This window comes from Argopecten irradians, chromosome 6 (assembly GCF_041381155.1).
Source record: "Argopecten irradians isolate NY chromosome 6, Ai_NY, whole genome shotgun sequence".
Taxonomy (NCBI): domain Eukaryota; kingdom Metazoa; phylum Mollusca; class Bivalvia; order Pectinida; family Pectinidae; genus Argopecten; species Argopecten irradians.
The window spans coordinates 19,119,584-19,263,762 of NC_091139.1; the positions used below are offsets into that span (position 1 = coordinate 19,119,584).

Genomic DNA, 144,179 nt, shown 5'->3' on the forward strand with positions numbered 1-144,179 from the left:
GATGATAAAGATCAGAAGGAGGAGCAAAGTGAGGCCTACAACACCCGCCATTCCTCCCCCAGCATATGCCCAGGTATGGTCGTGTGTGGGAGTAATCACAGCCGACTCTGGAAATAGTCAATGAAAAAGTTTACTAAAATGTGGTTCCATATAAATAGTTGAAACCTACTACAGATTCAAAATTGTTTGAATTCAGAAAAATAAAAAATTTAAGTGTAGATTACGATTTTGTTTCTACATTAATGTCCATAACTTCTGTGGAAAGCGCATGGATTACATGATCGTTCTTGGCGGTTATTGTTTTTATTGATATCAGTATAATTTTATGTATTCTAAATTATGTAAGGAAGTATTTTTTTTATTTATTGTTGATTAATGGTGTGTAAACTGCATTTGTTGGACAGATATTTTAAATGTCGTGCATTAAACAAATGAAGTTTACACGCCAGTAAACAACCAAAAGTAAAACTTAATCCTTATATTTACATTTCAACCGACTATTTCATTTACATTTAATGTTCCGTTAAAAGAAAACTTTTTCTAAATTTAATGTTCCGTTAAAAGAAAACTTTTTCTTCAACATTATACGATCAATGTAACAGCAGGTCAATTGATAGAATCCCGAAACAACTGGCTCCAACTTGGCGGGAAATGTTGTTAAGTTCAGAAAGAAGACAAAATACAGTTCCAAAATAACACTCTTTTTCATTTCATTTATGCAATATTTCTAAAACAAAATTATGAAAAATAATTTAAAATCTCCATTGCCTTCAAATTATTTAATTGAATAATTATAATTATAGAAACAACATAGGCCAAATATAATGCCCATTAACACTACTTACGGAAGTCAGTGTTCTGGTGTATGTATTCTTGCGCAACCAACGACTCCGTTTACACAAGTGTAAACGATTTCTCAGTTAGTAAGGTTATATAGCAAAGAAAAAACGAAAATGTAAATATCAAAGATAAATCCCCGAGGGCTTACATTTGAAAATGATTTCCATAAAACAATATACTGTATAGTTCTTGAATTTGGCGATGAGAACATTTCTTTTTAATACGAATTTGCAGAGGGGTGTTAACGAATTTGTCATTTTAACAGAAATAAGCTACCCAAGTTACCTTACTTATCCTAATTTCAATTTGATTCGTGAAAATTTAGTTTTTCGAATATTTACCTGACCGTGAGTATAATGAAATACATTCTTTCGCGGACTTTGCTCAAAACTGGTTAATCCCTATGACGTTTAGGGAGATAAACGACAGGATCTTTTTTTTCATTAATTACAAAAACTTTATTCACCACCGAAAGGAAACAGACAGAACAGTATCAATATGTAAAATGCCTTTGGAAGGTTTAGTATAGGGTTGCATTGACGTTTATCCGTGTTCAATGTAAATGATTTCACCTTTCACCTTTTATGTCAATATGGCGATGATTGATCATTTTGTTAAAACATAATCGACACAATGATTTTTAAAGTTAAGGTAATTATTACCTGTATTACAGGTTAGGCCTTCCCATCCATCAATACATTCACAAGAACCGTCTTTAAATTCACACGATTCAGTTTTGCATTGGCCACAGGTTTCAAGGCAGTCGTGTCCAAAATACCCAGGCGCGCAAGCTAAGCGTATAATAAAATATTAACCATGATATCTTAACGGTTAAAAACATTTAACAAAACAGTTATAATCCGAAAATGGCAAACTATTATGCATTCTGAAGTAATTTTTGTGTGCGTCTTTAGTATAAAAAAGCTCGCCATTTATAAGTTTATTACTGTTTTAGCATAAATAGGATAATTTAATACGATGTAAGATAATCATCACCATGACATTTGAATTACATCACGTGACTTAATTGCAAGGGTAGCCAGGCTCCTGAAATATAACAGAAAATGCATACCTAAACAATACCCAGTGTCCTGTTCGCAGCCTCCAACACATGATTTGGGACATAGGGAGTTACAATAAACTCCATAGATCCCTACTTCACACTCTGTAAAATACCATATAAATGAATGTATTGTCTAAACAGATACGGTTATTACAAGTATGGTATGGGAACCTTGACGGGGAATGGAACTTACTACGTTATAACCACAAATTAACTGTAAACATGTTCGTGATAAACGTGTTTTGTTGCATTCAATTTGCTAATCTTTTATAGACACGGTCAAAGGAATTTGATATTTTGTTGATCTAAATTCGTGATAATTTAAAAACAAAACAAAATTCCAACCATTACAGTAACCAAACTGTTGACTGCAAGTTCCTTGTTTACACTCGGTTGGGCAAATGTTCTCGCATGATGCTCCGTATGTACCAGAGACGCATCCTATAGAAAAATACGATGATGAACTTCATTTTGTATATTGATTTCTATTACCTTTTAATCTAATAATAACTTGATAACACAAATAGGTATTTTTTGACAAGTTATTAAAATCTTTTTTTTTACATTTAATCGTTTCGGAAAGGTAGTGGGCCTTTAACGAATAACTAAATACAGAAAGACATGTTTGGGGTCTAACGTGTGTATGAAAATTTAGCGTATCACAACAGATATCAAACATGACAATTATATTTACAAATACACATTAGCTCGTAAAATATGAGTACAATCAACACAAATGAGGAAATAATTATAATTCAGATGGTAACAAAACCTAACCTAAACAAATCCCGGAATATCTTTCGCACACAGAACCAAAACATTTGTCAGGGCAGGCTGCATCACAAATATTGCCATAGTAACCAGCATCACATTCTAAAATGCAAAATTGTCATCGTAAATATTTGTTGTTTATTTCACTACATTTTTTCCATTTACAAATATTAACAATGAACATATGTCATCTTCAATGATATTATTAAAGGGTGACTGTAGCAGATTGGTCATGAATGCTCTCACATCTTATCACAAGACCTCCACCTTTGGATTTCAAATTTGAATCCCATATGGAGTAATTGCTAGGTAATGACCTGGGGACATTTTTTCCTCCTGGAATTTCAGGTTTCCTTCATCTCCTAAACCTAGCAGTCCTTAAATGAAACTGGCTTTTACTGGGTTATTAAACGAAACAACCGCAATCTTTTCCAGTGTTGAAACAAATATAAACTGTGTACATGTGGCTTTTTTAATACACTTTCATGATATATGTAAATTTATTTTTTAAATCCAATACATATCAGAAATAATTTATAAGATTACCTGTGCACACACCATCAAGCTGATGGCATACGTTATTCAAGCAATTAGACGGGCATGACGACGTACACCTATTGCCATAAAATCCCGAAACGCACTCTGTCACAGGGAAAAAAAGTGTTTATGTTTATTTTCAGTTCAAACTACATAATTTTACATAAATAGAAGGCAACGTTTTGGTAACATTCAGTCTTCAGAAAATAATACATAATTCTTTAATGCCATTTTAGCACCTTTTTCAACGCGAGGGATAGCTGCAATATTGCTGCTAGCTCTAAGGACATTTTTTGATGTAGTCTTTCGACCTAAAAGCATAGTAGGCCGGATACATATATTCGTTCTAAGCGACAAAATGGTTCTTTGAAGAGAACCAAAAATTTAATACAATACGTATACACAATCCGCCATCCTGAGTGTATGTATGAAATATTTCACCCTACATGCGTAAATGTACTTACCTAAACACAATCCGTCATCCTGATTGCATGTTTTAGCCAGACAGTTGCTAGGACATGCTGTATCACATTGGATACCGTAATATCCGGCACTGCATGCTATAATATCAAAGCAATATATATATATATATATTGTTTTTCTCAATTGTCGCATATTCTCAAAAAAGATGATTGAGCTTTGGTTTTATTAGTTCAACATCCTATTAACAGGCATTATTTGGAATTATTTTGCCAGTCCATCGTCTCGTATATGGGCCGTTAAGAACTTCATAATAAATTCGGAATTTATACATTAAAATGTCTTTTTATCTAAAATAACGAAGATCGGTGTAAGTTTTATGGGATTTAGATTTTGTGAAAATTGAATTTCACACATGAAATCAACCACTGCAAAAATAAAAAACTAAAACTGAAAACATGAACCATATACGTATACAAATACAAAAAAACTTGCTATTATGAAAATACCTGAACATTTCCCACCGTTCTGTGAACACGCGAGAGTTGCACATTTAACTGAACACGACAAGCTACACGTGTCTCCATAGTAACCGTCGTAACAAGCTGAAATGACAAAAATATAGAATGTGATAAAATGAGAACATGTTTTCGCTAAAACAGTTTTTCAATATATGCCGTCGCTAGCTATCAATAGATAATTTTACATCAACAAATTGTTCCTTAATAGTATCTTACTTAAACATAAGAAAATGATAATATTTGTGCGAAGTCAAATTATGTCCTTTATGTTTGTGACGCGTTTTGTAATAATTACTGATTTCTTTTTATTTAAGTTGCATTGTGTGGCCTTGTGTTTTAATGTGCCTTATCTGGGCGATGAAATATAGGTATTATTTTGTTTATTCATTATTTATTGTAAACTTTTATATTTGATGAATTATACTGTGACAATTATTCAAATGGCCAGAAAAGCATGTATGATGCCATATTAACATTAGTTACAACACAGAGTTTATGCAATATAAAATTCTGGTATTTTATCCCTATATATATCAAGATGGAGACATATCTGCAGAAATCACAGTACAATTACCATGAATGGTGGTGAATATAATAATAAAAGATCTTCTTGAGTAGTCACTATGATAATTACGACACATATAGTAATATGTTATTTCTTTTTCAAAAAGAAAATATTGATGCTGAAACGTGAGCCTATTAAAATAAATATACCCGAACAAAATCCGTCATATTGGCCACATGTAGAATCTTGGCAGTTGGCAGGACATAATGAGCCACATGTACTGCCATAAAATCCGGAATAACATCCTGAAAACAATAGTAAAGATTGCATCGATATTGGTCATTGCTAACAAATGTGTATTTAACTGAATTGTTGGTAATAAATGAAGGAACATTCCATAAACTATCCTTTCTTTTCAAATCAATATGACAGAAATTTAAATAAAGTAATTATGTATGTGTTTTATTTAATTTCACAGTGAAATATAATTTTTATGGTGGAAACATGGTAGGTATTGTTCACCCAAGTAAAAAGATAAGTTTTGGTTTCAATCTGATAACAGCATGTAAGTGAATGTATAGTTTATGCGGGAAGGCTTTATCTTTGAAATATCAAACCAAAAATATGATGTTATGTGTATCATTCCTATTTTTCCTTTTTTACTTGTAGTATAAATGTGAATATTCTAGTTGATTTTCGTCGAAATTTGTCCCAAATATGTGGAAATAAAGAAGTAAATAAGAAACAACTTAAGGTGTGTAAACATGTATCGCGGAAGATTGAAGTACATGAGTAAATGTATTAAATACAAAATTCATTGTTTCTTGATGACTAACTGTTACATTTTCTATCATGAGGGGATTTTTTTAAATATTTTATTTGTGGTTTGGACTCATGAAAAGATATCAAAGTTTTACTCCGCTCTATAACTATAACTGGTATTCATTCATATACAAAAAATATCAACCAAAAACCAAACCTCCACAAGTTCCCGTGTATTGCTCACATTCGCCGTTTAGACAATTGTCTGAACAAGCCGAATCGCATCCAGCGCCATAGTAACCACTAGAGCAAGCTAAAAATGAAACAAAAGATCTACGAGTGTCATCTATACAATGCTATTAATTACAAATATACAAAACATTACAATAAATTACAATACTACAGTCTACTATTACAGAAAAGTTGTATGCAATCCTATGGTTCTTGTTATGATATCTTCGCTTGAATTTAATCACAACACACATCTATCCATACTTACGGCTGCAATAACCTGTGCTTTTGTCACATGATACACTACATCCAGAAGAACATGGCGTGCAATAGACACCATAGTAACCATCGAAACATACTGCAAATAAATAAACAATTCCAGTTACATTTGTTAGCTATATGTAGCTATTTTGTTAGACAATACACGCAATAGTAGCCATCGACTTGTAATGAAAATAAACAATCAATATCCGTTATATTTTTAGATATATGTTTGCATATATCAAAGTATTTTTTTCACAAAGTATTGTTCTTTTTGCGAGTAAGAAATGGTCATACTTCATTAAGAAAATATGAAATTGGGGATTTTCTTTCCAATGGGTTTATGGAACCTGCACAGAAAATATTTGACACACCTCCATCGCATTGCCCGGTTGCTTGGTTACATGTTCCCGTACTACAGCCGATTGAGCACAACTGATCGCACGTGCTTCCGTGGAAACCATCAATACAGGCTAAATCATTAAACCAAAAACAAATCAAGTTTAAAAAGAACTGATATAACACAGCATCAACGCCAACTGCATTTGTGTCACCAGATATGAATTCTAGAACAAGCATTTATATAAAAAGGATGGCTCATAAAATACGGTATTTCATCGCTCCGGGGCATGTATCACATAGACAGATTGATTATTTATATATTTCAGTGGGAAAATTACATTGAAATTCTGTATGCAGTTCATCGAATATGTATTCACATACATCACTTTTACATCTTCTCCGTACTTCTTTGGTATTATATACTGATGTCAATCACTGATTACAAGAAGTATAGAAGTACAGAAGTATCGTCATACAAATGCTACCTCAACATGTATCCCGACATAAGTTTCATTTGCTTACCTGAACATTCACCCGTATTTATATCACAGGTACTGCCGATACAGTTGGATGAACAAGAGTCACAGATTGTACCCGACTTAAATGTTCCATCGGCACAGTCTGAAAGAGGAGCATGATGACAATATACTATTTGTGCACAGGCATATAGCACGTCACAGCTTATTGTGCAAGACATTATTTCATGAAAATCACAACGGTTTGTGTGTGATTGAGAAAGTCCCAACGTTAATGTTTTCTGTCATGTCTTCGGTTTAGTATTCTATTGTATATTACACCTGGCTAAGGCGCTAATGGAAATCAAATACCTGAAATTTGACATGTTCGAATCAAATTATTGCTAACATTTTTGCTGCATTTTCGAAGTTACCACGAAGGTTTTAAACGTATTCATTCTGTTTTATAGGGAATATCATATTACGCAAATGAAACATTTACACGAAATACAAATAAAACGTCTGTATTTACGCGTGGTAACATTTCACCTTATCTATTGTTTCAACATCAGATACAAGCATACAAGATGTCGGGCCACAATGTGTTATGGCGGGCAGCGAGCGCACTGACCACCGTGGAATTTTCTAGCCATATTTCAGAGATAGCAACTTCTCAACATTTCATAAGAACTTATTTCATACTGACATATCTGCAATGTACTTTGTCCCTTTAAGTAATAAACAAACCAAAGTCACTTTAGAGACTGATTAACAGTCATACGAACCGTGATTACCAAATATCATTCTTAATTATGGAAGCAAAATCACGTGTTCTTGATTTGTTTAAATTTCAATTCGATTATAAAACTTAATTGATAAGACTTAATTATTTCCCTTCGTGGTAAAGATACGCACATGTACATTGTCCATTCGTTGGGTCGCAAAGGCTGTATACGCACGATGAGTCACAATACTGATCACAGGTACCAGTACCATATCTTCCAACCGGACATCCTGACATAAAACAAAAATAACAAATTATCAAAATTGTGTTATCAGATGATTTGTGTGACAATGGAAAAGAAAAGCAGAAAGAAATAGGTAGAGAAATGTTGACATGTCTGTTTTGCGAAATACGCTTAAGGGATACATCATTATTTTGTCCCTTGTTGAAATCTCGAGTTGAGGGTAATAAAACAGTTCGTTTTTATATCGTACTGAAAGCCACAATTACATTCACTTTTAAGTTATAACAGCAAACTTAACGAACAAAGAGTAAGCCGCTCTCAACTTTATGTATAGTTTAAAATAGTGTGTAGAAACATTCGTTGGTCACGAGGTTATTATAGAACCCATAATATGATAACAACGAAAAGTATTTAAAGCTTTTGTTCCATTGAGCCAAACCAGCAAAATGTCCCATTCGAAATATCATGAAAACATTACATTTCTATTCAAGAACTTAACGATGTTATTCCACTGGAGCTACGTTTTTTCAAAGTGTTTTTTTTAATTATGTGTGAACGTTGAAAAATATTCGTTAATTTCGCAGATATTTGTATAATGTTAGTAAAACTGACACAACCAGTGCTTTCTTTAAAACCAAATGATAATATACATTCAACCCATTCTGTTCGCTCAGAATAACAGCATATATCACCCAGTACCCGAAGTTTTGAAGATCAGAATATCTCATTTGTAACTATTTTTTCACAAATTAAAAGCTTTATACAAAAAAATATGAACAGTATTTTTTTTTTATTTTACCAGCATAAACGCACAAATGTTGCTCTTTAGGAACAATATTTTTTATAAAAAAAACCTCTCTAGATGAATGTTAAATCACTAGTGAATATCCTTATATAAGTTTTGAAACGTGTGCCCAATTCCATTGTATATATCAAATACAATATAAAATGTTAAGATGAAATGTTCTACCCTAATTGTTACCACTGAACTCACCATATACCTCTACCTCACATATTTCCAGTACAGCGCTAAAGGAGTACCAATTATAGGCCCTTGAGCTGCGTTCGACGTAAACGCCCAGATATCGAGCACTCCCCGTACAAGATGTTATTGAGGGCGCTAAGTCAACTGCGCTTATGGTAGATACGGTGTCTTCATAACATGGCGAAAGTATTGAGGTAGAATTTGAAATATATATCTCATAACCTCCGAACCGCGATTTCTGCTGGTTGGTGTTAGGCTCATCTGAAAAAAGACAACGAGAGAATGGCCGTTGTACATTGTACGTATAAGAGCCTAATATATATATATGTAGACATATGAAATTATATCTTAACTATGTAGCGACAGCATACAATGTAATGAAGACAGTTACTTCCAATCAAAAGGCATCTACATTATAGGAAAAAAATATTTTGCTGACTCCAACAATGGGCTTTGCAAATATACTTATCCGGACAAAAAGGCCACTTCTAATCATTATAGCATTTAAAACTTAACTTTTGCTAGGGGGGAACATTTCATTTGATACCTAGTTCTGAGTGGTACAATCGCATGATTTTATATTTTCAAAATTAACAAAGAAATTAACTTAAGTCGGCCATTCATATATAGGATACAGTCAACCTCACTGCTTCGACTCAGCAGTGTTTCTATGAATGGACAGTTATAATGTAATACATGTATACAAGCAATCAAATGAAGCGAACATAGATTTTTATATAGCGTACAATTCGGTTAGGAACAAACTCAATACAAACAAAGGCAAACTTATGGCCTTGAAGGTTTCGGATGTAAATTTTTCCCCATTATGAATTTTCCAAATTTTATCAAAAATTTGATTTGCAACAAACAAACAGGTGAAACAGCTTTTTTTCAAATGTGAATATAGAATAAGTACGATAATCTAATAGAGTCGCAAAAGTGATGAACTTATTTCATTTCATCTTACATGTATGCTTCACGTCATCGTCCTAATTACCACACAGTAGTTGACTGTATCATACGTCATACAGTATAACAGCCAAATGAACCACAATGTAAGCAGAGATTTACGTAGGAACTCCAGCAGTTATTTGGTCACTTCATTTTAGACCATCAATATAGATGTTCTGACGACATATGTAGTTGGAATAAAGTTTTTATTTTTGTTTTGGAATCCTATCAAAACTTCACTGAAAGTATACACAAACTTAACTATTAAACATTTAGGTAATGTAAAAACGACAGTAATAATTTTTTTACCTCTATAATAAATCTTGATACTTTCAATCACAATATTTTCATTAAAGTCCACTGCCCAATATGCCGAACTTCTGCCGTCAGTAGCTGTATGCATACAGCATCCAGAGCTGTAGCGCTGGGTAATACAACCATCTACAGCTTTGCTACTTTCTGTTCCTGTCGCATATGTGGAACTTTGCAATGTATCTTTCACAGTAGGTTCTCGACATGTGTTTACTGCAAAAAAAGATAATATCATCTTCACTGTAAAAAATGCTACAAATAAGATAAAATTAAAAAACTACACTAAAAAAACCCACTAACAATGTAACTTCGAGCTTGAGTTAGACATTTGTCGAACATATCATTCGGTCCAGATTAAAATGTGTTAATATTCCAACATAATATTCCCTGATTTTGTTTCTTGCCGTGACGTTTACATAGGAAGATAATTCTGGGTGGATATGGATTAATTCATGTTTATGTTTTTGTGGCACAGAACAATGGATAATTTTGTCATATTTCTTTTGTTTCTTCATCAAAAACACTCACAATATTTGTTTAAGGGTATGCTTGAAAGAAGAATAATCATTTAGTATAGAATATGTTCAACCAAATGAATTTGACTTTTGAAGAAAAAAACAACAGTAGCACATCTATATTTCTATTTGGGAACTAGTTATATCATTCATCCCTTCAGTGACTCAATGACTTCTTACATTTACCTATAGTTAGCTAATGTTATCTCATATAGTTTTATTTAGAAATCACAGAATTGAAAACATTTCAACGAAGTATAAAATTCAAATGGTACTTCGATTATCTAGTCCAAAGGACGGAGCGGTCATGTCGACAGTACGCATTATGATCATCGGGGCCCAGTTGTTCATAGCAGAATGATTAGCTTAATTAAAGTTTAACGACAATTTCCAAATCAAGATAAAATCATTCCTTCTGATACTAACTTAACTTGAAAGATATGATTACATATTCTGCAGCAAATGAGTAATGAAAAACTCACTAACAAAATGATTAAGCTTATCACCGTTTGAAAAGCTGGGTCCTGGTGCTGGTATGTTTTGAAAATCGTTTATGCTCGGATAAGCCAATTTTTATATAATTAATCAATTAATTGTTTTATTAAAGTGTCAAGCATCTTACGACGTAAAAACATTTCATAAAATAATACTGCATCAAATGTAAGACATGTCCAGCCAATGATGACCTTCTTAGACACAACATGTAATTACATAAAACGGAATAGTCTAAAAAGTTACATACTAAAAGATAACAAGGTAAGGCTGTCCCGAGCTATTTAAAATGATAAGTAGATAGCCACGTTATGTTATAGGATTTAAAATCTAGTAACAAAAAGTTACTTCTCCTCCTCCACACATATATTATACACCGTAGACCTTACAATCAATATGCCGTAGCGGATACGGATGCTGTTGGATGCCATCCAATTCTTCTCTAGTCGTATATATGTATTGATACACATGTTTAGAATACTAAAACATAATATATACCAAACCATTGTATATCAATGTGTATATAATGAATTTGTCACAAATGTCACTGAACGCTCGACCTCCAAGGACCTATACTAAACCTACACAAGCTAATGTGACCATAGACAAATCCGGTTTAAAGATATCTACATATTTTAGTAATAATACAATATGATTCATAATGTTTCGCTATGTTCATCATTAGGTATCTCATTCGGCCAACACCTATTACACCTAAATAATCATAGCGACGTATGTTCATGGGATTAATTACTCTTATTTAGATAAGATTTATTCTAATTCTGGACTATATCTATATCAGACACGTTAACATGCATAAAGTACATTAATATTTGTATTCATTATATCAAACTATGGTTTTTATGATATTACTGTTCCTTTATGATCGAAAAAAACACATTTTATGTTTGTTAAACTTTTTCTGAAATGTGTTAACAATAATTACTGATTCTACATGCTTAGTCCCAAATATTTAAAGTTTTGGCAGAGAAATGTTTTTTCTGCATGAACATATTAGGAACTTGCATAGGAAAATGTTTCCATGTGTCTTCCACTGTTCTGACGATCTGATGTGGTTTCCAAACTAACATGGCATTGAACCATTTTTTTAATGAAATTGACTCGTTATTTATATATTTTTTGTTTCTTCTAGCGGCAGGTATTGATAGATTCACGATTTAGATTTTGTTTCAAAGAAATGACTATTACGAGCATTATTTAAGTATTATTTTTAATACTTATGACCAAAGCGCACGAAAATCCTAACTTAAATCATGAAACTTAAATCATGAATTTAATTACTAAAAGACAGAATGCAACATTTTCGTTTGGTGGCAAAATCTACCATCAGACTATGAAATACTCATGACAGAAAACCTTCTCTATATAACCAAAATGAACTAACAATTGAATTATTGATTATATATAGATATTAAAACAATACAAATGTCACTTCTTTCACACAGTTTTGGTCTCTTGTCCATTCTCAGGTACATTGAAGTAAAAACAAATGCGGCATCATATCAAGATAGATTTTACTGGTTTTTTTTATTTCCATCTACCTTAGGTTGGCCAAAAGGTAGGAAATTTGTAAATGAAGAAACATTTGTACTTCTTAAATTGGCGGACGATTGTTTAAATATATACATATATAGATATTAACTATCACTTAACATTTTGAATAAGTATAAATGTACATTTTACTCTGTATGGCTTGTGACTTTAAATAACATAAATGTGTCTGGTACTTTTGCATTTGTTTTTAAAATAATATATGTTTAAAGTCAAAGCATTAAGGATTACATTGCAAATACACATTATTATGTATTGGAAAATGTCAACGGTCATTACAATTGATAGCTGTTAGTTATATATATATAACTGATATAGACTTGAAATGAGGGAGTAATTTACTTTTTATGAATATGCATTGTTATATTTACACTTGCTAGGCTTGTTCACTATACGCAAATACTAGCCGAGTAAGTTTACCATAACATGGTAACATTGAACTTTGAAATTGCGTATGAAAATGCTCTATGCAACGTATAGGGCTACTTTTTTTAAGGAAACACATGGCTTTGCTAACGCGCCCGATAGAATATATTCTTAGAGGAATTGCTCCATACAAGAATGGTTAACATAAAAGCGAAATCGAATCCCTATACGGTAGCAATGTTTGGTAGTTGGTAGCTATAGTGTCCTTTACCACATACTGTAAACCAACTTAATTCCTCGATTTCAAGCCTTACGACTAATTTCTATGTTATCCTGAACTCCCGACATTATATATAAATAAACAAACTTTATTTATTTTACAAAAAAAGTTATACAATTAATACAAATCACTCTCGATGCCCCGGATGTAAGCTCGCGAGCGTTGGAGGAAAGTGGAGTGCCTGGAGAAAACCCACGTGCCCCATAACTTTTTCACGTCCGTCGTGCCTAGGGTTGAACCCCGGCCGGATAGGAAATAGACGAGCGGCCTAACCGCTTAACCATCCGATACGATCATTCTATATTATATCATTATGGTCTGTTCTCTACTCCTTTAGTATGTAGCATACGTCTTAATCACATTTGTACTATTCACATTTTCTAATTGTTTTGCCAATTAGTTGTCTAGTGTATAAGTTATAATAACAGACCTATGTTTTTAATCCGAGAAATCTGGATTCATTCGCTATATTAAAAGGTCACATAATAATAAATGGATTTGAAACATAATCAAATAGTTACACCAAAGTGTATAAGATATTAAATAGTACATATTAGATAACGTATTGAACACAATACTCGCTTATAACATTACCTGAACCGTGGGAAACATCAAGAGTAGATATGACGTAAAATAATGCAAACCAGAAACCCTTTAGATCCATGCTGTATATGACATGGTTTTCAATTATAATACAATTCATGATCTATGGCTGATGATGCATCCACCCTCAGCAGGATATGAAAGCATTTCCTGTACATCTCTATAAACTGAGTGTATAAAACAAGAAAACTATACATCTAAATACGATTTACACAAGTGGTTTTCCCTTGTAGCGGAATTGGACTGTGTCTACCATCATTGTCAGGTTAGCATAATCGACAGAACATGCCGTTAATGTTCGGATATTCCAGGTTTGCATCCCGCTCTGAATATATTCCTTTTAAAAGGCTGTTACGAAATTGTCGCTTGCCAACCTCTGTTTTAAGCATCATGAGATGTTTATAACAGAGGGATATGTGATCTTACGTGTATTGGTAAAATTTGTATGTGACCCAGATTAGTATGACAAGGGTGACTGTGACCTAGATTTGTATGGCGTGTTCTTTGTGACCCAAATGTATATGCCAGATGTTATTCTTACCAGGATATGCATAGCGCATGTCAACGTGTACTATATTTGTGTGACTGAGGTCGCTGTGACCTAAATTTGTATGGCAGAAGTGACTATGACCTCGGATATTATGACCGGTGTCAATAGCATTGCAGAAGCCTTTTTGAGTACCCTGGTCGTTCTCTTCCGCCCTTTTTTCACAAATCTGCAAGAAAATGGGATGCATTTATATACTACTTCCATGTCTTAAGTTATCTCGAATTTGAATGACACAAAGGTTTTGTAAAATTTAGTTAATGAGGCGCTTGTCCTTTGAGTGCATATTTATACAAAAAGCAGCATTTTAAGTTCGATGTCAGCTAGAGTATATTAAGAACTAAGTTAAAACATTTTCATCAGAAAAGTGACATGAATCGATCAGTTTAACACCATTTTACCCTGGTATACTTATCAGTCTGTAAGAGTTGTCTCCCCTCTTATACAATATCATCCATTAACAATGCTATGATTGATTGATTATTGTAGAAGAAAATCTTGTTAGGAAAATAGCTAATATTTACAATCATTCATATTACTAGCTATAAACGAATGTCACTGCTTTCCGCAAGAGACTACAAAACCATTCATATATGCTTGTAATCATTGTACAAACATGCTTGTAATCATTGTACATTTTGTTTTCATGCAATGTTGTATGGACTCTTAATGGTGTTTATAACATCAAATATTAACGAACTTTCATGTTATAATGCAAAAAAAGTCACTACGAAAACTAATACTATAAATTACGTCAGAATATCGAAAAGACAAAATAACGTGTGAAATACGCAGTTATGCGAATGATATACCGTAATTTGGGATATTTTTGCGTCGGGAAAATTTGGCGTATGAAAATAGGATGGTTATATTTTGGTGCGTTTATACTATGTCATTTTTTGGCGCATAAATTGATTTGATGGAAATAAAATAAAATATAATTTGAAGATGAATTTCGTCTATATTGTGTACACAAAGATTCCGAAAAACGACGTGATTAGTTTTGAAGCCTTATGGATTCAAAGACAAACTTTTGAAAAATTGGTCAATAGAAGAGATAATTAGTCATACATCTAATTATATACATGTTTGTACACATGAAAGACAGGAACAAGTAACATTGGTTTTATTCCGGTTGGCAGTACATACCTTAAATTATTATATTACCCAAGAGAACGTTCACATGTTCACATACATGTACCTAATAAATAGCATGTACAGTAGAGGTATTGTTTGTTCTATACAAACAAATAAATATTTAGCCAAATTTTGATGTGTTAGATTTTGGCGATTTCATGCCAAAAGCCAAATAAGCCAAAATATGACCACATCCAAAATATCCATATTTACGGTAAAATAGACTATAAATAATCTATAAATGTCGTAAATAAAAAGATGTTTTGACACGAAGAAAACGAACGAAATGACCCAAATAAAAACTAGTAATAACGCGAAAAAACACTAAATAAACAAAAACAAGTGATAAAGTGAGTCAATACACGAAGTAAGGCATATAAAAATAAATGTTATCATTATGATGGAGACAAGACACAACAAACAAGATTGAAGAACCATTGATATGCATTATACAAACGGACAACTCTCCCCCACAATATATCTCTAACTCGGACCGACATCATTCCAATGACTTGTCAACGCTGATCGCGCTCAGCACGTGAATTATAGTAACTTAGACCACATGAAAATGGAACTAACCCTGTTACGATCCATTGGCGCAATCTTTTAATTATTATAAATATTGTTTGTAATTATTATAAAGCAAATCGTATATATATCTTATACACAGATCATAATATTCCTATACAAGTATGTATTATAACAAGTAAACTCCAAGCACATGGAGTTATGATTACACCCTTTACATATATGATTATCAATACAAATTACTGTACACAATTAGTGTATCGCTAATAACTGTCATCTACAGAAGTAAAAACAATTACAATAATATCATAATATTACTAAAACTTCGTTAAAATGTTTCTAATAAGTCAGCCGAATTTCTAAGCACGACTATAACCTGTATAGAGAGTTCCACTGTACCACAATCTGAGGAAGCATCCAAATTGAAATACGTCTAAAAATACCGCATGCATGTACGCGTACGCTTCACAGAAAGCACGTGCAGCGATACCGAATGATCCGCACTTGCACTTGCAAATCGTAAGCCAAATCCCGTCACATATAAGCGCGGCATAACATATGGAAATAAAATCAATGTATCAATCATGAAAACTTTATATTTGCTAGAAGATTATCTTAAATAAACAAATAGTGATATCTTCATAATACAAAAACGAATGTTAGGTTAATTCAGGTAAAATATATGAACATTACAAAATTAATCGTATGATATTATGTATTCAAATTTCTTAGTACAGCTTAGAGAAATGGAACTCAACTTCATCTAGGTGCGGTGTAAAACATTATCTGGGCAAAAGACATCCATCGTGAACTAATTATCAAGATGATTTTTAAAGTGGAAGCGTTTGATGTTGCAGTAAAGATGTTATGTTAAACTATGTATATTCAGGAATATTAAATAATATTTTTTATGCACGTGTATTTCAATTTTATTCTATTTAATTAATTATAAAATATAACTATCATTATAGGATGCATATTGAAATGATGTCACAAAAATAAATTTAGATTATTTTTTTCAAAATTTCATGAAAATTAAAACATTTGTCTCTGGTAAACATTAATTGTATTTAAACGTCTTTATATACCAACTACTAAATATACTTCAACAATTTTACTAGAATGAGCTTACAATGAGAGATACAAAATGTGGCAAAATTATTCCATACATAAAAACATCAACAAGTATACTTTCTTTTTCATACAAATTGCTAAGGAAAACAAAAATGGAAAATATCGAACAGACTGTCGTTAAAAAAAGGTCAACAAGAAAAGAAAAAATGGTTGATCTCAGTTTTGATAGGGGCCGTTAAGAAAAACATTAGAAAGATAATTTAAATATTTCAATGGTATTTATTTGATGTTGATTCTTTCTAAAAATAACACTTTAAAGGCCCACTACCTTTCCGAAACAAAACACACAAAAATAAATGAATAAAAAACATAACTATATTAACATATTTTTTTAAACAATATGAGGTTACAACACCAAACAAATGAAAGATTCCCTGCGTAATCTATGTAAACAGTAAAGATTCATTACGCTGTTTTGCCGTCTTTCGCAGTAATTGTCAACTAACGTGCGGTAATTAATTACGACGACAGACATAAGACGTCCCGCGTTATGAAAACGTTTAATTTATGTAATGAAATTGTTCATGAGTGATAATGTGTAGAATTTACGTTCTTATATATTTTGCGACTTTACAAAATTATCAATCTCGTTTTACACTACCATTTTAAAATCAAAAGTCGTTTTCGGAAAGGTATGGGCCTTTAAAGAAATAAATATAAATTGAGATAGAATCAAAAACTTTTTTCCAAATATTTCAGGAGAATTACATAATGAAAATACTGTAAGATATTAAAGTAAATATGTTTTATAGTATTGGCATGATTAATAATTCAATAGGGAAGAAATTGTATCGCAATCATGAACAATTGGGCTAATAAGATTATGTTTACTTAAAACGAGGTGGATATCATTATCCGCAATTATCATATAATATAAAGTTAAAGTTATATTCACTATAATTGCAAGAAAATTTTACATGATACATGATGGAAATCATTGATAATCATTCAGCTAATTATGTAAAATGTTTGTATTTTTGCTTTATGTAAGTTTAGATGGAAACATACCAAATCACTTTACAATTACTAATAGCAACGTAAAAATTTGAAATGAAATTGTATACATTTGTACCTCATCTTGGCTTCTTAGTCTGATCGTATGTACTCATTTCACTACACTGCAAATGTAATTATAATGGTTTTGGCAATACTGCCAAAATCATTCCCATATTGTATTTGTAGTTGTAAAATAAAAAAACCTACGCATTGTAAGTATTGCAATTCTCTAAATGTTAGTACTTTTTTGTGGTGAATAACATAAGTCGTATAGATTCGTGAGTATGACAATTACGGCACATTTATTTTTAACGTCATTTTTATAGCGAAAACGCCTTATTTAGAACAGACTATTTGTCAAATATTTTTTAATCGAGTTAGAGATATTATTCTAGCACTGAAGATATCCTGTACAATAAAACCTGAGCTAATACGCAGCAAATTAACAAAACTAATATATTTTATCTTTAAAAGACCTTTGATAATGTAAAAATTAAAAAAAAAAGATATGTATAAATTAGATCAAAACAGATTAATGCATGACAAGATTTAAAACATTTAAAGATTTGTTAGAACAAAAAAATAAAGAAAAAGACATTCTCTTGTACAGTAATGGTTAAAATTTCATCTTTTTGAATGATCAAGGTCTCTGAACAGTTATTAGCAAAATTAAACACCGAATAAGATCTTAACAAGAAAAGCAAGAACCTACCAGAAGATATCGATACCGTTGTGTTGGTGACATTTCTCATAAATTCATGTATTCCTTTGAAACGGAGAACCATGGCCAGTAGCAATTTCAAAGTAACGCTCTACAGCGAAGATAATGAATCGCATGTTTCGTATGCACTTCTTGCAGTATCAGTGTTCAACTACATAATACAATCCTTCGTAGTTAGACGGAATGAAACTTAAGTACCGAGCTGAAAACCTGTTATACAGTTCAGTAGTTAATCAGAAATAATGTCTTTAGTTGGAAGGTGCTGGTAGGGGGTGGGGAGACATGTAATTCTGAATTTGAGAACAATTACACCACTTTGTAATTTTACACTGGGGTAAAATTTACAGAAAGTAAGAAAAATATCAGTATAAGTATCAAAAAATCAAATTATGATATCGATGAAAATAGATGTTCACAAATATAAAAAAAAATCAGAAAAAGGTTAACAGTATAAAATGTCAAAATTTCAACTTTTTACTTCAAACTTTTAACAAAATATAAATTACAAAAAACTGTCTATGAAATTTGATATTATGGGCAAGTTATAAAAAACAAATACATATTACATGCATATTATACTAATTGAAAGATTTGTGTATATGAGAATATAATATGAACAAGAGAACTGGAAGAAACTATCTATTGAGTTTATATTTTCTGTGAAAATTAAGATTATTCGTTTAATCGACTAAAGGTAAAAAAACACAATGTTACAGGTAAATCCAGTATAGAGAAGTGCTAAAATTAGCATAATATCACACAATTAAAGTGGATAATCTTTTCTTTATAAAACACATACAAAACCCCCAAAACGAGGATAAAAATGTATTTTGATAAAAAATGCCAGACATCCATACAACACAAGAAATATCATACATTTTTTTTACCTATTAAGTAAAACTAAACTGAATTATATTTAATCATAAAGATGGTTATTTTCGATGGAATTACATTGTCCTGATTTCGCGACACATTGCCATGATCGCGAAATTTTGATCTGCGAAATATAGAGAAATTGTTAATTCATATAAATATATATAGATTCTGAAAGCTACATTGCGAAATTCTAAATCGCTGAAATTAAGTTTTCTCGTTTTATTTAAAAACGCGTAAAGGTTACCAGCGGAAATGACCAGTTCTGCAGTATTGAGTTTTATCCTTGAAATAATTATTTTCATTAATTAAAAAATGATTTAATCAAATCTAAAAAATAAATAGCTTTGCCATACCATTTTTTTGTGATAGTCTCATCAATATGGAAAGTATAAATATTTCTAAGTACACGGACAATATGAACGGAAAAAAAATAAAATAAAAATAAAATACGTTTCTTCATTCCTTAACGTCTTAGTGAGCATTTGTATTTCCCAAAGTGATGAAAATGCGGAATATTCTTCACTTTTGTAAATTCGTTATATTTTTAAACCAGTGTTTTGAGATTGGTTCAAATGGCATCTTTAAAATAAAGTGTGTGACATTTCTGGATTTCTATTACCATGGCGCCATCCAGCTGTATGTTCATAAACTACATTAAATCATTCCAATTACAAACGTGTAAGGCGTTAATGTTTCCAGTTTTCAAAGGTATAAAAATGAGAACTTTAACAGTTTGTTGAAATCTATTTCACAAATTTTGAATCCTTTTTTCTGTAGAACGAATCAACTCATTTTAAAAAAATAACGCCTCACGTTGAAGATGTCCAGACAATCGTCTGCTAAGAAGCTGTTTACTTAAAAGGTTTTTATTTTTTCGTTTGTTAGTCATTTTTAACTTTTGAAAAGTGGTGAGTACATCTTCAAAAACGTCGTTAAAGTAATGTCATACCTTTTTAGTAATTTATAAAGGTGTGGCATTTCTGGATTATCGGAGGACACAGAAACGATGACATCATCGAAGAAGGTGCAATTTCTCCTTGCATTTTTCTGTAAAGAAAAATTATCCCTAGACCATTCGACATTTTTTAAAGGTCCGTACCGTGGTATTTGACATATCCCCAGTTCATTTTGGCGGTAATGATATAATTATAATTGGACACAGACGCTACAGGACCGATATTCCGTAGGTTATACTCACGCAGTAAAAGGAAGTAAATTACATTGACGAACTTGTGAGCAATCTAGGAAACTGTGAAACTGGAGAAATCAACCTGTGTAAGTGAGATAGAGGGGGGAGTATTGGGGCTAGGACCAGACTCGGTGGCTCCTGCTGTCAACACATGCTCTGTACATTATGGATTTTTGTGCAAATTGCGTCAGGTCTCCGAAGACTGGCAGTCGTCTCCAGCACATCTGAATTACCGGAGTCACAACCTACCGTTGGAGTAGGCATGTTTTAGATGGATCTATCGGATAATGAATTTAAAGACTTCGATTTGGGGTTTTTTCCGGAAAGGACGGATAGAGAAATTCGAACACTGAAAAAGTCAAATATTTTTAGCATCGCGGACATATTCTTTGAATAATATATTAGAAATATTGTTATATGAGAATAATAGTTGGGTTCATGAAAAGTTATTTCAATAGTTTTTCTTTCGTTATTTCAATAATTATATGACTTTAGATTCATTTGATAATCAAAATTCACCGATTCTATTTGGATACTTTAACCAAGTACGAAAATGAGAAGACATGTCATTACTGCTTGTTAAAAATGCTAGCGGCGTTACACATTCTTAGATCAAATTTGACTGAAAATTGTTATTTTCATGAACATTTTCAGGTTAAAATGGGCATTTGGTATAGTGGTTAGAAAACCAGACAATATAACCTACCTTTGTTTTTATCGTCATCAATTCTAATTCAATGACCAAAAACCACATCCCTAATATGTTGTTGTGTCATGGCAACGTAATTTTCCAGGAAACTCCTCTTCATAGTCAATTACTAATCAATAGTCTTAATTAAGTCGAGTTATAGATCCTCTGCTGTGACGTAGAATGAAGCCTGAGTGATCAGCGTGATGAGACGATGGTAGTTTAATCCGCTGTTAGGTCACAGCTTCACCAACAGTTCTGCAAACTAAAAAAATGTTCGTGCAGTGATACATTGCATCAGGGGAGTTTTAGCTTAGGACAACACAATTTGAAAAGAACGTCCGCGATCAATCCTTGTAAACATATATCCCAACGTGTAGACGTGTCTGATATTATCACTATTTCAACTTTCATTAGTTATTAAGGTGGTAGTCTCACATTCCCCAAAATTTTCCTGTCGTTCAATATTTTTCATATTTGATTTATGAAGTAAATATGTTGTTATGCATCTTCTGTCAAAGTTTCGAAGAAATTGAACCATCTATTTTTTCTAAATAAATATTCAAATTTGCCATTTTTGAGTAGATTCTGCACATGATAAAACAGCATTAGTCTGTACTATATCTGCCCTGTAAATGAAAATAATTAACAAAATGTTCTACGATATATATATTGTTTAATTGATGTGATATATATCAATCCTTTTTTTTAAAGAAAATGCTTTACTTCTCGTCATAATTAATTTCTAGTGATCATTTTTGGAGAAAATTAGGTAAAAAAGACGCAAGTAAATTACCTAAAGTATTCTCACCAAAATGAAAATAAATCAAAATTGTGAAGTTCAATTTTTATAGAAAAATAACAGACTAAAAAGTGACAAAGTTGCTTTTAATCAGTCAATTTTCAAGAAAATTGAACCACAATTTGTCAAGATAGAGCATTTTTAGCACCAAAAAACCTTCATTTTTCTTTGAAAAAGACGGGATTCACAATAGAGTTATTTCCCCTATTATGTATACTTTTTATACATTCACTGCAGAATTTTCTGTTACAATATAGCCTAGATGTCAATACTTTTAGTTTTAAAATGATTAACAATGTTTAATTATATATATATTTATCATAAAATAGCAATTTAAGATTGATAGGATGATTTGTGTTATTATTTTTTTAAACTAATAAAATAATTTATTCATAAATTCAAACTTCAGAAAAGTGGGTATTAATCAAATCGCGGTCATTCAAATGCTTGAAGAGCTTGAGGCACTGTCATAACTCAAGCGTCTGTATGAAAAAATCATGATCTGTTCCTTACACGGATACTTAAAGTTCACTTGTGATTATGATACTTGGATGGTTATGGGTGATATCCTAGAAACTTAAATAAATGATTGTAGTAATCAGGATGTGTTTTGTGATGAACAATACAATGTAAGTGGCCATGTATATGAACACTATCCTGCTGCGAGTTGTTTGCGTTATTAAGAATATAGCTTTTCTTGCTTTCTCATTTCAATATTCAATTTTCAATGGTATTATTATTGTGTAATATAGCACAACTGCATATTGTATTTTTTTTACACATTTTAAAGTGAATTTTCATTGATTACCATCAGTGCATTGACTGTCGAATATAATATGCATTTGTGCGATATTCTACACTAATATAATGTCATAAAATATACCAAAATTACTAGCATTCCTATCAGTTATCGAATACCGTATTCCTACTCTATAACCATCCCTCTCTCCATTTTTGTGGTCTCAATATCACTTACCTCGAATTAAATGCAGACTGAAAGTATGAAAAAAAAATATATATACAGTATACAAATTGATTTTTTGGTTAATTTGTCCAATTTTTATTCTATTAAGCGATCATTTTGCAAAATAATTAGCGACCTTGGAGCATATTGGGTCGAATACGGTAGCATATATTTTACACAAACCCATGATAAAAGCGTATAATGTTATATGCTGATTAACTGTCTACGATATCATATGATATTATTATAACCACCTGTAACTTCTGTAGCGTTCCAGATATTGTCCAGTTGTTTTGTTATTGTTGTAGGGACAATCATGACAACAAATGACCTTTACGTGGAAGTGTCACGATGACTTTCTAAGAAAAGGCAATTCACTGCAAAGTGTCCTGCAATGTAGACAATGGATTGGTGGTAAATGTTCAGTCTATGTAATGCCTAACACCAACATAAAATAGTCAAAGCAACAATAAACAAATCTAATATGACGTCAACAATTAGTAGTGTTTCCTTGTAGGGAAGGTAGAATTACAGTGTATCTATACTATAGCTCTGATACTTTATACAACCAAGTCTTTGATTGTACATACAATATACTTCAGTACAAGTACCGTACGGAATGCTAGCTATCTAATGCTTAACATGTATTAACATTTCTTATTACATGACTGATATTTTTGCTGTATTTTGATTGGCCGTCACGTTTCTCAGAACTATTTATCAACCCCGAAATCGGTGGCGAAAAGCACGCGAGGTTACTGAACTCTGTCCAGATACCTCACGCGAGTCCTATAACCTGTGCCAAAAATAGGTCAAGGAAAAGATCCTTTAGTTGTGAAGTCATAAGTCATAATCATTTTTAACGTCGAGTCGTACCCAAATATAGCGCTACCGCAACTTCCTAATCAAATGATGTCCGGACAATCTATTGTGACGCCCTTATTAAAGTCGCAGCATATATGGCAGAAGGCAGCAAGTTTACTGCGATCAACGGTGATCAACTGCAAACTTCGTTTTATTGAAAACGTTCAAAAAAGCAGACGGGCAGTTGATGCAGCGATAAAATATTCCGGTTCTACCAGTCAAGAATATTAGCAAGAATCATTTGGGTATCTACCATATACTACATGTAATAGATAAACTACTTTTGCAAAAGAATATTTGTTAATATCATCCTGATTATTGTAGGAAGTCTTTTTGTAGAGCCGGGTTAATATCCTGTAAATGCCATATAATAAAACAGTTATCGATATTTTTTCATGTGGAGACGATGAGTTATGAACTCTTGAAAATGATATAACCCTCGGCCTCCAGCCTCGGGATAAAGCACTTACTCGGGCTGATAACTCGCTGTATTCACAAAAAATAGGTCGATAATTGTATAATATTGTTCCAATAATTATCTTCATTTCAAGAAGTTAACAGCAAGGCCACAATATAATTAAAATGATTGTTTATTATGGAGATATAACACGAGTATATTCAAGCGGTTGATGATGAGAGTATACGAAGCTTTTTGTTTTATATCTCTATAATAATTGACAGGAACTCTTACTTAATGTCTTTTAAGGTCTAATAAAAAAAATCGATGGAAATGCTTGTTACAAGTAAAATTAAATCATAAGTATTGGTTTTGAAACAAACTTCAATAAAGTCGATTCGGCCTCTTCACACTAAGGATGTTATGGATCTCAAAAGGGGATATTTTTTATCTCATTTTAGTGTGGTAAACAAGCGAGACAGATTTTGAAATCTCATTTTGAATCTTTTATATTTTTTCAAATGTAATAACTATGACAGCAATTTACATGCACTTGATATATAGATATATATGATTTATTTTAGTTTTGTTTGCATGTTTCTTGTCATTCGGACAAGAACATCCATTTTCATTCACTCCTTTTTATCTGAATGAAAACTGATTTAGTTCCAAAATTCAAACATTCAACCATTTCAAGATTTTAAAATAATTACAAAAAATATAAAAACCAATTTGGAAAGTTCAATTAAGTACATATATATTTGAAAGTCGATTCCGTTACGTTTTTTGTTTGATTATTCAAAGTAAAAAAATAAGACAACATATATTTTGGTGGTAATAAACATCAAATTATTTCCATGGAAACCTGGTCGTGTTTCCCCATTTGGAACCACAGACCACGCCTGTTTTACCCAGAGACGTTCATTTTCCCATGTCATTAAAGTCTTGAACTATGATTTAAAATTCAACATTAAAAATTCTATCTGGAAATTGCTGTGGGTAAAAATGGCATTAGTGGTCATTGTTAATTAAAGCCTAAATGGAAAGCGGCAATATGTGTCTGTAATATTAGCATTACCACCTTATTACCGTCTCAATCATTGATAACCCACATAGAGAATTTGGCTCATAGCAAAATAACCTTAATCTGTACCCAGTAAATGGTGCTGACAAAAGTCGTCAAAAATCTTCCACAAAAAGACATTTACAGTCTCTAAAATTGAAATAAAATGCCCTACCAACCCCAAACATGTCAATTTATCGAACGGAGTCAGCCCTACAAGAGGACCCTGTTTTGCCTGGCTTAGCCATCGACGCACGGATATCTAATCGTTCTTGCTCGAGACCGAAGCGGTCTGGCGCCGTTCTATTTACGGGCTTTATAACGAACTTCCTAATATTGTCTCCCAGAGAAATAAGGCTGGAAATTCGTTTGAATTTGTATCAACATTCCTTCTAATTTGAGTGAAAACGTATTTAAATCAAAATATATTCGTTTTCTATAATTAGTTAGGATGGGACTAGAAGGGAAGGATGGGATATTCTGCTAATTGGTGTTGTTGTATGTCTCCACTAAACTATGTGGCACGGCTCAACAATGGCCGAAAACATCCACGAAGATTTTAAAGCAGATAATTAAATACAGACTTTAGGCATTGTCTTGGCGTAAGTTTAGGGCTTTAATATATGTATAGTGCTATCGGATCAGATCGTATTTGATTGGAGATGGCTAAAATAGGCTTTCTCTAATTCTAAATATTTGTTTTTTTCTTTTCATTTCAATAACAATTATTGAAATTGAAATTGGTTTAAAATCCGACAAAAATAAAGGAATAATTTTTGAAATTTCAAAAGTTTTCAATTCTTATTTGGGTTCATGTAGTTGTGTGTTTGCGAGATTTTTTTCTCTTTATATGATATAAAAGTAAAACACATGTAAGTCAAACCTAGCTATAGCATTACCCAAATGAATAATCTTTTTGTGTTGATATTGACCAGTTTACCGTTTTATTTAGCAGGTGTGTTATAATCATTTAAAGACATTGGACACAAACAACGTCATATCTTTTTCTCAAAATAGACGTATTTTCAAAAAGCAAAGCAAACTACAGATTACTGACTGACCGACTGCCTGACTGGCTGACTGACTGAATGAATGAATACCTTTTATTTTGCACTTCTTTAGCTCAGCTATATTGCAACAGAAATTCTTCACTGGTTTTTTTTCCTGTCTGTGCATCCTTTCTATCCATTACACACGACCTCAGTACAATCGTTTGCTATCGGAGCTACACGAGGCAAAGTCTGGCTCTGTTTTCTTGCTCTATCTCCGGAGGGCAGAGTAATTTTCTCTGAATGTGATTTCCTCCTCGTTTTTTAGGTGATTACTTGTGAAAGGCACATCGCCGTAATTTAATACTCCTCAGTCAATGACCAATGCGCCCCAGCGCCCCAAGTAAAAGCCATAACGAAGTTGCTTTGTAAACAAAAATGGCATTGTGGACTCTAACACCTTGCGTTTAGAATCCTTATACAGTCCATATAATGCATTTCACAGTATCGTAACTCCCCTATTCCTGTCGAATACCATTTTAGAGGGCAATTCACGGGCATTATAGGAACATTACCGATAAAATGACCGCCAGATAAAATCTTCATACGGCTGCACATCAGAATTGATGCTTCTAAAATGCTTCCATTTAGTTTTGTATAACTCGATATAGCGAAAACATAAATATTTTAATGCGTCTATATCAATATTTGCCTAAAAGCGTCATGCTTGTTTCGCGGGATAATGCTCGATTAATCACGTATTACGTCAGGTTGGTAGACAGACCAATCAAGGAACTATTTAACCTTGCCAGGGGATTGCTAAAACAACGGTATCATGATGTGCTTCCCTTTGTCCTATTCAAAACAATTGTTAGTTGGGAAATGGAAGATTTTTTTCTGTTGACTTTTAAATCCACATTTAGATGTAGACAGGCCGATAGACAGTTTGACAATTTACATATCAAGAATATGATAACAAATACTTATATGCATTAAAGGTGCTCCATTGCCGATTGAGTGTAAACGATACTAATCATTTGAACAATGACTGGTGTTTAATCGTGTGTATATACATTAATATATATATCTATATATATCTCTCATTAACAACAACAAAAAATATGGAAAAAAAAAATATTTTGCCTTTGGTGCATACGCAATCGGTACTTCATTCCATACAGGAAAAGTGCAATGTTGGTTTTTTTGCGGTCGTAATTAATTATATTTTAATATTTTACCTTGAAGTTAAATAAGAAGTTCAAACTTTGCAATGGTGGTAATGGTGTGAAGTAACAAAAGTAACAAACGAAAAATACTATACTGACTCGTATTTTTGATAGAGAAAAATACCATTTGTCAGCGGTGAAGCATCTTAAAAGTTTACTTATTGAGACATGCTATTGGTTTACACCTTATTGCTCTAAGTAAACCTGACAGAGACCTAACATCACTGACAATGGAGTACTGTAAATGAAGTTTCACGTTAAATTACAGTTAAGAAATCGAGAAAATATTTCAAAATACATTTAAAGTTAATCACGAAATTAAATCGCCAAGGAAAAATCGTTATATTTTAGCACTTGACATTATGTTGAAGTGAAAATAATTTTATTTGTAATGTTGTAATTCCAACATTACAATTATGTCTAGGGAACTCAATGCTGTTAATGATAATTAACACGCATATCAGGCGAAGTATATTCATCTATTTATTGTCCAATAAAAATGTAAATAGTGTCAGATGTTCGTGAACAAAACACGAAAATACTACAGACAGGCAAAGTCACATATAAGCAGACACATAGCCAAATAACAAACAGACAGGCATACAGACGGACAAACAAAAACAAGACAGAAAAAAAAATTGTGGGCCGATTTCAATGAGGTTAAGACTTCACCAATGTATAAATATCGAATTTACAATCCTATAAGTCAATAACAGCTGATAAAAGAAAAATAATAATGTCTTTTGTTGAAATGTTGACATATTTGTTGTTTGCTTTTCAGATATTTAGCAATAACAGTTAAAGAAAGATTATAAAAAATTATTGTCTTTAGTTCAAATGCCGTCAAATTTGTTCGTTTTTCATGGAATGGTAATTCTGTTATGCTATATCGTCTTAATAATCTCATCTATTTTCAATTTCAGGGGCTGGACACTGCAGCAGTCTATGATATGCCGGTGTGTACCCAAGTGTCTGGTTATCTATTTATTTACAGCGACAATGCAAAATTGAATAGAATGTTTGCATAGCCTTCGATTGTTCAAACAATTGATTTTTACTTTGAGTCTTGAATTTTTCTAGCAGTTCTTGGCATATAAGGAATACACTTGTACGATTTGTGTTATTTCTCGCATGCTTAAGCGTAATTTGAATCATGCCAGGTAATTTTCGTCAAACTATTTCACTTCAACACGGTCGCCATATTGAGCTTTCTATTAGAAACAGACAAAACACGGGAAACAATACGTCCTTGGGGAGGTTTTATGAGAATTTTCCGAGGAAAATGAGGTCATATACTTCGAATGTAGGGCCTGTATTACATTTGGATTCCAAGTAGTCCCCTCAAGATCCTTGAGAAATATATAACACTTTCAAATTGAATTACATCTGATGTAAGTATAATGCAAGTATATTTAAATGTAGTATCTCTCAGGAATTTCTTTTGTTCTCGATGAAGTGAAATTTCCATACCTCCGCCTGTGAAAAAGTATAATATTTTATTTATTGTAATTTCTAGTCTCTAGACATCCAAGAAAAGACATTGAAAGTATTGTCATATTAGCAACCCCTTGTTGTCTTGTATTTGTCATATTGATGAAATGTTTCCTTTATCTTACGTTCTTGATGCTGAGAGACTAGACTAAATCGTTTGTTTCACCGTATTCCACTTTTGCATATTATAGTGTTATCCCCCTTGCGGAATAGTATTGATTGTGACGTCATTTCTATATCAATAACGTCATTTTCATTGAAAAATATGACGTTACTTATAAAATTATAATGCAACAATTAGGATATACGACCAAGGACAGATAACTCTGCAATATGGACACACAGAATAAACTATTGTGATTATTTTATTGAGTTCAGGGTGTTATACGTCAAAGAAAAGTCTAATGTCTCCGGAAAACACCAAATTATGGGCGTGTCTTGAGTTTGTCTGACATACATGTCTTTAATTCGATATAGAGTCATTCGTATCTTCTCTGTATGTTTCGTTTGTTAATGTATGAGGTTTGAGAGATTGCAGTATATATTACGCTTTTTAACATTGTAGTAGTAGGACTCTTGCTATTTCGATGATCAAATGGCGCATTTTTTTTATTATTGTTTTTTTGTATTTGGTTGCTAAGGAACAAGCTTTATTTTAATTCACCGTAACTTTTTCATGATATATGTAAGACTAAATGATATATTGGGAATGGAAACCTACTGATATTTCTGAAACAAGCATTATATACTGACAAAAATCGTTGACAAAAATCACACTTTTTGTCCCCGGGAGTGTCTGTGAAGTAATGTTATGTGTGTTTGAGGTTTCTTTGCTCACAAATGAAACTTTTCATCACTGTAAATCTGTACCTTGGGTCTCATTGCTCATGAAATCTACACCTGTTCGAATACTTAACTTTTATCTGCGAGTTCTGTAGCTTCCCTTTAATTTAAACGCAGTAGCAATTCATTATAGGTAGGCTGCGTTCTTATTTTAATTAAGTATAGGTAACATGAGAGGTAATTTGCTTCATTTGACCATAGCGTGATTCATGAGAGTTTGTGTAATATTGCGTAAAAGGAAATCACAAACAAATAAAATAAAGCCAAACCTGAACATGTATATTAAGACAACCCAAAAAACAAGGAAAAAGTGTTCCCTTTAGCAAAGTGGCTTTTACCGACATGTGTCACAAATGACCATTTGGGACACTAAAAAGAGGTTTCTTATACAGAGGTGATCGCTAAGGCCAGGTTCACTACACATTAAAACGATAATGCAAACACAGATCTGTTGTAAAAATCATTCGTTTTTTTATTTCCACATCAATTTCGGCAGACAACTTGAACAGTCATCTTTTTATAATACATATATCGAATCTTATTTACAAACCTAAGGTCTTATCCCCTGCTTCAGGAGACGCTCCATACAAACCCGATTGTGATCTGGTTTATTACTTAGCACACCATTCTGCCATTCTCACAGTTATATTTCATACATATTACACATTATAACAAAGTTTAAATTCTATATTAATCTCTTTTTTTCGATCAATCTTTATTCGTGTCACTCATTATTCTTATCACGGCTCATTTACTCCCTCTCTCGCTCTCGTATCTCTTGTTTATAATGTATGGTGATATTGACAATATTTATCATATTTTCATATAGGGCAATCATAATTATATGTAATATATATACGGTATAATCTCCAATGAAAATGATGGATACTAGGAGACGAGAATGGCTCTGTATTAATCTTTTCTTTATTGGAAAGTCACCAAACTTATCCTCTCGTCGAGGGTCTTATCAAAATACTAAACATTAGCAATAAAATTTTAGATAAGATTTTTGTCTTTATGCAAGCCATTCCAAGATTAAGATGTTTTCAATAATAAATGGGATGATTCTAAAACTGCAAAACAAACGTTTAAACTGCAATTAAACAGCATTCACCAGAAAAATGTAACTATTTATATATCTTAATTATAATGACGGATTAAAAATACTACAGATAAAATGAATATTTTAAAATGTAAATTTTAGTAATTTTGAATCGAATCAAATATGGAATAAAACAATTGTTGAACCCTTTTTATAAGACTATACATAACTACACTGTAAGTTTCAGCTTGAACAGTCGTAGTCACATTGCTTTCAAAAAAATCTACATTAGGATTTCAAACATCAAAAGGAATATATCAACATTATAACATCTGCATGCATCACCGGCTTTGTTTAAAGCTACTGCACAAATCATTATTGACAAAATATTTGATCAATGAGTGACACAAATTCTGTATTTCATTTAGACATTAAATTTTACAGACTATTGTGAGAACAATTTTCTCTACATACAACGGTAATAGGCAAAATAGATAAATATCAGTCATCAATGGTGATGCGTATTATAATACCATAGAGGCCTACAAAGATGTGAATCGTCTAAATTGATACAGGTTTATGCTTTCCTAATTAGAGATTCCAATATTCAAACATTTATGACTCAAATTAAGATTTGTATGTCCTTGTATGTAGATGCAAAGCATACATGCGTAGGACTTAGTAAAAGTATATAAATTCGTAGGACTGAGAAAAGTTTGTGTAATATCATGTACTGCTTTTAAGAATTAAATATGAGTGTTACATTGTATAAAATAAGTTCAAATAAATAAATACACAGATCAATCCTTATGTTGCCACGCAACCAATACAGTCTCAAAACACTTCGTTATGGAGTAAATGTATAGTAAATAAACACACATCATGTGACTGCTATCACGCATTGATGCTTAACGTATTCACATTAAAAACATTACACGAGACATTTTATGTCTCATGATAACATAATTTAAAACATGACTGTCCGTAGGTATTTTGTTATATTACATGAATATCATATGATACCTGACGAAATACATAATATCCGCTTCTTTCCTAAGATAAAATTATATTACCCATTGCAGTAAACCTCATGGAATTATAACTGTTACAGAAACAGCAAATGATTAAAACGAACTAACATCGGATTTTGTTCAGCTGAGTATTGAATTTTTTTATGTTGTCCATCGCTATACCGAAAATATTTCATACCAAAACAAATTTTATATATATAACAAAAATGAAAAAAAATATCATATTCTGCGTTGAACAAAGTTAAAGATAAACGCTAATTTGTCGCAAAATAATAAGTACGCACCAGTTCGATTAAATGAAAAAAAAAAATCCTAATCGAACGCGTACAACATAACAAAAAAGTATAACTCTACATTCTACATTGCAAATTTGGCACAAAACTGAAAACAAAATACAATACGGTATATGTTTAGTTCATATTTTTTCTAAGGCGCATTTGATGTCTGGCTTTTTTGCTTTGAATGATAATCATATAATTTAGTATTTTATATTGACATGGATGGCAATTACAATTTTAGCGATAATTGTAATAAATTAAATCAAAATTGTTGATATTGAAATTCACCTTAATTGCTTTCTAAATTATCGAAAATAGCACAAAAAATATCAACGTTATCAGAAAGCTTCTGCTGGAATTAATTTACTGAAATTTCCGTAAAAAAAATTTGAGGATATTATCGTATTTAAAATGCTTCATTCTCCATATACATTTGTATAATAATACAGTATAGAGTATTTCAAACGATTTACAAAACACTAAAACTAAAACTTTCGTGTGGAATATCATAAATAACAAAATACTTTAAAATGGCAAACATTAATTACTCGAAACAATGAATTAAATACCATTGGTGGATCACATTCCTCATCAACACCATTTCGCTTGAACTTATTACAATGTACTGATTATCTTAAGATGTACAATTTTGAATTTAGTCATTTCAGGGTACCTGAATAAGCAAATGAAATATTTAACATGACTAAACCAGTCTAGGGAATTAAAGCTTTAACGGGAATCTGAGACCACACAAACAAACACATGTAGCACCACACATAAAATACAATATATTTAACAAGCTAAGTCGAGTTTACGGGGACTAACATTGTAATAATCATATAGTAGTATTATATCACAATATTGCGGCTACAAATTGTAGGCAAGAATTCCTCCCTTTGAAAGGTGGCGTTCAAATGGTTCCCATGCTTGGAAACCAGGAATGTCTTTGAGTTCATCCCATTTAAGTCATTTAGTTGTAAGGTTTATGGATAATCACATAAATAGATGGTCTTTCCATCTATTGTTTCATTTTCACCAACACCGTAAGTTCCAATCGCGACATGGCGTGTTTTGATCCCTACACATATTAGCATGTGCAATACACGTTTGTCAGTTACTTTATATCTGATAATTCAGTCTTTCGTTCATTGATAATAAGGCTGGCTCATGAAAACATCCATATATGCGTGGACCTGAACAATACCAATATTTCCATAGAATAGCTTATTTTCCTTACATGGAGCACATGCATGTGAGAAATTTCCTTGAAAATCAAATTGCTGTCGGTGTCACTATGACAATGATAGAGCTCAGACCACGACGAATTGACATTTGAGGAAGTTCTGTGGTAGAACATTTCCGTGTGAATTCTATGACTGTATGTCTGTGTTGCCTCACATCCTTTAGTTGTTCCAGTAGATGACACGATATGTGATGCAGACGAAAATAGTACGACCTTGACAAGCACGTTATGTGACGAAATTAATCATCCAGTCACGTCACCATCAATATGTCCTTGGCAAGAGAACGGAGTAGTTCACTCTCTGGCCACACTTATAGTCTGTGTGTTACTGAACGTTACCCTGTAAGCCGTTCGTTCATTCATCCCTAAATTGCCAGTAAATATCTCCAGATATTTTTAGTGATCCGATTTGTTGAGCACTTCTCGGTAATGTTATTTTCCACTTTCCACATCATTTTTCTCTGTTACTCGCTCTCTCATTCACTTCATTTTTTTCACTCTCACACACACTGCTATCACCTTTGGAGTAAGCACGTAAATGTGATAGTGATCACTAAAAGAATGAGCGAAGCACTAGTTCGTGGGCTGATTCCCCCATTGTCAACATTGATGACACCATTAGACCGATCCACTGGTCTTTTGTCAGTGTCACCTGATATTATTTTACCACTATGTTCCTGGCCCTGGTCGCCCATTGTGTCCACTCTGTCTGGCAGAGCAGAATCTCCCCCACCAATATTTGGTCTATAAGACTCTGTCGGTGCAGGAGTGTAGGTAACAACACGCGGACATTCATCTGGAAAATAAATAAATCAGGTTAAACGATAGTCAAACCAAAGCAGTTATTTATCGATGTGTAGGAACGTCGTTTGTTTTCGTAGTAGCTGTTAAGCCATGGATATAAGCAACGGTACACACTGTACACTATATTGAAATATAAAATATGCAAAAAGAAGGTATCTGTTCAATGAGTCTACCACGAACTTTCTTCAAATGAAATAATTTGTAAGCTACAACCCAACAAAGAGCCTATCTAGATTAAATTCTTCGTATCAACATTAAATCTTCGTTTCTTTTCTTTAATTGTATATAGAGTCGACCAATTGTTGGTTCCAAAACTTGTGATTTTTTGTACCAGAGATATGGTTTTTATTCGGAATAAATGTCTTTACTAATTAAGGAATTTGTTGTCATACCTGTTGACAAGTAAACCATCTTACTTTTAGAAACTTAATAGATATATTGTCTCCCTAATGCCAAATGAACAAAAGACAATACAAGAAAAAAGACACAACCTAATTAGCAACAGAACATTTCTCTCTTTAGCAATGCCATGTCCCGTTATGGGTGTCAGCTATATTAGAATAAAAGAGGAACAGTAATAATCGATATTTCAAAGCAGTACTTTCTGTAACATCTGAGAATTGAAGTAATTGCAAAATATCGACATAGTACTAATTATAGGTAAATATATGCATAGGTCTATAAATTTTTTCACTTATAAAAAAAGATAAAATGTATGTCCATACACAAAGTAAGCTCACATTTCATTTATATGATCTAATATACAAATACATGATCGTTGTGTTAACTGAGAAATGTATTGTGTATTTCATGTGTTTTTCAATGAGGATATTTAATCATTATCACATATAAACATATTCAAATAATTATGAGACATAATATTTAACTGATCATTTGTATATGATGATGATATTTAGTTATTGGAAGGTTACGTCATAACTTGTAATTTGTTAATAAACATGATATTCAGAAATAGCATTGGACATGTTTATAGTGTGAAAGGTTAATTCAGATATACATGTATCGATCATGAAGCAGTATGCTAGGGAAAATCAAATATATCAATCAATATGAACAGACACGGAAATATGCTCTTACTGCAGAATATTATCGATTTTTCAAAAAGTTCATACTGCATGTACTAAGTGAAGGACGCCCAGCCACGTGACACGAAATATGGCATAGCATTCAACAGATCACATGACACATCACGTTACTAAACACGTGATCAAACACGTGACTTACTGGACGGTTTGAAGAGCACGTAGTGAATAGCACTGTTTCTGACCACACTCCTACGTTCACCGCACTCAGAGTCTTCTTTTACATCTATCCCACCTTCTGTGTCACGGAAAGCCTACAAAAGTAATAAAAACATAAATTTTAGTTAAAACGCGTTAGAATATCAAACACACACAACGCCAACAACTGTAGTCTGCAAATGGGAATTTTTTTTCCATTTTTCCATAAAAACTAGTGTCAGACCATACGTGCTTCCGAAAACGTTTTTTCTACGTAATTTCTCATACGATCTATAATTAAAAAATTGATGATTGTTTTATATATTTACCAGTTAATTAGTTAATTTTTTTCTCAATGTTTTCAGAGGTTTGGTTTCTGTACTAGCATTTCTTATGTTTTATAAATACATTTTTGAAATATTTCAGATGGGTTGAAAAAAGCATAAGTACATTCTTCTTCGATATGCCTTCGGCTTACAAGTTATCGTAAAGCAATATCAGCACACTCTGAAGAAAAACCACAACACAGGCAAGTGTCACGTTTACTTACTAAGCACGTTGCGCGTTTATGTATATCGTTTGGTCTTTGTACTATGACAAAATGTGTCCCATCTTTCTTGAAGTCGAGTAAACAGTCCATAAACTCAACTACAATACCAAGAAAAAAAAAATAGAGTTATTATATTAGATAAGTATATCCATCTATTATATATTGTTTCAATAAAATAAAACAAAATATTATTTAACAGATTAAATTATTTGCACTTTTATTGATAATAATGTTTTATTTTTACATTACTCAGCTTTTAAGAACATTTTTTTCTACAATTTAAAACATTTCAAAATAATAACCGTCTACATACAATATAAACATTGTATTAATTTATTAGCTACATTGCTTATAAGAATGTTCAAAGTTATAGATATACGTTATTTATTTTCTTGGTGTTACACCATTCTACAGCTACAAGCCTTATTTATAGGATAAGAACCATGAAACACTTTTTAAGGCAAAAGTCACTAGAAAATATATCATATATATGACGTACCTGATTGACGATTGAAAGGGCATTGTTTCTCGACGACGATTTCTTTTTTCGATGAACATCCTATTTTAAATCGACCCGTGCATTCTGTTGTTTTATCAAGGAAGCTAAAATCTCCATCGGTTGGACAAGTTGTAGGCTCCAGACCAGCAGCTGCAAAAAACATATTTTCCGATATTATTAAGTCTAAACACAACGTAACTCTGGGAAGTCAAACGTTTCAAAATGATCAGAGTTTGATGTTTCCTAGAATTCTTTCAAGAAAATTTAATAATTCAAAGCACCACTGATTACAGATACTACACTTCCTGGTGTATAAAAGTAAGAGAAATAAATCGTAACAAATGTTTTGTTAGTTGAATCGTGGAAAAAAACTACATTAATTGTTGAATAAAACAATGTATGGAAACGGTAATTTAGGTACTGAATATATTTCTATATTTTATTTTTTATCAATCGGTAGAATATCTGAAATGTTAAACCTTAGTGGATTATTCTTATACATCATGAATCATTAACTCGTATTGAAATACTTTAACACATCAAGCAACACAAGTTCCCTCCCCTTCACCTGATCAACAGAATGATGATTTATGTGTTATGTGGAGCCTAAGGCATTAAGGATTACGTGATCAAAATTTAAGTACTTCACAACAAAGCTTTGTCCATATAAGGAAGACTTACGTATCAAGACATGTTTCTCTCCGTTTTCAAAACTTGAATCACTGCAGGCTTCGTGTCTGCTGCCCAGTTGTGTACCTGTAAAGTATCATAAATAATTTAAAGTTCTTTGTATGGTCACTATTGCACACAGTAAATAGCTGAACTAACTAAACTACCTAAAACAAGTTACAATACTATAATCCTAACTAAATATCGAACTCAATCATTTTTAAATCTATGCAATCTAAAAACAAACATGAACACTACTCGAATGGTAATATTCTTCATATACATTTATATGTTATTTAAAGAAACTTTCTGTTGCTTGTAATAACTACATTATCGTAAACTGTGGTTTGCAGTTATGCCACATTAAGATTCGAGCTGGGTTTTTTTTCTTTCTATAACAATTAAAACCGACGACAGCAACGTATTATAAAGTGACAACGCAGCCTGAGATGGAATTGGAAATGGAAGTGTGAGAATAGAAAAGTGCATACTTATGTGTAATTCCAGAACTTTCCGTTCTCGTTTGACCAATCGTAAACATCGGTATCCGGAAACGCTGTGGATAAAGTAATTAAGTATTAAATGAGTATATTCAATTCTATATATTCTAACGACAAGTTACAAAATAATTATTAATAATAATTACAAAAATGTTTATCCTATACTAAACATATTCTATAATAAGTATTTCACATTACACATTTAATGACACCATGTGTCAAAATCACGTAAAATATTCCCTTCCCAAAACATTAAGGTCAATATTTACATCAATAATGAGTTCATGAATGTGATAAACATACGAACTAGATCAGAGCTTTCAGAGCTTTATTTTTGTGTCGGACATACCACAAAATGTCCGTATCGAGCAGACGACATTTTAAAAGGATTATAATGATAACAACATCATTGATCTAGCTGAAGTTTTTTTTATTTTAATTATTTTAAAGGGGAAATATGATAAACAGAAGAAAACAACCCAAATAGTGAGTGCATTTGTAATGGACAATAAAGAACATTTACAACCAAGCCATAATCTTCCTAACACAACATTTTAATTATTTAAAATAAAGTCTGAAAAACGATTTGATATCTTGACTGCATTTGTGATAAACAATACTGGTTTTAATATATATTAATCATAGCCATGTACACAATCTGCCTAATTTATTATATTTTATTCATAAGAATATCTACAGAAAGAGATATCCCCAAATCAAATTTCTTTCGCGGCTTCCATTTTCGCGATTTCCATTTTAAAAATGTTCGCGAAAATTAACTTTCATGGATTTAGAAAAAGCTGGTAATGCCTATTAGTACCAATGGTGTAGTGTAGATGTTTACTTGCGGGGATAAACTTTCGCGGATTTAAAATTAGCTGGCTATGCCTTTTAGTATCAATGGTGTAGATGTTTACTAGCGGAGATAAACATTCGCGAATTTACTTAGATCACGAATTTCGCGAAAGAAATTGTACACGAAAAAATTTAGTTCACAGTATTTTTTCCTAAGAATATCTACAGCTAAAAGACTTACCACGAATCATCGGTAACATGGGCCATAAATTCTTTCTCGTGACGGTGAGTGCTGTCGACATTATCAATGCAGCGGACAACCATTTTCATATCAGATCTGTAGCTGCCTTCACTGTACACGACCATATCCGGTGACGTCACAGTCTTGTCTTTCACTCGGAATATCTGTAGACCCTCGTCAACCTCTATGACAAAGCGGCCAGACATATCCCGCCAATGTTTCCGGCGATGGAAAAACTCGGGAAACCGACACTGCGGCGAAGGCCAAATGGTTCCATCGAAATCTAGATAGATATAATGGAAAGGTTGAAAAGCTGATATTTTAAAGATGCTTCACCGCCGACAGAGCATAAATGATATTCATTATTTGAACAATAATTGGTGTTTAATCATGTAGATATATGTCTAATTAACGCAAAAAATAATATAAAATAATCTATTTTACCTTTGGTGCATGCGCAATCAGTACATCATTCCATATAACATATAGTTCCAGGGATTTTTTTCGGGATGCAATTAATTATTTTTGATATTTTTAACTTGAAATAAAATAAGAAGCTCAAACTTTTCAACGATGTTAATGGTGTAAAGTAAGTAACTTTTGTAACTAAAGAAAAAAACTAAATCGTCTGCTGCCGTTTTTGATAGTGAATAAATATCATTTGTCAGCGGTGGAGCATCTTTAATTATGAAGAAGTAAATAATGTAAACACCGATGATAACTTTGTTATTGATCAGCTCCAAAAGACGCAATGGACTTCCTTTGTATGTATTTCTAAAATCAAAAGAATAACTACGTCTACAATCCGGTATTTCATAATATTTTTTAATCAAGATGTTGAATGATGAATAACTATATTATTCAAACTAAGCTTAGATAATGAATAGTGTTTATACAGATTAAATTTTAATTAAGATTCCTGAAAGATAAAAAAAACCGCTTCTGCCAAGAAAGACTTTCACATAATAGTTGAAAAAAAACCAAGTACATGTATAAGTGCGGTCGTCATTCCAACTGTATTCATGCGCAATCAGACAAATGTCATTTACGGTAAACTTAACCTGTTCACACTCATCTAAATCCGCGACTGTAATTATTTTGAGACTATATCGGAATCGTGTAAGTTGCAACCAAAGAGCAAAGAAACTCATTACACAGAGAAAGAAACACATTCTCGCTGTTAACTTTCCATGGAAGGAAATAATCTCAACTAAGGTAAACCATTTTTCAAATCACGCAATGGATTTTAACCTGATTCTAGTTTAATGGTTTTCTCCTTTGCATAAAGCCATTTGTTTATGTAACGGTATTTTATCAATTCAGCGGCTTTCACAAGTAAAGAAGAGCGTAACTATAACAAAGAAACTAAAATGAGATTTTAAGACATAAGAGCTATGATCTCCAGCTTATTTGTTGGTCGTTTATCGAGGCAGATTGATGGCTCCCTTTGACAAAATGCCAAATTTCTCATGCGTTGAAGACAGTTTGATGGAATGTGTATGGCTTACCTCTTTGGAGTTTCATTGTTGTGAAGCCAACGCTGGGGCTCTGTAGACCTTGGCATGTACCATCTACTGTCATGGACATGTCTCCAGTACCGCCGTAAAAACTGTGCATCTGTCAATGGCAAAAGATTGGCATTTAGTTTCGTATATACCGACATGAACAAATAACAATAAAAATATGAATGTATGGTTATGGTAACATTTACTTTCGCATTTTATTATTCCTGATAATTATTACAGGACCTGTAGGATTAGTAATATACAAATTGTCATTTTCTAATAATATTGTTCAAATCAATTTAATATTCCTTAATTCCAGTACAGCTAATGGAAAAAGTGCGAAAATAACAAAATCTGATGAAAAATATTTTTTTTTTAAAACCATGTTCCATTACACGTTGATAACTAGGGTCTTATATCCAGAGATAGAAATTATTGCGAACAAACCCCGGGGTATGCAAAAACAAGGCGTTTGTCACTTTCTGCAGTAGCCATTCTGTACCGCGAATTCGATCATTTAATGGATCTATATGGGAGCCTGTCGAGGTAAGTAGCATCATTATGGTCGGAATTAGCACAAGTTTGATTATAGAGACATGCTGGGTCATTATCTATAACGTTGTTAGAACTATTAAGTTCTTCCTCGGAATCCGTATTAATGCAAGAACTGAAGCACGACAATTGCCAAGTAGTTAGGAAACTCGTTATCCACGGAAAATTTGCATGCCATTCTGTACTCGAGCATCCAAACCAGATATTCCTCCGTGCAGTCGTACACCCTCTCCCGTATAATTACACGTATCACGTGATTAGAATTAATCGGATCAGTCACGTGACATGCCTACATATATCCACGAGAGGTTGTCGGTCAAGGACAAATTAATTCAATATATCTGATTGAGGACAACTGTACATTTTGTACATTTTAACGAATAAATAATCTCAAAATAAAATCATTTGACAGTTTTGTATAAAAAAGTTAAATATTAATTTATTTGCAGGCTTTTCTGATATCACTGAGCAAGTAATATGATAACATTTTCAATTTCAAGGAAATTCGTTTCTTGTTCGGTTGTTATTTTTCGTGAAAATGAATATATCAAAAGAGTTTGTTTTACAAAATTCAAGAATACTACACAATTTGTTAAAAGTAAAAACTAAATGCAAAATTGAAAAACAAACATCAAATATTGCATGGGGTTTGTTTACATGCAAATACACAAATGTAATTGAGCAAGGAATATGGCATAAAGATTGAATATTTTTATGCAGAAAAGAACTGAGAAATGAATACTGACTGGGGATGATTGGTATACTTACAAAACATCTGTACTGTGGTATATCGGGCTGGTACGGTTGTGTGAACTTGCCATATAAATACTTATCTCCGTTTACCCATGTGGCTAAACACTGAAAGTCCAGCACTGAAAGCAATCAGAAAAACAAGAATATTAGGAACATCAATTATATTCCAAAATGTGCAGATACCATGTTGTCATCCAAAATAGAATAAAAAGAATATCATACGTGACATAAGTAATCAAGCAAAATGTGTGTGTATGTCAAAGAGTCAATTACAAGTAGGTATCGTATTCTTTCTTCCACGATGAAGATCTTTGGAGTATTTTTATTGTGAATTTTCTTGGAATCATGTACCATGCCAAGTAACTCATATCAAGAGCTTGTTAAAGTTTTGATAGGACTTAGTGAAGATACCGATTTTGTCTGGGATGGACGGACATTTAGAAATCGAGAGTAATTATCAAGTCAATTTCTTATTTCGAGGGAAGCCCTTTTAATTTCACAATACACTGCAATTTAAATCATTTACGAACGAAATCGTACCTAGGTTTGTTTACTATGATGAATTGCTATGTTACATGTACTGTTATCAAAAGGTTGGTCGATATGTACCACAGGGACACCATGTTAAATTTCCCTTTTCAATCGAAATATAGATATACAGTATACATATAATCATTTTGAAATAACATTTTATAGGGGAAGCAAAGATTGCAGTAAAGTTTATACAACGGGACAAGTTCGATTCTAAATATTTATCATATTATTCCCAGTTGGTACTTCCTAATTTAACATATACTTATTGATATTTGAAACATATGCCTTGCTTCCCTGACATTTATTTGAAGGTGGTAGGTAGAAGAAATAGAATGTTTTGTTTTGTAATTATACTTGAATTGGAAGATACTTCTTCGTGAATTCTATGTTAATGCAATAGGAAAATATGGCTATTTAGCCTAGTGACCAAGACAAGCTATAGGTAAAATATAAAACTACCAGGACTAGCTTTGGTGCTGGTTTGAAATATTTTATTGAATAGCAATGAAATAACTTACCTCGGTCATACGTCTCTGACATGCCGTTGCAATGTTTGTAGATAAATTTGAATTTTGAATCGTCTGCGCATGCGTGTATTTGTGAAATCGGCCATTTGCAGTGGTTGTTTGTGGTCGTACTGTTTGAGTAGGAAAATTCATGATACCCTTGGAAAGGACATGGTACGGGGACACTGGGCACTGCAAAATGAAATCATATCACGTGTTTACTACGTCACTTCCGGAAGATAAGTTCACCGACATATCAGGTGGTTATCAATTTATATTATGAAACAAATTTTATAGTGTTTCGGCATATCCTACAATACATTAAGTGACATTTACATCACATCGTGCATATATCACATTAATTGTTTCATATGAAATTACAGCAATATATGAAAATTATATTTATTGAAAGATTGGTGTAAAAGGGGTATTAGTGTATATAAATACAAACCTCGACCGTACAACACAGACTGTTATCAAAATCAGTGACATATTAAACACAACTTATTAGACGAAAAGTATAATTATAATATAATCAATCACAATCAATTACGATGATATATTTACAATGTGGGGTAGTCAACCCCCACACTCTTTACTATAAGGAGATTCACAGTTTATGATTGGTCAAATCACTACGAGACTGTCCGGTACAGACCGATATGAACTCGAGGTGGCGCCATCTACTGAACACACTTACCGCGTACGATAGTATGTAGCGTGGCATCCCCATTGATTTTCTCACAGACAGATTCAATGGAATTACCCGCGAAGCATAAACCTGAAATCAAGACAAATGTAAAGACCTTCAGTTCCATTGAGTTCAAAACAAACAATAATAGCATTGTTAACTTCACTGCATATATAAAAAATACACTAATATCATATCTAAATATCGATTTTTGTTATAATTGATTTGTTTAGAATCATGCACTTTCAATTATCAAAGTGATGGAGATATGAAAAAATATTTAAAATTGACCACTCCTCCATGTTTTAAACCAGAAGTCGTTACATCATCCTTCAGTAGATATCTTTGTTACATTAAAAACCCAACATTGAAACTATGGACTGATAAGCACTGCTTCCACGAAATATGCTACTGGTAGTAAAAACATGTGATACTGACATCCGTTCTGTGTATTTTAAATATTGACCATACAAATCCCTTCACTATACCCCATCTAGCATCAATTTGTACAGAGCTTATGCAGGTGCTTATTATATGTTAATATCTATTAGTATTATAATCACTTAAATTATAAATCACTTATGATTCACAAAGCCGTAAACTATCATAGACATGAGTTCAAAGAGCACCTGTATTCCTTGTTTTTACTTTTTTTATTCTCTTGCCTCATTTTACTACAAATATTTTTGAAACCTGACTGCTTTTAGGAACCTGCAAAGTTTATAAGGCAAAATAAAATTATTAACTACATGTACATACAACAATATTTAATTGGGAATGGGGTTAAGAGATTAATTATCTGTTGATTTTTTAAAAAAAAAGTGACAGGACTACTTCTTATTTCAGGTGGCATGGAAGAAATTGTTCTCAATGTGTCATATATCTCCATCGATAAGCTAAAATCAGGCTACGTTCTTATCATCTTAATACACGTAACATATTTTAAAACGGGCCAGATTATGTCACAGCCAATTATAAGTTACGAGGTCTCATAAGTTCCAGAATCAATTACTTTGCCACATAGCGAAAAGTTACTCTTCAGTGCACCGAAAACATGGGATTACGTCTACATGAAAATGAGTTTGTGTTAATACGGCAGTTTTTTGTTATTTTGTCTTTTTTCATAAAGAAATACTTTATATAATTATTTGAAAGTATTAAAAATTCTATACGAATATTCACGCGGTAAATGGTTTTGAGAAATGCCTTCCAAAGATACCACTAAAAAGGCCAAAAGGAGACGGCGACTCCCTCTAGAGGATAGACTCGGTATACATGTATCTAGCCCCTGACAATGGGACCACAATGTACAAGAATGAGTCAGTTATATATTCACGCCCCACGTCTCTTAAGAATTTCTACATGGAAAGACCATTTCCGTGATCAAATAGAGGATTTTACAAATCATATTTCGGATATTTATACTTTGGTTGTTCTATTCAGTGAGACATCCTGCTTGTCATAATCCTTTTAAAATAACCTCATTCAGAAAGGGAGACATCCGTAAAATGATTCAGAGTCATAGCGAAACACATGCCGCGTGTACCGTACAAGGGATTTATCAAATTCGCCGACGACAGACTTTGATTTCATATACAAGAAAATGCACTAATCTGCCTTGTGGTTGCTGCCTCCCATGAGAATGCATCACGTGATGATATGCTAATGTGATTCTGTATACCTATCCTTTATATCTCAAGGTTAGAGATCAATGCAAATTTGTGGTACTTCGATATCGTACAAAAGCCAAAAAGATTGTACTAAAGACTTTATTAATATTATCATTGAAGAAATCATTCAAGCGTGTGCTGATAAATAAGCATGAATCTGCTTTATACACAGCTGTTAGTCTCATACAACTTAGCATCAATGCTAAATCATTAACAGATACGAACCTTATCGATAGGAAGTTCATCGTAAAATGGCTTTACTAAACAGGTGTTTTTCATTTATCAATATTTTTTTCCTTATCTATGAATTAATAAGATTAATAAATTGATTAATTAATTAATTGTGTTGTCAATTTTCACAAACAAAAAATCCTAACGTTTGTATGCGAAGCATAGAGATTGTATGTTTACCTGAATTTCTAAAAATACATATATAAAAAATGCCCCCCACTACCAAATAGCTTTCCAAACTTTCTATGATGTATCTTGATCTCCGTCACATGAGATACAAGTTCTCCTGATGTCGAGGGTATACACCGGTGTATCATAAATACGAAACAATGGCCAATTTGGCGGGAACGGCACCAGCCAGTGCATTTGAGAGCAAAGTAGCAAGTAAACTTCTCATCCTTCCAAGTGGTAACTATAGCAACCCTTCGCTATCTATGGATTTCCTGCCTTTTTTCTGGAAACTTTGTCATAAAAGCATAGCGTAATTACATCAGTGAAATTATAGCAAACAAAATCAAATACATACTCTCGTATCAATAGCCGAGGCATTAGCACTCGTGGTAGTGTAGACGGCTTTGGTATTGAGGGTCCTATCGCACAGCGCCATTTTGTATCAGAGAGTCTCGGTCATGATTACTGTACGATGTATTTGGCGCACAATATGATATCATTTGAAATGATTTGATCATCTCAGATCAAGAGGCCCCAAGTCTCTGCTGGGTATTTATTGCGATTTATCGATTTTGGCCAACAAATTAGGCTGCATGTCTTCAGAAGTAATAGTCGAAATTCTTTAATGTCAGTGCATCATTAAGAAGACATCTATCTATCTTGCCGCGCAGACACTTTTCCGATACACCTCACTCTACGCTTTTTATTATTTTGATTCTATAAAACCCCCGGGAAATCTAAAACCTTTTTCCTTTAAATTTGGAACGCTCTTTTATTGTATACGAAGCATATTGAGAATTTTTTCACAGTATGAAGCTAAGGTTACCCCATCAGTTGATATATGATGTTTGAGCAGTTATGTGGAATTAATACATGATCTCCAGATCTATACTGAAAGATGACATGGTTTAGCCTGATATTGCTATCCTACTACAAATATATTCGTTTGACGAGTCCATTGCCGTAACAGAGGAGCATGTTTTACAGAAATTCCTGGTCCTAATGTCTTTTTTTCCAGTGCATTTTCCTTTGTCATGAACGGATCAATAATTACTAAAAAAAAATCTTGATCCAGCTCAGAAAATTTAAATTGCAATCAATGTCTCAGTTTCATATTTTTCTGAATAAAAATATAAATACTTTGTAATGAAATCGCGGTTAAACGTGTTGTAGTTATACTATATATAACAATACTACTAAATTATATATTTTGGGTTAATAAACGTATAAATCTTTGGCATAATCACTTTAATTTATTTATAGCATGAAGATTTTATTGATTATACTTTAGATTATTGAACGGTAACAAACGGACGCCTGTTTCTTAGCAACTGACGTATTCATATTTATCATTTACTTAAATATGTCTTTTCAACAGTTAAGTTTTTACGTTCTTAGTTTTGCAGTTCATTCATCATCATAGATCGCCGTTTGGTGTACTTACTTTCCTTGTACTGTAAGATGTTCTCTGCCCATGCGCTGATCACCATACACCGGAAGCAGTCACTTGACCTTCAAAACAAGTTTTAAAGACAATTAAAATACACTAAAAACAAACAAGATATTAACGAAGCTTGGAAAATCATCTTAACCCTAGGACAAAGAAAAAAAATTCTTATTCACCTCCAAACACATTTCCCTATAAACCGTTTTATTGTTTAGAATTGATAATATATACTTCCGCTATAGATGAGGGAAAAGTCCCACGATACCAATGCTTTCTTTATAACAATGCATAATTTTTCTCAGTCCATTCAAAATGCTTTTTTAACATAATTATATCAATTTTATGGTTTCTAAATAGTTTACTAGACATTTAGGAGTATAATTTGGCTTAGGTAATCGATGACGCTGTAATATAGCAGTAGGCATCTTAGGCCACACAAATATGATGTTATGTTTCGCTGTTATGACAACGCATTCAGGATGCCCAAAAAGTATGGTAAAAGTTTCAGTAGCCTAGGTCCTATTTATTTTCAACTATGTATGCAATTTGATGAGGAATACTCGTAAATAAAGCTTATATTCACAAGGTCCTGTTAGATTTAAAATAAACGATGTCGTGATGATTTATTTCAAAAGCTCCTGCGGTCAGACGACTTTCAGCTTGAAAGTTTTTTATATAAGGTTGATGGTACCCGTGCTTTAGAATAGTAAATGTGTAAATAAAAGTTTTGTTGCCAAATACATGAAATCGCAATATCCAATTAAAATTGATGATGCGCATCAAAAGAGGAAACGAAAACCAGATACAAGAGTGCATGTTTTATTTGGTCAATGTGACATCCCTATATTGAATTTAATTAAATTCTGTTGTTTTTACTAAAGGTTCAATCCCTATAACTATATATAATCTACAGGCGTTATAATGAAAATAAAAAAATCACAACGGTGCCTTTTGAATTATTCCCCCAATAAAGACGAAAAAATGGACGGCACGATATCCGGCTATTCCGTCTGATATGTGTGTTTGGAAGTCCATCAGCCTCTTGGCGGCTTAATTCTTTATTACAAATTTGCATGCTGCGAGCTCGTATGTTTTTCCGATACAAACTCCAGTTGGTTTGTGGAACCATAAACAATGGCTGTGACTGTTATTGTATTGGTGTGGTTACCTGTGGTAGTAAATTACTTGGGCCAGTCTCGGCATCTGTAGATTAGTGTATCGAGTTGCCGATAAGACCCCTCAGAAGATATGGATGGATTTCTACGATAATGACTTGTAAGTCATACCTCAGTGTTATCCACTAATTAATAAATAATTAAGATGAATAAAGCAAAGGACAGCAGGTGTTTGGTTGTATTATCTTATATAATGTTGCCAACAACACTTTGATGAAAGCTTCAGCATTATCGGGTATAACGCTTAGTTTCTTATCCAATATCGGGTACAGCAGTATAAAGCTATTGTGTTCTCTCGGACAGATTTGATCAAAGTTTCAGCATTCTCGGATGTGACTTGCTTTTATTATGTGTAATAATACAAGGGCTTTGCTATTTGTCCTCTAATACAGAAGTTAGATCAAAGCTTCGGGATGATCGAAGAAACTTTGTATGGAGTAGGATGGCATACAAAGCTATGATCTTTTTGTTCTCAGAGAGATTAACTGAGTTTGTTCTTTAATGGAATTTAATTGAGATAGATCAATAGATATAATTTGGTCGTATACTAACATAAAAGAATCCCATTAAGAGAAAGCCGATATATATCTATGAGATAATGAGGATATAGTTAATGCCCCTTTTGAAAATTCATTATTTTTTCCCGTTTTTGTATCATTTATAACTCTATATAAATCTATTATCAAGAGTACCATATGTCCCATATATAAAACTAAGTGCATACACCGAGACATCAACCATTTCTGAAACATCGCCAGGACATCATTAATACCACAAAGACATATGCGTTATAGATCGATAAATCATTTTCATCATCCATGTATGATAAAGATTTCGTCATTAGTCAGCCCATTCTAGAAAAGCCATTTATTGCAAAGTATATAAAAAGAAAGATAGGGAAGGTTGAAAAGAGGGTCATATAAATATGAATGAATAGATTATAACTATGTTTCTCTAAGTAGTATATTACCGTTGATATAGAAAACCTAATCAGATTTCTAATAGTTCACAAACAAATTCTATTAACCAACGTCGTGGCAGTTTCATTTCGCGGTTTCGACACATTACCTAAAGGTTTGATTCAGCGAAGATGAACTATATGCAAAATACGCGAAATTAAAATTCAAGTGATATTAAGTTGCAACATAGTGAGAAAATAAATATGCTTAGAATTGATTTAGCAAACAGCAAACAAACAACTATATAAAGAATTAACTCAAGATAAATGGTAATAATCCCATTAAAGGGTACTGTATATATTGGTAAAACAGTGACGTTATTAAATAATAATTATAAATTAATGATATTGATTTAATATCACGTAGGCCAAAGGATATTGTTTTCAATTATAAGATATGGTAATGTCGACTGGTAACCTTTCCTAAAGTCTTCAGCACAGTACGTGTTTTGAATCCATGAGCTATTTCAAGCGGACAGGTTCAGTTCCTTCCTCATCCTAATGATTGCTCTAGCTGTCGCCATCCGATTGTCATTTGTGATGAACTCAGAACCTGGGATTGGCTAAATATTCATTCAGCGTATGCAATGGATGTGACAATAAAAAAAATGCTCCGTCTGAAAACTCAGTTTATTTTGCCACTACTTCATCGAGAATGTACTTTTGTAAAATGTTTGCATTTGGACACTACGTTATTGCCACGATAACTGTATTAGGTGTTCCTTTTATGAGTTTACTTATGCCACCTCTGTAACTTGCTGACCAAATTAAAAACCCTCTGAAGCTTTAGATACATGTCTATTGGAAGCATTATCACGACTCTGGTTGTTTATGTCTTTGTCACCGAGCCTCTTTAGTAGCGCTGACATCTTGCTATTTCTTCTCGATCTATACGCATCAAATGTCAACTTTCTGAAACAGGGGATTTTTTCTGTGGATTAGCTTGCCACAAATGTCAACGGTATACCTTAGATTGTCTGTTTAATCAGAAACACATATCTATTTGTTCCCATGTATCTGGTAACTATTGATTTGGTGGAGCTTCCAAACGAACCAATCTGCTGGAGTTTGCCAGTGCCAGCTAACGCTGTTGTTGATTCGTACTCAAATCCATCCCTGTATCACAGCAGATCGCGAACACACACGATGATTTTAGCCCCGGGAATTTCGGTGTTTTATGTAATAATCAATTGTAATTTCGTATACATACAATTGCATTATTCTATTTTACTTTTCATTGTAACATTATTGATATGAGGAGACTTCGTGGAATTTATTATCGTTTCATAAATCGGAAAATATTTTTACATCGCTCATAATCTTGCAATAGATAGAGCTGAAAAGGTAAGAGGCCTTCCGGGTGACCATTACTAGGACTCTTCGGAATTGCAATACCCTATCATAGCAGCATGCAGCAATCGATAAAAGAACATCTCCTGCGCAACAGACATCAGATATCTTTCTGCTCAATGTAGAAACATTAATATTCCCTCTGACTTTTAAAATTGATATTTCTTAAAGGTGGAGATTCTATACATTCTGACGTCATGCTAGTTTCGAGCCATATTTGGCCTTAACAATTAGAACATATTTATGATAAAAAAATTTAATGAAACATTTCCCTTTTAAAATTAAGTTAAAATTAATGTTATCATTGTACTTTAGGTTACTATGGTAAATTTTGTAAACGAAACCTTCTCATTTTAAGATATTGATTTATGATAAATGTAATTTTGAGACGAGCTGTCGTTAATATAGAACATATTCACCATTCATTGAATTATATTCAAATGGGAAGAAATCTAGAGTGGTGTGTATATAATAATTCCGAAACTAACATTATCTTTTCCACTAAACTATGTACATGTACAATCTTTCCGTGTCTAGCGAATATTATTGTAGGTTTAGCATATAAACAATGCTTGAAATACAGCCCCGTAGAAACATATTATCATGTTTTCGGACGGAATAAAAAGTTTGGGAAGGGAACATAAAATCAATATGGTGGAGTGCCAGTGATCTGTCTGTGTTGGTAAGGATGAACGCCTTGTAAATCACGACGAGATTCACATCAAACATGGCGACCATACTAGTGTCCTGATAATCGGACAACTAATGCGATGTTCACATGCAAAGCGTGCAGGGTTTAACTGGCAACGTGTTTGAGAACTGAACATAGTAGCAGAGTAAACAACAATGTTCACTTCAACTCCCATGATGTTAAATATGTCTTACAGTCTTCGTATATTTTGAAGTATACTTGTGTAAGCATTTGCAGGCTTTTTCATGAAGGAGGGTTTGAAAGGCGGATGGGTTTGTCTGAATTGCGGTAGAATAACATGTTGGGACGAGTAACTGTGAACGCAATGATTCCAGATGGTAAAGCAGTAAAATAAATATTCCACTGAAGTTTAGTGCGATCACAGACTATTGTCCTTTCAAACATATCTTCTCGTTAGAGATATCACCGTTTGGTTTTATTGATATTAGTTATATTTTTAATAAGAAAATCAACATTGTGTCGTGTTATTGAATGAGAGTGTAATTAAAATGTCAAATCCTTGATTAAGCAATGCAATTTTCAATCGAAGTAGAGGAACTTATACGTGCATCTGAAAAATCCTTAGGTATCAATTTGTTCTTAGTGTGTTGTTAGTTTCCTTAATTTGTCGACAGCGTTCCGCAGTATACATCCTCATGGCACCATTCAGTTTGGCAGTACCACCGACAGCGACTTGCCAATCGAAACTTCAATTACAATGGCAATAATAACGACATTGCAACTCAGATCCGCTTGTCACGTGCAATTGAATAGCACGTGAGTTTAAGTCAGATAACTTTTATACGCAATTAACTTAAATGCCTGTTATTTCAAGGGTAAAACACGACCACGTGACTTTCCTATATTCGCAAACGAGAGCGAGAATTAAAGCGGATTCAATTGCTGGGATATTCTAAGCACACCAACCTCGTGTCAATAACAATTCTCCTAAAGCGACAGACCGAAAATTCAGATCACTAAAGGCGGGGGCCTTAATCGAACGTGCCTTTATGAAATTATTTAAAATCCTGGTGATCATCACTAGATGATTATGTTAACAATTTAAATTAATGAAATGGAAATTAAACGCTCAATAACATAAAAAAGAAAGAAATTAAATTGAAAGAATTCTGTATAGTAGAGAGTAATAGTGAAGCTGATGCGGAAAAGATATTGAAGAGGTATTATTATTGGTGTGAAATACAATGGAAGGCCGAGAGAGGATACACAACAGGTACTTGCGTAAGGTAGTAAGAAAAATCATTCCGCGGTCAAAAACAATATTTATTTGGTCATATCCTCCAGGAGGAGACATGTTTTACTTCACGTGTAAAACATGTGACATATATCTTGTCGTTTTATAGTGCTATCAGACTGACTTACACTGCCACAGACACAGAACAAAACAGTCACATCAATATTTATACAGCAAGTAAACAAACCATTTGTTAAATTGAATGTTTCTATTTCCTCCCGACTGCTATTCAACTTTAACTGTCACGTGGGCGTGTCAAGATACCCAAGAAAACGTCGGTCTTCACCTGACTGTAACACATATGCACTGATAGTAGCTTGTAAAACACATTTTACCACACAAACTATCGAGCAAAAAAATTTTTAATATAAAAATCAAATGAAAATATTTTTTCATATTTACCTGTCTGCAATAAGGTATTTGTCTCCGTCCTTTTTCGAACACGATCCTTTCCGTGATATTTGTCGATCCGTAATTTCTAGTTCGCCATATGTATCCTGGTACCATCGTCCCCGCCATTCAACAGGAAATTCACAGGAGGATGCTGGGAAAAAAGAATGGAAATCGGTCAATATAACGATAACATATAATCCTAGTTTTAAAAGTTTCAGGTATAAAACGATGCAATTTATTTCATGTAAATCGAGAATATTTCTTTCCTATATTCTAGACAGAATAATTATTATCTCCGAACAATCTATGTTTCATCATTAAAGAATGTCTCGTAATTGCGTGAACACTCGTTGTTACTAGACTATTTGCCTAAGTGTTAAAAATAGACTTGTTTAAAGAATATGAATCAATTTGATTCCCGGAATAACGAGAGACTTTATAGGCCGTATGTACCATGTTAGAAAGTCGTTCGAGATTACATCCGCCATTTGCCCGTCGCGAGATGGGTATCGCGCCGTTTAGCGTCGGTTGCTGCTCGAAGGCGCACGGCGTTGGCCCGTTTATCATGGAATACTGCCTAAGCTCGAACAATTGCCAGGTATTTCGTGTTAAGAGTTTATTTGACAAAAAAGAGTTCTAGCGATGGGAGATAATATACAGCGCCCAAAGAACTCTTTTGTGTCGGAGATAAAGATGTCAAGACGTACGTTGGATTACGGGATTTTGAATCAACTGTGAAGGTGTTTCTGTTTGAGCCAGTAAATACACTCAGGCTAGACTTTCAATAGCAAATGTTCTGGCATAACGTCTTCAAACTGAGGCGAAATAGTACATTGCTGAAGCTTAATGTGAATTGCAGTCAAAGAATCATTTCTGCTATTTAAATGCTTTACTGTAAATGTGAGATGTACAGGATCTCGACGGGCCATAAAGGGGTCTTAAAACGCCACTAAAATTGACAGGGTGTGAAAATAAGCGATACGGGCCTGGCACTGACACGGCAACCTAAGCCGGGTGTTCCAGACTAATATAAACATCGCCAGCATACCGTAATTACCCTAAAATGTCAATGGACTTTTTATATTAGGTCCGTACCAAAATAGTTCTAGAGCATCACCTTCTGTACATACACCACCAAAACTTGTCACTGGTCTGTGATATATCATTCCAACCAATATCATGTTTACCGAAATTGTCCTGAATTGTCAATTATATTTTCGCCATTATTAATTTCGCCAATGCCAAAAAAGTCTCAAGCATCGCACTTGTTTTCTGATATTAACCTAAAATGTGAAAAGTCTATAATGTTATGGTTTTTAATAAAATAACACAAACCATTATAATCGTCATGACCAAAAGTACTCAAAAAATACAAACTGTCATTGCTTTAACGTCTGCACTAACCTTAATATTGATTTTTATTTAAATTTCCGATCGCCTAATTAGATTTGTATCCGATGACTTAGCACTTACAAGAATAGTTATTATATAATAGTAAAACATCACTGATTCTATCAAGTCTACAAAACAAAATTATCTTTTCAATAAGACTTAAGCAAAAACCATGAAAATGTTTACTATCGAAAAATCTTTACATTTTGTAAAAGTGCACGTTCTTGAATTATTGACGCCGGAGAGAAGACACCTGCGAACCATCACTCGGTCGTTATACTGTTCCTCTTCATTTAGGAACGAAAAGTAGAGAGGGAATACATTCGCGGAGGGTCTAAGATAACTAGACCAGATTTGACTTATAAACTGCGGGAAGTCTATAAACTATAAAACATTTTAACTACCCCCATATGACGCCACTGAAAAAAAAATTGCGCATTTCTTACTGGATCATACACATATAATAAATCTCTGCAAACGATAAACAATTTGGCATTTAACGTTTGCCATATGATAGAAACCCCCATGTGTGTGAAAATCGGAGAAATATTGCTGTAACTGTTTTTATACATATTGCGTCGGTTGCATAACCCGACGGTATGATTCTGTCTCGGGAAGACGAATGTAATTTTCTGTCAGAACTTCTAACGGTATGCGTTTGTAGCATTTTATTACGAATAGAAGAAAACATATCGTGTGCGTTCAACCCATTCTACGAAAATAATGTCTAGATGTCTGTAAACACCGGTAATACATTTCATAACTACTCATAAACATGCCGACTGGAATCGTATACAAGACGTGCTGGCAATTACACCAGTAGCTTGGAATTAGCACCGCCCGTAGTCCAGTGAAATATGGAGTCTACAACAACGTACAGACGGCTTGTTACCAAGGCGATGGGGGACGAGTTGAACTTTCGGTACAGTGGTGACGAATCCTTATATCAGATGACAAATGGGTTAATGGCACTGTTATTGTCAAGTATACCGATGTGTTGTCACATTTCTCTTGTCATGTATACTTATATAAATGACTAATCTCATGTAAGTTTTAATATGATGTAATGTCATGTATACTTATATAAATGACTAATCTCATGTAAGTTTTAATATGATGTAATGTCATGTATATTTATATAAATGACTAATCTCATGTAAGTTTTAATATGATGTAATGTCATGTATATTTATATAAATGACTAATCTCATGTAAGATTTAATATGATGTAATGTCATGTGCATTTATATAAATGACTAATCTCATGTAAGATTTAGTATGATGTAATGTCATGTATACTTATATAAATGACTAATCTCATGTAAGTTTTAATATGATGTAATGCCATGTCGTTTATATAAATGAATAATCTAATGTAAGTTTTAATATGATGTAATGTCGAGTGTATTTATATAAATGACTAATCTCATGTAAGTTTTAATATGATGTAATGTCATGTGCATTTATATAAATGAATAATCTAATGTAAGTTTTAATATGATGTAATGTCGAGTGTATTTATATAAATGACTAATCTAATGTAAGTTTTAATATGATGTAATGTCATGTGTATTTATATAAATGACTAATCTAATGTAAGATTTAATCAGATGTAATGTCATGTGCATTTATATAAATGACTAATCTCATGAAATGACTAATCGCATGAAAGTTTTAATCTGATGTAATGTCGAGTGTATTTATATAAATGACTAATCTCGTGTAAGATTTAATATGATGTTTTGTCATGTGCATTTATATAAATGACTAATCTCATGTAAGTTTTAATATGATGTAATGTCGAGTGTATTTATATAAATGACTAATCTAATGTAAGATTTAATATGATGTAATGTCGATTGTATTTATATAAATGACTAATCTGATGTAAATATTAATCAGATGTTATGTCATGTGCATTTATATAAATGACTAATCTCATGAAATGACTAATCGCATGAAAGTTTTAATCTGATGTAATGTCGAGTGAATTTATATAAATGACTAATCTGATGTAAGTATTAATCAGATGTAATGTCGAGTGAATTTATATAAATGGTTAATCTGATATAAGAATTCATTTGATGTAATGTAATGTGTTGTTATATAAATGACTGATTTGGTGTAAATTTTAATTTGATGTAATGTCGTGAATTTGTTTATTAATGTTTAATCTGATATTAATTTTAATTTGATGTAATGTCATGGAATGATAAATCTGATGTATGATTTAATTTGATGTAATGTCATATGTATATGTACATTTTGTATCACGTTAAATCAGATGTAATGTCATGTTAGATGTTTACATCAATTACAATTATAAGATATCGCAAGTATTTGCATCATTGTTTCGTTATCAAATGACAAAGTGTGTTGTAACTACACACAGAGGTTACCGACACATGAAGGTGGCCATGATAAGAAAGAGCGCCATCGTAACGTCAGAGAAAATTGATTTCTCATCAAAGATTATTGATTTATCATCAAAGTACAGGTCAAGGTCACGATACCTAAAGCTGGAATTACTGGTAATAGCAACTATTAACGGACGTTCAAATCTGTCAATACTCGACTATTACATGTGTGGTACTCGATATATCGACTCCGTTAGCGCAAATACAGATGAGGAAATAAAATGGCGTTTTATATACAGTCGTAAACAAAGAAGAACTCTCGCACTTGAAATACGACAGGTATGAATGAAACCGACACCTCGAGAGTAAGGTATTAATGTGACAATATCTGGATATGTCATATCGAATTACCAGAAATAATCCCTGTAATTAGATATACGTATGGCTTGGATGACAATGGTACATCGACCATTGGGTATTGTGTGGTTTAATGCTGACTGTGACGGATGTATCCAATAACAATAGTACGAGAGGTTAGGTCTATGTGTAGTTATGGCGTGACCTACTGAAGCACATTCTGCAGTACTCAACTAATACTTGGACTGGTGACGATGTTTTAGTACTTGATGACGAAACATATGACGTGAATAACTAAGATTATTTTTATACCATTTAAAGATGCTCCACCGCTGACAAATGGTATTTTTTCACTATCAAAAACAGGAGCAGACAATTTAGTATTTTTCTTCAGTTACAAAAGTTACTTACTTTACACTATTACCACCATTGAAAAGTTTGAGCTTCTAATTGTACTTCAAGTTAAAAATATGAAAAACAATTAACTGCATCCCGAAAAAATTCCGTGGCACTATATTCTATATGGAATGAAGTACTGATTGCACATGCACAACAGGCGAAATAAATTATTTTATATTATTTTTGTGTTAATTAGGCATATTTATACACGATTTAACACCAATTATTGTTCAAATGATGAGTATCATTTATACTCTGTCGGCGGTGGAGCATCTTTAAAGATATAGTACTTAAAGTATGTAAGGACAAGTCATTATGTATTAAAGTTTGACAGAACAAACAATAAATATAGATATATATAGGAAAAGTCATTGTAGATTAAGTATGACAGAACAAACAATAGATATAGATATATAGAAAAAGTCATCATATGTTAAAGTAGTGGAAAAGTAGTGGAAATCTCTTTTATAAGAAATACTTTATTACAGAAAAAGTCCTCATCAGAAGTTCAGGTATACCTACTAAAATATACTTTACCAGAAATCCTTTGAAGGAAAAATATTCTTAACCGAAAATGCAATATGCAAGAGACAAAAAAATGACAAGAAACACCCTATTGTCAGAAATTTCCGCAACCAGAAGCACCCATGTGAGAAATATTCGTTTCTTAAAATACACTGCACACCATCAGAAATGTCCATAATTACCATACATCAGATATACCTTATACCAATCTTAACTAGAAAGTACAATACCATACAGCAACATTGTCCCAGGAAGGGACAGACATTTATTCAATAAATAGTATTACGTCATAATTACATTTGCTGGTTTATCAAATACGCAGACACTGTATCGCTAATTAGATCTGATGTGGCACTAGACAATATGAATTATTTACACAATCGTGAACATAAAATCATCTATATTTAACCCGTCCTAGATTAAGTCATGATCCGCCGTATTTTGGTAGATTTCATAAATAAACATAATAGTACATATAGTGTCAAACGTAACAAAAACGGGCGAAAATGGATAAAACCCCCTATCATCAATAGTTAGGACTTACGCGTAAAATCTGACATGTCATAATATTTTCAATGTTTTTGAGGATTTACTAACATAATGTTGATATGAATACCATAAATTATGCTGTATATTTCCTTGATCTAAATATGGACTAGTGTATTTTACATAATATATTGTGTCTCTGAAAGGCGTTTGAACAATTATTAGCATTTCATCAACCGATCAAATGACTACATAATTAAACAACTAAATGTACGACTATTTTTTCATAGTAATCTGAATTGAATCACACTTTAATCTGTCATGACTAAAATAAAATAATAGAGTAGAAAGTACAGTTACACAAACATCAAGTTTAGAACAAATAACTTAACCATGGGATGATTACAGAAAAACGCATATGTTTGCATTAACTGTAGAGGCATAATCGTGCGGTGTTTACATCTGATCATATTTGATTAAAGTTAGCTCTGTGACAAACTAGACAAAGCAGAGTATCAGTGTCGAAATTGATTTTAAAAACATAATTTCACGTAGACGAGATTTGAGCCCGCGGCTCTCATGTTATTATGAACTAGACGGAGAATTATTATATAAACATACCCTAGTTTTAAACGCAGTCTGGTCCTTGTTTGTTATGGTGCTTCATCCCAGATAATATAACAAAAACATAACTTACTTTCATCTTCGCGTCCAAAGTCGACATTTATTATATCTAATTTCATATTTGTTTACATATAACGAATTCGTATATAGATTAGGCGTGTCAGATTTTCCTATGATTGCTTGTGTAGTAAGGGAAGTTCGTTGGTAGTGGATGGAGTTGTTTTCTGAAGAGGAACTGACTACGAGGGGCGTACTTACATGAATGCACTTGTATTGGTGTAACCTGTGCAATTGCTCGTGCGCTGTGGTGTAAATGTAATACATTTATCCCTCCTGATGTAAACGATGAATGTGAGACTGTTAACAAAAATGTTCTGTTTACAGCCAATATCCCTATAAATTACACTTGATCGTGCCAGAGGAGAGATAAAAGGGCAACATTATTTATTTACTAAATACAATTTTGAGTATCGCTGTTAAAGTCTAAACAAGATCCGTGCATTAAAGAAAGTGTTTTTGGTATTTTATAAACGGGCTTTATCTTCTCCTCTGAAGAAATTACCCCACTTAAAATTGTTTCAATTCATGGTTTATTATGCTAGTGTGTAGCTGATTTGATTTACACAGCGGTCGGACGATGTATATAAGCAAGTTTCTTACGCGCGATATGTTTTTCTACTAGTTGTTCTGAAGCCCCCTCCCCTCTCCCTGTCTTGAACGTGATTAGAACCATGTGGCTAGCACCAAACGCAAATAAGCCGTCACTCTACAGATGGTTGTAGTTGTGATTTTCTGGGGTGAAACATTCTCTAGATACATACACCATTCTAGTCACCCATTATCAGAGTCAATTATAGACTTGATATTGTTTCACGTACATCCACCCAGCCAGTATGGACTTAAGGGAATTATGTTTTACCGTTTTTAAGTATTTTTTTCTATAAAAGCCGACTTTAATTTAATCTTTGAACGAACAAAACCAGTCAGGGGTCCTATAATCAAACCAATGTGAACCTAGATTTCATGCTAAGTTAAGAACCTTTTGAAAATTCAGATTTAAAAAGTTGGCTTTATTTCATGGTTGCATGCTGAGGATTAAATATAGAAAAATAAAAAGAACAAGGTCATTTCACACAAAAACATGACTTGGACGACTTCGCAATTTAACGCGAACGAGTTTATCAATGAATCCTAGTGAATCGTAATATAAAGATCAGGCATCATCAGTACGGTATATATGGGCGTTAGGGGCGTCATTGACAAGACCATTAGTTCAAAGTGAAGGATTTAGTTTAGAAAAATACACCAAAGATACCATGCATTGCCAATAGTCATTAGACGGATCAAGCCTCTGTTTGTACAGTACCACAGCCATTTATAATCTCTAAGCGTCAAAATGTCCATAACTGTCTCCGGCCAAGTATTGCAATAAACATGATTATCTCGTCCCTAAACGACATAAAAGGAACAAAAAAAAAAAAAAAAAAAAAAAAAAAAAAAACGGTGTCCAAATAAATCGGAACATTCCTTAGAAGTATTTCTCGCTGATCTAAAAACTTTGCAGGTATTATTAACTAATTACTATCATTAACTAACAACATTTAGTACTGTGTTTACAACATAACCGAAATGTAACTTTTGAGAACACATCTTGATATTATTTGGAACTCAAATTATATTTTTCATTTTTCAGTCAAATTTAATGAAAATAGTTAAGGACCCATAAAGTAATATTGCAGTTTTACTGTCTAAACAATTCAAGGCCATGTACACTGGAATTATTTTGTTCCAACAAAAAGTACACTTCTTCCTTCTGTGTTTCATTTCCACATTTTTTCACATTATTTGTTTCTCTCGTTTACGACAAACAAATACCTTCACTGCACGACAGTAAGATAAGAATGGGTCTACAAAAAGTGAGTCTGCTTACACCAACAAAAACCTGCACATTTAGTAGATAACGCAATTTTAGTGATGTGCATGCCTATCTATCAAATTAGCAGCTAATTTACAATGATGTCAGCTAAGTAACTTCACAGTTCCCTGTTATGCACGAGATAACAGTTCCATTAGCTCTCTGAACGCACGAGACAGTACCACGTGCAGTACCACGTGTACTAAAAAAATGTGACCGTTATTTTCTTCCTTCAATTATTCGCTCCATGTGAAAAATTAATATTATCAAAGATGATCCACCGCTGACAAATGGTATTTTTTCGCTATCACAAGTAAGAGCAGACGATTTGATATTTTTCTTCAATTACAAAAGTTACTTACTTTACACTATTACCACCATTGAAAGGTTTGATGTACAAAAGGCAGAGTGAATTATTTTTTTTATTATTTTTTTGTGTTAATTAGACACACACATATATATATACATGATTAAACACCAATTATTGTTCAAATGTATCATTTAAGCTCTGTCGGCGGTGGAGCATCTTTAGGCGAAAAATGGAAAAATGATCTTGTAAAGTATTTGTTGTAATGGCAGATTTTTTCAAATATTATTTTTTAAACATTAAAAAACGTTTTCTTCAGCCGATATTGATTTTAAAAGTTATGACACCCACATCCAGTAATTCGTCCGTGAGCCCACCAAGAACGATATAATTATGACATAACGCTAATAATCAATGAAAAGCGCTATTCATAGTTTTTATTTGCATTCATCATGTAATTACTGTAATTAAACATGCACTTAAAATACGGATATGCTACATAAGGCTACATTGTCCAATAAAAATACGTTTTCACTAATCTATATCAATGACGCAATTCAGGATATAATGTTTATTAATTATATGATCATTGATCTTCCGCATTGCTCAGTACGCGGCCGGTTCCGGATACTAGGTTTTCACAAGGAAAACATTGAATTTTTCTCACTCCATGGCGACGGTTCTGTCTATATACACTTTAGTACGCCACGGGAAATACTTAATGTGAACAACTATCATTTCTTGGATCGGTGTATAAAACTGATTTTCCTGCTGGGAGGAATATCACAACTGCCTTTAAACAACCGATTCCGTTCAAGATTTTAACGGCAAACTTTCGGTAACGTAATCAAATAATTCTAAAAAGTAATTTTCGTTAAATATCTTCGGGCAGTCGCTTTGAAGAATGTAAATCCTGAAAATTGCATTAGCCGGCAGCTGAATGAATCCGTATATATTTATCAAACAATCTGTTAGCTTGTGCGGTAGTATCGGAATAAGGTGCCTCTGTGTCTTTAATGAGTTCACACATAGGCCAAGCAGAATGAATAATTTCCTTTCACTATCGTAAATTAACAAGAACATCAGTCACTACCGAAAACGTTTGGACCACAAATTTAAGTAAATATACCCAGCAATAAAAATCCTCATTCAGTTGCAGGAACGACAAAGCGTTTGTTTAACCAAGACCGACAGAGTTAAAGCGTTCGGTGGAATGTGATCTAGAGAGCAAATTATTAAGTTTATAAACAAAAAGACATTTCAAAAGAAACCTTTTAAATGCTTCAAATCTATTCAATTATCACATTACATCACACAAATACAGTACGCCATTAAATGATTCAGCTACCAAGATTTATCACTTGGAAAACGGTTTTCTGCCAATTAGTCGGCGAACATTCGACACATTACGGCACCGCATTGCATTGGTATTGACAGTGCGGAGAGCGAGATGAAAGACTGCTATCTTATACACACAAATCTTGCTTTTATCAAAGGTAGTCATTTCCGACATTTAGTCCAAGAGAAGCTGTCAAATGCAGTCGTAAAACAATTATTCGATTTGACGGCATGCGTTCATGCCTCGCTACGCTATTTTGCCATCTTGTTAGGAATGAAGCACAGTTTGCCGCCCTCATCCTATCAAAATGCAGCCGAAAAATGATGAATTGCAAAATGAATTTCTGTTGACTTGGAAATTGAGAGCACATTCCAGGCTTGTCTTAAATTGAAACATCGATACAGAACAGTACCGTAGATCACGCAGAACGAGATATATAATTTTGTGAAATTTAATTTAACCGGAATTGCGAGTCGGACAGAACGTGCAAGCGGTTCGTTGCTACATAGGGTCAAAATTGTGTTTTTGGATTATTATACGGCAAACAATATGGTGATTAGTTTTGTAGGTATTCATACAGACAATTTTATTATTACATAAGTCTCATATATTAATAGTGTTTCTTTCTGCTTTATTTGTATAATTGTAATGTAATAATGTTATTATCCGAAATATGTTTCCAAATCTCAAGTAAAGAACTAACGTTCTGCGATTTTCTGTTACAAGACGTGCATAATTATATAAGATGTTCAACGACATGATATTGTTTATGTATTATATATTGTACACGTTTGGTTTCGTTGATGAAACTATATTGTTATTTATTCTATGTTTTGTGAAAGGTCACCATCAAAAGAAAACGCAACTAATGTTAAAAAAATAATGTTGCTTTCTTGTAGTTTGAGAAAAAATGGAACACGTATTTCATTTGAACCAAATGCATTTCAAAGTAGAACAAAAGCTTAGATGCCGTGTATGGCTAATGGTAATGCTCATACTTGTATATTTCATCTTACATTACATGAAATGAACATCGATGGTAAAAGTACACGCAGTCCAGCTACCGATAAAGTGCAGCCATTTTTTCCCGTTGACGGATTACGAGAGCCCAGATAAGGAAAATAGCAATCAAGCTTGTTTACATAGTAAGCCAAGCCTTCCGTATAATATTTCCAGAAATGACATCCGACTACGGGAGGCTCCCGGAACATCGGCCAGGCTTGGATATTTGAGTCGGAGCTCGATCGCGTGCTTTTCCTGTTGAAGGTTCATACATTTTTCATGGACAGAAGATGTTTGATGGAGCGACAGAGCTTCTCGCGTACGCTGATACATATATCGATCGCTTGTCACCTCATACATATAGTATAGCAATACTCTAAAGATTTATATACGTGCGGATATCCATGTAATAATATACAGAACTAGTTTATATATTCAAAATTATAATTTTCTCCTTTATTAAACGCACGTATAACAACTACTATTAGCAAAGGATGAGATGTTGAAGGTCGCAAAATGGGCGTTTTGGAATGAGACACAGGGCGGAATAAAGGAAATGAGCGAGACTGGCGGGGGAAACACAGGGTGGAGCATTGAAACCTCGGGGTTCCTCGGTCTTCTTCCGTAGAAACCTATATGCTATTAACTATAATTTCCGCTCTCTACCGTTAATAAGTGTTTCAGTCACCTCTCTATCTCTTATTTCTGTATCGTCTGCTCACATGTAGCCAGCAAACCTACACTTGCTGACGCGAGAGACTGTTCACGATTGTGTGTTTTGCACTCGAATGAAGTATATGCAATCACAGCTACCCACTCGAGATGGGCGATAAATTGGTGGTCTTGTTTTTGAGTTCAAGTATACCGTTGCGAACGCGCCTTTCTGGTTGATACGGATGCTACTAGATAGCATCGATGTTCATTTGTCAATCAGTCAGAAATACTGAAGTGTACAACACGTATATGTATAGTGATGGAAAAGCGTTATAAATGGCGTACCCTATCTCACATAGTTTCTCACGGTTCCCAATTAATTGTATGTAGCAGTCCTTGTCCAATTAGTGTATAGCTACATCCGGGAGTTTGTGGTCATTTCGGCGAAGGTCAAACGGTGTCCAGGTGGTCAATGCTCGGGCATCGCCAGAATTCTTTCTAATGATGTATCATAGCAATATTTTCCTTGCAAGTCAACACATTTCAACGCATGCGGTATCAGTGATGACGTCCTGGAAAGTGACGGCATCGTCACGGTCAATGCTATCACATGAGGATTGTGTACAGTGATTTGCCCGGGAAACAACACATACGCGAAATTATTATAAAACGATTTTATTCCAATACGTCGTCAGATATGTGTTTGATGATTGAGATCTTCTTCTCAACATTAAAGTTAATTCCAGGTGATATGGAGTGATGTCCATTACAAAGTGAAATAAATCTTATTTTTATGTATTTAGTAACTGATTTGGACAACATTTCTATAGAACAATATTAAACATAGACCGATAATTATGTTATTTAAATATAACATTGCTGTCAGCATCCTCTTGAAACAATGAAACACAATTTGCAACAGCCTTGCTGTGATCATTCGGAACGAAATAACGAAACATATGGCCGCCATTATCTGCTTACGTCATCCGTGATGTTTTACACTGAAGACCTTCATCAAAGGCGTGTTATCAGATAATATTGGATACAAAAGGGATTTCAGGTGATTGATAAAAATCATTGTGTTATATTTCTGTCATAATAAACCTTGAATATTGTCAAATGTCAAAAACCGGCATCATATCTGAATAAGGCAATAGAAGGAATGTTAGGTATTCATGGCCGGTATGAAAACCACTACGTCATTACCAAATCTGTAAATTATCGGTCATTGCTAATAGGTTGATTCCTGTTCTGTTTGAGACCACTTGCGTGTCTATATATCCTAACAGCGCGTGCCGAGCGCGTGAGGATCGAACCCAAAGGTACAGAAACTACTTCCGCTACTTCATACAAGAATACATGAAATTACAGAGCCTGCCAGTGTAGAGGGCGCTGATCCGGACTAATTCTACCGGTTTACATCCCAGCATACCTACACCTATAATTACACCTGCATCCAGCGTCATTTCTCCAAATGAATAAATCATGTCAGAAGCATCAGTGCACGTCATTGTTAGCTCAATTCCTCTGTGAAAATGTTTCATTTACGGAAGCTTCCTACCCTTTCTGCTATACACATTTACAATAAATCTGCATCACTAATGTAAAACTGATGTCGACCGCACGAACAGACTTCGAGCGGAAATTCTTCTGATTGGTCAGCCAATAGAAATCCAGCAGAGCTAACAAGACTACAAAGTGCACATGCGTTAATTCCATATCCGGTGATTTTTTTTCAAACATGCATTATGGGAATTTATAATAGTTCTCAAAGAAAGGCAACAAGCAATCTAATGAATCGATGTGTTTATTTGAACGGGAATTATCGCTTGAAACACCTTGGAACAAATGTAAAAATCACGATTATTTCCCAAGTGGCTACTTAAGGAGCCTGGTTGGCGACCAAACTTGTGACATCACGAAGTGATGATGATAGAAATGCTGTAATCTCCATGTTGTCACGCTAATATGCAAATGAGCCCGGGCGATACTAAGTATTCAATTTTACTTTAGATCTTTTAGGCATCAGCATTTAGTTTTAAAAGAATCTAAAATACTGTCTCCGAACGGATCATGCAACTTGCAGTGTAATAACATTAAGTTTTAATTAATATCATCCATCATTTAAAAGAAGGATAAGGTTGTAATTCGTCATCCGATAACTGTTAACTACACCTAGATTTAATAATAACGACAATCACGAGACAGTCACGTGCCAATGATACCTTTATGACGATACCTTTAAACATATTTACATAAAACTGTTTATCTCGAATTTTATTATATGAAATTATATTTTTATGAGTCTGAAAATATTGCCGATTTTAAAGATTTTTAAAAGCTGAAAGTGAAACCAAGCAACAATTTCGTTTTTTTAAACTTGGATCCGGAATCTAGTTCCGTTTGTTATACTAAATAATAAAAACGTCAGATTAGCTGGAATTCTGAAAAATTTCGTAAAAACTACTCCACTAACACATATTATTTGTATCCCATCATGCAAAGTACTGAAGTAACGCTGCCGCGGTCAGTATATCATATATTGTCGTCTCTACATAAAACATTTTCCCAAACGCAACATAAAAGGTCACGTGTACTATAAAATGGCGGGAATATGATGTAAAACTCCTCGCGAACTTGCATTAGAAACACATATAGAAAGTGTAATGATGCTAATATCAGACCCTTATTTGGACCTGCAGAATGTAGTCGCACGAGGAAGACTTAGAGAGAGAGAGAGAGAATACCACCATCGATTTTGAGAAACCCTTAGGCACGAGTCTTCGCGGAAATAGTCCTCCATAAAGTTGGAGCAGGAAAAGAACTCGAGCATTTTGTTTTTACTTTATGGAGATCAATAAACACTTGCTTAATTAGAAAATAAGGGGAGCTAACGACACGCTTTGTACTTTAGTTCATTATTTCCATACTTGTTCAGAAACGTCAATAACTCTGTTGAAGGTATTACCTTTTAATTTGCGTACACATGCTTCCGCATAAGTTGGACAAACTTTTTATAGTACAAAGTCTTTAGGAACGAATATTTTCCTTAATATCAAAGTAATGAAATATATAAATACATTATCAAAAATGTAGGAAACAGATGGTTTATGATATAGGCATGAATTAACATGTAATTTGACGTTAGAAATACTGTATTTACTTGTTCAATATCTAAAACTTTAATATTCTTATCTGATGTTGTAATAGTAGAATAGTCAACATTATAGTATAGTAGAATAAAGATACATAAAAACGAGGAAATAATACAGAAGGGATATATTTCCTCATGTACAGGACTTTGTATCACATCTCATCGGCAAAAATGTTGCCTTCTTTATGTCAACAATTATCAAAAGGGAGGGACAGAATCCTTAAAGTTGAGAAAGAAAACATATCTCAAAAGCACTCGATACACGAATATTAGGTCCAGTATATGGAATTACAAAATGTTGAGGAAGTCGTGATCACAGAAATGGTACCGACCCGCCGTCTCCATGTTTGAAGTGACCTATCGCCGATACGAGTAAACAGCGGCTTCACCGATTATAGATGTACCATATCGGAATTCCAAGGCTTTACGATGGCAATGATATGTACTTGGATATCAAAGCTATGTAATCAAAGCTTATTTATATTTCAAGTTCGAACTTAAAACTAAAATTTCAGGAATGTTATAACTTTATGTACATATGTATGGAGAATGTCTTTGGTAAGGTTACAAGCACTACACAAACATGGTATTAGGTTTTACATATTGTGCCCTAAGAATTGCATAACTTTAAATGTGTTGGTGTTTCTAGTGTCTACTGTCTGAACAGTTACGGGTCTAGAAAGGGAAAAGGGAAACATTACATCATGCGTTGCGCTATCTTCTCCATTTTGCTCTCGTGTTTAAGTTGCGATTGACATATTTTTTTCATATAAAAATTCAAAAGGATCCCACACTGCCATCAGCTAATTGATTCCCTCCCTTGTTATGATTCTATTTAGGATCGAAATGACGCCTTTTAAACGGAGGCTCTATCAATTTTATCTACCGGAGCGCAGAAGTTTGATGCCAAAATATCCTTTGGTGTTATATTGAGCTAAGCCATATGTCCCGAAATTCATTTTAATAACCTGTCGTCAGTCGGGAATATATCTACTAAGTAGCTTTCGTAAAGAGTAGACAGAAAATAGCTGCATACTCTCGGGAATTGCTAAATCGGATGTGACGTTTGACTTCCGGCGTTTATGGGAATGATGGGAAGTTTAATACCCATTAGAGTTCTCGTGAAATGCAGCCTATGATTATTGACGGAGTTGCTGCTATCGGTTTTTTCTCTCAGCAGTAATTATAACGATCGTATTTTAGAGACCCAATGACTATTCTCCGTATTTTTTCCACCAAATTTAACTTGGTTTTGCTTTCGGCAATAAAATTGTTGCAAGTTTAATGAAAACCAATATGGACGTGCAAATAAAGACGGCGAAAATTAGAAACGAATTTCTGTGACACGTATTACTGGTGGTGTTTGCGAGGTTTTACGAACCAAACGTGGTCGTGCAAACCGAACGCGTCGTCCCAGGAGATGTATAATAAACAGAGAAATAAAACCGGTTTTGTATCGCCATAACTCGAACTGATGTGTCAACAGTTGATAGCAAACTAAAAACTACACATTTCTGATTTCCTGAGTGAGGTCGATGGCAAATTACATTTTATGATGAAGGTGGAGGCCGAGTTTCTTTAACGCAAAGGAGTAACTGTTTAGTTTATTTCCACCGACTCGACGCATCATGGCCATGGCCTCGGCATTGAAAACGAAGAGAGAAGGGGGCGGTTTCGCAAGAGTTATTGCTATCCTTAAAACATTATCGTGTCACGAATCCATCCCCAAAGACATTTGTCACTGGAACTTCAAACCGGGGTAACAGTTGAATCACCAAAGTAAGACGGTTTGTCAAGCTCAAAAAGTAGGTCACTGTGATCCACATTTGGACCTGTAACCTACGTTACCAATTCAGCGAAGTCCAGAACTGCACTTAATGTCAATGACAATGTTGGTCTCTGTGATCAACATTACGTTACAAATCCAGCGTTCAGGGTTACTCTCAACACCAATGGAAATGTCATTGGGATCAAGAGTTTATCAACTTAGACTATCACGATGGCTTGTTCGATGGAATGCTATAATTCGCCATTTAAAAAGTATCTTGTGTTTTATTGAAATATTTCAGGAGTTATTGCCTTGAAATTGTGCAAAACGTTATCAAATGTGTTATTAAACATTTACATGTTTTTTTAATGTCCTCTTTCGGATGAATGGTGTATTCATGTTTAATAATATACAGAAATTTAATAAGAACATGATAAGGTCTATAGCCTTTCTTGAAAGCTTTGAAGTTCAGAAAAAATAATTACTAACTTTTCTGACTGAATGCATGCTTGACTCCGTAAGGGAAGAGCGACTTACAGTTGAGAATGATTGACACCATGAATTCATTTCAACGGCTGAATTCAGTTTTCACGCGTCGTATGAATTTGAAAGAAATCAAAAGAAAACTGGCAAGCGTATGTATTCTTTTGTCTTGTTTTGACGAACATGATGTATAATTGTTATCAATTAGATTATTAACTCTCCCGTGGGGCTAATTCCAAGACCGAAGTTGTCAACTGTACATTTCATCGCCTTCCAAATTAAATCTGTAGTATTTTTTTGGTTATACAATGTATATAGTTTTCTATGGGACAGAGATTTTGAGTCTATAATACATATACAAAAAAAAAACAATCATAAATTAATTAATGTGACATCTGCATTAAAGTGTTTTTATTATTATGAATTTCGATTAAATCCGTATTTTAACACATCGCTCGCTGACACCACTTAATGCGGATCCTTGATATTTTCCCTATGTCAATATAAAATCAACAAGCTATGGTTTTGACTTTTTCACATCGATAGTCTTTTTTACTCCTACACATCCAATAAGGAAACATCAAAATGGCTCCCAAATGAATACTCGAGCTGGATAACGAATTTCTCGCGAATTACTGACTGATTCATGAAGGATTATGCCACCCACAAATTACATTATTTCATGCATATTAATCGATTTTATGTACCATTAATCAAATAATTAAACCATCATTAAAATAATCATTTTATGTGAACTAATCGTGTTATTATCTATACCTGGCAGTGAATTTTGACGGATCGAGTGCCAAAGTTTAATTACGAAATGAACGGACATTTCGGACATGTAATAGTGGTTCCAATTTAATATTCTAATTTTACCAATAAAAAATAAAAGATTGAAAATTACACTTGTAATGACCATATGCTATAAATAGACTCACGCTAGCAGGCAATAAACTACGATGTTAATTTCAAAGGGATTTTGAAACGTCGATGTTGACACCTAATAAACTGATGTTTCCTCCTCGCTCACTTCTCAATACAATCATTAACGCCAAAGGTGACAGGTTCATCAAATCCAATATTGACGGCCGTACACAAAGAAATACGAATTTACACGTACAACACCGTTATTAGCGGTCAAACCAATGATTTCAGGATTTCGATTTAAGCTTCTGTCAAAGGGAGGGTCAGTTGAAATGTCCAATGTCGGATCTATTTTCACATTTAGCCACGACTTAACACATAAACAGTCCTTTCATTGCCACCATTAATTATTCATCCAATTGCATATGGATCTTGGGAACAGATTTTGTACGGTTCCGGGATAAAGCGTTTATTACCATCTGCGGGAATTACTCATGTGGGGTATCGGGGCCATTCACGGGGACTGAAGCAAGTCACGCGGAACAGGGATGCTGTACAACGGCAAACATTGCACGAGATGTCTAAATATAGAAATAAATCCCTAAAGCTCCTTGATATCTCTACACCGCCAGATGGCACACAAATTGCACTTGAAAGGGACCAATTCGCCAGGGCTGAAATCTGTTTCGTATTCTTTATAAATCAAAGGTCGATTAAATAATACCGACTTTAAGTCGGAATAAAGTGCAACGGACAAGACCCTCCGGAAACAAAATTAACATTGATGTCAGGGAAAATCTGAACTGTTCAAAGGGCTGGTCAAAATTGTGTTAGATTTCCTGATTGAGAAACAAACGCCTCGTTGATGAATAGCTCCATTTCTACTCGAAAATGGTTCAGGGCACATAGTTGCGTTTTATTTCATTAATTAAGAGGTGCCCTCTATTAAGCAAAAAAAAATACATGTAGTGCCTTTTCACTTTAAATTTCTGTTTATTTTTTATAGGTCTATGTTGTCAACATCTTAATGCCCTTTTCCCACTTTTGTTCGCGCCTTTGTGAAATATTTATGTTTGCGAATGGGGTAAGTTAATCAACTCGTTAGCTTAGGAGTTAAATTTAATTAAAAAATGATCAGAAGAATTATCCTCCCCTGCAGGCAATATCATTATATTTTGTGGGTTTTTTTTTCTTGACCTATGGTAATTCTATTATCTGAACTTTTTGGACGAAATCATGTCTGGTGCATGACCGTAACTTACGCCAACTCCTGGCAGCAATAGATCTTATCATTTGGGAAGTCTATTATTTTTACACTGTCTTTCTACTTCTCTCCAAAAAACCTGTTCAGTTGCTCATGGTTTACTTTATGAGGACTGGAAACCAGACTGAAAATATGTTAGATCTATTAGTGTTTTCACGGGGTATTAAGACCTGCGCTCTGTTTCACTGGGGTGTTAAATACATAAAATATTCCTAATCTGAGAAAAAACATGATTGATTTTACTGACACGGAACGAGGACAAGTCATAGATTTTCTCAGATCACACACGAACAGCTTCTCCGGAATCGCGTGTGCGTTTTTTGTGTCTGTGAAACTCCGCGAGGAAGTAGCGAGGATTTCTACAGAATGCCTTTCATGACAATTTTTATCCGCAATCATATCATATCGTAAAGAAACCCGTCTCTCTCCTTTCGCTGTCAAAATATGCCATCACTATCAATTTCACAATGTTCACACAGCATTAAATTTGTCGGATATGCATGAACAGTATTTTCAAATATCCACAAAAAGTTGAATAAATGACAACCAAGGGGTTCATTAATACGGTAAATGCTATATCCATGTGTGTAAACACTAGAGTAAAATTACCTAAGTGTGCAATACTTAGTTTATGCATCAGGAAGACGTATTAACCATGAAATACAGTTAGCTGAATTTTATTGGTGTATTCTTATTCTAGGGATTAAATTTTATTTAATAAAGAAAGATTTATTGATTGGAACTATATTTAATGTTAATACAGAACCGAAATCGTTAGATAAAAGTAAAATGCATATCTTGATATTATAAATTTTATATTCGAAAATTTTAGAGCTCCGCTTTATCTGTAGAAATACACTATCAATGGAGATATTTCTTTCAACTATGAGCTGTCGCATTACAAAATTTTATATTCGTTTTCAGTTCTTTGTGACCCCACTGAAAGGGGGACCGGTAAATAGATCAACAGCCGACATTATAAAAAGAGGTCACCTTTTTATACATGCATTCATTACTGCTATTTGAACTGCGTGGTGTGTAAAATGTCAGGGTTCGCGTCGCTCGATCCCAACAAATAACTCTTTACGTATATGTGTGTGTATAACTGTGTAATGTGCTTTTGAGAAGGTCATTAATCATATTTGATGTTCGAATGCAAGCGACTGTAGATCACAGACGAACAGAGATAACCTTTTTCCACAAATTGAAACACAATTAAATAAGTTATTTTACATTGCTACTATCAGCCACTGCATCTAACCAGTGAGCTCGGCCGACAGCGCGGGAAACACGTGCGTCCAATGTGATGTAGATTAATAAACCTTCCGGGGATACAAGGTCCGGGTTTTTATCCCCGTTGTATTTGATCCCTCAAGGTTCCGCATGCATGTGCAACAGCACGACAACGAAGGCTCATCAGGAACTAACGATCCGGTCCAATGTTAAGAAACTTGATATTGCAGAAAACGAAGCAATCAAGTCTCCACAATGCATTTGTATGGGAAGATAACAATCACTTTGTCCATTTTAGATTTGTTTTAGAGATTCTTTTTCTCTTTTCTTTTTTTCTCACATGTTGAGTCATCCGAAACAAATATGAAAACAATTGATTATATCAAGATGGTTAGTAAATTTATTTTTCGGTATTTGTCATGCCATTTCCTGCCTTCTCCACATTTGTGTAGCACTATCCCGTGTTATCTATCATATGGAATTCACATTATAACAAAAACAAAGAAAGTTATTAATTCTATACGGAATAAGCAGGATTAGGGTTTCAGTTATTTTGCCTTTTTCACTTTTGAAAATCGACATTAGGATACAATTTGATATTTAGATATCCCTCTGTCGAAAACAACGTCCGTTCACATACGAACACGTGTTCGCATGAATGAATAGCCATGTTGACATTTTGTTTACTCGTTTGAAATAAGATAACGGTAAAGCGAACTTCGACTGGCAATATTCTGTTCTCAGTCTCGATGGGAGAATGATATTTGACAATGGCTATTACCCTGAATGTGTGATAGACGCATTGCTATGGATATACCACCACGGGTCCATCTGGTGCATATTTCGATGTTTCTGTAATTTATTTCATATTTTAAAAAAAAATTAGCTCGGATGATATCAATATGAAATCCAGTTAATAATGTTGGCAAACCGGTTATCAGTTTCATAACATATACATTCATATCTATATTCATATATGTCATAACTAAGTCTGTTTATACATGTAGTATTTTGCCATACATATGGATATTTTGTTTGGAACAATACAACAAACATGTGTATGTATATTATGTTGAAAAACAATACTGACATATATATAGCTACGATACTAAGTTCTGTGCATTGTGACATCATTCAAAATGGCGCATGATAGACATACCTGTATCAAATGCTATCTTAAAACGGCGCGTTCGCACGCACACAAACTTCGTAACTCACGCTCCCAAGAATTCCCGATAATATGGATATGATCAAAACTTCCTCCATGTAATAGTGCATATACTGGGGAAATTATAAATAATATACAGGATATTTTCTACTGCTCTTCCCCTTGCACGTTAACGCTTACGAATATTATAAAAGTAATGGCTGACAGCGTAGTGAACCCAATTTGTTTCGTTCGATAGAAGGAAGGTCAATGAGTACAGAAGGTTGGGCAGTCATTGATATGAAGGCTTCTGAAACCTGGTACATAGGGATGTTTTTACATATTTTGATAAAACCCCAAAACCTTTCGCATTTACTTTGATGTGATGTTTTGTTTTCTGTATAACGGATCAAAGAATGGTTGCTATTCCGAAACCACAGGTCTTACTTTCATTGTATTTTGGAGTCTCGAAATACAATTATATTTTGTTAACATTTCTTTTTGGCCACTTTTGTTGAGTCCATATTCGTTATTTACTAACATGTATTTATTTGTTTAATTATTTAGTTTTCCTTTGTATGATTAAGATTTGTTGATGGGGGTGTTTTGAAGCCTTCGTATTCTCCATTCGTTATAATGAACGACAGTCATTCGTTCATGATTTCTCCGATAGGACGTTATTTCCAGGAAACCTGTCATACAGCCTTGGCGCTATTTCGGTGTAGCATGGTGGTAATAAAGATACAGAACAAGTCTAAATATGCCGAGTTCAGAGTGAGGAAATTTGAAGAGCGGAGGCAATTAGGTACAAGTAGATACACACAATAATTGGCCTTTAGCTTATTGCCTTGAAATGGTATTCCTCATAATCCCAGGAAATCGATGTATTGATATACTAGCCTGTGTGTTATTGTTGGCGTTCGCTAGGCACGGCGGAGAAAGTTACTGTTTGGCTTCATACAAAGACGCGTCCTTCTTCCTAGATAACCTGGTATCATCCTACTGAATGTTCGTATGGTTTCCTTGAGTCCACATACGCAACTCGACAGGGTTGACAATATCTATTGTCTCTCTATATAAATGTCATCAATTCTTCTTCAACTCACTCGTAATTCTAAATATGGATACCAATCCCATATATGGTGTTTATGCCTCGTGCGTTTAATTGTGTCCAGGCGGACATAAGAACAAATCTATTCTCGTTGGCACCACAGGGTGTAAAACACTACGACTACACATAAACAATACTTGACCCTAATTATCGATAGTATCGACAAGCAGGCATATTTTCAGGCTAATATATCAACCGCCTGATCTGTTTCTATCAGATAGTAGAATCTGCCGAACTGTTGTCGATCTGCTGTCGTGTTCATCATTCACGGCTCGACGAAGACGCAGTATCCTGCAGAGCTTCCTATGCCGAACTGTAGTACATTATCAACTGACATAATTAGCTAATTGTTTGTTCTACGGTAAAGAAATACAAACTTCCTTCTCAACTGGGTGTCACAGCGTTCTGTGCCACGCGAACGTGCGAACGTAACAAGGGGTTGGAGATTCTTAATGGCTACCAAAGACATCATACAACGACAACGCAGAGGAAAATCCAGTTGTCATTAGGACATGTGTGACAGAACCCTCTAGAACAACACTGACCGCCAAGAAATTCATAAGAAAATATGCTCTTGTCAGTTTCGGAATTTATATTGGAAACAATCAATAAGTGCAAACTCTTATTAACTGTCATAGCTCTGTATGATGATTTGTTTTGTAAACTAAATATCTTCACATGTTAGCTGTAATTTAATTACGAATCGTTTACCACTAAATAGTCAGAGTTACCATGTAATTTGTCTAGTAAACAAGCTATGATTGTAAGCAAACGCCAGCTGTCAGAGGTAATTGTGGGTCGAAAATTAGCTAAGCTAGGTCACTCAGTTCCGAACGGAATTCGTCTTAGAAACTAAGAAAATATTTAGGTAAGTTACCCAGAGATAACATTTAGACGGGTAATTTCGACGAGATTCTCCTAATGCTAATGATCGAGTGGTATCCAGCTGCTGATATTGATGTTGCTAATTTTAAGTGGGTACAGCAAGATCGTGGCATTATGTTTCATTACCCTTCGAAACATCTGCACTTTCTTGGTGAAATATCATTTTCAAAATGGCGCTATGTTTACAAGTTTTTGTATATGTTACTTACTTCCAGGGAGGAACGTGTCCCTAATTAGTCCAAGTGACAGACTAGAACCACACTGGGCCCCATCTGGTGCAAATACGAGGCCTAGCTAAATGTGCAGTGTAAGCACCATTTTGAATCTTAGATGGTTCCACAGCACTATGTTAAGACAAGATTATCGCAAATGTCATGGGATCTTCTCTGATTAGAGGAAGAAAACATGGCATCATTTTTAATGTCAATATGAAAACAAAGAGATTCTACGTCCAAATCCCCCTATGCAGACATGATGTAAAGTCTAAATACAATGGTACGTTTTAAGAAGGCCTATCAAGTGACATGCTAACATGTTAGCGGTGTCATAAAGACCAGAGAACAAATCAACTAAAGAAAATATATCAACTTCATTATTACAACATTGTGTGTAAGCTTTACAGACAGCCGTGGCGTTTATCTTTTTATCGTCTGCTAAAACAAAATGGCGGCAAAGCCCCGTAACGACTCCGCACTCGCCACTGACAGAGAGATGAAAAGCGTTATTCCAGCATTATGACACTAATGCCCACGATGCACGTCCTTTACGTGAAAGTGCATAAAGCCAGTGTTTAAAGTCATGCTTAATTGCAAACTCATTAGATCCACCATCCAAACACTTAAAAACCCCTTTTGATGTCATTGGATCGACGAGTACAGAATTTGAATAATTAATTAGCGTTAGTGCCAACAGAAGCACTTGTGCCATCGCAAAGTGTGACAAGATATTTCAGATAAACTGGTATCTATTCGGAGAATTCTCTTGTGACTCCACCGCTATAAAATATCTATGTATTTGTTTTCATGACACTGATGTGTGCCCAAGCATCAAAGCCGCAGACCTGCTAAACTTTCTACATCCGGGAGAGCTGCGCCACTAGCTTTGTTAACCAACAGACAAAAATCAAACTCATTTCTACTCGCCTTTCATGCGAACTGTATTCCGTTTGATCAGTGAAACGTTTGTTCTTTACCCCCAAAAGTGATTAATTAACCTTTTACTTGTATCATAGAATAATCTTTAGAGCGCATAAAATGCTCTGTGTACGTAATTATTTCTGTTAATCCGAGCTTACTGTTATTGTATTAACACCGACTCTCCCGACCTTTCTGTTCTTCATGCCGTTATCACATTTACCAATTCTATCTCGTTCCATAATTTTTCCTTCTTTTACCGACAGACATTTTTTCTAGCATTGTTTCACTCCTGATATATTTCTGTCTCTTTTCGCTTCCTACTTTTTTGTCACTGAAGATTTTTTAACCCCTTAAATTCTCATTTTTCTGTCCCTATAAACAACCCCTAATTTCACCTCCACATTCTCATCCCTGTAAACATTCTCATCCATATCCTGTTTCGTCATTTCGTAGGCGTTTTGACTCTTTTTACTGTTTTCCTCTTTTTCTTTCATTTAAAACCTTCTGTTTTATTCTTCTCCGTTTCATTTTCTATCCCTCTGTCTTCCATCTTTCCTTTCTATATTTTGTTTTCGGTCCTACTTAAGCTCCTTCTTTTTTAATCATTTTGTTTTTCTGTCTTTATTCTTCTCTTTTAATAATTTTGTTTCAGTCATTTAATTACATGTGAACATTCCCTTCCTTTTTAAGTTTAAACTCCTTAACCGTTATGCAACCCCAAGCCAAACAAACAATCACCGACTGCAATACTTCAAAGAAGTTATGCAATCATACCGCGGTCGTTTAGATAACAAAGAAGTTCGTAATATGAAGGATAAATACTTTGAACTGCTGTGATCTGTTTGATAAAACTAAAAAATATATCTTATTAATTAGAAAAAACTCAAGATATGATACTTTGGGAAAAATCCAGTTCAATCGAGGACAAGGACGAATGAGATGCAAAATGCAGTGAAGTTAGTGGATTAATTGCATTCAATGGACGCGAAAGAACTCCCTTAGCGGTTTCATATGATGAATTATCTGTGAAAAAACTGCACCATATTTTTTTCAAAGATTGACCAAGAAACCATTCGGCACGTCACTTCCAAATCGTTTCCTTGTTCGAAGTGAAGTGTGTCTCTGCCTTTGATTACCTAGTTCCCGTCGTCTCGCGGACGTCGAGTCCGTCAGCATTCGACAAACGGTTCCCGATGGAACCAAATTCTATTAGAAATCTCATTTTTCATCAAGGTCTCTTTGTATGGTTGGTTAATAAGTTAATAATGATGGTTGTAATTCCGGGATTAATCAACGAAACGACTGGCCAGGCATCATAGGGTTTTCAACAACTTAATCAAGGGCCAGATTATTGACAATCGTTCGCTTTTCAACCGCTTCTACTCTTTTGAAAATGACCAGTCATTCTTACATGTGAAGGATTAACTTCCAAACCCGATTTGTAAACAATACAGAAAAGAATCGTCTTCTAGCGATAAAACGTCCGACTGACAAAGACAGTCAGGTGACAAGCCCTGATAACATTGATTTTGTTAGCTCGCGACTATTATATTTTATTGCTTCTTTCTTCTATATTTCTGCGACTGCGCAGACGGCTGTTTGTTAGAGGCATCTTTAAAGGGTCAGTCTTCTTCGAATGAGTAAATGATATCAATACCGTTGATAGTATGAACAGTACCGTACATCATAATGTAAGGCTCTCTTGAAAACTGTAAACCATCTTGTTTCGCGGCTACTGAATTTCATGATAATCAGTTTCAAATAAGTTCGTGTATAAATTCAATGGATATAAGTTGTTTGGATCGATAAATAGTTTGCTATAAATGAGGTAGATATTGATTTGCGGAGGTGGCAGACTCTCGCGAATTTGCATTAATCGCGAAATTCGCGAAAGTAAATTGCGCGCGAAAGAAATTTGGTTTACAGTATAGTTTCCCAACTGTGTCAATGAATTGTGTAATTTTTTTGTTTGTTAAACAAGTGATCTATATAAATCAAGGTATCAAATGATATAAAGGTATATGTGTTAGCAAAGCATAAATTAATTTAGATATAGGTTATGTATTATTCAGACAATTTTAGGTAACTCCATATTTAATTGTAATGGGGGAAAAACCTGGCGATGTGAACAAAATGTGTCATGCATTCAACACTCGCACTCTTGTATTAGACATAGAGTATGGTACAATACGATAAGACAGATTATTGAATTCCTGGCGAAGAAAACGTTTGTTTTGGTCATTAAACTATATAAGATCTATCTCAGTCTGCAAACATTGTCGGTGAGATGCTTGTCTCGAGAGAGCTAGTTCATACAACGTAATGTATTATTACATTGTTTCGTAATTGAGAGGAGCAAAGGAAGTTCATTTCTAGAGTCAATAGCATTAGATGCGTATGACCACCTCATCGCCTCGCATTCAGAATGAATCATTGGCAAAGTATCGAGTAATCGATAAAACGACATCTACAATGGGCTACATAGACGGTGGTTTATTGGAGCCTGCCGGTAGGGTGCCCGCGCGCAGTGGCGATGGCGCAGTAATGCTACCCTCCTACAGGTAATAGTTCCGAAACATTTTAATTCTAGTCTAATTATAGCAAACCTGTAAACTAGAAGCCTCCAATGTACCTAGTAATTATCGGTCCGTGTTTCAATTTCTGAGAGCACCAGGGGTTCCGAGTTTTGCCGTGGCAATTCAAACAAAACCATTTTTGTCGCAGTGTTTGGCACACACCAGCCCAGGACTTGAAGGAATGAAATAATTTTAATTGCAAAAGAGGTTGGATTTGCGACAAAAATGATAAATACAGGATTACAAATAACAAAGAGGTTGGGTTAAACAAAACGGAACATTAACTCCGAAATTGAAGTTTTTGATAATCTCTTTCGCATATCAGTATTTCTAGAAACACTTCATTCTAAAGCCATTGCAGCCTCTCGCGTGGGAAATCCACGTTATTGTGCGTACATGGCACTAGGAATAAAAAAAATGCAACTCCACAGCTAAACACAGTATTGTGTAACGTCTGAGGAGATTAAAATCCGGATTTTCCCCTCGCTATTCAAAGGCAATTTAAGTATCTGATATACATATCTATTGATTTTGTCGTGGAAACAACTTCGTTGTCAATACCAGCTGTCTACGCGTATAGCATTATCTTCATTAATCGAATGCCACCTGCAGTTTTGTGCATCCGCGATGTCAAAAAGTCCCTGATGCCCTTAGCGGTAAAGGGGTGGGTCTTGGTTCCATTAAAGACATACAAGGTCGCCGACAACCCTTAATTTAGCGCGTGAACTCGGCCAACATGAAGAGCTCTAATCAAGTGCGATAATTTGTCCGCGCGCGGTGAAGGACGGTGAGCCATAACTTCTAAATCCTTATTAAGGGGCTTAATTAAAATAATGAGTTGCTGTACTTGAATGAGTGTTTGATGTACCTTGGTACGTTTTAGTCCCAATTGACTTTCATTTTACTGACATGAACTCTTTAACGAAAAATAGTATTCTACGCTGTTTTCACGCTTAGTCATGACCAACTAATCTTTATGGATGTCATTTTGATACCGTTCTTAATTAGCTTCGTGAAAGGGAAAAAAGAATAAATAAAGATATTCTCATTTAGTTTGCTATTCTATTACTTTAAAATGACATACAGTGGTATCGGATGACTTTCGTTTGAGCAAGGCAAGATCTAAACAAACATCAAAGCGCTTAGTACTCAAAATGATTAGCATTAAATTCAAATAATATTTTCAGCCAACAAACATTTAATGAATATATGGGTCATTAACAGAAATAGAAACGGCACGGTGTGTAAATAGCTTTTTGTATGTGAAATTTGAAATACATCAATCAAATCAAATGTTTTTTTTATGATATTATTTTAAATGAAAGTAAATTATGATAAATTATCTTGCGGGTTAAGACTGTCTGTGTTTGAAGAGGTAAAAAGTTAATTCTAGTAGCTACACTTTTGCTTACCACTTCAGAAACTAGACACCTGAATAAAGGTAAATAGATATACATGATCGAAGAGTATACCCAACATAACCGGTATATCAGTCTGGAGTGTATTAGCTCCAAAGTCAATCGTTGGATGAGATGTTTAATACAACTTATTTCTGTATGACTTACTATTTTGTAAGCATAAATGTTACCTTAACCGATAAACGCAATGGTTTTTTCTCATAAAAATAACACAATGGTAACAAAAGCAGGTGCAATTAAATTCATCAACGCTATCATAAGTTGACAAAAGGCTTTCAGTGCAAAATAAGATAACAGCGAAAAGTGTACATGTACAGTTGGAGTATTTTAAGAGCTCTACAACTCCTTTTTAATGTTTCCAAACGTAGTGTTAACGGGGTGCTAATACATGTAGTGGTTCAATATTAGAAACGGAGACGTGCGCGAGATTCCGAAGAATGGATCCAAAATTACTCTAGGAGAGCAATTAGATACAATAAAATTGAGAACTACAATTAATATGACAAAGATGAACTAATCCTGTGTGAGGATACTTTTTATTTGAACACAGTCTGCAGATGTTCGCTACGTCTTCCATTCTCATTCCCCAACCATTTCTCTTTGTACACCGCTTATGTTATTAGATTGTGCTAGAAGACTTTCTGAATTATTAAAACCGAAATGGTAAAATGCATATTTGTTACGATCTTTTGATTAATACAGTAAAGTCTTTAATATCTTTTGCGAAAAAATGTCGACACATCTGCTCAAATCTTCGATTGCTATAAGGTGCCATTGTTTGTCTTCATTAGGATTCTGGTATTTTGATACTTTCATTATTTTCGCAAAGTAATCAAACTGTTTCACTTTATTTAAATTTCCGAAGGACGGCGCCATATAAAATGATGTGAAACTGCAACTGTTTCTTGGTTTCATTTTCAAACCAAAGCACATGTCGTTGAAAGGGTAATTATGATTTCGTTGATAAAATTAGGTTTTTGCATTGTAGTGTTGCAATTTTTCATTTCCCTTGGTCACAAATAACCGAAATATTTACGTTTTTAGACAAATCTTCATATTTTCAGAGCTAAAATTATTCTCTTGAAACGTGCAACGTGAAAATAATTATACAGTCAGATCATTGAAGAAAAGATAATTTCAATATGTTGACTCAATAATACTTCAAACAAACTAAAGCTTTGAAACTGCTGTTTTATTTACAAACAAGTAATTCAGGCCTACTAAAATCTATCTGGATAGGCCGTCAGGGAGATTCGACTTCTAATGTCGATTTCAAAAATAACACTTTTATGGTATTTTGCTAATCATGGTAATTTCCTAAGAGAGATCTGATGGTTGATTACTTTTGTCGACAGTAATATGTCAGCTTCAGTCGTAAGTCATCCAGAAAGGAATCGATATGACAAAGGCGACAAAGAAACAAACAATTAGCATCGTTTTCTTCATAACACAGTCAAGTTCGAGTGCAATCGGGGGTAACTAATATGTTTCATAGATTTCATATTTTGTGACTATAGTTTAGTGTGACTCATAGTAAAAGCATCACACACGAAACAATGATATCTAGATACAAATGAATACATTGATACGCTTATAGCCCGGAAAATGAATAGAACAATACATGATTGGGTTACAATGGATGGCCTACACATGTCATTGTTGCTAGAAGAAAAGGCACTAAACCTGGGAGAATCTGATTCTTTTATGGGTGAATCTGAAGTGTTGCATTTGATCATCACTCCAATTATTCCGACCGATTGATTAATGTACATTCAGTATTTTAGAATAAAAATACACCTACAATACCCGGTATCATTTCGTTTACCAGTCTACCCCAAAGTCTAAGTTGATCCGTCTTTCGAGTAGTAGGTGATGCTAGTGACCAAAAATATCGATAATTTCAAGTAACAAAATCCTAAGTGTTGATATTACAATAAAGAGAGTTTAATACAATAACAAAGAGAAAGAAACAAAAGACCACTTATCAAAAGTTAGTGATGTCAGATAACTTAAAATATCAGGTTAATAAATACTTTGAATCTCTGATCTTCTGTCATCAGATAAGTTGCAACCTGGCTAGAAGGTTATGTTTTAACAGCAGTCATGTACATCTGTAAGTCTGACTTTGCTATATCGTAAGGGATCCTATATGAAATTGTTCGTTTAAGTCAATTGATACCATTCTAGGAACACAAACATGATTATTATCTTCAATACAATAATCTTTCTTTTAATAGTAGTTTTGAAAAAAAAATTCAAATTGAAGTTTACATTTATAAAGCATATCTAGAACATTTTAGTCAGATGCTTTTTGCATGGGCGTATAAATAAATCGACATCATTTCCGGTGTTAAATTGAGCATTTTCATATGAAGGTAATTAGCGTGTCAACGGTAATTGTACAAAGTCAATCAGTCTTCATTATCTTAATTAGCATCATAAACATTTGTTTCAGGTCCAGTGGTAATTAAATCAGGCGTACTATATCAACCAACGCGTACTGGACCTGTTAATTGGAACAGAGATGTATTTCAGTATACTTACTTAAATGATAGCACGATGGCTTGTCTTATAGAAACCGTTAAATCAACAACTGATATTCAATTAGTGCTAATTCTTGTTAGATTATGAGAAATCGAAATAGATCTGTATGATTTAGAATAAATTATGTTTAAAATCTGCGGCATTTTTTAGACTTGAAGACTTGCATATGTTCCGATTACTTCATATTATAGAGCACACACTGTATATTAGTATACTTCTTAACTAATCTCTTGATATGTACCTTTCAATGAGAAATACATATTGTAAATTTCATAAGTAATGAAACGAGCATTAAAAGAGTACAGTATAGTTAGATGTGTTGTATATTGTACAAAACGCCAATTGTATCATCATTTTTAAAACAAAAACATCAATGCAGTTTTGCACTAAGTAATACGAACCTTTATTCTCGAGAAATAGAACACTGTGTTATGCTAATGAGTAACCCTTGGTACCATTCACTAAATCATGATAAAACAGATTCAATGCAAATTAGAATAAAGGAATGGTTTTGATTTTCATCTAAATTGTTAAGATCTGACCAATAATGAAATTCCTCCGACAATCTAAAAACAAATCGGATAGCAAGTATAACCTCCAAACCACAACGTTTTTAATCAATCGCTGTCAATTACTATCGTTCAAAATGCTATTTCGAGATTATTTTGCATGTGGAAATTTCCATATATATGTTAAAAAGATAAAAATCCGCGGTTCAATTCGAATCAGTCGGTCAAGCACTTGTATTTTGTGTCCCATAACATCCTATACATCCTACAAAACAATGTTGTTGGGTTTTTTTTATTATAGCAATACAAGTCATTTAAACAGATGCTATGTTCTAAAATAATATCTCTGGTCTTTTCCAACGGCACTATGCTCCTTTTTTTCAAACGAGTGTCTAATAATGGAATTTTAACATTGGCACCCTCGCCCGGCGCTTTTCGTCTGTGGCTGTCTTTGTTTGCTGTCAAGACTTGCCAAGCAATTCCACTCCATTAGGGCAATAATTTTTCAAAATGTACAGCGTCGAGGAGAAGCTATTGGTAGGGTCTTTCTAGTACCATACATAGTGACAGTTTGATCCATGCCTATGGTCACCTCTTGTGATTCCAAGCGTTTCCACATCTGACAGACGACTGGTAAATGGCGACTCCGCCCTATAGTAATCTATTTCATATCCGAATGGTCGCCTTATTTGAACAACGGTCCATGAAATGGTTGCAGACCATCTTAATCATGAGTATCTTTAGAGTACACTTCATCTTTGGCGTCATCTTTCAGACTCGTCTTCATTATATGTAAAAAGCTGTGGCCAGGACCAATTCAACCATATACATGTGGTATCTCTGAGATGAGAAGTTGGTGAGATGATTAGACTCTAAAAATGAGGGATCCGACATTTTATCACACAAAGCCGAACAAAACGTCTCATGACACCCGTGAAAAAATACTACCCATCATTGTAGGAAATCCATGACAATTGATAATAGATGGTATTATACGAGGCCAAACCAACCACAATTAGGACATTCCTGGCCTCCTGGTCATGAATGTTTAGATAGCAACATCAAGACAAAAACAAATAGCTGTCCTTTCACAATGTGCCTAGTTATTTCATATTTTAATGCTATATTTTTCATTTTCATCATGGTCTGAATTATATTTCAGGAATATTTATCCTCTCTCGAAAACTTATATATTCCTAAGAATTTGGATTAAAGATACGTAAATTACAATCAACTGCTGAAAGAGTTTAAGTATACTTTACGTTTCAAATTCGGTGATCAGATTAAAATTCTACATGATCATAGAATGGCGATCTTTTCCACAGTGTAATGACAGTAGCCCGTGTCGTCTGTCAGACCCATTATCTAACAGAGGCGGCTCTCATGTGATGCCTTGATTAAGCCCTAATATAGGGTGAAAGACTAGTCGTTTTGGTCTAAAATGGCGCTAAATGCAAGCGAAACTCGAGTCAGCAACAATTATACTGAAACAGCCTATCATTCAATCATGTGACAAAAATTACATTAATATTCATGATTACACATGTTGTGGCATTACATGATGATCAGCTTTCTTCAGTTTATTCTATCCCGCTGTCGCCATGTAAACCCGTTACGAAAACGAGGCTAATCGTATCACCATGACAACTATTTAAGTTTATATACAATTTACATAAACAAACATGTCGTTCAATCTACGACGGGACAATGTGAATAAATTGAATTAAGTTCATGAATATTCATAAGTGGATAAGGCTTTAGAATGCTTAAAGAAAAATAGTGCATTTCCTCATGACGTGATAAAATGCCATTTACAACCATCTGACAACGGTGTTTCAACATTTAGTACTTAGACATGGTTCGAATCATTGATCGCTTAGTACATGTATATCACGTGGTAATTGGGAATTTGCTGATTGGATAACGGATGTTCAATGGCGACCGATTTTTGCGAAAAAATCATTAACACACCTGTTAAAATGCTTAATATTCCAAGTAAAGTATTACTAAAACTGGTATCAGAATCGTTGGAAAGACGAATATTTATACCTTATTTTTACTATACCTTTGGATCAGGATTAAACATAATGTCATTATCATTAATCATTGTCACCACTTTATCGATATTGGATGCACTGGTTACATTGTCTTGCATTTGTTCAGTGTAATGCTGTTGTTTGAATATGAGTATTTTCCTGTAAATGTCCAGTAAAACATTAGTTTTTCAAACTGTTTGAAATTAATACAATAATTGCTAGACTCCTGTAAAAATGAGTAATGTTCTTGGATGAAGCGAAAACTCTAAAAGTCATTAGACAGGTGCAATATGACCGGGATCTTGAGGTAAAACGATGTCCTGATCATTACTAATAAATTCAGGGAAGATAATATGTGCATCAGACTTTACAATATTACAACATTGATAAATCTGACAAACCCATGCCATTCCTATAGAGCCAGGGAACATGACAGGAAAACCTGTAAAACAAGTAAAACGATGCCTTGTTCATCACTAACATATTCAGGTAAGCTAAACTGTGCATCAGATTATATAACATCACAACATTGACAAATCTGCCATACTCATGCACATTTAACAGTTAAACTAATGTAATATTTATCGACTGGTTTTGTAATGCAATTGAAATATTAAGCATTCATTATCTTCTCACATTCACCTATCTATTCATAAATGAATGCATTTGAAAACATTATCCCAATAAAAACGTCAACTGTAGACAGATGTGTCAATGGTGTTTAGCGGTTTGACTTCTGTATACAATCCCACCGCCAGCACCAATATTTCCACAATGCATGTCGCATATCGCGATAGGGATGTTTCAATTAATTTTTGAATTAATAATGAGCTGTCACGTGTATCTGAGTATGATATGTTATCTCTTACTTTAGCCTGCTGCATACGCTTTCTGACATAATGATGTTTTATAGATATGGTGACAAAAATGTCAGCTGATGAATATTAAGTCATCAAAGCGCCCGAATGAAAATGATTGAAATCTGCTCATGTGCACGCTTGTTTTCAGTGTACAAGACAGGCAACTGTCAAAATTTGATATAATGTTTTCATCAAAAGAACAAATACAGAGAAAGTAGATAACAAATAATTAGTGTAATATATATAAATCCGTCAAGTCAAGAAAAAAATAATTAACAATTTCAAAAAAAAGAAAAGAAAGAAGACATTGTTATAGGGTTTAAGCAATTTTGCACTGCACGGAGTTATTTCGGTCGTCTGTGCTGAAGCACTATTGATTCCATACGCCAACGTTTTCAAAAGACAGACAAAGAGGGAACATGTCTCCACATGGATTAGTTTCCATATTGCACGAAAAGAGAAGAAATGATCTTAATCTTTACAATAACAACTCCAGAACGTTCGCTTCAGCTAGTCGCACTCTTGTATCTAGTGCAACGTCTTGATATCAAGGGAAAGGCTAATCCTGAGAAAACACGGTGATGAAATCACGCGAGAAACTGCGAGAGTAACCCCATCAATAGCCACGTTCAACCCTTGCTAAAATAACTAAATTAGATTGATATCAAAATGCAGGCTATTTTGAAATCATAATCCTTGATATCCATAGCTTTTAGATTTTGTCATTCTTGTGATTCAGGAAGGACCGTTCCAAATTACTGTGATGGATTATGTCGTAAGAGAATTTAACGACAATATAGGAATTGATTTTCGGCTTGCTTCCGCTTGTTTGTATAAATGAGTGTTATTAGACGATAGTAGTTCGAAACAGTTTGCTAACTGCCTGACACGCTAAGAAAACTGTATTTGGATTCGGTAATCAGTTCCCTGGCAAGATTTTATAGATTTTCTTAAATATTAATTCTGATGAAATATTCGATTAAATGCATTACAAGATCATATCTTCATCTTTAAGACTCTGTATTGGTCGTTAAGCCACTGTCTGCTTTCTTTTTCATCAGTTTTTTTTTTTATTTATTTATTAGAGAAACTTCAAATTGAATAGAATACTGAATATGACTCGTCGTTTCATAAAATAGAATAAATGTCGTCTCGTTTTAAATCTGTATTTTAACAAAGACTCCGTTCGCCGTTTGACGCCCTTTCTTGACACAAGACGACCTAGGATTACTTCGCTCGTGTAATTCAAGGTGATAAAGATCGTCTTTCGTTTTCATGTTCTTTATATATTTGTCGATGTAATATATTTTGCTTGACTTACTTCTTTCTGTCGATATCTTCAGAATTAATACTTATTATAGACATTATATCTAAGGGATCCTATCTATTTCATTAAAATGTTCAACGATACTGATGAAAGAGCGGAAGTTTTTTATTACTTTTTTTACATCAAGGACTTGGTAAATAATATACTGGTTATTTTAATCAATGTAAGATCCTTTGAGATTAAGACTTTTTCATTTTGCTGATAAATCCTATAATTATTTTGATAAAACCGTGTAAATCTCAACAAGTTTTGTGAAACATTTTTATAAACAGATTTAATCTCTTTGCCATGGATTTCAGTGGAGTCTTCTATCATATATCTGAAGATTTTGTCAAAAACTAAGACATATCGTAATTGAAATGCCTTTACCGAGAAAATCCCAGCTGCTCCTAATCCGAGAAACACATCACAATATACATTACGCGCAGACAGACACATGAAAACGCACCTGCTTTGTATCAAAATATAGTATTGATTTCCGCTACATATCAGTATATTTGAATTATAATTGTCATGCTGTCAACGCTAAGCCAGACTTGGGGTGAAGAATATCTCTTTTCTTTCAAATTGATTTGTAAATTATTGATCACTGATCATGCAGTTTGGAGAATGGATACAACTTTGCTGAAAGCATATTTCCATTAACAAATCGGGGAAAAACTGCGAAAAAATCCTTTTTGATTTACATTTACTTTGCTGCTGTGGTACAACAAGACTTTTGACAATATTTTCTCATTCAAGTTTCTGCTTCCATTTTCTGAAGCCACTGCAGCTAATTTACATTTACTACTTACTAGCTGTGAAATATGGCTTATATGTCTGATGTTATCATTTTTAAAATAAAGAAATAGTAAATTATACATGTATAATAGCAATGAATCAACTATGAACCAAACTACATCATTTTATTTACTATTTGAATGTCACTTGTGGTTGCCTGAAATATATGTTATTTCAATTATTCGAATAAAAAATGTTCATAATAGATATGCAATATACAATTGAAGATGCTCCACCGCCGACAGAGCTTAAACAATACTCATCATTTGAACAATAATTGGTGTTTTATCGTGTATATATATGTCTAACTAACATAAAAATACATATGAAATAATTTATTTTGCTTTTGGTGCATGGGCAACCAGTACCTCATGCCATATAGGACATAGTGCCACGGAATTTTTTCGGGATGCAATTAATTATTTTCGATATTTTCATCTTGACGTAAAATTAGAACCTCAAACTTTTCAGTGATGGTAATGGTGTAAAGTAAGTAACTTTTTTAACTGAAGAAAACTACTTAATCGACTGTTCCTGATTTTGATAGAGAAAAAATACCATTTCTCATCGGTGCAGCATCTTTAAAATACCCAGGTATTGTCATATATCAGTAAGGTTTATTATATGACGTATATCTTGGGTCTTGGTTTTTGGGTTTTTTTTCACTTTACATTTTGTTGTTGTTGCTGTTGTTGTTGTTGTTGTTTTTGTTGTTATTATTATAATCCCCCTATTAAGCACAGAAAAAAAAACCTCTCGAGTTGTTCTACTAAAAGTAGTGTATTCACCTTGTCATGTTGCTGTATTTTCAAATAAATATACAAGATCATGAATGTATTTCTTTCTTAATTTAAAGTTTTACGCCTAGTTTATCTATGTCAGGAAGCTTTTATCAAGGTTTTATATCATTGACAAATATTTTAAACCATGTGTTATATTCTTTGTTTACTTTTTTGTAATATAGCTAAAAAACAATATTCCACCCAACAATACATTAACAGATTGATAGATATCACCGTATTTCATACGTGGCGCATTCTTATTAACATACGAGAAATTTACTGGTATTGGCAATGCCTAGTTATAACACACAACAGATTGTTTGATTACCTGACATGTTACCATGGTAACAGATCAGTGCTAATTGAACTGAAATAAGACTATTCTTAATGCACAATAAATAGAACTGTAAAGTTTAGTTGCTAATGACATACGTCACATGGCGGTCACACATGGTAACTGTGAAAATCTATCAAAAAAGTATATTTCCATAATAGAATAAATTGCCATTGTACTCCTAAAGGAAAAAAAGGTTTATGTATAAGCTCTGAAGAAAGTATTGTATTACATTAATGCATACGAAAACTCTGTGAAAATACAATTTATGATGAACTATTTCCGCTTGGATATTTTTTATTTGTCGGCCAATCAAACACGATGTTTCAAACAGTGACGTCATTTGTTGCATAATGGACTGATGATATAAGTTTGGATCAATGAAATAGTTTGTTACCAACAAAAGTAATGGAACACGATTTCAAAATATGTAAGATGATATCAACATTCAAGCATGTATTGAATATATTTATATAGGAAATCAATAAAAACCCTTGGTACTGATGCAGATTTTTTTCTCTTTTTTTTTTAACATCGGTCAGACAGTAAGCCAGTAAATGGTGCATATACATGCATCACATCCATAGCTTATGGAAGAAATGATTTTCCATTACATTTGGAAACTTTTTGAAATATTTTGGAAATTGCTGTAGCATGTAATAATCTATTGGTATTAATAATCTATTGGTATAAATTATGTCATGTGATTTTCTAGGATTCATTTTGTCATTTTGCAGGTAGGATTTGATCATGCAACATGTCTGAATCAATATTGAAACAGCTTAGAGCTGTAATTCTGTTTAATTTTAACATGTTGTATAAATATAAATTACAGTGTACTGATTTGCACAGTGCATCACTGTGTTTATCTCATGTTAATTTTCCACATTAATACAATTTTGAATTATCAAGATATTTCATTTGATCATATTTTATCTATCAAACTAATACATGTAAAAATGACTTCTGTGACATCAACATGATGTTCATATACAGTGGTATATGTTTATACATCTAGAACATATCAGAAAGTGTCAGGTATGAAAAAGAAATGGAATCATTCATTGGAATATTGACAAGGAGTCATGGTATGTGATTCATTATCCTGTGAATGTCTGGTGGGGCACGAGATTATGATATTACACACACCGGAGTGTGACGGCGCAGTAAAGGTAATGGTCATCCTTACATAGTCTGTGGTTTGAAATAAGCTCACGCATACAATGTATAACTCATTCATTAATCTTCACTACCTTAGAAAGAACACATACCAAGCGTGTTAATCCAAATGAATTTTCATTGTGATATGAACATAGCTTTTCAATTTCAGTCATTGTGTGTGCATTTCGTGTTATTCTTACTTTCTTTTGACAGGTAGGAGGACGAAGAGGTGCGGGGCAAGGGTACGCCATAAAGTGGGGATGAAATCAGGTGAGAAAAGAAAAGAAAGATGTGATGGGGTTGGTATTGCCTGTGTCAATCCATATCTGCTCAGGGTCAACCGGCACAGGTCAGGGACAGGTCACTCCTTGGTCAGCGCACGTGCTTTGATTTGATTTGTCATTAATTGATAAGATATAGTTTCATTAACCACGGTCTGGACAGTTTAAAGAGACCTGTAGTCGCATAAATAGCTTTACTGTAGCTTAAGAAATGTATATTTTAATGATCATTATTTAAATATTGCCAAGGGGAAAACAGAATGAGTATGCTTCTTTAATGCTAACCAACTTCAAATCCACATTGGCTCTGATATCTGTGCGATTTTTTTCAGATCTTACAAAAACGAGGAGTTAATGAAAAAAATCCCGTTCGCCATAATATACGATTACTTCCGCGTCAAAAATCAAAAAGTTGCAAATGAACATATGCAAATTAAGCAAATAGCAACAATAACGCGGTTCTCCACATGGACTGCGAATTCCTTCGCAAATGTCTTAAATTTGCATATAAGATGGCCAAGGCTTCAAGTCTCGTGTACCGGGAAATTGAATAGGGGATAATTCGTATTGAGGCAAATAGAATTTTACATCATTATGGTCGTCTAGTGCACAAAGAAAATCTGATGGATACAAGCACGGAGCACAACTCGCCCCAGTAACGCCAACTCTATTGAATTCTCTGATAATAAGCGCATATACATACATTAAGTTACATGATAGCTTACAGTTCATGGAGCACACGTGTTTTGGAAATAATCAACTTTGATTGCGAAGACTTTATGAGATAGAAGACCTATTTTATCCAGTTATTTACCTGCACAATATACATGTACTTTTAGTGTATTTACTTTATTTATATATCTCTGGCTCCTTGACTCCCTTGTTCTATATATTTATGATTTATTTATTAGATAAATTATCTATTTAAGTTTCACAACATTTACTCAAATCCCCATTATCACCCCATACATATATTTATGTGTTATGCTTCTTCGTGTCCTTGTGTATTTCGCTATGAATTTTCCTCGTGCCCTGTGTACATGTATCTTGATATTTTCCTAGGTTTCTTTGTTCATCTTTATAAATTTGAAATAAACACCGAACAGGTGGCATTTTATTTGTTAGAAAGAAAATACCTAAATAATTGTTGTTTAAAACCTACTGTACGCAAATGGTTCCGATAAAAATATATTGACTGAAATTGACACTTCAATTGGTATTCACAGCTTACGGGCGCGCGTGACACGTGACGAAAATGACTCATAAATTAAGTAGACGCATTAAGATATACAGATTATTTAATTGTATTATATTTTTTCAAAACTGAGTTTTAATGCACATCAACGAGATCTGTACAGATACCTCGCTTTTTAGGACCATCAATTTCAGTTTTAAAATATTCTTTCCTCAGAAATGCTTTATTATCAATTTTAAAAATATTTCTACCAGATTTTACACTTTAACTAATATGTCTGTTACGTATTGTCACAAAAGAAATCTGCATTTAATTTATTCAATAGTTTAGATATAGTTAAAACCGATATCTGTATACATGATGTGTATTTTTCAAGTCACTTATAGATGGAATGCAACAACTGTATAATTAATGACCAAGATAAAGTCGGATACTCATTTTCTGAACCTATCAGAGTAACTTCCAGTAGGACCCTTAAGCTTCATATTTCAAAACTCCTTAATGCGAACTCTTACAATTCGAATACATTGCTTATTACGTATTTTTGTACCGACTAAACTTTTTCACGAAATATCTAAGTGAACATATTTTGAATCTTTGGAAAACTCGAAGGGCTACTGTGCTCCGGCCGAATTCGAGATAATAAAATTTTGACTGTACATCATCGCTTGTAGAAATATTTTACTCGTGTGGGGATCGAACAAAACTTGAAATGAACAAAGATATCGGATAATTGAGTGACAAAAAAGTGATTGCCATTTTAGGGTTCTGCGTGTTTGATGGCAGTACCATTAAATATTGACACTAGGGAAGGGGAGAGGATAAGGGGATAACACCGCTAACACTCGTAAACTACTCCCTAGTTCATCCACGACACAGATAAATCCTTATTAAGGATATTAAGGAATGGATGCCAGCCTTTCTTTGCCCGATCTTAGCCTCGCTAATTGTCGCTGAGTACTAAACACTTTTCTTGGACAAAATTGCGTCATATTTTTTCATTTCGTAATCCGCTAAAATTACCATTAACGTTAATTCCTTCCTGTTTTCTCTTCGCCCGCATATACGTTAGATTTAAAGCTCTATGACAACACAATATCGGCTAAATCGAATCACAGTTTGGTGTCCAGTAACACAGCTGTGCCTCCAACTCGGCAAAACAAAAGACTTGGTAAAAATGTCAAGAGGGCCCGGTAAATCAAGATGGCGTTATGGAGGGCGCGGATCGGATCCTCTTTCTCGAAGGACGAGCAACGGGAACAGAGTGCACCCTTTAATGAATCTATACTTCTTTAATTCAATCAGAATGCTTTATTGCCGCCAACGGTTCTTGTTTAGATTGAGAAGAGGCGAACAAGGGGACGAAGTCGACCAATCTCGTCTTAATGGGAATATTATGGGATGCTTGCTGTAAAAGCGTGGTATCTTTGATTGACAGGCAGACAGCAGAAATTGACGATACAAGAAACAAAGATGGCGGATGATCCGTCGCGTCCTCTGGCGGTCATGCCCCACAACGTTTCTTCATTAAAAAAGAATTACGGGGGATTTACCAGCCAGGTATTATATCAGTCCGGATTCTTCTGTCCTTTCCGGCTTTCTAATCTGAACAATAGAATGCCCCTGAATAAGCTCCAATCAATACTCTTTAGAGAGACACGTGCAGTTTTTCCCTTAAGAGGTTGATGGTCAGAAATGCCCCTGACGCTTCAGCTTTTATATACTTTCTCCGTCATGCCAAAAGCTCGCCATACCAAAGACTTGTCGCTTCTCTGGTGCCAGGCTGCGCTATAGGACAATAATAGCTGTAAGCATTTATGGAGTAGCCACGAAAAATCGATAAGTAGACATTGTGTATTTTTTCATGGGAGATACAAAGCGAACATCAATTTTGACCTCCTGTTTTAAAGTCTTTTATATGCTTCACTTCTCTCGATACAGTAAGCGGGGACCAACTCGGCACACCAACATATAAAGTGCGATTAGACGGCCGATGGGGAGACACTTGACAAGGTCAGCCATGCAATTGCGAATCCACACGAACGTTGCAATGCAGACGATGGTTTCAATTCCACGTGAACAACTGTATATTTAAATAAAATAAAACACACCCAATGGGTCGAGGTTTTTATCGCTGGTCCATAAAACAACAATAACACCGTCCCTAATCATTAAACAGCGCAGATCTCCGGAGAGTCTACACCGCCGATTGGGTTTTTCTATTATACGGCATTACACCAAAGTGGTTTGTATAAACACCGATGTCAACACGATTTTTCAAATTACTGCTAATACAGTTGCATACCAGGTTATAATTTTTAGATGCGTGGGTTGTGCAGACCGAATTTCCGATTACCTTTGCGACACGGAAACATGTTTTAGGAACAGTTGTAAAATTTAGAATTCTTATTACTAAGAAATTAATGTAGATACAGTATTACCAATTTGTTTAAAGGGACAATTCAGTCTAAGAGAGCATTAAAATGTGTACATATATCGGAAACAAACCAGTTCTAATGGAAATTAGATCAGTCTTTTTTTCTGTGATATGCCAGAAAAGCCCATGGTTGTGAAATGCGTGTGAAATGTTCAAACTCGCTCGCTGTCCGCCATTACATGTTGTGGTCGAACATCTTGTATGCCGAACCCTGTCCCTTTCCCGTAGAGTAATGCGACTTTTGTCTAGACCTGCTCAAATCGCTCCGAGAGTAGTGTGTTTACCTTATTAAGTGAATTATCTTGCCTAAAAAATCATTTTATCGCCTCCTCAGTGGTTATGTAGTTCGTTTGTTTATCGTGCGTGAATTTGGCTCGGGCATGGGTACAGCGTACATAATGTACCTGCTTAATCGTATTGATCAACGATTTGTCATTACAACGGTATCAATTAAAATACTAAACAATGACGTGGAATTTGTCAAGAACTTGTGTTATATGTTTCATAAGAAATGTAGAATAATACATTTATGCCATATTTGCTTCTTGGTTATATAAAAGAATTTTTAAAGGTTTTATTTCAATTTGAGTACCATTAATTCATTAGGGAATGCATTTGGGTTTCGTATTAGCGTAATTTATGCAAAATTAAAGAAGAGGAACAAAACTAATTGTTTGCAGTCGACAGGTGTGGTCTGTGGTATCATGCTATATCATATGTCTACAAAGAATGAGCGTTAATTGTTATGCATAAATATCCCCTCCCTTACCTACAGTGGTGGCTACGGTTTCAAAATTTGCATGCAAATTCGCGTCTGTGTTGAATTCCACAGAATCTCTAGATACTATTTCACAAAACTAATTCATTAATCCTGTCATATTCTTTTCACAATATTCAGATGCAAAAAAGCATCGAAGAAATCAATGCCCTTTCAAACGCTGTCATTTTATATTTTTTGTTTACAAAATCTGACGAAAAAAAGCTTCAATCGAAAACTAATGGTCGCATCAATCACGTGATCTTTCTAAACAAATGTCGTGATATCAGAGGTTAGCCATTTCACGGGTGAAATAGGCATTTCTCTTCCCGATACGTACACGATTTGCATTATAAAGACCTCACACAGGAAGTCATAAATCTTGAAAGATGCATCCTTTTGTAAAGTAAGGAAAAGGTATGCCTTGCACGTGTTACCTTCATCAGACACTTATAAACCAGCACGAGAGCACGTTCAGTGTGTAAACAAAATATCTAGCGCTTAAAAATAATTTTATCTCGGTGGGTGGAATAATTTCACTGTACTTTTATATAACTGAAATGAATTCTATAATGATCGAGAATAATATATTCTGAAATTCACTTTGAAACAAGACAAAATATTTGCTACACACTGACATATCGAGTTCAATGTAGACCCACAGAATATTGTTACATATACACGTATGTATACAGTTCAGTTTTGTAGATTTTATGACATTATTCTCGGAATATGAGATTGCATACAAAACTGAATAAATATATATACTGCTCGATCAAAAAGGCAAAATATTTGAAATCCATAGCACATCAATGTTGATCGAACTCTCTTTGCCTAACAGAAAACATTCCAACCAATCGGTCATTCCTTCAGACTTGTATTGACCTAGCTGGCTTCGTCACCGAGATACTATTTCACTCTCTTAGCGTCTTTTTGATCAAAGAATGATTTATTAATTTCAATAATGCTTTAAAGTATCAAAAAATAGAAAAGGTCAATGTAGTATGTCAACAGCTCTTGATAAAGTGAGATCCGTAGAGCAATATGTTCTACATTAAACATTATTCTCAATAACGATAAATGGTTGCATTTCCTAAAGTTAATTGCTTTTTGGTTGTTAATTAATGGAATACAACAGAAATAAATGTATCGAGCAAGACTAATGACGTCATGTTTGTAAAATATATTTTTCAGACGCTTTAGACTAATAATTTTAGGAGAAGGATACTTTGTAATTTACATTGCCAAGTTCCCGTACAGTTCGGCCCGCACGGTGACAGATCAGTCTAGTCTGTTACCACCGGATGTGAGAAAATTGTCTCGACCAAAAAAACGAAAAGAAAAAAACGTTGGGCATAAACATAAACAGAAAGTACTAGTAGAAATATTAATTTCTTCTTTCCCTTTGTTTTTCTAGGGGAAAAACAATTTACGCTATTCCGATAAATAAGATGCAAGAATGTAAACGATATTGTTGTCGTAGCTGGTCCGGGACATGCAGGAGAATGTAAAAATGATAAATAGACAAATTCTGTTGTTTTTTGTCCCATAACACATGTGTTTCGCATGTTGACCTGCAGTAACGTATGCAAATACATTTTTTACACTATCAGTCATATAGCAGACCACTGTCTGAGCGCACGGAGCTTTGATCTCGGCGTGAAATGTAGGATAGACTAGAGGGATATGGGAAGATTTAATTTTGCTATTATCTTTGCGCACGTGTTATCAATGTCAATGCGTAGATGTTCGTGTTTCCATGTAACTATTTGTATCCGGTTATCCAGCTTGTCATCAACATTGTTTGCATTCTCATTTCGACGATTTTACTTGAATAAGTAATTTAATCTTGGGAACATCAAAAACATGTCTTTTTCATTATTTTGTTTACAGTCGTCATTTGATTGTTTTTTTTTTCTTTATACAAGCGTTCTTCAAAACAGTTTAGTAATAATTGTCTATTCCGTCAGAAATCCTTATGAAAACCTTTATCTGAATTCGAAAAAAAAATTATTTTCGTGAACGCACTTTTGTAATTTGATTATATTGCAGATGTTCTGAATAAATGTATAGCGCACTCGCATACAGTAAAAGTGTGTATGCAAAATATAACACGTAGCATTTGCCTAGCATCTATAAGGTTTCTAAAGTTCCTGGAATCGGTATAGGTTATAATGTCAGAGTTCAGTGATATAAGCAGACAAACAAATACTAAATCCGGGACTTACGATAGAGTTACTCTGAAATGATTTACAGTGTGAGCTTAAGTCATAAACAGAATCGCATAAAATCATAAGTGCGCCATATTTGCCTCGTGTAATTTATGTCGTCATATGTCGTGTCTTATGTCGTCATGGTTGCGTCCATGTTGTGGATTATATGTGAAAGAGGGCGAAAAATTGCAAAGTAAAATTCGTGATACAAACCCTTTAAGAAAAAGAAAGGACCACAGCCACAATATCAAAGTATCAAATTTGTTTCATTGTATGCTAGGTAATTTTAAGTTTGTGTTTGCACAAAAAACGGTTCGTTTTACCAGAGGAACTGGTGATAGAAACATGGCCTGTTTTCGATGTTAACATCACAACTACTGAAAAAGACAATAAGTTGACTAGGGACGTAATTTGATTGATAGGAGAGTTGTTCATCCCCGGTGCATCACGACTCCAGACAAAATATCATTCAATGTTCCAGAACTCGTTTGTCATGGACAGATTCTGATCTATATACCAGCGAAGGTCCCAAAGCGAGCGCGACCACAGACAGGGACACAACTATATTGGGTTTGTTGCTCCGACGAGAGTTCTTGTCAAATACAGCACTTCTTGTAGCAAGGACAAACTACATAATCCCCAGTATACCAAATACATAATAAATCCCTTCATCATACACCGAAGGCAAAATATATATCATTTCTAGTTAGAACGCAAAATAAATCAATTTCCCTATCCTTCGGCAAAGAGAAAATGGATCACTGCTACATATCGCATACAGAGGAAAAAATGACAAAGTTTTAAAACACTAAAAACCCAACCTGTGTGACAATCTCTGTTTTTTTATTTCGACTGAAAGAGCGATCCGAACCATTTAGTATTGTTTTCTTTAACTGCTAAGTTAACATTTTGAATGGCGTTTGCAGAATTCTTTTAGGAAACCATAATATTAAACCTTGTATCCGACACCAGACCAGTTTAATGATACAGCTTCAGAGTCTGTTACCATGGGTACAAAATCTATAACCTTGACTGAACGAGCAAGGTACAGAAGAAATATATAGTACCATCAAGTCCAATCGGGTTGTGTTTAATCCTTTATCTTCCAAAGACAAATTATATATACAAAATATTTCAATGAGAGTCGTGTAAATAATGTGATCCCCATTCCCCACGAACACACGGAGAATTTAAATTCTATTGCACGTGCAAATAAGTACGTTACAACTGATGATGTCACAGTTACGTCATCAGTGTCAACAGAAACCTTTAAACCTCCGAAATGTCTAATGGGCTGGTCATCGAGTCTGAAGAAAGTACGCCGCCTCAAGGTCAGTGATTAAACCCCGGGGATTAGATATTCTCTCGTGAGGATTTAAACATTTAGATCCCATTCGATATCGCCAGCCATTGTCCGAGGAATTCACTAATGGGCCACCTGCTGATCTGGATAATGAGGGATCGTTGATCGGGACTGACCATTACAATGGCCGTAAGACTGACCATCATTGTCTAATCATCTATCGTATCACACAACACAAGGATTAGGGCACGATGTGTGAACAAATAGCCTAAAGATTCCATGATCATGACAATTCATGTTCACACCTTATTCACCAACGTAATGTAAGTGTCTTCGTATGTCATAAGCTCAAAGAAACACGTCGTTTCTACTGCGTAATATGACTCGTCTTGAGTTTCAGCCATTAAAACGTTGAAGCCAATAAGAGCAATACTCTTGTTTTGGAATGAAGTAAAATCGTAAATTTTACCTACACAGAAATCTTTTAACAACATATCGCATTTAAACTAAAAACTTAATATAAATAACAATAGACATAGGTCCACGCCCTTGAAATAACACAATAGAATTATAATGTGTGTGTTGCTAATTAATTTCCCACTTGACCCTGTCGAAAACACTAGCACGGAATCCGGATTAATCATGCTATCCGGAGTCCGGAATTCCACCATATGGTACCAGAAATTGTCCTAGTACATCGTACAATACCCCCCGATGGGACGTGTGTTTGTGATGACGACAAATTTTACCAAGAAACCCTAAGGACACAGACGGGGACTAATCGGGCAGAAAATGACCATGGCTGGACAGACTGGACACTGACGGGTAGAATACTCATTAATTATGATGGATGTCCAGTGACGCTTCGAGAGTAGGTATAATCCCGTCCTTATGGGCCGTCCTTATAGTGTATAGATAAACCCGATATACAGAAATAGACTCATTATGGGGATTTGGGTCTTCTTCGTGTACTCTTCAAGTATTTCTTAATCGTCGCGACTGTCAATAGGAAATGTAAAATGGTTATTCAATGAATGTTAACAAAAACATTTTTCATCAGATAAATCACATTCACAATGACTCGACATGTTGGTTCCAGCAGAGCAAATTTCTCTCCTCTTTTCTGAAGAGTTCGTTTCCGTTTCGGTGCCAATGCGCCTTCTGATGATAATCGCTATGCAAGCTCTCGTGTATAGCGTTGTCGAGGCATAGACATCTGTATGTTCATGCCAAAAATAAGAATATGTCATCAAATGTATCTTCAGACAGTCTTTTTCCAGATGATTTGATGCCTAAAACTTATCTCTATATATATTTTGATTTTTTTTTTACTTTTGACACTTTTATATGTCTGAGTTTTCATATGAACAGTAACTACGAAACACAAATGTATATTTACATTAAAGTTTTGTGTATATGGCTTTGTCACATGACCATAACATATCTCATTGCTGTGTCATAATCATGTGACCATAACTGTTGCATCATGTGACCTGGTGTTGAAATGTCCTAAAATATGCGGTACACCAGTGAAAAAAAACCCTTACACTTAAAAGATTATATGAAGATAAGGGATCAAGATCCTTACAGGTGCTTGAAAACAGCCCAAAGGAAGTACTAAATGGAGCATTGGGGACGTCTTGTTGACTCCCAAAATCATAACCAAAACGTTTTAACAAGAGTTTGCAAGAAACCCCTGACACCTGTTTGGTCTTGGTTTAGAACAACATAGGCAGATACACATACACTAGAAAACCTCATACCAGACATCTGTGAGAGCCGTCTTTAACCGCCGTAATTAAATGTAACTAGCCATAAAATTCACCTATTGGATCTAGGTGTTGCAGACTGTTTAGTGTTCGGGGGCTGCTAACATGTACAAAGTATCAACTCATCACCACTAGATGATAAGCCTGCAAGAGAGAGTATTCTATGGCGGCTCTACCCCCTATTAAAGCTAAATTCTAAAACAGAATTTAAAATATCCGATAAAGTTAAAGCTAGATCTATGGTTCAAGTTTAAAACTAAGGGAGATAAACCATGCAGTGACATTATTTGTATAGCGAAGTTTCTTAGCCAAGAATAGCAACACAAAGTTTAACTTAACTCCTATGTACAGATAATGCAAAATTATTTTATCTCTCATTGGTATCATAATTATCTATAAATCAGAAATATTAGGGGCTTAGCAGATTTCCATATGGACAATGGTTTGGATGTTCGTGACAGGCCCCTGTGCTTCAATCATATGTATTCAAACCACGGATTTATGGAAATCTTTCTATTAATTATTCATAATTACAGAATTAATGTGTCCGATCCTGGTACAATTATCTGATATATGAACCGTCCGTGTATATGATATATATCTTTGATTATGTTTTTTTGTTTCACCGACAGCCTACTACTGGTCGAGCCTGGCGTTTTGGTGACCCGTCGATTCCCAATACGCCCGGTGTTCGCTGAGTAGGAGTATAAATAAATCATGGCGGTATATATTAGTATTGATATATACCCAACCAAGAAATGTAACGTGCGACAGGCGAAAGATAAGGCTAGCACAATAGATAAGTCATCTGGCAGAGCGGCTACTTGAAGCCCACCCCGCATCTCTAGGAATAAAATAATCATAGACCGGGCGAGAAGGATACAAAATGTATAATTACGGCTTGTATACCCAGTGTTTGCTATAAATCATGATTTTTAGCCTCGATAAATCTGTCCACACATCGCATAGGCTCCCGCTTGTGAAGAATCTTACAGACCGCTCTGGTAGTTCTGAAATTCACACGTTCTATAAAAAGATAAAATTTTACAGACGTTGAAATAAATATTACGTTTCGTAGTTGTACTTAAGATTATTTCATTCCCTCTTGTTTGAATACTCAACTGTTTTGCCTTATGTACATGTATACCGAGACGTTTGACATTATCAATGGGTTTTTTTATTTTGCAAGAGAAAAGAAATTTTATTGTTCAGTTGGAATGACAAGACATTTGGTTCCATCTATCAATCTGGTGATTTCTTGTTGATTAAAATATTGAACCAAAACTCCAATTAGAACATGGAGTATGGTGTTGATTATAGGTGTAGTTTTACGTGTGTCCTGTCCGATTGACAGATTGACCCTCCTCCGGCCATCTCACTGACCACTACAACCGATAATTATACTTTCTTGGCCATCGCGCCTAAAAGCAGCAGAAACCCTCATTTCCCGCCGTCGAGTTGTTGTGTTTTAATTATCTACAACCCATTGATTTCCTCGTGTCCAGAGGCGACCAACTGACCAATTACCTAGCACGTATTTGGTTGTATTTACATTGGATAACATATCGGTACTGTAGTGACCGCTTGACTGACCAGACAGGTTGTTTTGGAACTGGACATAACTTCGGACGATAATGTGTTACAAGATGTTTATCAAATGTGTCAAGCAAATTGCTTTAATTGGCAAGGAAATTAAACTAATTTTAAGTGTGAAGATTCCATCACTGACTTTTGTAAAGGACCAACAGGCTATTTGTCCGGAGTGACGGATATTGGTCAGGCGGACCGGAAGGTGTCGGCTCGTCTCGACGGGGATTGACCACGAGGGCCACCATCTGTCCGGGGCCAGTCACCTCCGGACAACATGACCAGATAATGGAGGTTTTGGGGAAATTGTCATTGTTTTTCGCTGTAAAGGATGACTTTTCTTCTATGACGTCTAAGAAAATGTGTTTCATTGCCTGCTGTCCTTCCAAACTTCTACACCATCTAGCTTTAGATTATACACAGACGGCCTAGACACATTATCTATGATATCCCCTCGAGTTTACCCTTCCCTTTTTAGAAATAAATTCAAAATTCCCAGATCAAGGATACAAAACCTCGGTCTGCTTCGTTTACCTACAAATGAACACTGACAGAGCACTTCAAACGCGGAGCCATATTATACAAGATGGCCTTAGTGTCAATTTGACCCTGCAGAATTTCCTTCTTACACACATAAAGAAATATTTGGAGAGGAAGAAAAAAAATAGCAAAGTTTACTTAGGTCTTACACATGAGTATAATTTTACGGTAGAATTACGTTTTTAAAACTATCTGCATTCTACATCATATTGAGTAATGTGAAAAACCGGAAGTGAGGTCATATTTCACATAATAGAAATGTATATTTCAACAATATGAAACTTAAACCCGAGAAATAGTGTATCATTTTCATCCAAGGGTACTTATTTCCACTTTGTTGATTTCTTATAATATATTACTAAATCATAATTTGTGGTGTGGAATGTACGGAATTTTATTCGCTCTGTGAGTTGTGAATAGATCTAGACTGGACAATAGTTAACATCTTACATGATTTTGTATACACGTGGATATAATAAATTTGCACTATATACATGATAAAAAACATCACATAGTAAACAGTCACAAGCGTAGTCCTTATTTTCTAATTAACAACACTGTGCGTTCTAAAAACGACGACGTTATGCCAAGCTATATATTTATCATGAAAATTCTGAGCAACTTCGAGCAAATTAAATTTCTTAAGTTTCGCTGAAAATATAATTCTATCAAAGTTAAAAAGCAATATCTCGTATGTATAATGTACGTTTTGATATTATGTCTACGTCATATAAAATGCTATTATAAGCTGATGTATGACAAGATACCATCACAAAATCACCACGGGTCGCCTCCTCTCACATAAATATCTAACATTGAGGTGGCTATATATTGTATGCGCACGTTTCGTAATTTAATAAAGTTTGACTATAGAAATTCCACTCAAATGAAAAACGCACTGATAAAATCTATACGTGTGATATTGGTGTAAAAATCTGTAAAGGAAATGTACCGTATAAACCTTCGTCACATTGGAAAAAAAGCTTTATAAGGCAATGTCAAGTCCCCTATTGTATATCTTCTTGTGTTCTTCTGAACACGAATATCCATTATACAACTCAAGAAAATTGATGATCTCAGAACTGTAAGGGTTGTTTCTCTAAATAAAACCAATCTCGTCCTTCAGAGATAGTTGTGAAATTCATGCCCACACAATTAGCAGAGTTGTCAATTTTGTTTAGTTAGAAATATAACATGACCTTCAGATGCCTCAAAATGATCAAATGAAATTGATTGCATGTCAATTTCTTTCGTCCTCGAACAAACACCGATCATTTGCGCAATTTACTTCACCTAATAGATTGATGGGGGTGAAATCCCAAATGTGTCATTTATATCAGAAATAACATTTCATAATTGTCATAACAATTAATAAAGTGTTCCAATTTACTGTACAGTATAATGGAAACAAACAGCTGCCAGGCTCGGATAAACTCAACTTCAAATCTCGGTATCACGATTTCGTATCTCTAATGGATCTCTAGCTATGTTTTTTCCTCTGGTAGAACCATTTGATGTTTGTTTTCTTTATAGGGGAAACATAATTGATATGGAATTTTAATCTAAAATAAAATCTAGAAACAGTATCGTTGCATTACCAGCATGCATGATGTTGATTATATTGAAACCGACCCGAATCGCTTTAATCTATTAAAACTCTCATTTGAATTATGAATTAAATTCTAAACTAAAATATCATGTTCGACGTTTCACGAATCATATTAAGCTTACAAAAGCAAAACAGCATTTTTTAAATTTCGTTAATCGAATATTGGTATAGAAGCATAAAATGAAATATAATTTGTCATTTGAAATTTTACATTAGCTTATTATGTATATCAGTTATTATTATTATAGAAATATCTATGGATATTTCTTTCTCGTCTGGCACTGCAGCCGTTCGACAAAATGCTTTATTTCTCTACGCCATTCCTAAATCAGGGTTGACATCGATTTCGCTAGCGAAAGATAAAACTAACCAAGAGATGGTTTTCACAACAGTCGCCAAAACTAGGCAAATCTTAATCAGAGCCAACACGAAACCTCTTCCTAGCTCAAATCAATGAGATCATTCTAGTCTTACTGTGTCGCATCGCTTCGCAAAATATGTTTGTATCTTTTACCGATAAACACTCAGATAGAGAAAACCGAATGTCTTTAAAAGAAATCTGCAGTAATTTAGGGACATTAGAATGAGAACCCCAGTGTTCCTCTGTTCCTTTGTTTATACAGTAAATATACTACACTTACCACTACTGTTACCCCTGGGAAACCATAAGATATTTTCATGCTATTTAAACTTCTTTCAAATGTACAGACATAGGAAAACTAAATAAAAAGAATACAAAATTTCCTTTAGTTAGAGTATAGCTTTTTCTAGCACAATGTCTGTGGTTTTTTGTTGAACTATATCCAGAAGTTTCGGATTCCCAGAGTGCAGTATTTTAAAACTGATCAAAAGCTCTTTAACAATAATAACAATTGCACATATCTTCTGATCTTTAGACTTGTTCCAATAGAATAAACATTTTATTGTTCGGAGAAAACCGTTCATGAGATTTTTGCCCACAATCAAACCAGTGTTTCCTTGTTTATAGAGATTGCACAGAACTGGGGATGAGTTTGAAGCGCGCTCGATCGAGACATTTTAGTGGTTGATTTCGCCCCTCGTTACAATAGAATAAAAACATTTCGGATTGACGTCGGGTCCTCAGCGCTCTGAGTAAACACAGGCCCTCTGTACAAATATTGAATCGGTGGTAATGTTATTGTAGCCTTTCAATAGCTTTACAGCAGTTATACTAGTCTAAGCGTATTATACCAAACAGATTATTGAATATTACTATAAAATAGTGGCATAATGTTAATAGAATTATAAATCTGTTTTCTCGCCTACCTCTGACACCAGATTATAGAGTTAGATTATTGTATAAGGCACTTGCCTTAATGCCAACAAATATTTCAAGAGTTAAAGCAGCTGACTTGCATAATTTACAAAAGAAAAAAGGTTGTTATTAATTTTCAAAGTAGACCACACGATATAATAGGTGTATTTGAATTTTAAATAATATCACTGGGAATGTATTGCTGTTTTAGTGTTGAGAACCATATAATTAAATATCTCTGTCCACAGTTGAATGTATATGTTTACTTTGACAACTTACCAGTTGATATTTCTTGGTCATAGAACAGGTGCTTGAATAGAACCTACAGGTTGTAGCTATTTATAACACATCGCGTAATAAAATATCCATATGATTGACCTTATTAATTATGATAATAACATCCATGAGCGCCATCAATGATGTTTAATATTCATTGTATGCGTATTGTATAATTCTATGTTAATATATAACCCTGTCTCTTGAACGAAGTCAATATTATTGTAACCATTTATTGTATTATTTAGATACACATTCTTCTGTTCACTCTTAATAAATATTCACATCAACCTCGAACGACGTCGACATTGATTTATTACGTAACATCATTGTTTACTTTCTGAAATCAATTTCCCTTGAGAAACATTTTACTCTAACAACGGTTGATATCTCAAATAAATCAAATTTCCTTAATCCATTACTTTTCGGTTATTATTAGTGGGTGTACTTTAGTATTTCATACCTGCCTCAATAGAAGTCATTAATTGTGCTATTTGATTTATTGCCCAGTTTCTATAATGATAAAATTTCAGTAAATATTTTATTTTTTATATCCACCTCCATAGAGAATAATAATTGTAAAAACTAATACTCAGTATATGCTAGGTAAATATATTATAATGTTCGCGTAATATACAATATACGTTTAGTTAATACTTAGTTAAGTGGGATAGTAAAGACAGAAGATGTAGAGACTGGTTTTGGATAACTGTCTGCGAATTTAACGTGTTTTCATTACATCGCCTCCATTTTTTACAAAAAATACACGTATTATATTTCCAGCATGCCGAATACATATTTACACGATGGATAAAAAATTCTTTCCTTGGCTTCTGCCAACCCAGAGTACTTCTGCTCTATAATTATAGCCAGATTTCTCGCGACGTGAGAAAGATTCCATGTCAAAATTAGATAGATTTCCTTTCATATGTTTTATCAGATGTAAATTGCACACGTAGAAAAATGACACCGATTTCAATTTCTGAAACAAATATTTTTTTCTCTGTCTTATACATGAAATACTCAAAAAGAGGAAAAGGGGGAAATTAAAGTGTGTTTTTTTTTAATATTTGTTTGAAAAATATCTAGATATTCCTAAAATGAGAATCAGCATATCGAGAACTTGTAGGAATTTATAACATATCCAGATAGAAGTTTAGTAAAACACACGTGCTTACCATACTCCAACAAGGAGGGGGAGGGGAGAATTGGAAGGGGGCGTGGCCTTTCTATCGTAAAGTATCCCGGTCTGGAACTACTTGTAGTAAACTATCATGATCGCTTTCCGTAAACGCCTGTATATTTATTACTGTGTGTTGTGAAAACCAACGTGTATCGGTCTACTGCGATTTGTAAATATTTTTATACCGGGCGTCTGGCTTAAGACATTTATTACGCGAAACCAGAGAAGGGAAATAGCTAAACCTTGAAAAATCCCAAACAACTGTACTCCATACCGAAAAGTAATCCCTTCCCCCAATCTCCCACCGTATAATGCTATCTTTAACCCCTCATATGCACGTGCAGGGATCCCGGATCTCTCCAAAGTGGGATTTAGGGATTCTGCCCATGTCTTTGCTGAATATCACCTTGGAATTCTTAAGGGGTTTTTGTAAAGATTTTTTCTTCCTTCCAAAACGTTTCCCACAAAACTGAAAATAGGGAATTATTGTACACTTACAGAAATGTTTATTTCAAACCATTAATCAATTTTGATGAAATATGACAATAGTTATGTTCAAATGAAGCGATTTTATTACGTTTTGTTTATTATTATTTTTCTTCTTTTCTGTTGCCAATACCAGATTTTTTTTCTCTTTATTTTAGTCTTTGATATCTCAATCTACCATCAAAATGTCACCAGTTCGTTTGTATCTGTATCTGGTATTCATTTTATAATGTGTTAGATGGCATACATAGTCTTCCCTATACTGTACATTTTAACCCATATCCTGATATTAGCAGAATTTACGTTGATTAATAAATATGTCATGAAGTTATCAACACATTCCTTTTCCTCATAAGTAACTTATATTTTGTTACATTTTTTTGAATATTTTGATACAGGTATAACGCAGAATACGTAAATATCCAACCATCTAAACACATATACAATGATGTGTGATTAGAATGAAAGAGATTCGGTGGGGATATTTTACGGATGTGAAATTTACACCGAACATGAAATGTAACATCTCGATGTAAATGTCATCAACGGTCGAGGTTTTAAACTTTACGGTGTTCCGATAATGATATAAATAAAACGCTGTCAATTACCGCATTGACAGTGTTATCGGAGTTTCCGGGGGCAAATAGCATTTTATATTTCATTATTCGCTATAATTCAGCTTCCACACAGGGTCATTAACGCGACTGATCGAGCGTTTCCACAGCAGTATTGTCGCTGAAAGAGGAATGTATCATATGTACTTATATAAACTTTATATATATATATATTATAAACACTTACCTGTTACAATCGTTATCAGCGAACTCGTCAGTATAATCCATTCACTTATATCCATATTGAAATGTTTATACTTTAATACTAAATCCCTCTTTAGTGTTGAAATTAGATAAATCCACTATTACATATACATCTGAATATATTCATACACAATCTTATATTTTTTCTGTGATACAGGGTCCCCAGTACATCCGTCAGGTGAACACTACACTCTGACAGGCCTTACACTTTGTACCTGGTATTTAAGGCTGATCTCGATCACAGTTTCCTACAAAAGAATCGTCAGGGTTGAGTTCACACGACAACCCACGGTCCTAAACACAATATTCAAAATAGCGCTATGACTAAAGAATAGACTATTTCACCGACAAAAACTCGGGTATCTCTTTTTTCCAAAGCACATTGTTCGTAGGAAGAATTTGTCGAACTTCATGCGACAATGCAAGTGATGACCGTCTTGTGCGGACCACGGGGGAAACTCGTGCTAATAGTGGGCTATCCGCCCCCACCCCCGGGCGCTCCCATAGAAACAAAACAAATTAGCGCTGAAGTTTCTGCAACTGAATTGTCCAGAGATAATGAGGTATAGTTGGTTCACCATTATGACATGGAGATACTTTAGTCCGTGTTTTCTCCTATGCACTGTAAAGGCTCTTACATCCCAGTTCTGGTGTTAATTGTTGTAAACACCATCATATGTATACCAACACAGCTTCAGTCGTTGCTTTAAAGATGTTACTACTTAGAAATAGCCAAAGCATGTAATTATCACACAAACCAAGTAAGAGTGCACATAAATTTAGCCGTTTCCACTGTTCAGTTCCTATAGAAGCTGCAATGTGTATAAAAACCTCCCTCGGTGGCTGTGTGTGTATGTGCCGAGGCAAGACAACTCGGCATGTAACAACTGTACCAGTTCGGGGGATGGAATCGCGTTGACACTCGGATCTCCTCGGCACACAGCCTTACGTGCAATCCTCACACACGACGGTTCTCGTCTATCAATAGTATTCTGGTGCCGGTGTAGGTTCGCTCGACAATGACGGGATTATGAATCACGCGCCGCCACAGAGTGAGATACAGAGAAGTCACTAGCCCAATCAGCGTGCCTCACACACTAAACCAGTACCCTGACTGGCGTGCTCTTTGACTGCTGAGGCTGACAGTGGTGCTGTGGCGCGCACGAGAGGACGGACTTACGCATGCTCTATGTATTACCTACATCACCTGTGCATGTCAACGCTATGCAGCAGGTGAATGGGCGTTTACGTAGCCAAGGGGACAGTGTGTGTGGCAGCCGGAAAATTATGCATGTGTGGTAATGATGCTGGCTATAGGGGAGGGATTTGTGTGCATGTGTGCGAGTGCCATTGTTGGTCTGTGTGTATGAGAAAAGGTGAAATATGAAAAGAAAGGTCGCGTTTGTGTCAAGATGTCAATACTTTGAGTTTTTGTTGCCTTTGTGTGTATTATGATAATTGTAATTGAGTATTTGTGGGAAAATGTACTCTGTCTGATGGGAATTATATTGTATTGTATTTTGTATTTTATTGCCATGTATTGTATTTGGTATTGTATTGTCCATAATTATATATTTACATGTACAAATTATGTGATGTAAGTGAGGTATGGTGCCGAAAACACCCACAATCCTTCACTATAACATATTTTATCACACTCTCCAAGAACAACCATAACAGCTAGCTACGTATAACAAAATAACTATCCCGTGAAATAATTTGTTGGTTACTGTTTCATCGATATACCACATACAGGTACGATTTTATAGTATATAAGTCTGTGGTATTGTCAATAATATTTGTATGGCGAATATTTAATTTTATACACTCATATACATATGTAGAATTTGAAATCACTACAGTAACTCATTGCCATTCAGTAGTTATTATCGTTAAACGCCCAAAATGACTTGAGATCTTAGCAAGTGATTTGACACCGATATTGTACATGTACATATTATCAGCGAGGAACGCTGGGGAGATAGATATGATGGATAGCTTAGCAGAGCTGGTGACATATATATGTATCAAGATGTTAATTAGTAAGAAACGGTGTTTGATCCAATCAAGCCAAGTGTCATAATTAATTTATGCACACTCTATAGCTACAATCTTATCGTGTCTGTTGTCAAAACCTTCTCTCACTTCGAAGTCACACGGTGTTGTTTAGCCATCTCTGTGAGCTGAATGGTCAGCCTTTCAATATATAGTTCATGATCCCCCGGGACCGACATGCCGAAGGAGGGGGTTGGAGAGTGAAGGATGTGGGGGATGAACATGTATTGAGAGAAAGATAAGGGTGCCGATTTGAAAATTAGTCTTGGATCATTAGAAACGTATGGACGCAAGTTTATGGGAAGAGTATACACAAATGTGTTTCGGGAGGGGGATGGATATATTCCAAAATTATACCGGAAATTCCACTTTTATAAGAATCATTGAGAGATTGGATGTATACATTCGTAGTCTTTGATTTCTTATGAAAATTTATGTTGTAATGTTTAATTTAAGGCGCTTTTGACACAGGGAAGACTTTACAAATGTCGAAAATACCAGATAAAGTTAACAATAACGACCCTCTTTATCTGTGTGCTTATCAGATATTCGGGGATAAATCAAGCGGTACTAGAAGACGTTTCTTCATCCTGTTGAACATTGATAAAGACTAGGCACAGCACGTACAACCTATCTCGCACGTCACAAATTGAATTATGTACATTGATTTAGATAGCTACATAGCCTGTCGATAACATGCATTTTAAATCTTCAAAACAAAAGAGTATCGCCCTAATCCTCGATACAAACAAAAGCCATTATCTACTTTGGTTGTCAATCAAAGTTCTCTTTCCAGAAATACCTCTGTGGATTTATACAATACTTGTATTGTGTTACGGAATCTCTATTGTTGTGTATCCTGGTCGGTCTGACCTTAACTTTAAAAGATCCAACACATCGTGGTATTGTCTATTCGGCAACAATGGCGTGAACACAAAATTTAAAGATCATCAACAAAAAGGATTTGGTTGACTTCCAGACAGTATTTGTCAGAAATGACCCGTGAAAGAAGTCGATCGTCTGCTGAAAAGGCCTCGTTAAGAATCTGATATACTGTTTTCAATACAATGTCGCCATATTGTTCACAGGGGCATGAAGCAAACAAAATGGCGGTTTTATCATCGTATGACTCGACCATTAATTAGCTGAATCACAACAAACTAGTACTTTCTGGCAATCAATTATGTCATAATTACGAACATATTTTACATTGGATTGAGGACAGGCTTGGTGACTTGTTTCCAAGATACATGATACTTTTTATTATAATATTTTTTGAAGTTGACGTCATGCGCCTGTGCGCCTGGTCTCGTTCAACGTGATGTATGTATGTGCTTTGTCACATAAAAAGGTACATTCCTATATACTTACCTAATTATTTTACGTCCCTGACCGGATCATATTTCACGGAATACAGGTGTTATGTGGTATAGAGTTATTAATAAAGCTAGCGTGGTAATGTAAGGGACACAAACAATGAGACAGTCGTCTTCTTGTACTTCTGAATATACCGTAAAATACCTACAGGAACATCGTAATATTTTCCTTGTAAACAAAATGAGCTAAACAATACTATTATATAATACCTTAAAATAATCAAACTGATTATTATCATATTGTTTCGAGATGTGCCTGCTGGTACTACAGAATGAATTGTAAAATTCAACCACAAGGATGTGAGAATAAGATACAGTTTACAATATATTTGGACGTCTAAAAGTGTCTATAAACCATTTTATTCCGTATTTGCATATCAGAGCTATCTACCACTGCGGGTAGGAATTGGTTCTGACGTTATGACTTTGCGAGCGTAACGTCATACGTTTCGGAGAAAACGACGTGAATTGCGCTCACAAAATAATGACGTAACAATTGATACATACCCGCAATGGAGCTAACTATGTAATATGCAAAGACGGAATAAGTGCGTTAAGGTGGCTGTATTAAACGTTTGTAAAATCATACTTTATATTGTATGCTACACAATTAACCTCTGTTACTAACTTAAAGTATGACTTTTTCACATTTTTATCTAAACCCCGAAAACGCATGGAATTCAATGGTCTCAGATCCCTGTGGACAACCCTTCTAAATATATGTATGTATGAACTGTAACTAATTCTCGGATCCATGTGGATTCATCTAGGTCCAAATCATATTAATATTGGTCCTATGACTGTCCAGAGATCTGTCAAAGTAGCCCCATTGTATCGCAGTTTCCAAGGCCCTTACAATGGCAATACTTACAACATTTTATTTAACAATATATCCGATTTTCCTAATTATCTACGCCATACCCATCCATATCCACTGAGATAGTACATTTCCCGTGTATTACAGCATAATCTGGTGTGTTATGTGACCGAAAGCGAAATATGATTATATAAATAATGGTTAGCGTCGAGAATAATCCAGCGCCAATGTCTCCCTCTATATGTTTTCGAACGTTACACATTTCCCCGACCCTTCGCCTAGCCCGGCTAACTAGCAAGATTTAATGAAACCCGATACAAATTAATAACACAATATCGCCAACAAAAGGTCGGTAATTGGACCCGAAACGAGTCGAATTTCCCCCTAACACCGCTTCGTTGACATCATCCTACAAAAACACACCACATTAGTCCCCTATCACGGAAAGACACGGACCCCTAGGGTCTTTTGATGGACCCAGGGACGTCCACTTCCTCCCCTCCCCGCCAGTCCCTCCTCTGGCTCTCTCCACACAGGGCCATCAATGTGTCGCCTAACTGTTGTTGACAGGGGGTTGATAATGACACGACAGGACCTGACAGTGACGTGTTATAATTTCAGAACTGACCAGTTGGAGATTTTGTTCCCGATAACAAGTGAATCTGTCTACTTAGCGTCAAAACCAGTGTGGTAGGCTTTGTAATACACATACTGACTTGTAACGATGAGAATTAATGAAAATATGAGCCTTCTCTTCTTCTTATAGTATATGCATGTATGTGCACATATTGTCTTGTAACGACGTGGATTATGAATTTTATCAACCCTCTGATCACCGATGTTCAGTATGATCAAAACTTGTAATTCTACATCGGTTTCTCAAGCTTAGGAAAACAGACCTTTGAAGTGATTATAAAATGGTTATTTGAAAATATATATAGTTGAGGTAAAATTATTTCATAATATGCTAATCATTTTGTGTTAGAAATCATTGTTACTGACGATTCATCAAGCATTATAATGGCTGAACAATTGGTTTTATCTACATCTGAAATATCCAACTGTGTGTTGCCACGAAGAACGCCAAACGGTATGACCTGGTTCAGTCAATGACACAATCAAGCCATATCCATTACCATACATTTTCATTAAATTTTATTTGGGTTTTAGAGCCGTGCCCATATTATGGCGTTAATTAATCCTATGACAGCAAGGTTTCATGGTATATTAGAATAATTTAGGGGATGCCCTTGTGTGTATTTGACCGTATTGGTCATTTAAAGGTGCCAAAACTGGTCTGATTCGAGACTACGTTTCAATCAAGAATGGAAACGGGTATTCTAGTATTAGAACATTTGTTAAGAAAGTTTGGTAGTCAGTCTAGGTGCAAAAATGTGTATCATGCTTTGCTTAAGTGTTCGTATAGACAACATGTCTACAATGTTATACAGTTGTTCTCATTAAAATAAAGGTTCAAGGGTAGTGACTTCTGAAGATCATTCAATGTGACCTAATATCTTTACTCTTGGTAACAAGGGGAGATAATTCTGCAAAAAAAAGATAATCAAACATTGCGTCAAATGACAATAAAAAACGTTTGTCCCCCCCTATTAACATAACAACTATGTGCTGGATTAAGGAGATGGTAGATTTGCCATGCACAGACCGCAAGTGACTAGTCGGTGGTTTTTCTGCGCGTACTACGGCTTTCTTCCTGTGCTAGGATGTCGATGGAAAATCGCTAATTCGACTATTTTTGGGGAATATCACACTCTTTTTGGAATCCGGTTCTTGTTCCTACACTCACGATACGACCTCTGTATAGGAGTACATACATATTTAGATATACATGTACTTAAAGTACTTGACACAACAGGGTTCAACTCAAGTGTGGGTAATTGTGTCTGGTTGCGTGTCACAGTATAAATATGTATGATATAATTAAACAGTAATATCTATCATGGCTTTTCACTACATTAATATATATCACCGTTTATCGGCACTTGCGTGTGTACAAGTATCAGCCTTTGTTTATATCGGATGCTTATCATGTGTCATATCTTCAACAGAACTTGCTGATTTAAATATTGAATAATTAGACGTTATCCGGCCATGATCTGGCACCAGACACGTGAATATATAATCATCATCACAGATAATGCACGAAGTGGATACAGTGGGAGAAAAAGTCGGCAGTATCTCTCCAAAAATACAGGAAAATTATTATCTGTCAGAGTTACTTCCCTTCATCATCCGTGAAGGGAAATTACTCTTTCTGACGGAGTTAAACGAATGGAAGTAACTCTTATCTAGCTTATTTCATCGGGATAACACTATAATTTTAGCCATAAGAACGTCACCATAGCTGTGTATTAGGGCTTGGAGTAAAAGTATCAAAATCTATCTATGGTCATTATTCTGCTGTAGAGTAGTTATTATGCCTTTTTGAGCGGCACATTTTTATAGATATTTTTTGAACGAGTTATCACACACGAATAGAAATGTTTTCTCTACAATGATATACAATAATAGTATAGCTTTTAATTGTTGTTTACTGAATATCTCGGACTATTGACCCTTCGGACAACCGGTCTCCCGGCCTATTGTTCATTCAACCTGACGTTTAATATATATAAGATTAATTCGGTCACTCTGACCAAATGCTGCCTTCAGTCGGTTCCTTTTCCTTTTTATTCCTGACCTATACATTATCTTGTTTATGAGTATCATTTTTTTTAACAATGGCGATACCTATAGAATAGTCCTTCATGCTGAAGTAACGCTATATAATCACTTACCTTTTATCTATAAAACAAATCATTGATGTTCTGATCCGTGACAAGACGAATGATTATTTGACATTTATTTAAAGTGTCCTGACCTCTCAGTTTTTAATCGACCTATTTATCCAACATGAAAAGAAACATGAATGTCGTATGTATCTGTAATAGAATCACAGACCGTGGATGTCAATTTCGCAGTCCGTCGTCAAAGTCACGGTACTTGGCCCTCGCGAACGGTTCCGCGTCAAAGAGTCGATGTGTGTGCCGAACTGAGATATATAAAGCGATAAAATATTGATTGTGTAAAAATGTACTTCTATTGTTAAGTAGTGTTGAAGGTAATTTCATGTCATGAAAATATTTTCTTTTTCTTTATCGAGCACTTCAATCAAAACACCGGGAAAATCTTTTAACAAAACAACTTTAAAATGAAAAACAAATGAAACGTAACAGTTACAATATATAAAGACGAAATATTGTTTTTAATTTTCGTCATCTATTAAAGATAAAACATCAAAATTTGCTCATTTGCAATTCTCTTTGCCATTAAACGTCCAAATTTTAAATGAATATTACCGGTGGATATGTTCTCGAAAACGAAAACGATTTAGAATTTCCACGCAAACCGAAATGTCGAATTAAATTGTTCGACCGGAACACGGACATGTCCAAATCAAACTCTAATGACTGTCTCTAGTTTTAAGAATTTCTCGATTTGTTCAGGATTATCAGACATTCCTGAAGTCCCATTGGACAAAGCCTATGTTTGTTAACAATTATTGGAGCACGGACATGGGCTATCCCGGGATGATTACAAACATCACTGATAAACGAAACAGATTCATTTCTCAGCAGATTCCAACTTCAACTCCGGACGTATACCCGTGCTCCAGTGAAATACTCCTTATCGTTTGACCCTCATCTAAAACAGATTGTGGCCAAATTAATGACCTGTCACTCAGCCTGCCGATAACATCACGTGAACGAAGAGTGTTACCATCGTCACCGTTGAGAACTCTTAATAATAAAGCGTTACTGCGATCATGATCATGTCATTTAGTCACGTCATCTTAATGTTTTAAATGCAAGAGATATTAATTTATTTTATTATCAAATAGTAATATTTAAACGACATTCATTAGAATGTCCTGGGTAATCGGAATTTTATGAGTTATTTCGATCCTAAATACCGATCATTCTTTATTGGAAGATAAATACAAATTCTAATTTATCATCCGTATAATTTGCTATGTGAATAGTTCACACTGTTTTTCATGGAAACAAAGAGTTTTGCCTGGTTAGGATTGATCTCAGTAGTAATATCAACCATGTTGCTTGTGAATTACTCATATTCTTCAAATTAAACATGGTCGCTTATTTAACATTCATTTGATAAAAGAAATATTCTCTTTTCGAATAAAGTATGGATGGGTGCATGCACTAAAAACGTTAGAGGCCCAAGGTTGATTACATTGTACATCAAGATAAGAAAGCAACATTCTCGTCTTCCGGCCTATAATTGACACTGATCCATGAGCCAATCTCAACAGTAACGTGACCTGGTCAGTCTGGTCAAGGGATTACTATCCTACCATACACCAGCAAAAATGCTTTCTCTCGATTGAGCTTGACTACTTTTATTGGCAAAATGAAATCCACGTTTTCAGTCGAATACAGCAGATACAGGAACTTCATTCTGTTTGTTCTTGTTATTCTTATTGTTTGTTTGTTATTTGTTCAAGGTGTTATTGGGAATTCTAATGCGACTATATTTACTCCACAGCATACGTTTTTGTTTCATGTTAGGATTAAGTGGATCATAAACTTAAAACTACGTTAAGCATCACATCCGGAAACTATTCGGATTACTGAATCCGAGCCAGACGCTTACCTTACAAATAAGCTTACATTTACGTTTTTTACTTAACACGGCTTGTCCCCTGTGGTCAAATGGACATTTTGTCTATTTATATAAACTTCTGACCCTATATACACTGACCAACGACCCTTACTTTATTTCACCTTGTCCAGAAGGTGACGTCAGCATTACTACAATAATTCCTTCATTCGTTTATTATAATTCATTCTTTCTGTCTTTCTTGCTTTCTGTCTTTCTTTCTTTCTGTCTTTCTTTCTTTCTTTTCTTTCTTTCTTTCTTTCTTTCTTTTCTTCTTTCTTTCTTTCTTTCTTTCTTTCTTTCTTTCGGTAACTAATTAATTGAAGATAATCTCATCCACCATTCCCTAAAAAGATTCATGTCACTAGAAATGGTTGCCAATATCGAAGCCCATTCATACCCAGATCTAACGTAATGTGAGCCTTCGTAAAACAACGAAAACACACCTGTGCATGTATACGCATTTTTCAAATGTCACACATTTCCTTAGGAAAAACGTTTGTGTGAAAATTATGTATGTACAGTCAGTGTTGTTGTCCAAGTTTAATATCCGCTAGCTCACCTGTCGCTGTGCCTAGGTATAATTTATCCATTACAAATGTACCAGATTTCGACCCATGAATAAATTGCCCCCTACTGCCAGTGACCAACCCAACATTGATACAATTACTCACCTCGTGGCAGGTTCATATTCAAATTGCTCAACCCCAAGAATTTGCCTCCCTTTCGAGACAAGGGGGTTTGCTTATGTTTGGTAAATTAGAACTGTTATAGACGTCATGTGAGGTTGATATTACATTTAACACAATCGGCCCTGTAAAACTATTGACAGGTGAATTAGTGTCTTTTTGGACACAAGTTGTCGCTAAGGGAATGGCTATCTTATTAACAGACAGTCTATTGTAAATATATTGACACGCATTGAGGTTGACACACATACTTTTGATTTTGAGTATTTTCGGTAAAGATGAAGTTGACCAAATATCAGCAAGACAACCAGTGCATTATATTTTTGTATATTCAGTTCGTATGCTTTGTATGGCTAATGAATCATGTTTTGTTTGGAAGAGAGCGATAATTTGAACAGATATCGCCCGACTGCTATGAATAAAGTAACGTATATGAATTGTTCATGCTATCGGCAATATATTCACAATTTTTGAAATTAGCTTAGCAACAAACATGCATATGGAGGATGAGTATGAATATGTGAAGTATAATGAATGCATAATGTATACTAATGAGTACATTGGATATTCAATAGACAGGATTGCTGGCATTGCTCTGTGTTGCTAAAGGTTGTTGCACGTGAGAAGTTTGCGCCAACCTCATACGGCTTGGCCATTTTCCATTGGCTTGTATTAAGTCTCCCCGACCATGTGGCGCCACTATGACCAGGACTTCTTAGTTTAAAATTCTGTAATTCTGTAACACAGACATTGCTGGACGAAACATTCTGTTGACTAATTGATTACCATATTTGGAATGATGCGTGATTGGCTCCGCAAAAAGGTCACGAACTCCCGAGTCGCGCTCGAAATATGCATGCAATAAGTTACACAATTTAAAAAAGAAACATGCAGGTAATTCCAGAAAATGCATACATGGTGACTTAATTCCTGTCTCAGGTGAGAAAAGTGTTCATATTAACCAATCGGAATGCAGTAGAAGATTGTTACCGATAATTTTATCAGGAAATCATGATTGTACTGCGAACTAGAGGAAATGGTGAAATGAAACATCTCTGTAAGCAATAAACTCAAAGAATTGGACTAAGGCCATAGTTGTAACATGTATAAGTTTTATGGCGGCGATTCATGTTAATGCGTAGGGTCAGGGAGGTACTTTCGAGTCATTTTAGTACCTCCAGATCATACACATTAGTAATCAAAATGCAACGATCTGAACAAAATGTCTATATTGTTAAAAATGCTTCTACGCTGACAAATGGTATTTTTTCTCTATCAAAAAGAGGAGCGGACTTAGTATTTTTCTTCAGTTACAAAAAATAGCTTCTTTACACAATTACCACCATTGAAAAAATTGAGCTTCTAGTTTTACTTCAAAATAAAAATATTAAAAATAATTAATTGCATCGTGGCACTATGTTCTATATTGTATGGAGTACTGATTGTGCATGCACCAAAAGCAACATAAAATTATTTCCAAATACTAGTTCTTCAGTGGGAGAATATATATAAACATTAAATAGTATAAATATCCCTTACACAAATTTTTGGCCTCTTGGCCATCAAATACATTGAAACACAAGAAAAGCTAGGTGAAATCTATCTTGAACGTTTTGATATGATGCCGTAGCAACAAAGACGTCAAGAGGCCGAACATTTTTGTAAGGGATATTTATACTATTAAAGAAATATTTTATATTATTTTTTTGTGTTCAAGAAGACATAATATTACATGATTAAACACCAATTATCGTTCAAATAATGAGTATCGTTTATGCTCTGTCGGCGATGTAGTATCATTAAGATAATCGCCAATTCATTTGATATATAATTCACAAATAATCTATGGCTAATGTCATTACATCGTTTGTCTGTCGATTTGTTTGTTTGCTTGTTTTTTGTTTGTTTGTTAATTTTTCTTATATTATATTCATCATTCAGTTGTTTAAAACACATCAAAATTAAAAGAAAGTAGAAAGATATGATATGTTTTTGCAAGACCATCCCCCCTCCAACCAACAGTCTATTGTGACGATTATCAAGTAGTCAAAGACAATGGCTCATAAAGGGCGACAATAGGCTATTCTAAGCTACGGTGTAGTATAGCTATTGTCCTTCACTACACAATACCACATCATGTAATGGAAACCGGAAGTACAATTGCTTGATGTGAAAGATGTGTGATATCCCCAGTAATCCTTCACATCAGTAAAGGCTATGGAGTTGCTAGATATTCAGTTATATAAAATGTATGCTATTCTGCAGATGAACGTAAAGTCTATAATAATGACATATAATGACATATTGCTATATATGGGTTAATCAGTACGGACAAATTTTAGAGAACAATTATCTCATTAACATTTTAGAACTTGAACATGATAATGCTATTGATAGGCGATGTTTAATTACTAACCACGAACAACCATTGAGACTTGCCCCCGGCCCTTTCTTAGAATACACAGTTTCCTTCGGAAAACAAATTTTGCCATAATGGACCAAATGGACAATATCTCACCGCATCACCGCACCACACAGAATAGTGGTTAATTTGAACTAGGAATTAAAAGCATTATCCGGCGAAGTTTACACCTCCAAATCAAATTAAACTTTGGTAAATGAAAAGGGAAAATGGCCACGTTTAGGTAATCTGATTGTGACAACACATTAAAAACCATCAAAGAAACATTAAGGCTAGACCACGGACTCGGAATGGCAAATCGCACAAGGTAGGAGGAAGGACTGCACCATCGCCACGTCATGGATTCGGCGACCATTACGCTAGAAATTCTCGCGTGACTAGAATTAATCAAGGTTTCATCAGAAATTTACACGCGAAGCAGCAGGATGCTGAATATTCTGCGCGCGAGTCGTAGACATGTTTGTCCTTCATTACATGGTTCATACGGTTAATATGATCTACGGCAGGACAACAGTTTCGGTTTTGTGTCATTCACAGCGATCCGGAAATACCGCACCGGAAGTAGTACGGACTTGATATTAGAGTGTTCTTCAAGGTGTGTTCGATATTAATACAGGTAGTTGTACTTCGTGAACTTTCTGGATATTGAACGTTGATAGTTTATGTTTATCACAATTGGAATGGTAAGGTAAACATATTTTGTTTTCAACTTTGAGCAATCAACCTGGACGTACTTTTTTGACCGTGTTAGGAAAGTCCAAATTATTTCAAAACATTAAGCTAGGTGCGAAATAGGACAAAAAAATAATTTTTGGTACATGCATTAATGACATACCACACCTTTTAATATAAATACACGATAGTTTATAAACGCAACGGAAAAATACACTTTTTATGAATAAAAAAACATATCCGGATTCAGTTACTCGTCATCCCGCGAAGGTATTATACATTGCAGGAACGTTTGCACCGAGTGATCTTCATAATTTTTCATATAAATAGTCACTCCTAAGAGGTTAATAGATGAAACGTTTTTGTGACATAAGATTTATTTTCCGCCTCTTTATGATACAAGATTTATGTCCCCGTACCGCCAGTACGTAAAAGTGTTCGGTGTTATGACACAGTGTGAATCAGCCCGTTTAATTTATTACGAAAACCGGCATTTAAGAAATTAATAAAATATCAGCTTGCACATCTGATTCATCTTATTTGTTAGAAATATTATACCGTATCACTTCCCCGAATAAAATTACAAATTGATTCTCTTTTGAAATGTATCATCTATTCATATGCTTGTGCAATCCTGTATCTTTCTCCATTAGAAATATTCTGCATTAATTGTTTGTGGTTTAATTGTGGTTCGAGCCGTTCTGTTATAAATGACTACATCCTTTGACATTTTCAACTGTAAGTTTTTGTGACGCACAATTTTATGCAGACATTGTTGTCTACTTGTGTGGTGCTTTACGTAACAGGTAAATACAGGTAAGCCCAGGTGTGTTTTGTTGTCCCGCTAGATAGTCATCCGACTCATCAACTATAAAAACGACCCTCATCCCACGACAATAAATCTCTGTCGTTTGTCACAGGGACCAGAAAACCTTATGATAGTGGCTTTGTTACTCCTATTCAAAATACAAATGTGAAATGTATAAAATTGAATTAATATAAAGAAACAAGCCCCTATGGTATTCATAAAAATGTAACATCTGTTCTATTATCTGAAAAGTTATGGAGCATTTTTGATATCAGTAACTAAATGTCAGTTTATCAGGTAATGTATACACAGTTGTATGATGCTAATAATAAAGCAAAATATATGTATGGTACTAATTTTTATTAATTCTATTTACATATTTGAATACTTAATTTTACTAAATCTATTTATATATTCGGATGTTTATATATTTGTTTTGTTCAATTTTGATACGGTCGAATAATTTTACATTGATGTAATCATTGATAGATAAAACAAAATTAATAAACATTATTGATTTACATATGTTTCGTACAAGTGTATGAAACGAGAAAAAAATTATAGTTTTACCGGTGTCATCTCATATTGCTCAATATATGAATAAAAACGTAAACATGACATGACAAATTAAATCATCTGTGAAAAAAAATGTTAAAAGGTGTAGATGCAAAGTTGAAATGAGGACACATTAATATGGACAAAACAATAGCACATCAGTTGATGTTGTAGCTGACCAATTGCCATCCGTTACGATAATGTCAAGATATCACACATATCCAAAAATCAAACAACATTTCAACAATAGGTAGGAAATTTGTATAGATTTTGATGCAAAATATTAAAAACATGTTAAAATGAATAAGCCTAACTAATTGTCATTTATAATGATTATCGAATATAAAACATATTTCAGCAATAGATATTAGATTAGGCGGTTATCATATCTCACCTAAGTTGTCTTCCTCACTGAAGTTTTAGGGTTCACTTCACAAACATTCCTTCACTTAATAATTCCCCTTAGGGAAACATTAAAGAAGTAAAGGGGAAAAATCTTAAGTTTAGGAACCTTCCTTAAAATCTGATGTGCTTTCCGGCTTTCCTACCGAGAATATTAACTTCATGATTTTTTTTTCGTGAAACTGGGTCCTGGTACACCAAGCGTATGCATGGGTACCAACATGTTACATAATGTTGTCAAAGAGCTTTCGAAAACAGTTGATTTCATTGAAAGTTTTAAAATACGTCATTAAATATGGTCTATAATATGTTAACAATTCCTTATTAGGGATCAACCAACTAAATAAAAAAAGACCTTCGAAATGGCCCCTGTGTATACAAGATTGAGCCCAGGATAGAATTTTAACCCGGCCGCTGATTGGCTGGCTAATTATGAATTTCAAAAGTAAAAATGTTTTCTGACAGGTAATTATTCCTAGATAACCATGATATGAATTTGGAAATTCATATTGCGATTTAGGTTCAAAATAGCATTAGAATTTCAGGATTTTTTAGTGCAAAATGCGCCTGATTTCAATAAAGCTACCCTGGTTGGAGTTTGAGCAGAAGGACCCAAACTTTTTTTTCTATTTAGTGTTATATGAGAACCTAGACTTAAATTATAGAACACAATAGCTAACCTATTCCTTTGTTTTAATAATACAGTACAAAACTTTAACAAAGTTTAACACTGTGGTCTATATAAAATTATTAAGTTGGTTGCTCTCTTTAATATTCTTAGTACGGAGTTATTAATGAGACTTTCGGAGAGGAGACACAGATATGAGATTCAGCAAATCATTAAAATTTGCCGTATGTGTGTCTTTTGTACAAGCCACTATAACCAGTGGTAAATCTTCTTCATTAACCTCAAAATATATTAAAAAGCTTTATCTTTGCATTAAATACCAAACAAACTGTTATATTAATAGAATATTTATTTTAAAAGATTTTTATCATTGGCTTTGTGTTGGCTGCCTATACTGTACTTCCAATGAGTATAAATATTTAATTTTAAAAGATTTTTATCATTGGCAGGTTTTTTAAGTTTGTGATTATTACATTTTATGTAATTGGGAACAATTTTATGAATATCTACATTGGTACATCTTGTAAAATGAAAGACAAAACTATAGTAAATTTCATTATGTGATAAGTTTCCAATGCTGTAATTTTATTACAAAAGAAAATTTAATTTCATCACAGTCTGTGATGGGCAAGAGAAAACCTGATATTTGTTTCTCGTTCACATACCTATTAATGGAAATCGAAAACGAAAGATTCAGGAACCCTGTGCCAACTATAGAAACTTTTAAACACCTATTAAAAAGGAACTTAAAAAGAAAACCAAAATATCAAAACAATGAATGAAAGTTACAAATTTTATGTTTATTACTTTATTATTTATTCTGTAATTCATGCCAATGCAGAACAATGCCTTGACCGTCTGTATAATTATGCAAAATTATTTAATGAAAAAGAAATAATTTGATGAATTTTTCAAATTGATATTGATATGATTACTTTTCAATATAATATTACGTTAAGTAGAAAAAACTGTCATGTAACCGGTCGGTATGTAAATAAATACACCATAATGTCGTCTAGAACTGCACTAATTATCACAAAAACCATCCCGAAAACAGGGATTCATTATCATAACCTACAGTTAATTATTTTCATGTATGTTAATGTTGGCATCAGTTGAGTTACTCAAGAATTTTGTTTGTTATCGGCTGATGTTGTTAGAGATTGAAAAAGAAAATTTGGCAAAACATCAATATGCTAAACAAATTAACAATAACATTTATATTAACACAAAAACATAATTTTATCTAAAAGACGTAAAACTTTAAAGGAAATCTACACTTTGATTGAAGTAGTTTGGTAACTGAAATCTAAATCTTACTATTTCTTATATTTATGTTGTGCCTTCGATATTGCCATATTTGGTTTTAGACAATTTTTTGTACCTATTTCTCTAATTCGTATGTTTTCTAATTAACCATGTATTTTTACTATTATTTATTGTTATTAAAATAACCGTCGGTTTCTTTTAAATTTCGAGATGTTTATCTTTAGTTACTTTTTTGAACCATTGAAATCATATTTTACCTGAACCTATTTAGTCTGATTTTTGTAAGTAACATCGATATCAATGACCATTTCAGTTATTTGTAAAGTGCTTCTGCATGGAAATTCAAAGCATTACGAGTGCTAATAAATTATATATGTATATGTGTGTGTATTTGTAATTTATGATAAACATGGGTTTTTTTAAATGTGTAGTTTATAAAGAAATGTTTTAGTTGAAATGTACATCTGTTGATTGTCTTAAATCAAAACTTCAAAAAAATCAAAACTTACGATTTTTTAATATGAATAAAGATTAAGAAAGTTTTCGTACATGAAAAAAAATAAACAAATGATCTAGTATTCCTTGATAAACATTTAAAAAATATCAAAAACCATAGAAATCAAAGTGGATGCAGTCCTATAAGACAAAACTCCCGCTGTCCTCGTGTGTTGTAGAGGCCGGTATATCTATCTTTATTCATTACGATTTTTGCTTACTTTATTCAATTTTGACAACTCCCTTTCACATAATAGCCTACATTTCCAGATATCAAAAGAAAATTTATCTGAAAATTTTATGAAACACAAACGATGAAAAAAATGGATTAGTGTAAGGAAGAAAATTGGTTTACGTAATTCCATAGCACAAACAAAGAGAAAATTTCGGATTAAGATTAACAGACACCGCTGTCTAAATAGATTACATTTTCTCATTAACATAATAATTGGTTGACTTCAAGGATGTAAATTTCCCTCTTAAGTCTTTGTAGTATATAGATTAGACTGGTCTACTTGTCCGTCTAATTTTCGCTCTTTTGATCATGAGTATTATCATAATTGGTATAACTTTATTGAATAACCCCTTTAGTGATAACATCTTAATACATAAATCCCGAAAGCTATAGGAATAATTATGGAACAGTTGTCGTATTTTATAAACAAAGAAAATTTTCTCTGAAAGGCGTTTCCATAAATCAAATTATAACCAAGTTTTGGTAATGGGTGTTGAAAAGAACTTCGCCGAGGAGCTCAATTGTGTACTAGGCTTAGACGCTATCACCCCGTGGAAAAATAAAATAAAAACACATTTTCTTCAGTAAAGAAAATAACAAACATGTGACGTATTAGTGTAACTGCTGTGAAGTTATGATATCATCAAGATAAAAATGCCTTTCGACATTTCAAACATTTAGAAAGACCTAGGATAATAGAATTAGCGGTATAATAAATATAGTCTTCAGACAGGGAAATTTAGATTAGATTATTCGAGAGAAAGAGAGCTACGTCCTTTTTCGGACGAAATTATAATTTAAAAAAAAAGCATGAACATCAAAATCGTTCGTTGAACGTTTATTTGTTGAACTGAGCGACATTTAATTGATATGATTTAAAAAAAATATATAATACAAGATCTTAGATAACTTAATATCGCTGAAGGTTAAAATTGGAGCGAGGGCTTATAGTTTCATCTTTCATGAGACAGGAAACACCCAGATTATATATTGACAATCAAACCATACTTTTAGATGTTGATGTTAGATATTTAACAGTGATGGGACGTTGCATATAAATTTAGTAACGGTCATGGGGATAAAATTCGCGATTCGTTAAATGCCACTGGAGATCGGGATACTATAACATTGTTAAATTCCAACGATTTGAATCATGATATATAGGAAAATGTCACCATGTTCTTCTACTACATTTATGAATATATAATTATATAAAGTGAATGATGTTTTTATGAGATGTACAGAATTATATAACCATCAGTTGTTATATGTTAGTAAAAGTGATGAAGATAAATGGTATTTAGGTGACATATGGCGGGTTTTTGTACCTTTCCTTCCATACTAGACTGACACTTTAAAACCCGTAGAATTGTAAGGTATAATGAAACCGGTATATTATGTAGACATTAAAAATAAATCTACAGTAGGTATGCATCCGGGATTAACCCAAATACTGCACAGATGTGCTAAGGTTCGGTGTTTGTATGATGAGAAGGACGAGACCAACGATATCGTCGATAACGACGACGACTAAGACCACGAGGACGACAACGACGACGAGGGGGTTGATGAAGAAGAAGAGGTCGAACACCTCAAATGTAATAAATGACCGATATACGTGATTGAATGCAGGAGGAGGGGACTCTGTCACGTGATCTCACACCTGTAGCACATCATGTATAATCGATACCACACACCTGCTCTTTATCCGGGAATCTCATACAGTTTACCTGTTGATTGAAATCTGCGTCTTTTTGATGTTTTACATTTACACAACATACCTTGCTTTTCGATGTGCTTGTAATTATAATAGTCTGAGTCAGGATCACTTCCTGATTACGTCATAATGTATCAATACAAAAAACTTGACTCTCTGAAGCAAAATTCCTTAAAATTCATAAATACGTTAGAACTACATGTATGGTATCTCGTAATTATACTGTAGCTTAATTCTAAACCAATACAAAAACAAGGAACACTTCTGTTAGATCCAGACATCACGCATATTTGTATTATAATTTATACAATAGAAATGATCCTAGATAAGTTTCATTTTATAGCTAGACATTGTATTTACTACCAGTCTGTCATTGGGTAGCGCAAAAGAGTCTTCTTTGTGTCTAGGTATTGATTGTGACGACTATAGTGAGAACAACATTATATAGCTAATAAATGATATAATTTCCAGCACAAATTAGTGAGTTAAATAATTATGTTGTACTTGTTAATAAGAAGAAATAACTCTAGATTTATAAAGAGAAGAATGATAAATGTATTAAAAAAAATAAAAATAAATTAAAGAGATATCTTCATAAAGCTCGAGATATTGAATTATTCGGAAATAAAGTCAATTAATCTTTAAAAAAGAAAATGTCATGAAATGTACTTCTATTTTTTTCTGATTAAGATGACAACGCCGTATCAGTCAATGAAATGTGACGTCACTTTCAATCCCATGCAAATTTCTTAACAAGCAACACTTGATACAAAGATATCACATACTTTTTTTTAACTTAGGGCTCGTATCAAGTACAAATTGTGCTTAACTATATTAATAATCATAAAGCAATGATAGCATATTTGCACAAATAAAATATGGTCTTAAAATATACGGAAGAGATCATATAATGTATGAAAAAACCGATATACAATTTATATATGATAAATATATTTGCCCCTAAATACGTGATTTCTAAATGAAGCATGACATTGGGTAATTAAGGGATATTAGATATAAAAAAATGAACACAAAATAATACTTACCGAAAAAATTGAATGTCTTCCCTGCTCTTTTCATTTCCCTCTGAAACAGAACATTGAAATACAAATCTCAAAAGACAATGTCACCGATAGCATTTTATTATCGTGAGAGAGAAAAAACAGGAACTTCAACAAGGCAAAAATTACGCTTATAGGGCGAATTACACTGAGTGGAATGGATGCGAGACGGAGCTCCCGCGGGCACTACTTTACGTCAAATGTCAATCATCCGGGACCACACAGGTGGGGAATTACGGGAGGATGTTAATCCGTGTCGACACACACGAGTTACGTAACTGAACAGGTGTACGCTATTACATGCACTAGTATTGTTCATGTGCATTGTTTGACATCTTCAGGGTCGCACGTGCAGTATTTATTCCTGGGTTAACCTTTACTTAACTCCCTCTCCCCGGGGGTGGACCCTCTGCTGCATTCCCTGGCACACACCCTTCTATTGTGGTCTATTAGTGCATGTATCTGTTCTGAAGCTTTTGATAATTTGACCAATTTCATTACTTCAGTTAGCTGAAGATATCATTTAGAGAAACTTTTGCTAGGGTAGTTAACATCTGTTAGCTCATTGTGACCTTGAACCCAAGTTATAAGGTCAAACAAGGTAAGCTGTAATACGTTCAACATAATTCTTATATTTATCTCGTTTGGTTTTACATCTGTATCACCTATTACCTTGGCCAAAAGTTAAGTCACAAGCATCTTTTTAAATAATATAATACCCGATACAGAAGATAAACCTCAACATAAAGTCAATGTATTAAAAGGATTTTTTTTTAAAGATGGTGACTTTGTATCCTTCAACTAAAATGCGGGATTTAATTTTGTTTTGTAATTTGGCTTTCTACATGTAAGCCACGGACTAAGGTTGGATGATTCCACCCTAATTCACAAGAAACCAAAAGATACGATGGTGGCAAAATGACTATTTCTGAAAGAGCCTGTCTAGTGTTTTATTGTACGTGATCAGTGTAAAAAAACTGACTCTTAGCTTATTTGAATCTAACCCCGATATTAAAAAAAAACTTTCTGACTTTTTAAAGAAAATCAAAAGGAAAAATTCCATTGTTATACTGCTTCAAAATAATCTATAATCAACTGTTGTTTTATTTTAATTAACGAAAACCGATAGATTATAAATGATGATACATGTTGTTTCTTTCCTGTTCGTAGTAATAAAAGAGAAAGGTAATGTTTAGTTCAAATTTGCACTATTTAGAAAATCTCATACATAAAGACATGTCAATTTAGCGGATCCATTTCATTTTTAAAAAAAAATCAGCATCGCACTGATTTCATTCCGGATGCACAAGCGGCATAGTTAGTAATTCACTAAGAATGTCTCCCTCCTCTTCATCAAAATTTTACTTTCATCTTGGATTACTTTCTTCCTTTTATAGCCTGTTCCGGTTAAAGTCTCAAATTTTTGATCACGTCTTGTGTTTATTCTCCATGATTTCTGTGAAACTGAGGTGAATCCGATCCAAAGGTATTTTGATGCTTGACTCATTTAAATTTAAATTCTGCACTTGGACAGACGGCTGCAGGGCAGTCCTTTTGTTGATTTTTTTAAAGCGGGTTATTATACTGACGTTAACTTGTAAAGGAAGTGTTGGTGTACGGTGTAACTCGTTATCCTGACAGGCACTTATTAGCAGGGAAGACCCTCTCACCTGTCTACGGCGACATGGAGGTGTCTATGATGTTTATTACAGGGCTGTAGACGAATCTGCCGGGTATATGAACTTAACAGAATTAAATATCAGGTATTTTCGTTCATTTTTATTTCAACTGACGTATTTCACGAGTTAAAAGTTTTGAAAGACTTTTCGCAAAACGTCTGGTAAGCATTGAAAGCAAGATGACGTAAAACAAATATGCACCCAGAAAAAATAGTAATGACAGTCATAATGCAGTACATTTATTGGTTCTTTTATCCTATGTTTAATGATGATGTTGATGATTGATATATCATACACAAGTGAGAAAAAAAACATATTTGAAAATGAATTTAAAACGAAATATTTCGTAATCAAAAGAGAAATGTTTTCATGTTGACAGCTTATTTCCTGTCTATACATTGTCATACTTAATATTAAATTGAATGAATTCATTTCCATTCATTGTAAAACTGTCATTAGAACTAAAATGAATGGGCTTGTAGAAAATGTAATTACATTCACTTTATACTGAATCATTATGTATCGTCTGATAGGTATTGTCATCAAATTACTAATTAATAGATAATAAGGTTATTATGCATTTGCTTCGCTGCTTTTAACTACGTTGTAATGTGTCGTTTCTATTTACACGTGGTTTGATTTTATACAAAAAGGATTGATATTAAGAAGAATGCCATGTGTATTACACATAATCAACTCAATATATCGTAATTGGCGATATGTTTACCGGTATACAATCAAACATTTATCGTTAAGAAAAAATATCTTTTTCGTTGTTTTTAACTTTTTAATTTTGTTTTGATGAATGATACTTCAACATTACGTGTATTTCCTTTTTCATTCTGTCTTTTATGGTCGATAATACAAATGTAAAAATATATTTAAAATGAATTGAAAATTTAAATATTTCAGCTATTTTCTATGTTATATTAAATGCTTGGAATGCTTTTTTCGGGTATTATTCACAGTTTTCCCCCGGTTTCTTTCTATGTGAGAATTTTTTCCAGTGAAACGAGTGGAGAAGACTTCACACTATAGCTGGTGCCTGGATTTGTTTTGTTAGTGAAATCTAACACTCGTATAGACACGAGAAAAGATCACATTTCACATTAACTCTCTTCATTTTGTCACTTCCATGTTAAAAAGAAAACGAAATTGACACCTCGCACTGTCGACGAAGGTCATGGTCAGTTGGTCGCGCGCAGATAATAATACGGCATAAAGGAATTCAAACTCATTTATATTGTCGTACAAATTATTTCAAAATGTGAAATAACATATTTAGAAGAAATGAAATGCTTAATGCAAAAACCAACACCAAGTAAAAATAATTTATATGCGTGCCTGCTAAAACCGACAACACTGAAAAAAAATGTTACACCAGAAGTTTTTGTCGATTTCATTAAACAAAAAAGTGTAAAACGATGCAATGTAAAAAAAAACATTGATTATATGATTCTTTCAGTGTTTTCAAAATTATGTTAACGTTCAATTCAATATATAACTTTACGACAGAAAAAGTGTTATCAAATAATTTGTTTTTCAAACAGGTGTAAAACACATTATCATATTCATGTTCTTGCTTATGAGGATTCCACAGAAAACTAGCGTATTTCGACGAGTAAAAATCGCCCATTTAATATCATATGTGCCTAACTGGCAAGAAAATGTTTCCAAGTTTTCCATTTTGATTCATTTACAAAAGCTTTATAATTTCTTTATAAGTACATATTACTGACTTTTGTTCACTCTGAATTATATTAATAATTAATTATCACGAAATTAAACAATTGAAAGTGTTCAAATAAATGCAAACAGCAGCAGTTTGGAACCACATAAAAATATTTTGTTGGAATTCCGAAAATGATTTCTTTAACACGGTAAACTGCAGACATGACGAAATTTAAATATCACGAAGTAAAACAACTACACAACATTTGCTCATCTAAAATAGAATTACATATATTTTGATCACTAAGTATATTTTTTGAGTGAGACGTTCTTAATTTTCAGGAAGGTTTGGCTAGTTGCGGAATTATTTTATTTATTTTCCAACAAATGGCATTTGCATCATGTGATATTCTAACCATAGATGATATCTACAGTACATGTATTTGCAGTCTATTCGACTTACGTACAACTGAACGAAAAACACCATGTTTAAAAGATGTTGTATTTCAATGATTGACTGATTGAGATGTGACTTAAAATACAAGATATGATTTAGGCTTGGGGCACAGAAACAAAAATATTTCGCCGAAGATCATTGACATTGACATTCATGACCTGGCAAAAATTTTGCTTTACATTTTAAGTTTATAAAATCCTTTGATCAAAATTTAAATAAAAATCTTTATTGTACAATACAGGTAAAGGAATTGACTATATTAACAGTAGATAATTTAAGCAAATTTGTTTTAGACGATAAAAAATGGCGTGAACATATCTTTTGATTTTCTCTATTCTGTATAATGGACATCATTATATATATGTTACTGAAAAGAACACCTATCATTTACATTTATTTTAGTATGCTATTTTATCAGATTAAAATAATCGCCGTTTTGAACAAGATACCCATCACTTTGTGCCACAAACACCTTCGAATTATCTCAAAATCTGACTATATAAACATACGTCTACGGATTTTGACGCTAGACGTGAAAATGGTCCAATATCACTTATGTAGATATATGCTATATGATTAGGTGTTGACTGGTTTCGAGTGTCGGAGACTAATTAACGTTCATTCGCCACAAGCTATGACGTCACGCCCTGTAACCCGTACTAGGGATCGATGACTTGCGGAATGTTTCACGGTAAAAATTTGCAAAGATGAAAGCTGTAAAATCTCGAGCAGACGAGAAATGACGAGACTCTTATGGCATTGATGACGAGACCCAGCTACAGCGACTAAACGGCGTGTCAGATGATCTGACCAATGTTTACATAACTACGTGTGATGTGTATGAAAAATAGAACCGAAGAAGGACAAGTTATGACAAAATGTAGATATTTTTTAAAGATGAAAAATTAGTTTACATAAATTTTGCAATCTATTTATACCTTATACAAACCATCGGGAACCTTTAGAGCTTTTTTCTGTACTTGGAAGTAGATCGTGTTATATCAACATTTTCGATGGATTTTCTTTAAAAAAACAACATTGATTCATTGCTATTTCGTGATGTGTTTACTTCACATGTCGCTATTTTCGGAGCTAATATTTCTCCTTATGTCACCGTTATTAAAGACGCATATTAACCATTAAATTAATATCATGTTTCAACCCCTTTGGGGTGAGATAGGAGAATCTCAACCCTCGCGAAAGATAATGGTCGCCAAGACTCGGCAAGACTCGGGTTGATAAGCCATTATTTTTTCATTTGGGTTGAGATATCTCTGTCCATTTGACAAACCAATGTAAGATTTTATTATTCTTGCATTTCAATTAGACTCATGTACATGCTTACATAAATGTGATTACATGTATATATTAATTTGATCATAGACACTGACTATGAGAATATTACAATTGGCATTGCAACATGAAGAGAAACAAAATCGAAGGCAATGTCGGAAAATGAGTAGAACATAATGGGTAATAGCTCAATGTATCAAGCTGACATCATTTCCTTATTTTGGTCCAAGGAAGCATATCATACTGTTCGCTCACATATACAAAGAGACCTGCTCCTGAATGACCTCAGTTGATGGTACCAAATCTACCTACCTACTTCAGGTGCAACATCGCAGTGTCTTATTATAATATATAGCTGACAAGCAGTCCGGTGGGTGAAGCCATCAACGACTCACCTGTATAACCAGATATCAGATCTGTATCTGGAAATACGAAGGAATTCTGTCTCCGTCTAGATTTCTTCGGTGTATTAATGCATACTTGTTTTATTTAAAGATAACATTCAATTTATTTAACTTATTACATATATATTTATCAATTAAATCGCATTTGTTTATAAGTTCATCGCTTTGATATCACAATCATACACTCAATCATACACTTACAAAAACAAATGTAATAAAATCACTAGTTAAAAGTTTTAATATAACTTTGTATAAACAAATGACTGAAAAAGGTGTATCAATGACATATATACTCGTTAGATGGCGCTGTAATGTTTAAACAGCCTATGATGAGATGTCCGCTAGAGGTCACAACCTCTCAACAGACGGAATACGATTATGTCTACCAAGGTGCTATGGTAACAGTGTTCAGACGGCGTTATATCTGACCACGTGACCGCTTGTGGTTAAACACAAAGCAGTGTGGTTAGCCACCAGAAAACAATGGCTTCCCAAACTGATCAATTAGTAATTTCCAATCAGTTGGTCCAATCCTCGCTAATGGGGGTACGTGGCTTTCCCGTAATCAACGTTTACAAAAAAGACAAATTATTTTGCAATCATGTCACCAAATTTTCTAGTTTACGACAATGGCGAAACGCAACATCGGGGTTGTTTTAAGCGATTTGCATTTCCCGATTTGCATTTCGTCACATGATTAGTGCAATTTCTCTATGTGGAGCTCACTCGTACTCTAGCCATTAGGCATATTTTTGAAAAAGTTGAATCATTTGACAAAGCGACACCCTTTAATTGGTTCATTGTTCCTCAAGATCGGAAACATTTTTATCTTTTTTAATTTTCTGCAGAATATTAAAGGCTTTCGTAATGGCGCTAGTTTAAGTAACGCCATCGCCAAAGCCAATCTTTAATTCGTTACCACATATGTTTGTTAAATTATACTATTGCAGCTTAGTCCATAATGAAATTATTTAGTAGAATTTAAATCAAAACGTCAAATTACAATTTTACTACATGGGGGTTAAGTCTTAAAATTGCATTCGGCGTCAACAAAATGACTTTGAACTCACACCAATATCAATACTTAATTGAAAAAAATGAAACTTAAACCATAATAAAATTATTGAATGTTGTTCACTAACAAAAGACACTCAGTAATGTAAATCAAATTATTTTCGCGGCAACTTCATTTCACGTGTTCATACAGAATCCTTTTTCGCAAAGATTTAATGTTTCGGTTAAGATTCATTTGGTTGAACTATCTAATTCTTGACACATTTTCGTGACAATTGTTTTCGAGATTTCTATTTGCTCACAAAATATGTGAAATTTAATTGCTCGCAAAACATGCGTTGGTTTGCAGTAAGAAAACAATGAATGTGAAGTTCTACCGTTAGCCATTCATACTCAGATCATGGAATCAAGTTAATTGTGAAAATGTTGGAGATTGTGGTCGCCTGTTGATAGATTAAGTTGTCTTTTAAAGCCTATATTTTTCTACAATAATTTTTAATGTATCATAATGAATATCAGCTTACTTACCCGCTATATTTCTTTGTATCGGTGATTTAAGAATCTTTCATCACATCTTTAATGTCAGAGGTATATGCTTTCAAACAACGAAAAATCAATATATTACTAATTTTAAAGAGGTATTCCTTCTTTTGGAGAGTCTTCATGTTATCAAAATTATATTTAACATTTAAAAGTACACTGGATAATCCTTACATAAATAATAGATATTACAACCTGGTTAATCAAAACGACTTGCAGTTCTAGTTTTTAGTTCTCAAAATTCACAAATTTGATCCACTGTACCACTGATTACTGAAAAAAAGAAATAAAGAACGAAAACAAGAACATTTGAAGAATATTTGTTTGTGCTACATATTTATCCCACCACTTTTGATTCTATTAGTGATCTGACCTACAGTTAGTTCGTTAGAATAAGTCGACATCGAGATAGACGTCACGATCATCAGAAGGTGGATTATTAACCAACAGTAAACCATACTTTACCCACAATGTTTAAGTATCGCGATAGCCGCCTATTGTACCTGCTGTCCCCATGGCATGATCGTAAAAGGCGATAAAATAAGGGATTACATCTTTTCTCTTCTTTCTGGCTTACTTTCTTCTATCTTATGTCTTTCCTTGACACTGCAACACTTTTTGCCTTGGGTTGATAACTGTCCCTGTGAGGAAGGCACAGGGTTCTGTCCCTGGCAGAGACACACCGTTGTATTTTAAAGTGATGGTTTCTGCTCCTTCTTAGCGCTCAGCATAAAGAGAGGTACGACTGGTTTCCTATTGTCAGTTTAATGGAACCGGTGTGATATGATGTGCTTGGTGGCTTTGGCCGTATTCTTCGGTTAGATAGCATTGTAAAAAATGTATCAATTCATACAGGTATACACAAATGACATGCTGCATATTGCACACAGGAGCCAATCTTTACTGTTAATAGGAAGTTAAACATTATCAACCAATTTTATTAGGAACTTCGACGCTTTGTGATGGATCCATAATAGTGAAGAATTTCAATTCTAAACGTAAAATAAACCCATCCTAGAGACATTCTTAATCACCTCTCGAAGGAATGTCCCTTCAACTTATGAATTACATAAATGCTTCTCGTTCATATACATGTACTGGAATCTTGACAATGACAAGATCATCTTTAGTGTCTAATGCTTTTGACATATTATTATGTGTTACACTACTGGGGACCGAGACACATCAAAGTCTATAAAAGTGGTATTTTCTGCTCCTGCTTAGCGCTCAGCATGCAGGGAGTGGGACGACTGTTTCGCCCGTTGTCAGTATAATGTGACCGGGTGGGGTGTGTAGCTTGGTGTCTTCGACGGCATGCATCAGTAATATAGCACTATAAAAAAATTACATTAGATTGTATTTAGGCGTTTCTGGGCACTGAAACATTGAAAACCAGAAGTTTTCACTTGATTTATTCGTTATGTACGTACACCTGCCAGGCGTCACAATCTGGACAGGTATCACTGTGTAACCAGATACACTTCAAACCTCAGTTGTAAAAGTATAATGCCAGCGATAAGTCATGGATATAATGATTTCCTAAAGCTATCTAAATAATTGTATACGGGATGACTGCATTTGCGTTGGCTAGGTTAAGTCTAACTGCTGTAAAATCTCAGTAGAATGAATAAGCCAGAGTTAATGTAGTGGCATCCTCGACTTCCAGGGGTTACGGTCACTTACGGTCTACATCCCTGGAACATGTATTGTAAAACAAGGAAACTTGGAAATAGAACCACGGTTCCTTATGTCGTTTGGCATTTGAATCTGAATAAAGCATGTGAAAACCTTCTTTGAAACAAACAACAATCATGCAACTTTCTTTCATATCGTCTTCATAAATTGTCCCAATGACCATGGCCATATCTTGTAAAGACAAAGCTGGAACGGGTGCAAATATTGATTCTACCTTGCTGGTCACTTTTTTTCAACTTCCTTTTAAGAGGACCCTCGCGTTTCAACCCTCTGGTAGTCTCCAAATGGTCTTGTCCTGTCATGATTTCTGCGTGTTTACCTTAATATAGTTCTTTGTCGATTTTGAAGTTTTTATGACTGATCAGATCTCTTTTCAAAAAAATAAGTTCTTACCAATATGAACCCCATTAAACAATGTATATGTAAAATGATTTATCATGACGTACCGTGATACTAAATTATAGCTAGATCTCGAAAAAATCAAAATGTTTACAACACTTCACTGGAAACAAAATTCAAGATAATTTTTTTCAGTATTTTTGGTAATTTTTATTGATAAGCATTGTTACTGCAATATGAGGCAACTGAGTTCAGAAATGTGCAAGCAAGAAGTGCATATAGCAAAAGTATGTCTCGTATGAGTCACTTTTCAACGTAACTACCCACTTTCAACGGTTTTTTTAAAATATTTTTTAGGTACATTTTCAACGTCACATCAGATTAGTTGTTGAGATATCCTTTCTCTTTTGTTCAGAATAATCTTTTCTTCCTGAACTCTTCTGAATCTACGTTTTAGCTCTGAACTGAGTTTCCGAATTACTCTTTGTCATCTGGTCTCAATTACATTGTATGCCTTTCGCTCCAGTCTTCACAGGTTAGACTTTATGTAATCATTTTGTTCTCCACGATATCCTGCATTTCTCTTTTTCTTTGGACATGGTTACCTGATGTGTACACTTCTCTCTCTATCTACCATTTCTCTTACCAGTTTTTCATTCAAGTACCGATGACTCAATGGTGATGAGAGATAATGAAAACCACAAAGGCTCCACATCTGGATCATGATGGCAATGTGGTAAATTGGTTTCGCATTCTACCATTATAACGGTATGCCCCATCTTTAGACGACAGTGACCGCTGAATGGTGAATATGGATGTGGTCAAGTTGCCAGGCTTTGGCCGTTTTGCGAGAACTGTGGTCTTAATTCACCTATTGTACGTTCTAATGACCATGAATGTTACTAAACCTCCCTTTTCCTTACATTTATTGAATTGACTGGATGCTAACGTATCTATTGTATATGTCAATTCGTTTTATGCTGCAGTAGAACAGAGTGTTAAAAAATCTTTGGATTCATTCGCGTGACTTTAAGTGTTCAGCTCTGCCCCCGGGGAAACCATTCAACATTCACCGTGACACAGACTGCCACAAGTATATAGCACTTACATATCTACGGACAGCATCCCCGTGTCCCCGGGGACGCGTAATGGCTACTTACGGAAGTGACAGGAGGGAAGAATTTGCACTTTATCAGGGCCAGATCGATGAAAACAAGATACGAAGATACGGCTCGGAATTAGAGGGTGAGATGTGAAGCTTTTACGATGTGTATAAGTATTCACACAAACAATGCTGGACGTCCCAGTGGAGAACTCCAGCCTTCAAAACCATACATTATATCTAACTTGCTGTCGGATACGCTTCCATTTGTGGATTAAAACAATTTGTCACATTTTGTGAAGATTGCTCATGTCTCCGGGTATGAATTACTATTATTTGAGATAGGTATATATATAGATTAATCAAATTTGTTTTTTTACCTGGCACATGAAATATATTCATTTAACAATGCATTACCGGGACTTCTGTGAATTAATTTGCAAATACCTTCACGGAAATGAGATATGTCTTTTTGGGCGGTTATGATTGCTTCTAGAAAAAATCTTTCAAGCAATTCAGTGAAGCAAATTTTCACACATAACGACGAAGTAAATTGTTATATAAAACAAAAAATAAAAACAAAACAAAAATTGAAGAGTCAAATGTAATTGCTATAATCTTAATTTATAACTGTACGATTAAGTAGATTTGATGTGTACGCTATACCCATATCCGAGCCGAACTCCCGTAAGTTTAGAAAAAATACAATAAATAGGTACATGTGGGTTGCTAATTGCCTTTTTGGTAAAAGAAAATTACTTTTTGTATATTATTATGTATCAGAGCGAGTGGGGTAGTTGTAGACACGAGTTACTCCACTGACGCAGATTCGGGTTCGGTCTACAACATAGCACCACCAATGTGTAATGGCGGATAACGATCTGGTTTTGGTATACACCGATCACGGGTGGGGACACTAACGGCCATAGTGATGTCAACTACTCTATGACCTTAACAGAAAGAACACAATTGTTGTCACTGTATAATGTGCAATATAAATCAGATACATATGTCTCAAATGTCTAGAACGATCATGTATTTGTAATGCCATCGACTCGATTCCAATTCCAAAAATCTCGGTACACCATAAGGTTGTAAGCTTGCATCATTTCACTTTGTCGAATTCGACAAGTTCTCTCGATAATTAATGTTTTCCCTAGATGTTAATTTCATTGAATATCCTAGAGTAAAGCTTTCTCTATCCTAGTATGTACCGTATCATATCCACCATCAAAGAAAATAATTCGTTGTTTCGCCAGTTCTTCTTTCAGTGCTTATATTGTTTTACAGCCTTTTGTTTGTACCGATGGTTAATACTCATCTTGGTTTGAAAAAAAAAATATTCAGTTGTTTGTCTGGCTATTTCTGTTTTACGATTCGAGAATAAGGAAGGGGAAGCCATAGTGATTTATGTTCAATTTCTCCCCCGGAGGTAAAGATAGTTTCTTTGTGATATTGCCATCTATGTATACTGTACAAAATTAAAATTATTTTTATTGTGAATAAAGTCAACTCATAAAATAGAAAATGCATTTTTTTAATGTTGTAATTTCTTTGAACTGTATATATCCAACATTTTAGTACCCATGACACCGTGGCGGATCGCACAGTTTAAGATATATGTAAATGTACATATTAGGCATTATACCAATTTACAAAAAACAGACCACCATTTTACAGTAAATTTTATTGACATATAAACCAATAATTTCCAAATGTCGCTGATGTTGAAATAATTTTTGTGCCAAAATCTCCATTGATCGTGTCTCGTGAGAGCGTGCAATGATAACGCTAAACCCTATTTTACTGTACTTACCGATTTTGGAGCCGGTCGCTGACAAACGAAATTCGTTTATTTTGTAGATAATTCTTGACTATGTTGAAATTTCTTTTGACTTCTCAGCGACACAGCCTTAGGGAATGCAGTTATTGTTCAATGAAGAAGAGCTGAAGATCGGTAAGGTTGATAATTTTACCATAGAAACCAAGTTTTCTTGTGTTACGAGAAGTAGAACTACTTTAATGACGAAGATATTCTTTATCGTTAGAAATCACTTTTCCTTTACGAGTGCCAATTACGATGGGGAATTGTGTTTTTTTCGCGAACTGTGGATTAATGAGCCCGTTACAAGTATTTGATTGTGTGAGGCAGTTGTCAGACACTGTTGAGAGACTGAATATTCGATTGCTTGTTTCTATACAAAATAATTAGTTTATATTATACCCTAAGATTGTTTCGCCGTTTGCGTAGATTTTCAAATTGTTTACATGTCTATAACGGTCTATAATGTATGAGTACAACGGTGGTCTAGTTAGTGATTGATATGTCTGAAACTATACCATTAGCCGAGAGTTCTAGGTTAATGCAAGATATTGTGAAAGGTACTTGCCGTATACCTGTCGTATTCCGCCCAAGGACTCCGGCTTTCCTCACTCACTAAGACTTGGCCTCCTTATTGAGTGGAAGCAAAGCCAAATAAGTCCTACACATCTTTAATAAAAAAAATCTTTTTTTTACTGGTTGCTTTATAACACTAAAGAATGATTTTTTTTTAGATCTCAGTCTTTATCATTAGAAATCTTGCTATAGCCTCTTGTCCTTGCAATTACTGCAAAATGGAGATGCACTTGTATATATTTTTTTACTTTCTACGTCTTCTTATCGATATTTTGAGCCTGACACAAGTCTATCTTGGATAAACCTCGATATGGCCGACGACTACGACTTACAACGTTTACACTTACTCTTCAGGAACCCCTGGTGATATCATCAGTATCCCACCTTATTAAGAATCGCTTTGCCAATGTCTTCTAAATGTTGTCTTGAGAATGTAGTTATTAATTATCAAATGTTACTTTTTTACAATTTCTAAAACAACATACATTTTTATATGATTTGTTTTATTGATTTGGTGAAGATCAGAAGAATAGTTGTATCCTACTTCATTCGACACATATGACAAAGTATATCTGATTTCTTTTGAAGACCTGAGATGTCCCAGATATCTTTCTTTCAGCACAAAATAGAAGAGCTTTCTTTACTTTAACAAATACAGCCTTGTATAAAGTAATTAATGTGTCCATTCACCATTTCCTTGTACTCTACTGACGGTTGCATATGCTAATAAGTACATCAATGTACACTTTGCCCGAACTACCAAAATGTTCTCAGATATATACAAGTTATACTTTTATTGATATGGTAATTAATGTTAAGATATTCAACATACATTTCTCTACTAGTCTGTCCACAGTTGTCCTTCCTAGATATTGATGTTAAATTGTACAATGAACTTTCTATTCAAAAACTTAACTATATTTACAATGTCCTTTGCTAACAGTTCGTTACACCATGTAGACTTTTTTGCCCTTATAGTTAGTATTTGATGTAAATATTTTTTGTGAAAGTTTTTTTTATTATTTGACTCTAAATGGACTAAATTGTTATATGGTCGTTAACATTATTATCTCACAATAGTATTATACTCTTATATTTACACTTGCTATGCTTGGTCACTATACGCTAATACTAGCCGATTTTGTTTACCATAACTGCATGGTAACATTGAACTTTGAACTTGCGTAAGAAAATGTTCTATGCAACGTAAAAGGACTACATTTTTTAAACAAACACATGGCTTTGTTTACATTTTGATGCAACATTACGTGTATATTGTTGTTTTTCATAGAATTTTGGAAAAATGTAAACAATAAATACATGTTTTATATTTTTATATGATTCAAACATTTTTTAAATAAACAATTGTATAAAGAAACGGAAAAATATCCCGACCGGGGCGACGTGCTTTCATTTTTGTTAAAAATGATGGGTGTCAAATGTAAACATTACCTCTGTGTCTGTGTTCGTCATACGATCGAGTCTTTTGGGTGGACGGGCGTGAGACCTTCTTGTCTTTGTTCTTTGAGAATTTAATCATGTGTATTATAAAACATGCACCGCTAGTAATCCACGTGTTGACAGTTACGCGTCACCACAAATACATTGTACCATCTATAGCCTAGATGGCGATGGATATAAGCGTAGATTATATAATCACATGGCTCCGAAGGATGTAATATCGTCAAGTCAGACGACAATCTCAAACAAATTTAGCTACTTGAACACTGGTGTTTTGACAACTTCGGAAAACTCGACTGTGTAAGCGTGCGTCAGCCTCGCCTCGCTGCACATTAACGGTCACCGAGTTCACACATGTGGCCGAGAACAAACACTTTATGTTATTACGCTATATATGAACTTTTTACAAGCATGGTTAACATAAAAACGAAATCCAATCCCTATATAAACACGCATTTTACCCATGTTGCCCAAATAGATGATAAAATATCAAGGAATACCTGTACATGACAACCAATTATGTTGCTTGAAAGGATGCAATTTCATTCCTCAAATAGAGAAACAACCAGATTCACACCTTATGCAGAGAAAGAGAGAGCTAGATCAAACGAACCCAGCCAGACGATAGGCGATGAATCGAATGAAAGAAAGGGCAGACGTTAGGACAGTACATTGATGGTCCTACTGGAAACAATGGAGACTTCTGGTAATGGTCTAATGTTTGAAATAGCCTCGCGGAGAGGATTACGTGAGCGAGTTTCATCTTATTGGTATTAGAGTTTTCACGTGCTTTTTGTTCAT

The 144,179-nt window shown here is 34.1% G+C and overlaps 2 protein-coding genes across 2 annotated transcripts; both read right to left on the reverse strand.

Moving 5' to 3' along the window:
• Positions 1-3,403: 3,403 nt before the first annotated feature.
• LOC138326386 (laminin subunit alpha-like) lies at positions 3,404-10,763 on the reverse strand. Its single transcript, XM_069272495.1, has 9 exons — positions 10,715-10,763; positions 9,922-10,137; positions 8,671-8,922; positions 6,776-6,874; positions 6,286-6,384; positions 5,637-5,732; positions 4,141-4,236; positions 3,676-3,771; positions 3,404-3,522 (listed from the first exon to the last, which is right to left on the reverse strand). Exons 1-9 carry the CDS (start codon positions 10,761-10,763, stop codon positions 3,404-3,406), a joined length of 1,122 nt encoding a protein of 373 aa, XP_069128596.1.
• A 19,893-nt stretch (positions 10,764-30,656) lies between these two features.
• LOC138325240 (uncharacterized) lies at positions 30,657-110,620 on the reverse strand. Its single transcript, XM_069270755.1, has 14 exons — positions 109,428-110,620; positions 52,992-53,133; positions 47,158-47,225; positions 43,651-43,731; positions 42,963-43,142; positions 41,926-42,029; positions 40,609-40,717; positions 39,101-39,383; positions 38,056-38,120; positions 37,577-37,651; positions 36,896-37,045; positions 36,397-36,494; positions 35,851-35,962; positions 30,657-34,597 (listed from the first exon to the last, which is right to left on the reverse strand). Exons 1-14 carry the CDS (start codon positions 109,480-109,482, stop codon positions 34,317-34,319), a joined length of 1,803 nt encoding a protein of 600 aa, XP_069126856.1. The 5' UTR covers positions 109,483-110,620; the 3' UTR covers positions 30,657-34,316.
• Positions 110,621-144,179: the final 33,559 nt, after the last annotated feature.

Excerpts from the sequence above, each read along its gene's own strand:
- LOC138326386 (XM_069272495.1), bottom strand. The coding sequence starts at position 10,763 with ATGCGTACTGTCGACATGACCGCTCCGTCCTTTGGACTAGATAATCGA. Across the intron at positions 10,138-10,714 it reads CTTTGGACTAGATAATCGAA|TAAACACATGTCGAGAACCT; the intron begins GTACCATTTGAA and ends CTTTTTTTGCAG. Across the intron at positions 5,733-6,285 it reads AACCGGGCAATGCGATGGAG|CTTGCTCTAGTGGTTACTAT; the intron begins GTGTGTCAAATA and ends TTTCATTTTTAG.
- LOC138325240 (XM_069270755.1), bottom strand. The coding sequence starts at position 109,482 with ATGGATATAAGTGAATGGATTATACTGACGAGTTCGCTGATAACGATT. Across the intron at positions 40,718-41,925 it reads TACCACAGTACAGATGTTTT|ATGCACAGTTTTTACGGCGG; the intron begins GTAAGTATACCA and ends TGCCATTGACAG. Across the intron at positions 39,384-40,608 it reads AACAATGAAACTCCAAAGAG|ATTTCGATGGAACCATTTGG; the intron begins GTAAGCCATACA and ends ATATCTATCTAG.